This window comes from Cyprinodon tularosa, unplaced genomic scaffold, assembly GCF_016077235.1.
Source record: "Cyprinodon tularosa strain WSP-4 unplaced genomic scaffold, ASM1607723v1 ctg163, whole genome shotgun sequence".
Lineage (NCBI taxonomy): Eukaryota > Metazoa > Chordata > Actinopteri > Cyprinodontiformes > Cyprinodontidae > Cyprinodon > Cyprinodon tularosa.
This window is the reverse complement of record NW_024038467.1, coordinates 575,432-685,000: the sequence shown is the minus strand read 5'-3', so window position 1 is coordinate 685,000 and position 109,569 is coordinate 575,432. Positions and strand designations below refer to the sequence as shown.

At 38.7% G+C, this 109,569-nt stretch overlaps 6 protein-coding genes across 16 annotated transcripts in view; 2 read left to right on the top strand and 4 right to left on the bottom strand.

The window, feature by feature from the left end:
* The window catches only part of LOC119780607, a 19,245-nt gene extending 16,148 nt beyond the window's left edge, over positions 1 to 3,097 (bottom strand). Inside the window, exons 1-2 of the mRNA XM_038280687.1 lie at positions 2,916 to 3,097; positions 2,747 to 2,810 (exon numbers count right to left, since the gene is read on the bottom strand). Of these exons, the coding sequence (XP_038136615.1) occupies positions 2,747 to 2,810; positions 2,916 to 3,011 (160 nt within the window). The 5' untranslated portion in view covers positions 3,012 to 3,097. The remainder of the gene's footprint in view (positions 1 to 2,746; positions 2,811 to 2,915) is intronic.
* Positions 3,098 to 11,672: 8,575 nt separating this feature from the next.
* Positions 11,673 to 20,157, top strand: aasdh (aminoadipate-semialdehyde dehydrogenase). The gene is made up of 14 exons (XM_038280725.1): positions 11,673 to 11,991; positions 12,068 to 12,188; positions 12,926 to 13,176; positions 13,263 to 13,455; positions 13,532 to 13,773; positions 13,844 to 13,950; positions 14,037 to 14,209; positions 15,695 to 15,929; positions 16,009 to 16,121; positions 16,200 to 16,839; positions 16,915 to 17,078; positions 17,733 to 17,858; positions 18,036 to 18,167; positions 19,163 to 20,157. Exons 1-14 carry the CDS (start codon positions 11,762 to 11,764, stop codon positions 19,550 to 19,552), a joined length of 3,117 nt encoding a protein of 1,038 aa, XP_038136653.1. The 5' UTR covers positions 11,673 to 11,761; the 3' UTR covers positions 19,553 to 20,157.
* Positions 20,158 to 22,460: 2,303 nt separating this feature from the next.
* Positions 22,461 to 49,312, bottom strand: cracd (capping protein inhibiting regulator of actin dynamics). 3 transcript variants are annotated; one of them, XM_038280723.1, is made up of 10 exons: positions 49,131 to 49,312; positions 40,016 to 40,101; positions 33,309 to 33,480; positions 32,925 to 33,057; positions 29,877 to 30,032; positions 29,008 to 29,220; positions 26,230 to 28,909; positions 25,915 to 26,105; positions 25,666 to 25,828; positions 22,461 to 22,783 (listed from the first exon to the last, which is right to left on the bottom strand). In XM_038280723.1, exons 2-10 carry the CDS (start codon positions 40,080 to 40,082, stop codon positions 22,623 to 22,625), a joined length of 3,936 nt encoding a protein of 1,311 aa, XP_038136651.1. In that variant the 5' UTR covers positions 40,083 to 40,101; positions 49,131 to 49,312; the 3' UTR covers positions 22,461 to 22,622. The 3 variants fall into 3 exon arrangements, with proteins under 3 accessions (XP_038136651.1, XP_038136649.1, XP_038136652.1); XM_038280721.1 differs by lacking the exon at positions 49,131 to 49,312 and adding an exon at positions 45,772 to 45,947; XM_038280724.1 differs by lacking the exon at positions 40,016 to 40,101.
* Positions 49,313 to 52,651: 3,339 nt separating this feature from the next.
* On the top strand, positions 52,652 to 61,349 carry chst14 (carbohydrate (N-acetylgalactosamine 4-0) sulfotransferase 14). Its single transcript, XM_038280720.1, has 2 exons — positions 52,652 to 53,040; positions 58,813 to 61,349. Exons 1-2 carry the CDS (start codon positions 52,774 to 52,776, stop codon positions 59,638 to 59,640), a joined length of 1,095 nt encoding a protein of 364 aa, XP_038136648.1. The 5' UTR covers positions 52,652 to 52,773; the 3' UTR covers positions 59,641 to 61,349.
* On the bottom strand, positions 61,341 to 73,909 carry cep135 (centrosomal protein 135). 2 transcript variants are annotated; one of them, XM_038280719.1, is made up of 25 exons: positions 73,345 to 73,909; positions 73,060 to 73,250; positions 72,806 to 72,973; positions 72,564 to 72,705; positions 71,805 to 71,889; positions 71,583 to 71,711; positions 71,272 to 71,487; positions 71,115 to 71,180; positions 70,892 to 71,042; positions 70,552 to 70,781; positions 69,670 to 69,825; positions 69,294 to 69,431; positions 68,773 to 68,844; positions 68,543 to 68,694; positions 67,920 to 68,035; positions 67,643 to 67,797; positions 64,757 to 64,812; positions 64,495 to 64,663; positions 64,183 to 64,293; positions 63,924 to 64,109; positions 63,628 to 63,837; positions 63,290 to 63,492; positions 63,099 to 63,203; positions 61,718 to 61,873; positions 61,341 to 61,622 (listed from the first exon to the last, which is right to left on the bottom strand). In XM_038280719.1, the coding sequence occupies exons 1-25, from the start codon at positions 73,455 to 73,457 to the stop codon at positions 61,601 to 61,603; spliced, it is 3,498 nt and encodes a 1,165-aa protein (XP_038136647.1). In that variant the 5' UTR covers positions 73,458 to 73,909; the 3' UTR covers positions 61,341 to 61,600. The 2 variants fall into 2 exon arrangements, with proteins under 2 accessions (XP_038136647.1, XP_038136646.1); XM_038280718.1 differs by having other exon boundaries at positions 61,342 to 61,622; positions 61,706 to 61,873.
* Positions 73,910 to 75,556: 1,647 nt separating this feature from the next.
* exoc1 (exocyst complex component 1) lies at positions 75,557 to 91,022 on the bottom strand. Of its 8 annotated transcripts, none has more exons than XM_038280710.1 (21): positions 90,896 to 91,022; positions 89,781 to 89,912; positions 89,568 to 89,698; positions 89,327 to 89,486; positions 89,009 to 89,026; positions 87,148 to 87,335; positions 86,823 to 87,050; positions 86,601 to 86,733; positions 86,398 to 86,507; positions 85,256 to 85,324; positions 84,636 to 84,785; positions 83,425 to 83,533; positions 82,790 to 82,834; positions 82,309 to 82,472; positions 80,781 to 80,894; positions 80,499 to 80,578; positions 77,564 to 77,792; positions 77,271 to 77,454; positions 76,999 to 77,198; positions 76,720 to 76,914; positions 75,557 to 75,950 (listed from the first exon to the last, which is right to left on the bottom strand). In XM_038280710.1, exons 2-21 carry the CDS (start codon positions 89,902 to 89,904, stop codon positions 75,798 to 75,800), a joined length of 2,784 nt encoding a protein of 927 aa, XP_038136638.1. In that variant the 5' UTR covers positions 89,905 to 89,912; positions 90,896 to 91,022; the 3' UTR covers positions 75,557 to 75,797. The 8 variants fall into 8 exon arrangements, with proteins under 8 accessions (XP_038136638.1, XP_038136639.1, XP_038136641.1 ...); XM_038280711.1 differs by having other exon boundaries at positions 90,901 to 90,959; XM_038280713.1 differs by lacking the exon at positions 82,790 to 82,834.
* Positions 91,023 to 109,569: the final 18,547 nt, after the last annotated feature.

Below are 109,569 nucleotides of genomic sequence, written 5' to 3'. Positions count from 1 at the left end.
TACATATATATATATATATACACACATATATACATATATATATATATATATACACACATATATACATATATATATATATATACACACATATATACATATATATATATATACACACACATATATACATATATATATATATACACACATATATACATATATATATATATACACACATATATACATATATATATATACACACATATATACATATATATATATACACACATATATACATATACATACATATACACACACATATATACATATATATATATATATACACACATATATACATATATATATATATATACACACATATATACATATATATATATATATACACACATATATACATATATATATATATACACACATATATACATATATATATATATATATACACACATATATACATATACATACATATATACATATACATACATATATATATATATATATATATATATAATATATATATATATATATATATATATTCCACCCCAAATCCAGCACTCTGAGACTGTACACCAAGCGTAGCGAGGGAGGCCGAGGGCTAGTGAGTGTCAAGACCACTGTCCAGGATGAAACAACTAAGATCCAGGAGTACATCAGAAAGATGGCCCCCAAAGACAAATGGCTTGGTGAGTACCTCAGGCAGGAGAAAACCGAAAGTGAGGACAAGAAAGAGGAAGGAGAACCATCATGGAGGGACAAGCCGCTGCACGGCGTATACCACAGACAAATAGAAGAAGTGGCTGACATCAAAAAATCCTACCAGTGGCTGGAAAAGGCTGGACTGAAGGACAGCACAGAGGCACTAATCATGGCAGCACAAGAACAGGCACTCAGTACAAGATCAATAGAGGCCAGGGTCTACCACTCCAGGCAGGACCCCCGATGCAGACTGTGCAAAGATGCCCCTGAAACAATACAGCACATAACAGCGGGGTGTAAAATGCAGGCAGGAAGTGCATACATGGAACGCCACAACCAGGTAGCTGTCATAGTGTACAGGAACATCTGCCATGAGTATGGGCTGGAAGTCCCAAGGTCAAAATGGAAGACACCTCCTAAGGTAGTTGAGAATGACCGAGCTAAGATCCTATGGGACTTCAAGATCCAGACTGACAAACAGGTGATGGCTAACCAACCAGACATCGTGTTGATCGACAAACAGCAGAAGAAGGCAGTAGTGATAGATGTGGCAATCCCAAGCGACAGCAACATCAAGAAGAAAGAACACGAGAAGCTTGAGAAATACCAAGGACTGAAGGAGGAGCTAGAAAAGATGTGGAAAGTAAGAGCAGCAGTGGTGCCAGTGGTAATTGGAGCACTGGGGGCTGTGACCCCCAAACTGGGAGAGTGGCTACAGCAGATTCCAGGTAAAACATCAGAGGTCTCTGTCCAGAAGAGCGCAGTCCTAGGAACAGCTAAGATACTGCGCAGAACCCTCAAACTCCCAGGCCTCTGGTAGAGGACCCGAGCTTGAGGATGACACATACCACCCCACGAGGGGTGAGAAAACAGTTTTTTTTTATATATATATATATATATATATATATATATATATATATATATATATATATATATATATATATATATATATATCTCAACATTAGACATAAATATAACCATGAAAGATGTTAAAACTGCATTGAAAGGGAGAAGATATTCAGCTACATGGGAGGATTGATTATGCTATGCCATGTTTCCACAGATTCCGCAAGTAACATTGAAATTAATATTAAAATTGTTTTAAAAAATATAGAAAGAAGATTTAATACCAAATAGCTGGAAAAAGGCAACAATACTTTTATTTAATAAACCAGAGAAAGATCATATCAGTCCAAATAACTATAGACCAATAGCTTTAACTTTTAATTAACATAAATGGATGGAGAAAATAACGGTCAATAAATAAGGGTTTGTTCTTGAGCATAAGAAATTAATTAATGGATGTAAGTGTGGCTTTAGAACAGGGAGATCAACAATGGGGGTGATGCTGTCGTTTTTGTAGTGTTGGTTGTATTTCTCATTTAAAAAAGTAATGTGCTGAAATATATTGCATGTTATATTGACATAAAAAAGCAACTCAAACATTTTGAAGGCTAATCTACAAAGACAGCATAAGAGTATATAGCATCACGCAAATAGGAAAATACTATAGATTAACAGACATGTACTTGTAATTCAGTCTTGATGTGAACTCTTGAAATTACATGTAATATGTAATTACAACAATGTCATCAATACATGTATATTACATGTAGCCTATATCAATTTAACTCTTTTGGCACATCTGTATTATTATGCTAAATTAACACATTCATTTTGCTGTGATGGGTTAGAATAATAAGTCATTAAATGATTTATAGACTTAACCGACTTCATTACAAATAAGCAATGGCAAGTGCCAATTTTTTTTAAATCATAAATTAATCTACTAATGCTATGAAACAGCAAGTGTGTGTCCAAGTGAGGAATTTATCTTTATTTTAAAAGTCTTAAGCCCCCCCTGAAAATGAGAACATCATCGTTGTTTGATGCTGTAGCGCATGTGTTGTTTACATTTGTTTGATGCTGTAGCGCATGTGTTGTTTACATTGCCAGCGGTCTAACTAGGAGTACCAATATGGCGGCTTCACTCCAGCACGTACTACCAACGGTCTATCAGCAACAGCAGCAACACGACAGCAGATGGCGACGAAGGTAACCCTTTTTAAATCGAAAACATGGTCATACTCACTCTTTGTTGTTATTTTGCTGATGTCCACAGCTATCGCCTCGTCTTCATCGTCAAGTTTTGAATACTGTTTAAAATATATATAAATATTAGCATACATTATGTGTGCAACACTTTGACCACAGCATTATGCTAAAAAAAAAAAAAGACCGAACTGTTGCCGCAAACAGACCTTGTCGACGATTCTATCCAGAGTCCTCTTAAACTCGGCTGTATTATCATTTAAGTGTTTAACGAAATTCAGTTCCATCCCGCGTTTAAACAACATGGAAGGGCCTAAAATAGAGATTAGAGAAAGTTTTCGACCAACAGCGTAAAAAAGTTCTTCTTCTTATTCTTCTTCTTTTCTATCATGGCGGATCGCAAGCAACTTTAAGGTGCATACCGCCACCTACTGTTCATGAGTGTGTAGCAACATTGTTTTACGTCTATTAAATTCTCTTTTTTAAATTTTGTATTCTGAAGACAAATAAATCATGCTTCCCTTAATCTATAAATATCCTTTATATTTCCTTTATTTCCCAATAATCCTTTAAGACTTCATTCTTGGCCTGTCCTTTCAACTACTCTTCTCAATTTCTCCCTTTCAGGTTCATATGTTTTACAGTTCATCAATACGTGTTCTACATTTTCTATCTCTCCACATCCTTCACATTTATCATTATTGTTCCTCCCTATTAAGTATAAATTGTCATTTAAATAAATATGACCTACTCTTAATCTGATCATTATTATTTCTTCCCTTCGGTTTCTCTCATTAATATTTCTATTTAATACTGACTTTTGTACTTTATATAACCTTCTTCCTTTTTTATCTTCATTCCACCTTTTTTTTTTGTGCCATTTTTAAATTTCTTTCCACTTAATAAATGATTTTCCTTTCCCTTTCCCTAAAGGAATTGTAATTGTTATTGCCTCCTCTAAAGCCCTTTTTGCTAATTTGTCTGTCTTTTCATTTCCTTTTACCCCTTCATGTGCTGGAACCCAACAAAACCAAATATCAATGCCACTCCTGTATAATCTAAATAAACTGTGCTGAAGTTCTAATACTAAATCTTTCCTATTATTTCCTTCTCCCTGAATACTTTCTAAAACTGCTTTGGAATCCGTTCAGACCACCAACCTGTCTGGTCTGACCTCCTCAACCCATTGTAAACTCAGTATAAATATGCCACCATCTCTGCTGTGAAAACAGAGAGTTGATCTGAAATTCTTTTAGAAATGTGTATTTTGAACTCTGGTACATATATTCTTATTCCCACACACCCTTTTAAATTCTTAGAACCATCAGAATATATTTTAAGGTAATTATAATATGAGTTTCTTAAATATATATCAGTCTGTATCCCTATTTCGTTTAAATTCCAATCATTTTTTCATTTTAATAAGTCTCATGTCTACATTTATCTCAGGAAATAGCCATGGAGGAATAACACTAATTGGATTAAACTGTGCTATTTCCTTATCCTCTAATCCAAACTCTTTAATCAATTTGCTTATAACCCATCCAAATCCATTATTATGGAACTTTTAATATTCCCAACAAGTTTGTAGAATTGTTGAAGTCACATTTTCATCCATACTTCTTTTAATTTTCATCCAATATAATATACCTAATTTCATTCTTCTCATTTCCAGTGGAGTTTCTCCAGTCTCGACTAAAAGAGCGTTGATAGGTGTTGTTTTCACTGCTCCTGTACATATACGTAAAGCTCTACTCTGTAACCTATCTGTCCTTTGTAATGTTGTTTTAGCTGCTGCTCCATAAATAAAAATGCCATAATCTATTATTGATCTCATGAATTTTGAAGTTCTTCTTCATCCTTCTCATTTAAATTTAAGGGGGTCGGGAAACAGCGGGAATGTGTATTACCGTCACCTAATGGTGTCTGGTGCAATATCACAGTGCTGTTCTACCAAAGAAAAAATATAAGAAATATAAAACAAGTCGGATTTGATAAAGCGTCCAATCATTGTCACAGTTTTTTTTATTATTAATGTCAATAAATCTATTTAGATTGTATTTACTTAAATAAAACCTAATTTACATTTCATTAGCTATCATAATTCTTTCCGATCGACGTCAACTGCATCACTAGTTCCTTACTGAATTACTACCTTTTATTTAAACAAAAAACAGCCGCGTTGTTGATGTATAATAAAAAAAAATGTCTTAATCATTAAATATTACAAGATTGCTCTCTGGAGTGAATAGACCTTTAAACTTCCCAATATAAATGTAATGTACATAGATCAAATAATATTGGAGAAGAGTTGAGGAAGGGAAGAGGAAAAACTTTATTAGAGAAAGAGGAAGACAACAATGTAATTAATTTACCTTTTTCGATAGTGGAGTTAAACAGCCTTGAGGAGAGTTAAGACATCAACTCCAGGAAATGACCAAATGTTATATAACGATTAACAAACTCAGTGGGTATTTAAAAACTGTATTATTAGAATTATATAATAGAATTTGGGATAGTGGTAAATTATCCAAAACTTGGAAAGAAGCTATAGTGGTTCCAATACCTAAACCTGGAAAAGATTGCTGAGGACCTGAAAGTTACAGACCAATTGCCCTAACATCGTGTTTGTGTAAAGTTATGGAAAAAATGGTCAATGAAAGACTGAGTTATTTTGTTTAATATAATGGATATATACCCAAGTATCAAAGTGGTTTTAAGAAAAGGGAGGAACACTATGGACCCTGCAGTATGCTTACAGCATGAGATAATGAAAGCAAAATTTAATAAAGAGAGTGTGTTGGCAGTGTTTTTAGATATAGAAAAGGCATATGATGTGGAGAGAAGGATTAATGATTAAATTGAGGAAAATAGGAATTTGTGGTAGAATTTATAACTCGAGAAACAACTTTTTAACAGATTGGGCAATAAAAGTAAGTGTTGGTATGCAATATTCAGGGAAGTATTGGATAGAAAGTGGTACTCCGTAAGGCATTATAATTAGTCCTTTATTATTTTCTATTATGATAAATGATCTATTTAAAGAAATAGAAACTTTTATGGGGTGTTCACTTTTTGCAGACGATGGAGCTATTTGGGAACGTGGAAAGAATATTAAATATATTGTTGGAAAAGGACAATAAGCAATTTAAAAAATAAAAAAGTGGTCTCATAAATGGGGTTTTATATTCTCAGCTGATACAACAAAAGTAATAATATTTACAATTAAAATTAATCAGGAGATCAAATTAAAGATATATAATCAGGAACTAGAAAGAGTTAAACAATTTAAGTTTTTAGGGGTGTGGTTTGACGAAAAATTAACCTGGAAAATAGATATTGAAAAGCTTATTGAAAAATGTAAAAAGAATATTTTGAATATAATGAGATGCGAAGTTGGGTATGAATGAGGGCAAATAGACAAGCACTGAAAACAATTTACGTTTGTCTTATTAGATCTACTAGTGATTATGGTTGTATAGTTAATGGATCAGCATCTCAAACAGTTCTCAAAAAATTAGATATTATTCAAAATCAGGCTTTACGATTAATTACTGGAGCAATTAGGACGACCCCAACTTCTGCCTTACAGGTAGAGGTTGGGGAAATGCCATTGACTTTAAGGAGAATGCAGCTTTCATTAAACTACTGGGTGAATATTCAGGGACACAGTCTGAACCATCCAAAGCAGTCAACTTTCCAGCCCTGCTGAGAGAAGGAAAGAGCAAATAATAAATAATTTGGTTGGTCAATTTTACAAACAGCAACAGAGTTAGAATTAAATCAGTTAGACATGAGTCCAGCTGTTCATTAGCTAGATCACCACCCTGGATTTTACCTGATGCTTCTTTTAAATTTCTTTCCACTTAATAAATGATTTTCCTTCCCCTTTCCCTAAAGGAATTGTAATTGTTATTGCCTCCTCTAAAGCCCTTTTAGCTAATTTGTCTGCCTTTTCATTTCCTTTTACCCCTTCATGTGCTGGAACCCAACAAAACCAAATATCAATGCCACTCCTGTGTAATCTAAATAAACTGTGCTGAAGTTCTAATACTAAATCTTTCCTATTATTTCCTTCTCCCTGAATACTTTCTAAAACTGCTTTGGAATCCGTGCAGACCACCAACCTGTCTGCTCTGACCTCCTCAACCCATTGTAAACTCAGTATAAATATGCCACCATCTCTGCTGTGAAAACAGATAGTTGATCTGAAATTCTTTTAGAAATGTGTATTTTGAACTCTGGTACATATATTCTTATTCCCACACACCCTTTTAAATTCTTAGAACCATCAGAATATATTTTAAGGTAATTATGAGTTTCTTAAATATATATCAGTCTGTATCCCTATTTCATTTAAATTCCAATCATTTTTTCATTTTAATAAGTCTCATGTCTACATTTATCTCAGGAAATAGCCATGGAGGAATAACACTAATTGGATTAAACTGTGCTATTTCCTTATCCTCTAATCCAAACTCTTTAATCAATTTGCTTATAACCCATCCAAATCCATTATTATGGAACTTTTAATATTCCCAACAAGTTTGTAGAATTGTTGAAGTCACATTTTCATCCATACTTCTTTTAATTTTCATCCAATATAATATACCTAATTTCATTCTTCTCATTTCCAGTGGAGTTTCTCCAGTCTCGACTAAAAGAGCGTCAGAGCGTTCCTCATTAATGGAGCTCAGGAGAGAACAACTAGCCATAAATTACTGGGTAAACATTAAAGGATCTAAAGAAAATCGTCCTCCGTATGTTACACTGCAACCATGTCAAGAAAAAGAAAAGAAAAAAATTTATAGTTTTGGATGGACAATTATGAATAAAGTAAAAAATGTAGGAATAGATAACTTTGTAATCAGTCCTGTGGTTGTTATTCCTGCTATTCCATCATGGATCTTTGGACAGGCTGATGTTGATTTAAATTTATTGAGAAAAGGGAGACAGTTAGATAAAAAAAAGAGGTGGAAAATTATATTAAAAAAGAATATTCAGAGTATATACAAATTTATACAGATGCTTCTAAAACATTAAATGATAAAGTAGGTATAGCATTTGTAATCCCAGATTTAAATATTATGAGGAATAAAATAATAACAGATAAATTGGCAGTGTATACAGGTGAATGAATGGCTATCTTAATGGCTTTAGAATGGATTGAGGAAACAAAAGAAGGGGAGGTTTTAATTTGTTCAGATTCAAGTAGTGCATTAATAAGTATTCTAGAATTTAATTCAGAGTTTAGAATTTAATTATATCGGATATTCTTCACTTAATTTTTAGGATTAAAAATGGTGGTTCTGTTGTTAAATTAGTCTGGATTCCTGCTCACATTGGTGTTATCGGTAATGAGTTAGCTGACAGTTTTGCTAAGAGTGCTGTAAAAAAGGATGTTGATTTAAACATTAACATTAGTAAAAATAAGTTAAAGAATTTTATAAAAATGTATTTCAAGAAGAAATGGCAAGAACAGTGGGATAAAGGAGGGAATGCTAGATTTTATTATAGTATTAAAAAAAAGGTTGGAGAATTAAGAAAATGAAATAGAATTAAAAAAGAAGAAGAAGATATTATATCTAGGATAAGGTTCGAACATACAGGATTAAATAGTACTCTTAAAATAATACATAATACAGGGTGTTGTATTTATGGGGAATTAGAAACTGTCCAACATATTTTTTTAGAATGTAATAAATATACTCAGGAAAGAGAGATGTTGCGTAGAGAGTTAGACAGGAATAAAAATATACTAGATATAAGGGAATTGTTTCAAAGGTCATCTGGGGATGTAGTTTTTGGGAGTATTTTTAATTTTCTAAGAAGAACGGGTATTTTAGGGAGAATATAATAGTTTGTCTGATCCATACTCCATTCTGGAAGGTGGCGGTAATGCACCTATAAGTTGTTTGCCAACCGCCATTAAAAAAAAAAGAAGAAGAAGAAGAAGAAGATGGGGAGGTGGAAGGCCGGAAAGATTGCATGTGGATGGTCGTTTGGTGCATGGCGCGTGTTTTGAAGCTGCTTATGGAGAAATGTCTTGGGCCGTGAGTAGTGAGGAAACAGGAAGCGATTCTTGTGGGATGGAAGAGGGAAATAGTGACAATGAAGGTTGGAAGATAGCAACATCAAAAAATGAGAAAAAGCGGAAAAAACAGAGATCAGTTCAAGGGGAATCTAGTTCAGAACAATCCAGTGATGATCATTCCATACATTCCACAGCACAACAAAATGAATTCAAAGTCATATTCAAAGTCGTTAATCAGGCAGACTCTTTTACAAATTGGAATCCGGTTCACTTAACAAAAACCATCAATAAACTTGTCGGAGAAGTCAGAGGTGCCAGAATTCTGTACAGTGGAGACCTGCTAATTATCTGCAGAGACAGCGCCCAGCAAGGCAAAGCAATACGGATCAACAAAATTGACGGGATAAGAGTTCAGTGCAGCTTAATGGAGAACAAAAAGTTCAGCAGGGGAGTCATTGGAGGAGTTCCTCTAAAAATTTCTGAAAAAGAGATTCTGGAAAACATAAGAGGTGCAAAAGTAAAAGAAGTAAAACGGTTAAAAACAACAAGAAACGGAGAAAGATCTGACAGTTTATCTGTGCTAATTAAATTCGAAGAAGAGCAATTACCAAGCAAAGTATTCATCGGTTACATAAGCTATAATGTCAAAATCTACAATCCTCCACCATTGAGATGTTTCAAATGCCAAAAATTCGGTCACATTGCAGCAGTTTGTAAAGGGAAACAGAGGTGTGGAAGGTGTGCAGGAGAACATGAGTACGGAAAATGTGGAAAAGAAGCTAAAATAAAATGCTGTAATTGTGGTGGAGAACATACTGCTGCCTATCGCGGCTGTGAAGCAAGCAAAAGGTCTGAGGAAATTAAAAAAATGAAATTTGAGCTCGGAATAACCTACGCTGAAGCTGCAAAAAGGATCCCATCTCAGTCAGAAAAACCCAAACCTACAGTTCAACACACAGCAAATTCCAAACCTCTAGAGAAATCTCTAAAAATTGATGAAGACTCACTTATTGTTAAAAAGACAAATTTTGTTCTTTTCATGGTAGAAGTTATTAATTGTACTGCACAGACAACAAAAAAAACGGAAAAAATCAAAATAATAGTGAAGGCTGCAGAAAAATATCTGGACATTAAAGATTTGAACTGGGAGATGGTTGGAAGTATGATGGGAGGACCGATGGGACCATCAGAAACTGGCAGAGTTAAGATGACCTAGAGTAAATTAAAATTATATGGGCAAATGTGATTTAGTATTATGTTGGTTTAAGTTACACAGGTTTTTTTTTTTTTTTTTTTTTTTTTTTTTTTTTTTTTTTTTTTTTTTTTTTTTTTTGGGGGGGTGAATCGTTTCCTGTTTTCTTGCTTTACTCCATATCAGTTGGTGGCGGTAATGCACAATTCACAAGTCTGCCAACCGCCATAAAATCCCATAAGAAGAAGAAGAAGAAGGCCGGAAAGATTGCATGTGGATGGTCGTTTGGTGCATGGCGCGTGTTTTGAAGCTGCTTATGGAGAAATGTCTTGGGCCGTGAGTAGTGAGGAAACAGGAAGCGATTCTTGTGGGATGGAAGAGGGAAATAGTGACAATGAAGGTTGGAAGATAGCAACATCAAAAAATGAGAAAAAGCGGAAAAAACAGAGATCAGTTCAAGGGGAATCTAGTTCAGAACAATCCAGTGATGATCATTCCATACATTCCACAGCACAACAAAATGAATTCAAAGTCATATTCAAAGTCGTTAATCAGGCAGACTCTTTTACAAATTGGAATCCGGTTCACTTAACAAAAACCATCAATAAACTTGTCGGAGAAGTCAGAGGTGCCAGAATTCTGTACAGTGGAGACCTGCTAATTATCTGCAGAGACAGCGCCCAGCAAGGCAAAGCAATACGGATCAACAAAATTGACGGGATAAGAGTTCAGTGCAGCTTAATGGAGAACAAAAAGTTCAGCAGGGGAGTCATTGGAGGAGTTCCTCTAAAAATTTCTGAAAAAGAGATTCTGGAAAACATAAGAGGTGCAAAAGTAAAAGAAGTAAAACGGTTAAAAACAACAAGAAACGGAGAAAGATCTGACAGTTTATCTGTGCTAATTAAATTCGAAGAAGAGCAATTACCAAGCAAAGTATTCATCGGTTACATAAGCTATAATGTCAAAATCTACAATCCTCCACCATTGAGATGTTTCAAATGCCAAAAATTCGGTCACATTGCAGCAGTTTGTAAAGGGAAACAGAGGTGTGGAAGGTGTGCAGGAGAACATGAGTACGGAAAATGTGGAAAAGAAGCTAAAATAAAATGCTGTAATTGTGGTGGAGAACATACTGCTGCCTATCGCGGCTGTGAAGCAAGCAAAAGGTCTGAGGAAATTAAAAAAATGAAATTTGAGCTCGGAATAACCTACGCTGAAGCTGCAAAAAGGATCCCATCTCAGTCAGAAAAACCCAAACCTACAGTTCAACACACAGCAAATTCCAAACCTCTAGAGAAATCTCTAAAAATTGATGAAGACTCACTTATTGTTAAAAAGACAAATTTTGTTCTTTTCATGGTAGAAGTTATTAATTGTACTGCACAGACAACAAAAAAAACGGAAAAAATCAAAATAATAGTGAAGGCTGCAGAAAAATATCTGGACATTAAAGATTTGAACTGGGAGATGGTTGGAAGTATGATGGGAGGACCGATGGGACCATCAGAAACTGGCAGAGTTAAGATGACCTAGAGTAAATTAAAATTATATGGGCAAATGTGATTTAGTATTATGTTGGTTTAAGTTACACAGGTTTTTTTTTTTTTTTTTTTTTTTTTTTTTTGGGGGGGTGAATCGTTTCCTGTTTTCTTGCTTTACTCCATATCAGTTGGTGGCGGTAATGCACAATTCACAAGTCTGCCAACCGCCATAAAATCCCATAAGAAGAAGAAGAAGAAGAAGAAGAAGATGAGAGTTATAACTGAGACAGCCCTTCGTTATGTGCAGGTGAAGTTATAGAGCATGCGGTCAGTGAACGCCTCATCAGAATGCCTGCTCGGAGCCTCCAGGAGCTCGTGTCCACCGCGGCCTGCCTGCATGCTGACCGACCCGCCGTCCTGTACGACGGAGGGCCCGGAGGCCCGGTGTCTTTGCTCTACAGAGAGGTGGTTCAGCTTGCCGAGGATCTGTCTGCTGTTTTGCTGAAGTACTGCTCAAACAGCGGTGTAATCGGTCTCTACTGCAGCGATGATCTGCTGGTTCCTGTCTGGATTCTGGGGTACGTTTGGTTAACATTATATTTTGTCACCTTTTGTGTTTCGGAGTTTGTCTCACCACTTAACATTATCTGTCAGGATCCTGCAGAGTTCTGCTGCTTATGTTCCTCTGGACCCAGAGTCCCCTGGACCTTTTTCCGCCAGCATCATGAGTCGGTGTGGCCTCCAGTTCTGCGCTGTGAAGAGGGACCTTGTGCAGGTTGCATTTATTTCGGTTTGGCAAATCCAGTCACATCCCCCTTGCAAACATATCCACATCCTTTGGAATTTGACTGATTTTGCAATGTAAAAAACACACCATAACCATGACCGTATGACCATATACATGTATGTAGGCTGAGGCTGTGAGGTGATTCTCAGAGAGAGATCTGAGAAGTCTGTTTAGTTTTTCTTTTTAAAGTAAAGAGCGAATAAGCTGTGCTTACCTGCACTGTCTGCCCCTCATTGTTTTATTTTATTCTCAAAGAGGATCATTCACTACTTACAGTTTTTCTGTTTTCCTGAGCAAGTATCATAAATAAAATATTGATTTTTTTTTAATGTATTAAAGTATTGTTTATGCAGGAGTCTGCCTGCGACTCCAAACCTGACTGTTTTCTCTTGCTGTTGACAGATTTCAATTTGTATTTCCCCTGCAAAGTGGATGTGTTTTACTTTGTAACCATGTCTCTCTTCATGAAATTGCATCTGCATTGCTGCATAGTCTGACTAAAATAGACCTGGGGTCTATCTCAGGTGAAGTTACTAAAGCCCAATTCTAGAAAATCATGCCAGGTGTGATCATCCCCATTAACTCTCAATAAGCTCTAAACGCACAATTTTCTGTCTGATCAGACGGAGATGCAGATTCTGTGTGTACTGGAAGAAAAATATTTTCTTGTCACAGCTTTATCTATTTGATTCTAATCTTTTGCTCTTCTTTACTCTCCCTTAAAGCGATTCCAGGAATCTCTGGTCGATCACTTCTCTGTGGATGTTTGTTTAGAGCTGCCAGAGTTCAGATTAACTTTGATGCACATTGAGCCCCATCCAGCCTTTAAGGATGGACCTCAGAGCACGGAGAGATCTGTTCCAGATTCAGGCCACCCAGATTTGGCTTATGTGCTACACACATCTGGAACAACAGGTCCTCCAAAGACTGTCAGGGTACCACACATGTGTATCATCCCCAATATACTAAACCTGAGGTTAGTCTGGCTCTTTGTTTTTAGTTTTCGGATGAAGATCTTTGTTCTTAATGTGTTCTGAGGAAGCAGATTGTCTCTCTGCTCAGATCTCTGTTCCAGATGAGCACGAATGATGTGGTTTTCATGGCCTCCCCCTTGACTTTCGATCCCTCCGTGGTAGATATCTTTCTGGCCTTGTCCTCTGGCGCTCTGCTCCTCATGGTCCCTGCAGTGATCAAGAAGATGCCCGGTCGACTCGCCCAGCTGCTATTCAAAGATCACAGAACTACAGTCCTTCAGGCAAGCCGCAATGGTTTCTACAGAGTCAGTGATACTCCTCATTGATGACCGTTTCCTTTGATCTTCTGTGCTTTAGGCCACGCCCACTCTGCTGACACGGTTTGGTCATCATGTTCTGAAAGGGGATGTGCTGTCGCCTGGATCCTCGCTGCGGGTGCTGGCTCTGGGTGGAGAGGCCTGTCCTTCTCTGGCTCAGCTGAGGAGCTGGAAACACAAGGACAATCAGACATCTATCTATAACATCTACGGCATCACTGAAGTCTCCTGCTGGGCCTCCTGCTACAGGATACCAGAACTTCTGCTGCGGTCCGACACCCTGTGAGTGTTTTAAAATCTTCAGGATCCCACTTTTTTTTTTTCTTCATTAAACATTTGCAGGCCTTTGTAGGATGCCATCCTCTGTGGCTCTTGGGACTCCCCTAATGGACACGCTGGTGGAAGTCAGGGATAAGGGAGGCTGTGTCATCACAGAGGGGGAAGGACAGGTGTTCATAGGTGGGACAGAGTTTTTCTGTTGCAATCTCAATTTTTTTTTTTTATACAAATTTTAAAAACATAAGGTTCTTTTATTTTCACATAAGGTGGACAAGACAGGGTGTGTCTTCTGGACAGTGAGGAAACTGTTGTCCCGGGGACAATGAGAGCCACTGGGGACTGGGTGAACGTCAAAGACAAAGAGCTGCACTATCTGGGCCGGAGAGACAGGATGGTTAAACGGAATGGGAAACAGGTGAACCTGGACAGCGTACAGCAAGTAAGTTAGAACCTTTCTTAGGTTGACACGCAAAACACCAAATTCTATTGGTGATTGCCATGGCGGTGCTCCAAAGCAGCGGCCAAGAAAAGGTTCCTCTCGACAATTTCTATAATTTCACATAATATGCCGCTTAATACGATACAGACTAGACATCAAACCTGCTTCTATGATTGTCAATGCCTGCTGGAGACACGGTCACAAAATGTTTTAAATCCAGTCATTTTTGACCGTTTGAAAAAGCTGCAGAGTGCTACAGACGATGTAAAAAAAAAACAACAGCAGAACATAATGGTAGGAGGAAGAGATGCGCAAGATGGAGAGACCGAGGCTGCAGAGGGGGGGCTAACTGTGGAGCTAAAGAGAAATCCCCACAGATCTCCACTTCCATCAATCCTGCTCTCCAACGTCCGCTCGTTGGATAACAAAATAGATAATCTCCGACTGAACTGTCTTCAAGAAAGGAGATATGCAACTTCTGAAGAGTCTTGGCTGCATCCTGCAATACAGGACAAGGCTATTGGCCTGGAGGGCTAACGCTGTACTGTGCCGATAGGAACAAAGAACTAAGCGGTGAGACTCAGGTTGGCGGGCTATGCGTTTACATCAACAACAGCTTGTGTAAAATGCTAGATAGGTCACCAGCTTCTGCTTTCCATACATTTAGGTTCTGACTGTTAACTGCAGACCGTTCTATCTGACCAGAGAGTTCAGTGTGGTTAACATTACCGCTGTTTGTGTCCTCCACAGCGCTAACACTAAAGAGGCCATAAAGACTCTATACAAGGCTATCTCTGAGCTCCAATCTGCACACAGAAGGTGTTTTCATCGTTGCTGGGGATTTTAACCATGCTAACTTGAAGACTTTTCCCCCCATTTCTACCAACATGTGGACTTTGCAACTCGGGGTGAAAACATTTTAGTCCTGGTTTACTCTAACATCAAAGATGCATTCAGAGCAGCCCCCCCGCCCCCACCTCGGTTCATCAGATCATCTCTCGGCCATATTTATCCCTGCATATAAGCCCCAGCTGATCAGGGCTGCACTTTCAAAAAAAAAAAAAAAGAAATTGTCCAGAGAGCTGTTCTAGATGAAATGTATTTTTGTTTTTCACAAATAAATCTTTCTAAGTCTATTGATACATGGTGATGGTGGCATCGTGGTTTGGGAAGGGATTATTTTTTCCAGCAGAGATGTAGAATATGGTCACAGTTGATGGATAGATGGAGATAAATACAGGGAAATCCTGGAGGAAAGGCGGCTTTAGAGTCTGCAGGATGCTGAGGAACAAGTTCACCTCCAGGAGGATAATAGTTTGTAGTGACAAGGCAAGGACAGAGGAATAACCCAAACTCTCAGATTCTAAGTAATCAAAGTCTATAGAGACATATCCTGAAATATTTCCACCTGTAATTGCAGCATAGAGGGTTCTATGTGGTTTTCTGCCCAAAGTTTTAAGTTCTGGGAGTATTTTTCTCTTCCAGCTGATCCAGAGTCTGCCTCAGGTGGAGGCCTGTGCTGTGGGTCTCTGGGAAGGCTTCCGACTCCTCGCCTTCATCGTTGTCAGTAGTGACGCAGCTCATCTCCACACGGGAGAGCCGGATGGAGTCGACGGGGATCTGCGAAGGCTCATCCTGAGGCAGCTGTCTAAGCTGGTGTCCTCTCACTGCATCCCGGACACGCTGGTGCTGGTCCCGGCTTTATCACTGACTCCTCACGGTGAGCTTTTGCTCTGCAGCCACACCAGGAGTCCAGAGGGACTCGTTTATTGAAGGCTCTATCTTTTGGATTTCAACAGGCAAAGCAGACATGAAGGCTCTGATGAAAATATACGAAAAACAGAGAGGAAGCTTAGGATCTTCAATGCTGGATGTACGAGGATTAAGGAAAACTATTCGGACTCTATGGCAGGTATTTGTTTAAAACAGCAGTTTAAATCCTCAGTCATCCAGATTTGACTCGCTGGCTTTCTGCAACCTTTATCCTCAGGATGCTTTAGATCTCCCCACTGATGTATCCATTGATGAGAGATCCAAATTCCTGTTCAGTGGAGGGGATTCTCTGAAGGCACTGCGTCTCTGCGAGGACATCCTTGCTGCGGTGGGGGTGTCCTCTCCACACCTCTTGGAAGTTATATTGGACCGCTCCTTTTCAGATGTTCTGCACCATGTAACAGAGATGCTGCAGGGCCGGAGCAGCACTCCTAAGAAACGGGCCGCTGACATGCCGACCACAGTTGCAGTAAAGAGAGGACGGGAGTCTGAGAAGACACCGTTTAAAGTTGTGAGACGAGGCGGTGAGGTGGAAGGAATGAAGGGGAGGAACATCGACACCGGTGGAGAACCGCGTGATAGAACGGAGTCAGGAAACAACTTGAACAATGATTTCAATATTTGCCTCAGTCTGAGCTGGTCCTCAGACACGGGCAGGTGTGTGGACGCCTCCCCGGTGATTCTTGTCCGGGACGTCGCAGATGAGAGCTCCAGAGCCACAGTGTTCATCGGCTCTCACTCCCACAGGATCCAGGCGTTGGACATGCTCAGTGGGAACGTAGTGTGGGAGCGAGTCCTCGGGGACCGAATCGAGGCCTCAGCTGCCGTTTCTCACTGCGGCTCCCTCATCATTGTGGGTGCGTATCTGTTCTCTGACCGTCTCACTGATACGTTCTTTATTTTGTGGATCATTCAATCTAGTTTCTTTGCAGGTTCCTACGACGGCTGCGTCTACTTCCTCTCCACTGAATCTGGAGAGACCAAGTGGGTGTTTAAGACGGAGGACGCAGTGAAAAGCTCTCCTGCTGTGGATCCATTCACTGGCCTGGTGGTGGTGGGCTCACATGATGGGCACGTTTACGCCTTGGATCCACAGGTTAGTGAAGCCAGTCGGTAAATAATGGGTTCTGCCATAGAGGCTGCTGTGGGAGAAACCTCAGGAGATGAGAGGAAGGCTTTAGTGACAGCAGCAAAGATGACCATGGAGGTGATAATGAAGACTTTAATGACTAAATAAGCACCAAGCTGTATCTTTTTCACCAATAGAAATTTTACTGATCTGGTTTCAGGCCAAATGTTGCAGAATGATTCAGCTTCACACAAAATTTCAACAGTGACATCAAGATTGCACACTTTAGTTCATATTTATGCAGTTTATAAGCACAAAAAGAGGTTGATTTAGGACTTATTTAGCATTTAAAGAATCTTTGAAAGCCTGAATGATGCCTTTCTGCTGGAAGTTGTTTTCTGCACAGACTTTTTTTTTTCTCTAAAAGTCCAAAAACACACAGCTGACGTTCCTCAGATATTAAAAAATGTCCTTCAGTGACCTGCAGCTTTTATTTTTGCTTTTGTCCTCCACAAAATAAAACAACAAATAATCCTATGTTTTTTGCTATTTAATGAAAATCTTTGTTACTCTTTAAAGTATTTAAAAACTTAAATCTTTATGTCAAGTTTTATGGTGTTTTTCACCGTTTGTACTAAAGCTTAGCATTGATGGACATGAATGATGTTCTGTGCTGTTTAGCTCCGGCAGTGTCTGTGGAAGCGACACTGCAGTGGCGGAGCTGTGTTTTCTTCTCCACAGCTTCAGTCGTCTCACCGTCGGCTCTACGTAGCATCGCTGGGAGGACGCCTGCTGTGTCTCAGTCTGGTAAGATGTCACACAGCCTTTATGATGTTACAGAAATCCCAACATGCATAGATAAAGATCCAATAAGAACTAGTCTGAACCCTTTTTGCAAAGGTTTTATTGATGGCCGGTTAATTAAATATTTTAGATCCGACCCTGAACAGTTAGGCAATCATCACACGTCTGTGTCTCCTCCAGGACAGTGGGGCCATCCTCTGGTGTTACTGTAGAGACAAACCTTTCTTCTCTTCACCAAATGTCTTCAGTGGACACGTTGTGATTGGGTCAGTGGATGGAAACATCTGCTGCCTCAGTGACGCGGGGGAACTGGTGAGAAAGCACAACTCTGACATTCTGCTGGATTTTTTAATTATTTATTTCAAATGTCTCAATTTATGACTTTAAGACCTATTTTCAGTTTTATTTTTCAAAACCTAATGATTTGATCAGAAGCTCAAATTTTTTGTTAGATAAAGGAGATCTTGGAGTTACAGTGATTTTGTTTCTTTTTTTTTTTTTTTTATATTTTAAGAGCATGTTAGTACCCCCCCCCCCCACCCCCCCCCCCCCACCCACAGAACAAAAACCACAAAAAACCAAAGAGAGAAAAAAAATAAAGTTAGCATATGCAAATATCCTCATGTTAGCAGAAACAACCAAAAAAGACAGAAATAATCACTCGTCCACACTTTCCTTTTTTTGTGGCTTTGGCATCACTGTTTGATCCCCTAACAAGGAAGTCTTGGTGACATAGGTATCCCCAGACCTATCCACTTTCCAATGTGCTGTAATACTGCCTTCTAGAACGGGGATATGCATTTACATTCCCATATCACATGTATAAAAGTACCTGATTCCGTTTTACATTTCCAACATAAGTTATCCCCAAGCAGGCCTAGATAATGTGAAATAAAAGCTATGTACCATATTATAATGCATACATTTCTCTCTTGATTCTGTAATGTATTTCCCATTATTTAAAAGTATTTTCAACCATCCTTCATCACTAAAAGTGCAGCCAAGGTCCCTCTACCAGACAGTCCCCAGACCTTTAAATATATCTTTTTGCATGCTATTAAACAATTTATGAAATATAGATGCATTATACTTAATGGGGAACACCGGTTATTTTACAATGGCCCCTTGGTTTTACATTGTTACTTGTTATTATTTGTGTCATTTATAGCTGTTCCGAAGATATTCGGTGGTGTTATATCCAAGTATTATCTTCCTATGGGCAACTGAAAGAATTAGGAGACATATGTCTGTTTGTTCTTTAAACTTCTTGACGCTTTCTAACAATCGTGACTCTTCTTTTCCTGCAGCGGTGGCAGTTCCAAACCAAGGCACCGGTTTTCTCCTCCCCAAGCTTTGTACCAGGACAGCAGAGGCTTCTGTGCGGCTCGCATGATGGCCGGCTGTACTGTCTGAACTGCTCCGACGGCTCCCTTGTTTGGACCTTTCAGACATCAGGCAAAGTGTACGCCACTGCGTTTGTGTCTGAGGGCTTTGCTGTTGGCAGCAGGGGGGCTCTGGTGGCCGTGGCCTCCACAGATGGCACCGTCTGGATCCTGGACGCACAAAATGGATGTGTTCTGGCATCGCATGCGCTGCCCGGGGAACTGTTTTCATCGCCGGTCGTGTGGGAACAGTCTCTTGTGATTGGATGCCGTAATGACTATGTGTACTGTTTGAACCTGACTACTAATGTGTAGAGGTCATCATATAGCTGCATTATACAGCTTTGCTTAAAAAGAAGAATGGCACTTTTTTCCCTAAATTATATTAAAAATAAACTAATGAAAGACAAAAAATCATAAGTATTGTTTGAACCAAGAAGTTGCTCTTGTCCTGATAGATTTTGGGTAATTTCCTTTTAAAGGCATTTTTCTTGCACACGATTCCAAATGACCAGCTCAGAGTATTTCCATGTTTGCAAATTTACATCTTGTATGCCGTATTAAGCCACATCCCTCAGCAGGATGTGTAAGTTACTATGCCTTGCAGGAAACACTGCCTTAAATTAAGTGTTGTATGTGTGCAGCTTCTACACATTTTGTAATTTGAGTGTTTTTGATTTTTTATTATGAGAGTTTCTTGCTCATATGCTCGGTGTAGATATTTTTTAATAGAACACACAGGTATCTATGAACCTTCTTTGAATCCCCCCGCAGCTCATTGTCTGTTTCTTTGCTCTATTGAACAGTAGTTTCTATGTTATTCCACATCTTCTTGTCAGTAAAAAAAAAAACTGATCAAAATCAAAGAACACCTTTCTGTAAAAAAGTAAACTTCTTAATACATTGATTATTCTTGTTAATTATGCCTCTTTTGTTTCATTCCCAACAGATTCAGTTCCACAGCAGTGAGGATTAAATAACACTCTGTTCTTTGGTTCAGACATCAGTATTTAATTTACGTTATTCATAACATTTCGAATCTGTTAAACAACTTTCTCATGAATATCTCCAAGTGGGACAAAAAGTGCAAATAATACCAAACATTGTTCCATTTTTTTTTTCTTGTTACAGATAACACTGCGTACACCACACTATTGTGCACGACCAACGTTAGAAACAAAGTGACTCAGGTTCCTGGGCTCCTTTCAGTGCGAATATATACTTACACATGACCGAAGGAAAAGAGAACAAATAAGTTTGCTTTTCCATAATGCCTCTAATACTATGATTGGATCACATGGATCAAAGAAGAGAAGGTGCAAGTCTACAGGACGACATGCCAGAAGAACTGTAGCAGGCGTTGTTAGTCTCTAAAGTCCATTTTTACACAGCCGTGGTTGTTTGGAGCCCTCAGTGTCCTCCACGCTTCCCTTTAAGTCCAGTTTGTTATTTTGGATAAAAACCAGTTTGTCACAGTCAGAACGGACACAGTGAGATTTGTTTCCAATATGACTTAAAGAAAAAAAGAATAAAGAAAAACACAAGATTCCCTCTTTTTACAATAAAACAAGGTTTAGACCAAGGCTACAATGCAGTTCCAGTGTAGATAAATCTGCTGCTGTACATAAATAACACGGAAGAGGGCAGAGAAGGTGCCTGTAACACTTCCAGGAGCTGTCCAGAGGACCAGCCATGCTGGGTTCTATTTTCTTTTACAGGTAGCCCTTAAAACGATTCAGACGGGTACCCTCTGCTGATAAAGCGCTGCTGATCCCTAGAGCTTGAACTGTATGGAGCATAGAATTTATTACAATGGTGACCCACTTAGCTGCAAAATCATAAAAAAGGTTACCTACTGTGAAAGTCAGCCATGGTTGTGATTAGCTGCTGAGGAATTTATCTTCCAGGGGACATAGAATTGGTGTGATTGGATACTATATATGCATGCTCTCATCAATCGCTTACACATACACTATATTGCCAAAAGTATTTGCTCACCCATCCAAATTATTGGAATCAGGTGTTCCAATCACTTCCATGGCCACAGGTGTATAAATTCAAGCACCTAGGCATGCAGACTGTTTTTACAAACATTTGTGAAAGAATGGGTCGCTCTCAGGAGCTCAGTGAATTCCAGCGTGGAACTGTGATAGGATGCCACCTGTGCAACAAATCCAGTCGTGAAATTTCCTCGCTCCTAAATATTCCACAGTCAACTGTCAGCTGTATTATAAGAAAATGGAAGTGTTTGGGAACGACAGCAACTCAGCCACGAAGTGGTAGGCCACGTAAACTGACGGAGCGGGGTCAGCGGATGCTGAAGCGCATAGTGCGAAGAGGTCGCCAACTTTCTGCAGAGTCAATCACTACAGACCTCCAAACTTCATGTGGCCTTCAGATTAGCTCAAGAACAGTGCGCAGAGAGCTTCATGGAATGGGTTTCCATGGTCGAGCAGCTGCATCCAAGCCATACATCACCAAGTGCAATGCAAAGCGTCGGATGCGGTGGTGTAAAGCACGCCGCCACTGGACTCTAGAGCAGTGGAGACGCGTTCTCTGGAGTGACGAATCGCGCTTCTCCATCTGGCAATCTGATGGACGGGTCTGGGTTTGGCGGTTGCCAGGAGAACGGTACTTGTCTGACTGCATTGTGCCAAGTGTAAAGTTTGGTGAAGGGGGGATTATGGTGTGGGGTTGTTTTTCAGGAGCTGGGCTTGGCCCCTTAGTTCCAAGGAAAGGAACTCTGAATGCTTCAGCATACCAAGACATTTTGGACAATTCCATGCTCCCAACTTTGTGGGAACAGTTTGGAGCTGGCCCCTTCCTCTTCCAACATGACTGTGCACCAGTGCACAAAGCAAGGTCCATAAAGACATGGATGACAGAGTCTGGTGTGGATGAACTTGACTGGCCTGCACAGAGTCCTGACCTCAACCCGATAGAACACCTTTGGGATGAATTAGAGCGGAGACTGAGAGCCAGGCCTTCTCGTCCAACATCAGTGTGCGACCTCACAAATGCGCTTCTGGAAGAATGGTCAAAAATTCCCATAAACACACTCCTAAACCTTGTGGACAGCCTTCCCAGAAGAGTTGAAGCTGTTCTAGCTGCAAAGGGTGGACCGACGTCATATTGAACCCTATGGATTAGGAACGGGATGTCACTTAAGCTCATATGTGAGTCAAGGCAGGTGAGCAAATACTTTTGGCAATATAGTGTATCTGCAGCTTTACTGGAATATTTGAAACTGAAGCACACTTTTAACATGGTAGTTATAGCAGCCAGTGTGTGTCAGGGGTTTTCATGAGTGGAGAAGGCGGTCCTCTGGCTCCATGGGGAGCATGCGTTCTCAATGCATGCTTTGTTAAAATGGCGTCCGGAGTGTTTACTTGATGATCTGCGGACAGTCGCTCCAGGCTTTGGCCTTTCGTTTTGCTAGTGCCAGCCAGGCCGGCTCTGTGGACACCTGGGGAGAATCGCTGGAGGGAAAACGCTTTGACACATCCTTGACAGCAGGTGGTGACGGTGTTGAGTCGGAGATTTCAACTGGAATTGCAAAGAGTCATCAAGTGTGAGCAAAACATCTTTTGTGCCTTAAAAGTATTCATATCCATTATATATTCCACATTTCATTACAATTAACACACAATCTTCATTTTTTTTTATTTGATTAACCAACACAAAGCAGATGCTTGGTGTGTGGCCCAGATGAAAAAATAGCTGGTGTTAGAAAGGTCATGTAGAGCAGGTTTATGTAGAAATTAATTCAACCCCCTTTTATTCTGATTACCCCAAAGAAAATTTGGTGTTGATTGCTGGCTTAGAATCCCATCACACCGTTACATTAGAGAGTGATATGGGCTGATTACTGCAGAGACATGGATGATTGGACAGCAGAGACTGACAGGAAAATAATTGGTCGTCTCTGCATTTGTATCAAGAATGACTGAAAGATCCAAGACAACAGAAAGTTTTTGCACACAGTTTTGTAAATGTATAACCCATGGGCAGACCATTTGATTCACCCCAGGGATTCCCTGTTGTTTACATACCAGAGCTAACATACCATCACCAGCTAACACCAGAGCGCCATCTGTCTGCAGAAACATGAATAAAAGCCTACATTTAATAGATTCAGATTTAAACAAATAAATAAATACAAAATAAAATCTTTTTTTTTTGTTCAGAACATCTTTGACTCGTGCCATGCAGCTTCCGGTATCGAGCTTCCCAGAACACGTCTTCCAGGCATGTGCAGACCTACTAGCAGAACTGTTTAAAATGTCTTCAACCTTGGCTTTGACCCTGGCCGCCTTACATCAGCAACCATTGTGCTCATCCTAAGCTGAACACAGTAAGCAGCCTAAATGTCTACAGGCCGATTTCAGTCACTACTGTGATTGTGAAATGCTTAAATATTTCCAAATCAAACCTACCACTTCTGCTATGCTGGATCACCATCAGTTGGTCTATTGAGTCAATGGATCAACAGAGGACACTGTCAGCATTACCCTACACAGCAACTCAGAGTCCCATGAAAAACCGAACATCTATGCCAGGCCTCAGCCCTAAACACGGTTGTCCAAACAGCACCACCACAGTCTGAGCTCTACCATCTCCAGCTGGACCATGGACTTGCCTACCAGCCGCTAAAATGAGGAACTCACATCTTCCACCATCAAATGAACACCTGTGTGCCTCTGAGATGTGTATCCATGACTACCATTAAGTTTGCATAAAAAACGCCATCAGTATGTGTGCAGGCAATAAAACAACCGTGGTGCTGATCTGCCGATGAGGCAGCCTACAGAAAGGAGGGGAATTTCCTGAAGAGCACCAACAATCTGAACCATTGAAAAACAAAGAGTGTTTTTGACTTTCAGAAAGTCCAGGAGGATGAATCTTGCAATGTTAGCTACTGAAAAGAGAAGAAGATCCCCAGCTATAAGCTTCTGGGCATTCACATCACCAAGGATGTCTGTTGGACTAAAAGGACCACACACACATATTAGACAGGGCTCTGTAGCTCTTTTGCTTATTGAAGAAAGTAAGGAAGGTTGGATTATCTTAGAACCTCCCCATGACCTTCTACCAGTTCAGAAGAGCAGCCTCACTTATGGCATCACACCATGGTGTGTAAGATGTCATAAGAAGGAGCAGAAGGTCATAAAAGTTGCATGTAAGAGTCACTGGGTGTGACAATGGCCAGGAGAATAATCCGAGATTAAATACATTTGGCCTATAATCCCCTCAGACTGCCTAGGAGCCGCACATCAAGACTAAAATTTTTAAATCAACTAAAATTGAACACAACCTCCATGACAGATAAATACCTCCAACTTTTAATACAACATATATAATTAGGAAAATGTAATCCATCATTTATTATATTTTACACCCAATACAGATTTTTCTGCCACATTTATTCATTCATGCCCAGTCGCCTGTTGCTTCTCCTTCCCTACAGTTCACTTTGTAACTTGTTTACAACTTTTCAACGACTCTTTAACAGCTTTTACTCGTATAGCTGTTTAATCTATGACTTGCTTTTACTTCCTCTGATCATGCTATTTTTTGGCAAAAGGCCCAACGTAATTTTCTTATAATGCTGACAGCAGTATGCAATAACAATAAACATCTTATCTTCAAGTAGGAGTGGCATGAAGAGAAGAGAGCCATAAGAACACCCATTTACAGCTCGTCATAAGCATGCCATGCCATGTAGGGGATGGAAAATATGTGCAGGAAGAATGCTCTAGCCAAATGACACCTAAATATATGCAAATAAGCCTGCAAACACAAATAACATACCCCAAATACGGGGTGGTAGCATCATGATATGAGGCTGATTTAAATTAGTAAGGACAGGGAATCTGGTCAAATATCACATTTAACACAAAGACGAATTGATATATATGTGAAAATCAATACAGACAATCCCTGTCTGGTGTTTTCCTCTCAGCAGCTCTATGACCCTGAGCTACAATAGAGTGGCTCAGATCAAAGTGTGTTTATGAGTTAACTTAGCCGGTCAAGGTCAGGAATTAAATCTGTGAAAGGACTTGAATTTTTGATCTTCAAAGAAGATCCGTTTCCAAGTGGACTGAAGTTAAGCTATTTTGAAAAGCAGAATTATCCAAAATTACAGATGCATTTTGCAACAGCACACACTAAGTCTGGTCTAGCGCTTATCCAAGGTCACAACAATGAACTCCTGTGTGTTCTAACATAGCAGCCTGATGAAATACAAGTTTGTGACATTTTCTGTGGAAAGAAATATAGAGTTACACTTAAGAAAGAGAACTTAAAATGTTAGCTGATGAATGAACCTACATTGGAACAGTTTTTTTCAATAAGAAGCCGTTTTCATCATCCAAAATGGAATGACCATCAAATGATGATTAATAGTGGTAGATTGGGATGCCTACCTGTGACTGAGCTCGGTAAGGTGCTGGCCTTTTTCAGAGGATCTCTGCGCTCGAGCCGTCCCAGCAGGCTGTCGGGTCTCTTGGGCTCCCCAGGTATCTGAGGTTTAAAGGAGGGACTGGTGCCCCAGCTCTCTTTGCCCCCTGTTGGACTCACCAGCCCAATCTGCACAAAGAGGCATGAGAATATTTCAAAGGACTGTAGACTATGCTAGGCAGAGTAACTGTTGAATGGGGACCTGCAGCACATACCCCGTGCCTCTCTCTGGCTTGCTTCTCTGCTAGCTTGGCTTCTCTTTGGCTTCGACGCTCTTCGCGGGTCTGCTGCTGCTCCCTGAAACCTTTCTGCTTCTGCAGAGCCAGAGTTATCCATAAGGGCCCAGCTTCTTTTTCTTGGACCTTTGCGCTGTCCAGTGAGTGTCTGGCCTGTAAGGAAGGTTTTTCTGCAGAGACAAAGACAATTGAAGGTTACTATAACTATAGTGAATTGACTAAACCTTTTATTCTTACAACTAAAAACACTTTAAATCTAATCTAGAGCTGACTCATTGTTATGGCCGAACTGACCTCGCCTGATGAGCTCTGCCTTCCTATCTGACTTCTCTCTCCACGGGATGTTGATGGAAGGGAAGAAAGACCTCTTCTCCTTTGGTTCCTCCTCTCCTTGGACATGAATGTAGCTCCCTCTGTGCAGCTGGGCCACTGGTTCCTCGCTTCTATCTGTTTGCTCTTGTACAGATGAATCTGGGCTCCCTGTCCTCTGGATCACATCCTCACAGGGGAACCTGTGGGGTACTTTAGGCAGCGGAGAAGGAGGAGGTGTTGGGGTGGATCCAGAGGGTTTGGGTGATGTTGCTGGTCTTCGGTAGAGTGGCGGCTTGAAAAGGGCTTTCTCTCTTTCGTTGTGAGCAGTGGGGCTGGTAGGTTTGCCCGGCTTACCGCAGGTTGTGGCAGGAGAGGCTGATGTGTGTAAAAACTTGCTTACTAATCCTTCTTTCTGAGGTGATGTAGGACTTGATTTGTCAGAAAAGACAGAGGAGGCATCAGAGTCTGGCTCAATTGGGGTGAGAGGTGAAGGGACGCCGTCAAAGCTGTCTCCAGCACTGTAGCGTTTCTTTCTTTTCTCTGTGGACTGCTCACTGTGAAAACGCAAAGAGTAGTTAGTCCTTCTCAGCTTAATTCCAAAAGGTGATGGGTTATCTTCACCATCCTGCGCTTTTGCCTCATCCTCTTCTGTCTTGCACTGAAGCCGACTCTTTACATCGGAGCCCTCAGGTCTGTCCCCAGGGCTAGGAACCAGGAAAGACGGGAGGTCTTTGGCAAACATGCACTCCTCTGAACCTCTCTCTACAGCCCAGACAGTTTTGCTTGTCAGGCTCTGAGGTTTACCAGATGGAGACCAAGTGGCTGCTGTGGGACTATCAGATGGAACCTTTTCTTCTTCTCCAACCTTATCTGCACTTAAAACCTCAGAGTTTCTGTTTGAGCCAAACTTTTTCTTTGCAGGGGTTATGGAGAACTTGGCACTGGCGGACATTGTTTTTCTCAAGTTGGTGTGTGAGAAGGGAGCCTGCTCTTCACTACCCAGCTGCAATCTGCTTGGAGGGTCTGGGTACTCGTCATATTTCCCCTCCTCTACTCCCTTAAATATCTTTGAGCGGATGCTTGCCCACTCTGCTAGCACGGCTGAGCTGGACTGATCCGTGGAGAATGAAGACTCACTGAGCGATTTAGATTTCACTGACTTGCGGTCCGGTGAGCTTTTGCTCTTTGCAGAAGGTGTTCCTTGGGCCTTTCTTTCTTCTCCTAAACCTAGCAGGGACATGCATGCAGGGTCTTTGATCTGGTCTAAATTGACAGCTGTCCCACAGAGCTGGGCGCCTGTCACCAGGATAGCTGTGTGGGGGACATATGGTGATGCTGGAAGGTTAGGGGGGTCTTGTCCTTCCAGTAAGGAGGCTACAGCTCCTTCTCTTTGATCAGCGTCAGCTGTGCTCTGGTGGCTGGAGGCTGGTGTAACAGGGGTCAGGTTGACCTTCTGGAAGAGAATTTGTTTCTCTCCAGAGGAAACCTTGAAGGTGAAAGGTCTTTGTCGTTCCTCCATCTCCCTCCAACGCTGCTCCTCCGCTCTTCGCTTCCTCACCTGTTCATCATAGCTCGCAGCAGCCTCTTCTGTCAATATGTTTTTCTGCTCCTCTAATTCCAGTAGTTTCTTGTGCTCCATCTCTCTCAACCTTAGTTTCTGTTCTTCCTTTTTCTTTCTTTCCTCTTCTTCCTCCTTTTGCTTTTTGCGCTTTTCTGCTTCAAGTTCCTGTTGCCCCTTTGCCACCTCCTCCTCTCTCTTCCTCCTTTCTTCCTCTTCAAGTCTCTTCCTTTCTTCTTCTTCCCTTTGCTTCTGCTCTTCTAGCTGTCTCCTGTCTACTTGCTGTTGATGCTGCACTTTTTGCTTTTTCCTTTCCTCTTCCAGCTTTTTAATTTGTTGTTTTTCTTCTTTCCTCCTCTCCTCTTCCCTAACCTTTCTTTTCTCCTCCTCTATTCTCATCCTCTCCGCTTCCTCATGCATCTTCCTTTCCTCCTCCTCTCTTTTTATTTTCTCAGCCTCCTCTTGCCTCCTCCTTTCTTGCTCCTCTTCCATCCTGCTAGCCTCCTCCTCTTTTCTCTGTCTCTCAGCCTCCTCTTGCCTCCTCCTTTCTTGCTCCTCTTCCATCCTTCTAGCCTCCTCTTTTCTCTGTCTCTCAGCCTCCTCTTGCCTCCTCCTTTCTTGCTCCTCTTCCATCCTTCTAGCCTCCTCCTCTTTTCTCTGTCTCTCAGCCTCCTCTTGCCTCCTCCTTTCTTCCTCTTCTTCCATCCTTCTAGCCTCTTCCTCCTTTCTCTGTCTCTCAGCCTCTTCTCGCCTCAGTTTTTCATCCTCTTCTCTGACTCTCCTCAGCTCCTCCTCCTCTTTCTCTCTCCTCTCTGTCTCCTCTCTCATCCTCCTCTCTTGTTCTTGCTGTCTCCTCTCTTCCTCCAGTTCTCGCAGCCTCAGCTCCTCTGCCCTCATCTTCCTCTGCTCAGCTTCTTCTCTGAGCCTTTGTTCCTCCATCTCCCTTCTGCTTCTGGCCTCCAGTATGTCTTCTTCATAAAGTCTCTGTTTCTTCAAGCTTTCTTTGGATGACTCCAGAGATGCTCTGCGCTGGTCGTCTAAGAACACGCCGCCTGCCTCCAGGTCCTCCTGTATGTCCCCAGGAACAGACACCTCCTGGAGGTCCTGGGAATAAAGTGACAGTATTGTTTGAATTTTAAAATCACAGAAGATGATGGAAAATGTGAGACAGAATCGCAGATTAAACCTTGTGTCTCCCTTACCAGGGTGAACCGTCTGTGTTTGCGGGAAATCCTCTGGTTTTTCGGTTTGATCGAGAGTTTATGCTTGGCAGCAGTGTTGTCCAGGCGAGGAACAGACTGGGGGACAGCATCAAGATTGATAGACTCAATGATTCCCATTGGCGGGAGAACCCGTTTGGACCTTGGAGACTTCACCGGCGGGCTGTGCTGCCCAAATGATTGAGCTCCTTGGACCTACATTTTCCACAAAAGAGAAATAATTCACAGTAGCTTTCTATAGTATTTTTTCCATCCCTGAATTTTCATGATCTTATCGTTTTATAACCACAAATTTCAATATATTTCATTGAGATTTCATGTGACAGACCAACACACAGTAGTGTGTAAATGTGAACTGGAAGGAGAGTGATCCACGGAAGTATTCTAACAGAGTGTCATGCACTCCCCTTTACTCTGATACCTCTAAAAGTCTGGTAAAAATAAATGGCTGCTAAAAATAAACTAATCAGTAAAGCAAATCTTTGTGTTTAAATATAAGCTATAGATATAGGCAAAAACCTATTATCACTGATCAGAGAGTTGTAACTCTCACAGCTCAGCTAGAAGGTGGTTTGCATGTCAGACTTTTCAGGGTTTTATGTGTTTCTTTTATCTTTGAAAATTATACATCAGTTCAGATTAACAATTACAAACGACTGTTTTTACTAAAACAAAATAAAACCCTGCTGACAAATATTGAAGTTTGTGGCAGTCAGGTGACACACTTGGAAAAGTTTTACAATATTAATTATTTTAAGAAGGCGTGGTCTACTATTTAAAATGAAGTTTAAAAACACAGCCTGCTGTACTCTTTTAACACTGAAAATCAATAGAAAAAGCTTATTATTTACCTTTGGTTCCATTTTTGGTGGCTCAGTTTCTACCTGGACCAAAACCTTCAGAGGGCTTCGGGGAACCTCCTCCTCATCGGAACTTCCCTCACCTTCCTCACTTTTACGAAGAGACAGAGGCCTCTGGCCAAACTTTATACCTTGTGCTATCTGCCTCTGTGGGGTGAACAGAACCATGGAACAGATTATAGGTTAGATATGTTGACCTTAATCAGTAATATTATTTATGTTTTAGATTTTTCTTCCAGATTATGGCAGGCTTGAACTTCGGTGATTCCAGGATCGCTTTCTATCATTTAACCAGTTTTCATTTTCTTTCCAGATGGTTGAAACTTGGATACAAACAGGTGTTCAGCAGCATTGATGATAACCATAGAAACACATCATAGCTCATTTTGAACATGGATAAAGCAAGAAATTAGATCTTTTGCATTTTTATGGTCTATATTTATAAATTCCCTCGGCAAAAGTCACTCAGTCTGAATAAACTCTCAATGATTCTAGCAAGAAACAGAGCAACCATTCAGACAGGAACTACCAGAAGCTTGGCCACAGAAGAGAAATTATGAAGAATTCAGCCCTATACAAATGTACAGTGAGGAAAATAAGTATTTGAACACCTGATAAAATCAATGTTAATATTTGGTACAGTAGCCTTTGTATGCAGAGGTCAAACGCTTCCAGTAGTTTTTCAGCAGGTTTGCACACACTGCAGGAGGAATTTTGGCCCAATCCACACAGGTCTTCTCTAAATCAGTGAGATTTCTGGGCTGTCACTGAGAAACACAGAGTTTAAGCTTCTTTCAGAGATTCTCTATCGGGTTTAGGTCTGGAGACTGGATAGGCAATGCCAGAACCTTGTTATGCTTCTTACAGAGCCACTCCTGGTTATGCTGGTTCTGTGCTTCGGGTCATTGTCATGCTGGAAGACCCATCTTCAATGCTCTAACTGAGGGAAGAAGGTTGTTCCCCAAAATCTCACATTACATGACCCCCGTTATCCTCTCCTTAATACAGTGCAGTCACCCTATCCATGTGCAGAAAAACACCCCCTAAGCATTATACTACCAGCCCCATGCTTCACAGCAGGGATGGTGTTCCTGGGATGTAACTCATCATAGTGGAATTATGACCAGAAAGTTCTATTTTGGTCTCACCTGACCAAATTACTTTCTCCCATGACTCCTCCGGATCATCCAAATGGTCATTGGCAAACTTAAGACAGGCTTTTACATGTGCTGGTTTAAGTAGGAGAACCTTCTGTGCCATGTATGAATTCAAACCATGACGTCTTAGGGCCGGATTTATCAAGATCCAATTTTGCGTGCAGTAATTTGCGCTCGCAAACTGGAATTTTGCGCGAGGGGCTGAACCATGGTTTGCGGGTGATTTAACAAGAGTGATTGCATAACTGGTGGCAGGTGCAAAACTGTTGGAGACGCCCTATTTAAATGATGGTTTTGCGCGTTTTGTGGTTTGCGGCAAAGTAGTTTGTAGTTTGTACAAACTAGTGCATGAAGAAATTTAAATCTTACAGTGACCCCCAACAACAACAACAAAAAAATATATATTTTATATATATAGATATATATATATAGATATATATATATATCTATATATATATATAAAGAAAAAACTTTGGCAACCTTTATTCCCTAAGGTGGTATGTGGCTGAATTTCTACTTCACTGCAGTAAAAAAACAAAAAAAAAAAAAAAAAACTTAGTGTTTTGTATTGACCTGCACATACCAAATGGCTCACAAGAAGTGACTGTGGATGAGATTACTGCGCGTACGCATCCCCGCAGCATTGGCATGTTGCTCCACAGGCGCAGGGGGGAGGTCTGGGTTCTCCGTTAGGGCGTCAGGGCGACATGGCATTTAGAACGTCAGACAGCACTTCTGAAAAACTAGATTGGGATATCCAATGTTGCAAGGAGTTTTGTGATATCTGGTATTGCGTGGGTCCTCCTTGTGGCTGGCTCCAAATTCATTCGGAGTTCCCCCAACAGCTCCAAAATGGCAATGCTGGATGAGCGATATGTTTTGATGATCTTTTTCTCGTTCATTCCAAAAATATTCACATGGAGTGAAAAAATGCGTTCTCTGTGTCTCCTTGCTTCATTTCGATGTCTCCTTCTTGCGCAACCCACCGCTGCCATGTGTGCGCAATTACGCATACAGACCAATTGCACCTTCTTTTGAAACGTGTTAAATATAGAGTCAGATACCGTTAGCAAAATTGCTTTCAGGTTTGATAAATCACTTTGCGAGTGCTAAATTAATATATTTACATGTTCTCCTCCCACAAGACGCACTTTTGCGTGTAAACACCCCATATTGCATATTCATTGCAGAAAAAGTACTAAATGGATAAGAGGAGCTATTTAGCACGTTTTAAAGACCAAATCCTTTTAGCACGCTGTTGATAGATCAGTTTGTACATTTTTTAGTGTGCGCAGTGAAATAGCTCACGTTTTAATACACGCAAACCTTTGATAGATCCGGCCCTTAGTGTATTACCAACAGTAACCTTGGAAACGGTGGCCCCAGCTCTTTGCAGGTCATTGACCAGCTCCTCCTATGTAGCTCTGGGCTGATATTTCACCTTTCTTCAGGTCATAAAGACCCCAAAAGGAGATAACTTGCATGCAGCCCCAGTCCAAGGGAGATTGACAGGCATCTTCTATTTTCTAATGATTGTTCCAACAGTGAATCTTTTTCAACAAGCTGCTTGGCAATTTCCCCGTAGCCCATTCCGGACTTGTGGAGGTGCACAATACAATGAAAATTTCAGACCCTTTCATGATTTCTAAATGGGAGAAATTGCAAAATAACAGGGTGTTCAAATACTTATTTTTCTGTATATTTTAATTTAAGTTTCCCCTTGAAAAAAAGAGTTAAAATGAATCCCAAAAAGGCTGAATATTACTGGCATTAATGTTAAAGATGTGAATTTCTGAGGCTTCGACCCTCAAAATGATTTATTTTAATATTCTGAAGTGTGCATGGTGATTTCAGAGAAGTGTGGGGTTTGTGTGAGGTCCACCTGGAGGTTCCTAACTTTATCTGACACGTTTTCCTGGGACATGCTGTGATCGAGGGTGAGTTCCTCCAATGGCTCTTCGGGGGTAAAGATGCTGTCGCAGGACAGAGCTCGAGATCCGATGGGATTTAGGTCCCTGCAGAAGATTGAGAGCTTCCTCAGGGTTCAGAGCGACATTTACTTCAAATGGTTTTACACATAGAATGAGAACAGCTCTTCTACTATCTGCTATCATCACAGTAAAGGTAATTTCACTTTAGTGTGTGGTGCAAAGTCTAACTTCATTTTAATTATTTTCAAATGTTATCAGAAAAGCATTTGTTTACATTATTTGTATAAAAGTAATGACTGAATCATTCCCTGAAATAAAGCAATCACTGCTCTTACCTCAGATTTTTATTAGACTCCTCATTGTCAGACACGACTCCGCTGCACACTTCTCCAATTGAATAACTTGCTTTTAGCTCTGTTCCATCAAAGCTCCTTTTAACTTCCCGTTTCTTCTTCTTCTTCCCAAACAGCCGTCTGAAGGGCTGGAATTTGCCCGGTCGTTTTTGCTCTGTCGTGTGGGGGAAAAGAAACTAGGCGATAACCAAAGCTTAGTGCAATCACGTCAATCTTTTTTTTATCTCACATTTTGCCAAGATAACAAGCAAGATGATGGCTGAGGGCGTGTTGTTAAAGTACAACTCTGAACAGATAATGAAATGCAAGTGACATGGCTGATATAAAATGAACCAAAATAGATAAGGCGATAAGCGAAATGAAGAATAAAACCTTGGCTTCCAGTTTTAGAAAATGGTGAAGATAAAGGTGAAGCCTTGAAAGGGAGGAAAGAAACATGACTGAGCAAATTTCAGAGAAAAATCCAGCATTAGAAAACACCAAATCCCAATGAGACAGCCCAGAGATTAAGGCACTTTGCCATAGGTGTGACTAATGTCACATTTGACCTGCATTTAAGTGTTTCCCTAATGTTCTTTTCAGATCACAGTTAATCACTCTTCTAATAATTAATCTCTTCAACTATTTCAGATTAGAACAAGAGCCAATGTGCTGCCAAACCTGAATACACGTCAGCCTGACATATCGAATGAAGGAAAGAAGCTGTAATAAAACATTTAATGGTGGTTTATGAGGAAGTCTTGAACCAAATAAAGAAATTAACTTTGGACTCTTAGCTAAAGTTACATACTCTGGTACAGGAAGTTTTTTTTTTTTTTTTTACACGTCAAGGCAAAATGATTAAACAAAAATAATTATGCCTTTAGCTGGAGGAAATGTTTCTTTATTTATGAAAAAAAAAAAAAATTTGAATGGAAACAAAAGTTTCGTAACTTTTTTTTTTCCCGTCTTTTTTGTATTTGCTTTCATGGGGGCACCCAGTAATGTAAGTGGGGGAGGTACAGAGCTGGATGTTACTCTACACCCCTGCTCAGACAGGCGTTCGTTCTCAGGCTCTGTGGGTATCCCTTTCAGAGCTAAAAGTAGCAACTGGTGTGGGATATCACTGCAAACACTGCTCACTAAACCAGGAGCATAATGGGAAGTGATACAGTAAACTAATTTCTCCACTTAGGTCTTTTGACCCCAAACTTTATCTTTCTGTGCATGTGCACCTACGATGACAGTTTTAGACCCCTCCATGATTTCTAAGTGGAAGAACTTACAAAGGTGTTCAGATACCTTTTTTTCTCACTGTATATATTTGGTATAAAACAGCTTCGGCAGCTAGTTAAGACACTTAAGAAGCTTTAATCAAATCCTTGAAGTCAAGCAGTTAAAAAAAAACTAAAAGCAGGTATTGTGTATTTTTAACACACACACTATTATATTATATAATATATAACATTTATCATATATATTTATATAATATATATATATAATATACACTATCTTGCCAAAAGTATTTGCTCACCTGCCTTGACTCACATATACTTCAGTGACATCCGTTCCTAATCCTAGGGTTCAATATGACTCGTCCACCCTTTGCAGCTGAAAGCTTCTAACTCTTCTGGGAAGGAACTAGCATACAAGTTAGGATGTGTCATTTTTTTTGACTCATTCTTGCCAAACGATAGAGTCAGCAATGATGTTGGCGAGAGGCTTGCTTCAGTCCTCTGAACGATAATGCCAAATGAGTGATCATCGGTTGATATAAAAGGACCATGTAAGGCAAGCGATAAGAATACACCAGACCTTGTATCCATGTCTTTAGAACCTTGCTATAGTCAAGGTGCACAGTCATTTGAAGGAGGAAAGAACAGCTCAAATTTCCAAAAGATTGGAGCATGAATGTCCAAAATGATCTCGGTATGTGAAGCATTCATAGGTTGCTTTCCTTTGGACCTAAGGCCAAGTCCCAGCTCCTGTAAAACAACCCCACACATAATCCCCTTCACCAATTTAATTAGAAACAATGCAGTCAGACAAAGACCGTCCCTGCAATCGAAAACCAGAACGATACAACAATTGCATTTGGAGAAGGAATCGTGAACCATAAAGAATAACGGCCTCCACTGTTAGCATCCTGGACGGAAGTTTTTTTTACACGTCAAGACTATGATTGAACAAATTTATGTATGGCTTGGATGCAACTGTCTTTATTTATGGAAAAATAAAAATTGAAGGCATTTGCGCACTGTCTTTGAGCTATCTGGGCACCATATGAAGTTGGGAGGTCAGTGGTGTTACTCTAGAAAGCACCCTCTCGACTAGGCGTCTTTCAGGCTCGTGGGTACTCCCTTTACGTGGCCTAAACAACTGTGTGGGAGTTCATCGTTCCAAACACTCTCACTTAAACCAGCAGCTTGGGACAGTTGACAGTATATATATATATATATATATATATATATATATATATATATTAGTGCTGTCAAAATTATCGCGTTATTAACGCGTTAACGCGAGGCCATTTTAACGGCGATAATTTTTTTAACGTGAGATTAACGCTATGTGGTTTTATGGTACAATTTTCCAAGTACATCCCGCTGCAGCCTGCGAGAAGGCGGGGCTATTTTCCCCCAGTGTATGCAGTTCTCATAGGCTTCGAGAGCGGAGCTCCTCAAGGGAAAAAGACGCTCATACACTGGGTGACGCTAGTGCCTTTTCTTTAAGCCACACCACCAACAAACAAGTTGAGTGTCTGGTAACTAGTAGCAACCTGAAATACGCTGAGAAAACAGATTACTGAGGTGAAATGGAATCTGCTACGGCACTCTTGCTGTCTGTGTACGCCACAGGTCAGTATCGCGCGTGTGTGTGTGTGTGTGTTCTCATTTTTGTTAAGAGGCTGAAAAGTAACTTTCTAGAGCACAGACTACCTCCATCTAGTGATGTCGGTCTATTGATTTTGATGTATTGATTGAAAATTGTTCATTATTATCTTGGTTAATTAACATCTAATGTTAACTCTACTGCATTTTATAGCAGTAGGGTAAAATGCTTGTCTTTGTTCAAAAGACTGTATTAACTGTAAAGACTGTCTTTTACATCAGCCTGTTTTCAGGGCTACATATTTGTTATTTTTTGCTACATGCCTCCCCATCTTCTTGCCATATGTTTCTATGGCATAAATCATTATCTGTGACCTGTTTTCGTTTTAAAAAAAGAACATTGGCACAAACCTAGCCTGTATGTATTTTTTTGTATGTCATCGAGAGTATTTAAATGATTTTCAATCAGGAAAAAAATGTGCGATTAAAATGCGATTAATCGTGAGTTAACTCAGGCATTGATGCGATTAATCGCGATTAAAAAAATGTAATCGATTGACAGCACTAATATATATATATATATATATGAAAACAGTATACATTTAATCATATTGATTTTGCATAAAGTTATGTAGAAATGAATTGAATGTGTTAAGGTTTCAAAGAGAACAGGTTTGCCTAGTTTTTGTATGGGTGTGTTCATAGGAATAGCTAACTGCTGGCTGTTTTGTGCTATGACTAATATGTGGTTTCAGTTCAGGCCATACATATCTAAAGAGCTGAAGGGGTCAGTGGTGTTTCTCATCAGGGGATTTTGTTCTTATTTATGTTTGTGATAAAATGGATGGTATGGCTTAGAGCTCTGTCAGACTTCAACACTCTAATATCAAGGTGCAGCACTGATGCTTTGCCTCCCTACAGCGTGTTCTCTCAGCATCTTTGCCCATCAAATGGCACAAAGCCCATTATGCCCTGCCATGGGCGCACTCACACACTCATGCATGAAATAAGACAGGACACTTTTTTTCTGCAGAGCAGACAAGCGGCAGCAAGATAACACAGAGCTCCAGTCCAACTCAGCTGAAAGGTTCTTGCTTTCTATAAACTCAAAGGAAGGGGTATTTTGACTAGAGGTCTAAACTTAGCTCTTAGCTGAGATTTACATTTTAACCTTCTGGTTAGGGATTAGGCCACTACCAGTTAGCATACGTTTCTAACTTAATTTGTAAATTAACTGCTTTTTAGTCACACTGACTGCAAAATGATTTCCCTTTCCAACGTGAACACACGTCCCAACATCAACATGTGTGACAGGAGGAAGCTAAAATTGAACCTAGAATATTAAAGTCCGCTACTCCTCTCAACATTAGATCATGGCTGCTGTAGATCATGACTTCCATTGCTGTTAATTTGGATCTAATGAAACTATTCGTATTTAATAATACAATATGCAGTTTAAATAAAATATTGTATCAATAAACTTCTCCTAATCGTCTTTTCTCTTCATGTGAGTTTTTCAGATTGAATTCTGTTATAAACCTCTTGGTCTATGCTTCTCTCAGACAGAAGAGAAAAATAATCATCAAACTAACTAAGAAAGAAAACTAAAAAGTTAAAAAAGGGTAGAAAACTTTAAAAAAAAAATAAAAATAATCCTCTCACCATTTGACCTGCCAGTGCATGCTTTGGAAATTTCAGTCTGGAACACTGAATCCAAACGCATCGTGTTATTAACACCTCTAACTTTTCCTCCATGTTACAATTGATGTTTCTTTATAGTTATGACCACGCAGTCTTTTATAGCCTGTACATTATCTACATCTACAAACAGTCTCCTCCAAATGACCCATAAAAATACATCTAACTTTAGTGAAACAACAGAAAACACACATTTCTATTTTATGTAATCCATTACAAAACAATTCACTGTCCTGCTACAACTTTTTGTCCTTCATGTACTTTTGCAATAGAGATTTCTGACATATTTCTTTTATGGATTTAATATTCCTACAAGGTCCTCATCCACAGTGTTTCACACAACACACTATGCACATGTGCCTCATAGCTGTAGGTCCTTTTTATTTTCTAAACCTTAGCTTTCCCCTTATTCCATAATCCCCCTTCCTTTCAGTACATACTTTCTTCTTAATTATTTCTCACTCTGTATATTATTTTACCAGTTTTAAAATTGAGAAGATCCATACATTTTTAAATGTTTAACTTTAGGTATAATGAATGTGTGTGCTCTATATATACCACGTTTCAATTTATCCTGATTACTCTTCAAAGTAATGTGTAAACCGGCCCTAATTTGTATGCATTTCCCCAAACTTCTACTTAGTATTTTAAACATGACAGCACCACTGCACAATATAATATTTTCAGGGATTCCTGTTTTAGCACGTTTTGTTTTTGCACTGCAATACTTTTCACCATGTTTTCCTTTATTTGCTTAATGTGATTTTATGACCAACAATAAACCCAGAAATCTATATCTATATATACAAAATTGTATTTGAACCATCATTGTTAAATAAAAATATTTATTTACATATTTTTGTTTTAATTATATCCATGGAATATTTCTTTAAATTCTAGTTACAAAATGTTCATTGCTGATTTGAATCCCCCGAATAAAATGTATTGGTGTTGTCTTTTAAATAATATACACTGTGCAAAAATGATCTAGAAATAAGTAAAATTGGTTTTAATTAAGTGTATTTACTAGGGGTGTGGGGAAAAAATCATTTTGGTGATATATCGTGATTTTCAGCTGCCTGATATAATATCGATCTTTCAGTTCCTAGTATCAATTTAAAAAAAATACAAAATATTTTTACCTAAAACTGAGGGGAAGTGGGCTACCTCTGCACCGCCACTCTGTCAGATGACACTGTGGAGCCCTTTTGCTTTGCTGTGCTGTGCTGCACCATATCTGTAGTGGAGGCAATAGACCCCAAACAACATGGATACCAAAATAACTAAATCATCAATATCTTCTGATGAACATACACAGTACTGTTTTTTTTTTCCTTCTATATATTTAATTTTAATAGGGAAAAATATTGCAATATATAGTAACATTGCAATGTAGTGATCCAAGTACCGCAATACATATCGTATTGAAACCCCCATGCCGATACTCCCCCCTAGTATTTACCCTTCATTTGACTATGTAAATAAGATGATTTGCAGATGGAATAAATATTTTTACAATTAAAATAAGATGATTAGATAATATGCACTAAAAATAAGGCAATGCAATTGTGTTTTTATTATCTTAAATGTGAATTGTCTTGTTCCATTTTCAATGTGTCTCACCTCCTCAATTAAATAAAAAATTCACTTTATATATAAAATTTTTTTGCAGTGCATTAAAAGCCTAGTATATTATTAAGCCTTTGTATTTTCTCCAATATGGACCTAGCTTTCAGATTAACCTACAATAGACATTTTCAGCAGATCAAAGAAAGGTTTTAGAAAGAAAGCACAGTCCAGAGAAAGTCTTCTAGAAATCACCTCTAAGAAGTCAAACCCATCACCACGCCACACAGCTGTTAAAGAGACAGTGGACCAAACTAATCAACTTCTATGTTGATCTGGCAATATGTTTTTGATCCTGTTGAGAGATAAATTTTAGTTTAAAATCATCTGGTATTTCATATAATTTAAGTTTTCCAGCTCAACGTGTCTCATATGGCCTTTAGAAAAGAAGCAGGCCCATTGCATTACAGAACCTTCACCGTACTCAATACTGACCTTCAGTTACACTTCAAAATGTTCACATTCTGCTTTATACTCCATGTTAATTTGGTTTGTTAATTTAGCAGCACTGTCTCTTTAAAAAGCCATTAACAACACTAGTTAATTCCTATTTACCTGTGTCTCTGAGTTCGGTTACCTCTAAAAGCACATCATGGTTAGTTTCTGTTGCATCCATTTCCATCGTAAACTGCACAACTTGACTGTGGTGGGAGAAACAGAGGGTGAACATGAGGAGGTGTGTTGCTATCTAATGTTAGAGTGGATTAGTTTTTTACTAAGAAAAACAATGGGAGTAGAGGGACATGGCTCTGAAATCACCCTGAACAGCAGCATTCAAGGCAGCTCAGCTTCCCCATGTGCTGCTTTTCATTTACTCTCCACTACCTCCAGCATTGTCATGAGAAAAGGTTGGCTTTATTAGCTCTTGCAGAATGGCTGAGAATGGATAAAGCCTTCGCTGTTTGTAGTGCAACATGAGCACTCTGAAGCCACTCTGTTTGGCCTTTCTTTTTAGTTCAGCTCAGGCTTACAGATGTTCCATTTAAAAATTCACATATTTTCAAAATCCTTTTTTTGGTGACAAATATTCACATTTGAGTAAAAAAGTTGCTTTTAGGTTTTTAATGTTTGTGTGTAAATAAGTTGAGCATAAAAAAAGTAAAAACAAATCCCCTTCTAGTTAGTGCTGTGTTGAAGGGTAATTTCACTTCATTTTTTTTACCCTCGCTTCACATTTCTTCAAAAGTCTATAAAAACTAAGGCTTCAAAATCTGGACTAGATTATCCAGCAGTAAATGCAGATTATTATAAAGCAGTTTGTGAGGATTTATATATTTTAGCTATCAAAACTTCTATATATATAATAGTGTTTACACTTAACCTAGATTTATCTAAGAATCACAAGTCAAACATTAATCCAAAGTCAAGGACACAAAAAAAGCAACGATTACACTTAGTTTAGTTTGGAAGATTGTGTGTTCAGACATTGCATATATTCGTATTTTCTTTGTAAAAGATTTTTTAGTTAAAATAATATCAGACAAAATTAATCTGAATGGATATAAAGTACACTGTTAAAACATCAAGCCCTCCCATTTTAACAGCCTGTTAAAGGTCATAAAAAACAGTACTTTGAAGAAGGAGGTTTAATGTTGCTAAAACAAGCTGCCAGTGTCACAAGTTCTTTTACATCAGTTTTAACACTAAATATGCATCTTAAAAGTGAATCAAACATGGCAGAAATAACCTGGAAAATGTGCCATGGATGATATTCTTAGAAGCCAAAAAGTCTACCATTAAATTTCTATTACTCCAATGGCCTATTGCAAACCAGCAGGCGCACCTGTTTGGAGGGGCCTAGTAAAGGTCAGAAACTGAATTAGAGTGAAATGCAGTGTGATGACCTTAGGTAGTTTACTGATGATCAAACCGTATCCAATGTGGCTAAAAGTATTAAATATGAAAGTGCCAAAATCCCTCCATAGTCCAAATAACTGTTTAAAGCAGTGAAGGATGGAGAAAACAATTATTTAGGGGCAATTATTTTTAAGCAGAGGGCCCGTTTTCTATATTAGCTAAGGATACTTTGTCTGACTTAACAGTTAGGAAGCAAGACGTTTCATAATAAAGTGCAAAAATACCAACAAGCAGAAGAAACGTGCAAAATAACAAACCTACAAAGCGCTACAGCTGCTGGTTCTATCAATTAATTTTAATCCATGAAAAAGCCTCACTAGAAGTTGAGTTGTGATGTGACATAACAAAGAGAAAGAAATAATTAATGTTTAAACTTTTGAATTCTGAAAGTCTGGCTGAAAATGTTTAAACTTCTGAATGCTGAAAGTTTGGCTAAACCTTAATGTGGCCAGTTTATTCCAGACTATTCAAGAAAATACATGTAAACAGTAAATTCTACGTGATGGATTTTATCTCCCACCAACATGCATGAATGACCGATTAAACTGGAGCTACAGCATGCTTTCTGTGCTATAAGATAGCTGAGAGCAGATGACAAATCACCAAAACAACCGCTTTCTGGAGCCGCATGAGTCCTCCAACACACCTGCCTTTTCTAGAGTGCCTCCCTCAAGCTACAGGTTTTCCGCTGTGCTGCATGTCTGTAAAGAATCTGCATAAAACCAGATGGTGGGTAAGGCAGTAATGGTAGAGCTGGAGAGACGTCTGTTATCTCCAATGGGACCAGAATGTACTGGGCTTCCTTCCTGGTGATGACAGACAAACCGAAATGTCTCCTGCCGAAGAAAGGAGGCTCTTTGTTCAGTCAGAGCAGAACAAGGAGCAAACAGGCATGTTTGGCTGTAGGAGTCGGTGAACACAGACAGGCTGTGTGCAACAGCGTCTGCTGCTGCTGCCAGGATGGATTCTGTTGATTTTTCAAATTTCATCGTACCGTCTCCACTGAGGCTTTGGGGAAAAAATAAGGGAACATACAGAACCATAGGGAATAGAAGGTTTGGGTTATAGTAGTTAAGTTAGTCTCAAGTTCAGGACATGGAAATGGCATAAAAGGTGACCTTGGATGGTGTAGGAAGAGGCCCTCCCATATAAATGCCTACAAAGTTCTTGGCAGCCTGGGATAAAGCCGCTCTATCCTTCCAAAAGTAACTCATATCTGAATGTAAGTGACATCCCATTCTTAATAAATAGTTTTATGTGATGTTGGTCCACATTTTGGCGTGTTTCAAATCCTCTTGGAAAGTCTTCCTTTTTGAGGTCAGACACTGTGGTCTGGTGTGAACAGCTGACTCAAACTGTGTTCCAATTAAGAAGTATTTGTCACAACCCACAAGGTTGCAGTTTGCTAAGATAGTACCTTTTCTTCCATGTCTAGTGATCTGGGTCTTCTCCTTGCATTAATGACACATTTTCAGTTTTCTGGCAGATGAGACCATATTTTACTACACTGTAACAAGGTCTAATGGATTTGGTGAAGCAATGGGCCCATAGCATCACAGATCCTTTTCCACACTTCAGTGTGGGTATTAGATGCCTTTCAAAATATGTTCATACTAAACTAGGAGCTCTGTTGTCTCATCTGATCACAGCACAGTTTAAGTTCAAGAGTTTAGCAATTCACACGTTTCTCCACGATCTCTTTAACTACCAGTTTGCATGTAAGGAGTGTCTTGTAGTTGTTAAGGAGATCTGGTAAAACAAAGATAACACCTTTAGCATCACTTTTCTGTTAGTAAACATTGAAGATTATATTTATTGTGCTTATAATCTTGCCTCTAGTGCAGAATCAGAAGATAGATACAGTATGGGTCCTTATGCAGCCAAAGAGAGCTAACACGCTGCCCTCTGTATCCTAATCATACAGACAGATTGATTCATTCGTTTTTAGTAGATTGCATCAAGTCATTTAACACCTTTTCACACATCTTCACCTGCACACTTTGAATCTTGAGGTGGTGATTCCAACAAACTTAATCTGCAATAAGAACGTTTTTAGGAGCTGCAGTATCTTTATAACCTGCTTCTCTGCCTTCATCCTATTCTTTGCTTTTTCTGAAATCTGAAGTCTATTTGAGGCAACCAAGGCAAAACTATACAGATGCAACTCTTAATAAATCAATCACTAATATTTATCACAAACAACAGCTAAAAGTGTTGTGCTGGTTCCCCCCAGCAAGAGCAAAAAGCCAGATGTAGATTATTGCAATGCTGTTCACTAAGCAGCGGCTGCAGGTCCTCACAGTGAAAATGAGGCACCATGTAAATGCACTTGACATTTAGCTAAGTGTTGGGTAATACTAAATCTGGGAAATAAACATAAGTGCTATGCTGTGATTAATCACCATCTGTTCACTTTGAAACAAAACACAAACTGTGAGCTCCTTACAGTAATTGTTTCAGACATGCTGCTGCTGAAGATAAAACTCTCCAAGCTTCAGTGGTTAGTTAAAATGTAGCGATGAAATAGTCATCAAATTTTTATATTTATTTTCCAAAGGTGTACTGAAAGTGAGTGTGTCTGATCTGTGATGGCGATGGGTTTTATAAAGTTCCTACGTTCCTGAAGCTTTAGGGCAAATGTTATTTCTTCTAGATGAGTGAATAAAAAAAGGACCCTCATCCAAAGTATTTATCATAAAAAAAACGAGGACCAACAGTGAAGTAGAAGCATCTTTAAGAAGAAATTAAACATTAATTCAGAGTTAGATGTGTGTTTGAGCAACAGCTGTAAGCCAACTTTACGGGTGTGTGGCTAAATGAGAAAAAGTCTCACCCGTGTCCTTTGTCCTCAGATAACCCAGCCATTAAGAAACATAAGTGGCAATAAAGACATCCATAATTTGTAGAGAATCGTCATCCCTGCACTACACATTTTTTTTTTTGCCAAGTGCATTAATGTTTAGATATTTATTTATATTTATCCAACCTGAATGTAGATTTTGCAACCAAACAGCGTTAATCTACAGGTACATACATCTAAATCTAGCATCAGATGCATCAACTAAAACTCTCTCTTTTTCTTAGAGTATATTTCGACAGTCTAGAAATTTAGACAGTTTTTTCACATATATTTCTTTGCAAAACAGCACAAAGTAAATTGGAGGTAGAAGATCTGTGATTATCAACTGTCAAATTCTGCTTTGGATTAAAGTCTGGATTAAAGTCTGGACTTTCGGCTGCTCTACCATATGACCCAGTCCAATATGAACCATCCCACTGCAGCAGTGGGTGAGTTCCTACTGGGAGATGAATCTTCATCCCTGACTTTTCCAGCCTCTATCAAAGTTTCCTCTAGCATGACTTCACAGTGGGGATTTCATCTAAAGGATGATTTGAAATATAATTTCAATTGCACTACCTTCCGGCTGCTTCTGAAGTTAATACTTTCCTAGTCCAGCCTGTCAGGTTAGGCATCCTACTCAATCTTGGCAGGTTTGTAGGTTGGTTTCTTTTTTGTTTGGTAGACTGACAAGTTCTTTGAGATGTTCCAAGCTTGGAGTATCTTTTAATTACCCAACCCTACCATAAACGTACCCATAACCATCCTCCTGACCTGTCTTTACTGTCTTTGACCTGCTCTTTACTTTACATTATGTCGTTTGTTCACTTCTACAACAAATCTTATTTTGGGGTTTAACAACAAATGGGCCTTAATACAAATATGTGCACCTGTCATTGGCAGTTGGTATGTGACAAAAATATCCAAATAAAACATGTTTCAGTTTAAGGTTGTAACAACAGAAAACTGGGAAACAAAAGTAGGGTTTTAAATTATTTTACAAGTTTTCACTACCTGTTTAATTTACATTTAATATTAGCAATGCTAAAGTGATTGAGGAGCAAATTTTATTTGCAAGGAGACTGATAAATAGCAATAAAATCAATAGGAACTATTTTGTTTGGGCATCCAAGTGAAAAGCTGTAAAAGCCTCACCGTCTTTAAGCTTTGCCACTCAAGTGTGAATGAAAAACCTGATTAGAAGTACAAGAAGAACGTTAGTCCAACAAGGCAAAGGCAAATTTAACCTAAGTTATAGTATCAGTCATACTGAATCAAAGGGTCATTTAAACAGAAACAATGGATTTGGGTGTCAGAGGAGTATCACATGACCATGGTTATATTTTCCACTGTAGCCGACAACTAAGTGACTAGGTTGAAGCATTAAAAAACAAAAGAAAAAACACAACCTTTGTCTGTTGTGCTACTTGCTTGACAGAAAAAAGCGGTTATTCAGAACAAAAACTTTTAAAAATAACCCCTTTGTGTAACATGACCTGCCCATAGCAGTGTTGCTTTTTTCTATGCTTCTTGGTTTAACCTGGAGTTTAGTGAAACCCTCATCCTAACGAGCAAACTGAAATCCTGACTAATGTTTTAGAAGAGCTGTTCTTACCGTTCTGCTGCTGTTCTGTGTGTAAGGTGTTCTGGAGGTCTGTGGTTGTTCCACCTGCCTGCTGTTACTGTGGATCTAGGGCTTTACCTGGAGTCAGGTGTCAGATGCAGCCTAACTCCCTCCACTATGTGTGTTTTTCTGAGTGCATGCACGCAGATAGAAGAAGGGCGTTGTAAAAAAACTCTTAATATTCTCACTAACAATGCATTTGATTGCGCCCTTACTGTACTTTGACTGGAATATAAAGTGACATCGGTGAAGGGGAGCAGCAGTGCACATGTGTATAGAAAAGGAGCACATGCGCAGACTTGGTAGAGGAGGTGTGTCTGCAGAGAACTGCCTGAGGAGAGAGAGGCGTCCTCCTGTGTCTGTTTGTGCCTCCGTGCTGAGGAGGCACAAAGTCACACTTTGTTTCCTCGTCAGATAGCCTGTGCAGGAGAACAGAGTGGCATTCATCATTTCTACTGACTGATGCATGCAAAGGCTTTCATTGTGTCTCCACAGCAATATGCACGTGTGATTATAATGGTTTTTAACACAAGCCACAGCTGCTTAACGGCATTATGGCCACAAACATCTAGTATATTAAACCTCTCAGATGCTGCTGCTTTCAGATTCTGCCCTCTAGCTGCAGTAAACAAGTACAGCATATAGGAAAACCAATATTTCAGTTTCCCCATTATGAAAAAACAAATAACTTAAAGCTTTAGGTTCTGTAGCACCCAGCTGAATCACACCCTCACTATAGAATGAATCCCCACTAATGCCTGTAAGAGTTACCCCTCCTCTCTGCAGTTTTGGCAGGATCACACTGTGGCTTCACAGGGATATGCTAATGACAAGGCTTTACCACCCTGACTGCTGCTTATATTAGAGCAGCACAGCTCTTCAAAGACAGACGGCTTTCTGACAATGTGCAATAAACAAACATGCCCTCGCACCAGTTGGTCACAGGTTCACACATCCACAGCTGACACAGGCTCTTAACCTGAATAAAAAGCACGAGCCCATAGCGATAGCAAGTCAAAGTTGGGATATCTTACAGACTCCCCTTGCAGAAAGGCCACCTTTTACAGCCGTCTGTGGGAATATTCAACCTACATCCCTTATTGGTGGAATAAGACATATGTCTGAAAGGACCTTGAATAAAATAAGAAACGTCTCTGCAGAATTAAATGTGAAGTAAATGTATTTTATGGCAGTCATTGTTTTCTCATGGTGATGTTCACAGTTGTTTCCTTCTTTGTATGGAGGAAAATTGCATGTTTGGCATCTGTCCAGAGCATCTTCATTCACATAATTCTGGTGTCCTTATTAAGTGACTCGTGGAAAAAGACAATGGAGCTTTCCAAGACTTTCTTCTTGCTCTACCATCTGCCTCCTGCCTACACCATCTCTCAATGTTCTTATAGGTAAAAGGGTATATTTTGATTTATTTATTTGAATAGTTCTAGGTTGTGAAAAATATGGAGATAAACAAAGATTATTAGAAATAAGAAGACTTCTGATGGTAAATACAGGGTTTAATGTTGTTAGGGTATCAGAGGAAATAGGTAGTTCTCAGATAAATATTTATGTATCTTCTTACCTTTACAGTTAGGCACATCTACTAAATTTGTTTTGTCCCTTTAAATTCTAACAAAAATGAATTAGGAATTCTTATTCTAGTGGGACAAGATGTGGGAATAAAAACACTCTTACATGGTTATAAGTCCAAGGCTGCATCAAACAGAATGGCTTTAGAAACCATTGCTGGACGTTTGCTTTGAGCTGAGGACCTCAGAGTAAATATTCTTTATATGTTAGGCCGCTGCTTGTTTGCAAATATAATACTTCCTTTGAGGATTTGATAAAGGGATTGGTTTTTAACATACTACCACCTGAAAACATGTATGTTTGTGTAAAGAGAACTCAGTATAACAGAGAGAGAGTGCAAACATTAAAGGTGAATGAGAAGTTCCACAAACACTTTACTGACGTTGTTTTTAAATGCAACTCTATCGCATGTGTATTTTGGTGTAAATTTCCCTTTTTCTTAAGGAAAAAGAACCCCAACAATAAATAAATAAATACATAAATAAATAAATAAATAAATAAAAGGAACTGTACAGAAAAATGTGGGCATGGAGGAGAGAGTGCAGTATGAAAGGTAATATGACAGATGTAACTGTTTTTTAAATGACTTTCACATTCCTATATCAATTTGAAAACATTTACTGTGTTATCATATAAATAAACAATTGTGTATGTAGTTTAGTTTATCATCCAACAGAAAAACATAAGTTCAAGCAGGAGAAATGAAGGTCCGACATTGAGAAGGCTCTCTAACTTTATATTAAACATATATCAGCTTTATGAGTACGGCGACTTGCATAGAATTGGATTCTCCAAAACCCATTAGGCTGGTTCAAACTGGTTGATGGTGTTCATTCACATGGTGGAGCCTTTGCATCCATACCCATAAACTACTCTCTATCTAAAGGGCACATCTGTGTTGCTGTGGTTGGCTCCTTGCTGCCTCATGCATCCAGCAGGTCACAGCTGCAGGTGTCTACATGTCAGTCTTCATGAAAAACCCTCAAGGACAGAAAAGGTCTATGAAACGAAGCGGTTTATTTAATGCAAGAATCATGCACAACACAAGCAGCCCTGTGAATTCACCCATGGCAAACTGCCATCTATTCTCCCTGCCTGTGTGTCTCAGCAACAAAGTCTACTGACTGGCACTGAAATACAGCCATTGATTTAAAAGGCTTTAAATGACCAATGGAAAAGCAAATCTATATAATCTTTTCCCCAACATGTAGGCCTGCACCATATGGCCTGTGTGGCTAACATCCTAACGTTTCAGATGCTGGGATTGATCTTCATACATGTAAAAAGACAGCGGCTGCCTCTAAAGACTCCATTAACGTGGACTCTAAAGGCAGCAATCAATAAGCACCAGAACCGTTAATGGCAAATTAGCGGATGCTGCCGCACGTGTCTAAGGGGGCATCAATTGCCATCCAAAAAGGCGCACCAAGAACAAAGCATCTGGCATCTGTTTCTAAGCACAATGTCCAAAACGTGATTCAAAAAAAGCAGCATTGCTTCCGTCTAATTAGTGAGAAAGTGAATGCAAATCTGCTGAGAAGCAAAACGCGTTTACGCATTTCAGGTCGCATCAAATAGCAAATATCCCATTTACAGCAAACACACACATCTGTGGGAGGGATGAGGCAGGAGATCAGTGCAGGTCAATTGTAAATGAGCAGAGGGTTGTGGTGACAAGGTCACCGGCGTCGTGCAAACGAGAAGGAAGAAAATACAGTCATCATAAACAAACAATGTGGAAGAAAAGAGAAAAATCCAAGCACCTTTGTCTGGGACGCGGTTCTTCCCTCCGATTCGCGCTGAGGTAAACCCCGGTAGCTATGGGCCCTTTTGTGTTGCTGATGCTGCGGGTGCACGACAGGCAAGACGCACGCACAGCGAGACGGTCCCGCACAGCTGTCCGCGTGCCAGGCGGAGAGAAGATGGTGAAAGGGAGGGTGTGGCTGCGAGAGCGGCGCGAGCGACGCGGAGCTCAGCGCGTCACAGTGAAAGCGCGTGCTCCTCAGGAGAAACGGAGCTGTGAATGGAAACACAGAAAGTGGGAGGAAAACAGTAAACCCTGCAGGTATGTTTACCAGTAATTTGGTTCTTTGTACGCTCTGCATACAGGTAGTTTTTTCATATAAGAGCTAAATATGAATTATTACTATTCCTTTTTAACGTCATGATATCCAAATAAATTAGATTAGATTAGATTAGATTAGATTAGATTAGATTAGATTAGATTAGATGAGCTTCATTGATCTCACAGCGGAGAAATTCACTGGTCACATATTGGCATAGTACTTAAAGAAGGTGCAAACAAGGAGGAAAAGGTGCATTAGGAATAAAAATATATATATATTAATAAAAAAATTAAAATAAGAAATAAAAAAAAAATACAAGGGACTGTCCAAAAGTCATTATTTCACAGGCAATAACTTAGACGCAGGTATATTCTATCTTAAAATTCTCAGGGGTTTCATATCCTGCTGAAAAATCAAACTTCAATGTACTTTATTTTTATTGTAAAAATAGCACAAGTGAGAGTGAAATGAGATTTTCAGACCCCTGATGTAAACCATTTTAGCCTTTTTTATTACCTATTTCCCATTAAAAAATAGGCATGGGATAGTGTATTTATATAGGCCAAAACATTGATTTTCAAGCAGATTCTTAAATTGATGGTAGACTTTGACTGGGCCATCCTAACATATTATTATGCTTTAGTCAGAACCACCTCATTGACTCCAGTCTTGAGAGCGCTTGCTTTTTTTTTTTTTGCCTTTTTCCCTCACAAGTGAAGTACAAGTGCAGATGTTGAAATAAAGAAGAAGAAAAAAAGTACAAATAAAAAATGTGAAGAAAATGAACAAAAAAAAAAACTCTAAACAAACTAGCTGTGTTTATAAAAGAACGAAAAAAGGAACAGGCACTAAACCCTGGCTGTGGAACACTAGCATTCTGTGCCTCAGAGGGCTGCACAACCATGGCTTGGGAGCTTCTACTCCAGGTTTGATATTGGAAGAAAGGTTTTGGAGCCATTGGAATAACAAATTCCCTTTGTAATTTAAGTATTTGATCACACCTCCAGCAGTTCATTTTCTTAATACTTTCACACACAGACACCCCTAAGCATTGCCTCACAAATGGAAGTTCCCATACTTAGCTTGTCCATATTAGGTTTTATAGGACTTGAACTCTGGTTTTCCTGTTTGACTTGGAAAGACAGCTGAGGTAAGATGGTTGGATAAACGTTTATTTCAACATTAGGTAATTAAAAAACATCAGAATACTAAAAAAAAACTACATTTCTAACAGAGGATGTAGTTTACCCTTGGAAGTAAAGATTTGCATAATGTTTCCAAACATTTTTTTGGTGTCATATCAACAAGACATGGGTGGTTACAAGTTTTAAAAGCTAGATGTTTTTAGCTATACTGTTTCTGTGGTTATGGTCGTTTCCATGAGAAGCCAGATAAAGTGTCCCATTGGTCGTTGGAAAGTTGAAAGAGCATGGCGAGTGCCCAGCTGTTGTTCTACACTGTCCCCCCTTAAGATATTCAGATATTTGTAAACATGTCTGGCTTTGGAAAACAGTCAAAGTCATGCTGTCTAAACTAAAACAGCAGCACCTTGAACAGGGTAATGATGTTTTAAAACTGTATTTATTAGGCTTTTAGCATATTCCTAAGCATATTCTTAACAGTTTTACTTAAATATAAACAATCTAATAAATGGTACATGAAACATTCTGTTTCTAGATTTGATCTTTTCTGTTCAAGCAAGTCTGGTTTATCATGCATGAAGGGGAGTTTTTCTCTGTAGACTTCGACTTACTTTATTGTCTTGTTGTATACACAGAGGGTGTAAAAAACAAAACATTCATTGGTATGTTTACCAGTAATTTGGTTCTTTAAATGGTTTGTTTGTACTGTTATTCTTTTCCAGGGTGGAATGATGATACACATGCAATGAATTTTAAAAACAAATTGACTGAACAAGTTTAAAGAGTCTATTACCTCCAACATGTACAGGTATGAAGTTTATTCACATTAGGGCTGTAACTAACGATTATTTTGTAATTCAATTAAACTGTCAAATATTTTTTCGATTAATATTCTGATTGCCAAAGGTTCCTTAAAGAAGACTTTTTTTTTTTTTACAAAATTAAACAAGGTGAAACTAAAACTTCTCCACTTGAGATATGGATAGAGTATATTGACAGAAGAAAAAGTATTTTTTTTTATCTTAAATGCATATATATAATATATATATATAAATATATATATATACAAATATATACATATATACAGCTATATATATATATATACAGGTATATATATACGTGTATATATACACTTAGGGCAGTAAGTATAATTACTGCCCTAAGTGGGTTGGCAGCTAAAGGCATATTTTAGAGTTTCTATACTGCAGTCAACGATAAATCAATTGCTAAATTAGTTGGCGATTATTTCCATAATCGATTACCTTTGTCAGCCCTAGTTCATGCTGAATCAAATGTGTACATACAGTTATATCCTTTCACTAATTGGATTAATAATATTTCTTCATAGAATTTGAGCTAATGGTGATATTTGATTATTTTAATGCATACAGCTTTTCAACAGTGAAATTAACATTAGCATTAATAAAGTGCACCAGTGATCAGAAGAACGTGGTGCAAAATTCAGTAGAAACAGTTTTATTCAGTTTTATTCAATGTAAACATACATAAGAGGATGTCAATTGTGTGCAGTGGTTCAGAATATAATCATTTATATACAAAACACATTATTTGTTTAAGATGCAAAAAGCTATAACTGATCTAAAAGCATGGATTAAAACTAGAGGACTTTAAGGTTGAGTTTTTGTTGTGGAACTATATGTTGGGCAAAGTTAAAAAACATCATGGAATGACGTCATATAAATAAACTACATTTCCCAGCTGTTCGTTTTTAAGGAGGAGTTTGGAGGACCACAGTGTTTACAGTGATTTTCTGTTTAAACACCAATCTCAAAATTATTTGTGACGGCAAATACATTTTCATATAAGCGACATATCTAAGGTTTTTTCTTTAAAGATTTTAGATTTTCTTAAAATATTTTATATGATTGTGGCTTTTATTTTGAAAGTATATATTTGTAAGTAAGAAATGAACCGAAATAATAATAAAAACAGAAGTGGACGTAAATTGCTTTATAGCCTACAGTAGAGTAAAAATATATATTTATGAGTATTTTCCGCTGTTTATATAAATAACTTTCTGGGACTTTATTGTGATAATCTGGACAGGATTTTCAATTCAGTTACAACTGACTTTGAGTGTGAGTACGTGGTATGGAACAAGCGGAAACTTCCACTGAGCTGCAAACGTTTGAGGTGAGGAAGCTGGCAGTCACCAAACTGACCGCCGGGTCACTTTAATGATGCTTCCACGCAGACAGGACCACGGAAAGAGAAGGAGCGACGGAGCGCGCGGCGCGTGGAGCCCGGTCCGCCGCAGCTCCGCCGTACTGCCCTCGGTGCTAACCTTCCTGGTGATCGTTGCCTCCGGAGGCCTGCTGCTCATGATAGAAAAAGGAATGCTGAACAGCATGGAGACTCCTTCACCTCGGGGAAGCCCGAGGCGGCTGGATCTCAGCAGAGAGACCCGTAGACACATTTCAGACAGCGTGGACGTGGAGTCCCAGGTGAGTTATTTTGATTCTACTTTTAAAGTTCTTCTAAACAGACTTCAGATTTGCTTTTTTGTCAGAAATATGAAAAAAAAAAGTTATCTTAAGGGATGTTTTCAGTTGTTTATTTGTTGGATTTTCATTTTGTTACACAAACACAACATTCTGAACTACGGAAGAGGATTAGGGCCACTGGGAAAAAAAAAGTTAACTGATTTTTAAATTTTATTTCAGTTTAGTATGTAGAATTCTAACTTTTTTTCTCAGAATTCTGACTTTTTTATTGTCAGAATTCAGTCAGAATTCTGAGATTAAAGTCAGAATTCTGAGATTAAAGTCAGAATTCTGAGAAAAAAGTCAGAATTCTGACTTTTTTTATTGTCAGAACTCAGTCAGAATTCTGAGATTAAAGTCAGAATTCTGAGAAAGTTAAACTGTTAAACTGAAATAAAATGTAAAAATCAGTTAACTTTTTTTTTTTCCAGTGGCCCTAATCCTCTTCCGTACTGAACACATATGTAATCTCAGAGAAAAATAAATGATTGCACATATTAAGGATGTATACGTAGATTGAGAGGAAAATAAACTTAATGTAACAAAAAAATCTAGATAAACAAAATATTAAAAATAATAAATACAATAAAATAAGTCAAGTGCATTATTGTTATCAATGTTATCATAAAAAAAGACAGGTAAACACGATCACAAGTGATGCGTTAGGTCAACATGGGATATTGCATAGAAGGAAATCAGGGGATGATCAAGGGTCCCTATATTTGAGCAAACAATTTACCTTTCAGGTGGTTTATTGCGGTGCTCCAGTTGCATTGTGTCATTCATTACTGTTTTAAACAGATTAAATGTAGCTGCTGTAGTTTGATTTCAGTTGAGCAGAATACATCTTTGGCTACATAAGCAATTATACCAATCCTTTTATTGGCGATCGGGTTTAGAGTATTATCTGAATCTGTACCAAAGAGATTAAATAGAGGTGAGAGTTTGAATTGAATTGGCAAGAGTTTGATTGTAAGACTATGCACTTACATTACAAAAATGTTTGAGTTTCTTGCATTTCCAAAATACATTCTAGTGTCTTTTACAAACACACTTGAAGATGCAGTAGGATACATTTAGCTAAGACGGACTGGTGTTAAGTGCATTCTATGCATTAAATTGTAATTTTGCTCAATGATTTTGTTTCAAGATAAAGAAACAAAAACATTACCACACATGTTGGTCCAAAGCTCATTATCAAGATCTTGTTCTAGATCTTTTTGCCATAGAGTTCTTAGTGAGCTATTATAGTCTAGTAATACCCCAAAGATCGCTGAGGTCTTCCCTTTCAGCTTTGTGGAGTTTACCATGATTTCCTCAATTGTTGATGAAGTAAAGGACATTTACCCTGACTTTTCCAATGTGGTGGATATTTATAGAAGTTTTGGTTTGGGATGTCAAATTCTGATCTGAGGTCTACAAAACCTTTTAAGTGATGTTTTCTTAAATTTTACAACAATTATACGCTCCTAACAAAAAGGGTTGCAAAAGTTTGAGGTTCCCAGACAGGAAATCAACAAATGTACGGTTTGGCGTTTTTGTTTTCTGTTAAAATTTCCTAATAGCAAAAGTCAAGTCAAGAATGATTTAAAATCCCAGGAAAAATGCATTGGATATCTTTCCACACACTCAGTATTTAAATATGTCCACAGACTTAAAGGTATTTTATGGTAGACCATCAAAAAGTTTGTAATTCATCATGCAGAAAGCTTAGGGATGATAATGTTTGAAGGTTAAAGTAGGATTAGGTTATAAAACAATATTTCAAGCTTTTATAATTCACAGAGATCCTGACAATGCGAAGAGTACATGGACAGAGACATGGGCATTGACCTAAACTGGTTGTCACTAATGAGGCTGAGCACCATAGTGTCATCTGCAAACTTGATGATGGCATTTGAGCCATGCACGGGTCTGCAGCAGAGGTGGCAAAAGTACTCACTTTCCGTACTTGAGTAAAAGTACAGATACTTGTGTTAAAAAATACTCTGGTAAAAGTGGAAGTACTGATTAAACTTCTTTACTCAAGTAAAAGTAACAAAGTACAGGCTTGTAAATTTACTTAAAGTATAAAAGTAAAAGTAGAAACCACTTTTTTTCATGCCGTTGCCTACATTTTAAATGGAAGTCTGCCAATAGGACTAGATCTCCGTTGTGTTCATTTTCAATCATCTCGTCGTCCATGCTACTATGCTAACGCCACCAAGCTGCAATGATTTCCCACGAATCAATACCGCCGAATCTGTCGATTCATCTTGTAGTGGTTCGTCAAATGCAACGTAGATTCCCATCCAATTAGACTGAATTTGGTATTTGTGAGAAAACGGCTCGCCAGCTCCCGTCTCACGTTAGAGGAGGAGTAAGCAGATGATTTGCAAAAAGGTGGTAAGAACCAGCGGACAACAAAATTCCAGTTCAAAAGCGTATAGCGGTTTATTTACTGGTGCAACGGTGAAGACAAAAAAACCAAAACAAACAAAATACTTTCAAATAAAGAAAACAAAACCGGCCATTGCAGGCCATACAAAACACTGACAGCCTCACAGCAAGCTGACTTTAAATATAGTCTCTCTATGCAGACCTTCAAAAGCAGTTTCTCCAACCAGTCTCTCCAAGCAGCCCCCCTAAGCCATTGGGAGTGTGCCCGTTAAATAGACCCACCAATAATCAGCCAATTGAGACAGCCCAACTAAACAGGCAAATCGCCAATAAAGCACAGTTAGCATTGTAGAAAAATAAATACAGACAATAGCATCATTCATACAAAAACATACATATTTATTAAATAATTTAACCATACTAACATTACCATTTCACCTACTTATTACCATGCAAACAATTATTACATACATTGAAATCCCACTTAACACCTCTGCCCCCTAATAGTCTTTTCCAAAGCCATGGGACAATGGATAAGAGACTGGCTCCGATGCGGTACGTGTTTCCACACGGACCAGTATGCTGACGGACTAAGGGAAGAGAATGTGTAATTTGACTGGGAAGTTTTAATGCCGACTACGGAATGTATATTAAAGCTGTCGCAGTGGGTACCTTCAGAGTTTGCTACGCTGGTGAGTAAGTTAAGTGTTGAATTAAAGGCGACGTTGTAATTTCGGAACTAGTGTAAATTACCGGGTGAATTGTTTGGAACTGCCGCCGCCATGACGGTCGGTCTGTGGTGCATGCTGGGAAATGTAGTGAAGGATGTGACGCTGTGTGTGATAGACGGCGTCTACATTTTGGGAACAGAGGGGGAAAACTGCTCCGTTTTCACAGAATTGATGACGTGAAAAATAATAACGGTAACTCCATTGAAATGATTCAAAACTAAAGTAACGACCCAATTTTTTAAAATGTAAGGAGTAGAAAGTACAGATATTTGTGTAAAAATGTAAGGAGTAGAAGTAAAAAGTCGCCATGAAAATAAGTAGTAAAGTAAAGTAAAAATATCAGAAAAATCTACTTGAGTACAGTAACGAAGTATTTGTACTTCGTTACTTCCCATCTCTGGTCTGCAGTCATGGGTGAGGAGGGAGTAGAGGAAGGAACTGGTGATGGTGGATAAGAAGTGGTTGTCCAGTCAGACACTTTAAGGCCGATTGGTCAGGAAGATACAAATTGAGTTACACATGAGTGAACTAAAGCTGAGCTCTGTGAGTTTGGTAATGAGTTTTGATAGGAAGAGTTAAAGAGTTAAATACTGAACTAAAGTCTAAGAACAGCATTCTGGTGTAAGTGTTCTTACTGTCCAGATTGCAGCGCTATAGGGACTGCATCCTCTGTGCTCCTGTTCTGCTTCTATGCAAATTGGTGGGGGTCCAGTGTGGGCGGGAGGCAGGATCTGAGGTGAGGGCTAACGGATGGTAGTCATTGACTCTGGATGGGTTGGAGGTGGGACGATGGAGATGGATTTGAAGCAGGTCCACCTCCAGGTCCCCAGAGCACACTCCGAGGACATGTCCAGGGACGCCATTAGGACTCGCAGTCTTGAGGGCTTTAATCCTGTTCAGAACACTTCTACTTCATGTATTCAGATGATTTTTATGTTCATGCATCATAGTAAATAAAAGTATATGCTCCCATAGCACTCTAAGTAAAAAAAACAACATTCACCTCAGTTTTACAAAAGCAGGTTCAGGGCAGTGGCGGCTGGCCCATAGGGGGCGCTGGGGCACCGCCCTCCCTGATAAGAAGAGAGAAACGTAAAATATATTTTTAGAAATTAACTCATAAATGTCAGTTTTACTCTCTAGACTGTGTACCTATAAGCAAAACAAATTATATAAACTACATTTCCCTATCTACTGTCATTAATTTGTGGATTTCCACAGACAGACTCCTACCGTCTCTGTTCTGGGGGCTGTGATCAGACTGACCCACATTTGCAGAGAATCTGTCAATCATGTACTATTGCTAGGTGAATTTAATGGCCAATCAGCGTCTCGGAACTTTATGGTCTTGGGGCGCTGAAAATACTGCGTTTTAACAGGCTTCTGAACCCAAGCGCAGGTGCAGACAATTAGAGGGAAGATGGCGAATGTAACGAGCGAGATGCAGCTTCCACCAAATTCGGTGAGATCCTTATTTATCTACCCGTTTGCCAGAACATCCCTGTTGTATGATATGAACATTTCATGTCATGGTTATTGTGACTGTGACGAATCCACCTCGTCGCTTAAAACAACCTCTCTAACTTTGCGCGCCACACACACATTCCTGTTATACTGTGTTTGTGAGGACCAATACACTCGCGCTGAGACCAGTAGCTCCATTAACTTAAAACACACAAGCTGTCCTGGTTACCTGCTGGCATATTGGGGTGCACACTTAATATTTCAGTGGGGTTAGCCGTGTGTGTGTGTGTGTGTGTGTGGGTGTGTGTGTGTGTGTGTGTGGTGGGTGTGGGTGTGTACGTGTTTATGCTATGGGGACTTGTCATCTTCAGTCTGGCTGCATCTTTGCTGGGTTCAAACCCAGTTTGGTGTAATTGAATAAGTCAATGAATCTGTGTAAAAGAATTAAGTTGTAAAAATTATTTGTTTTTGTACATCAATTGTTTGTGGAGGTAATATATGGACAAAACTGATTAATGAGAAGAAATCAGAAATAAGAGAGCCTGAGGGGAGGGGCTTAAACTATTTAATGAGGGCTGTGGGAAGAAAAGCGGCAATTTTTGTTTTCTGTTTCTTTGTTACATTGCTGGTAACTGGAGGGAGGCTGAGGCCCAGAGTATCTTGTATATGTTTAGTTTCTTTTGCACCCTGTTTTGAGTTTTTGAGCTCAATAAGTCACCAACACCGGTAACCCGACTGAGCCTGGATTCTTGGAGGCCAAAGAACCCCGTCACAGTGACCCAAATCATCACTGTTACTGTTATTATATAGTAAATTAAATCATTACTGTTAAATTGTATGTATTGTCCAATTGTTTATTTGAATTCTTATTCCGGATTAGTTGGAGACATACACTAGGCTATATCAGCCCCACCAAAAATATTTTTCACCAGCCGCCACTGGTTCAGGGAGAAATTTAACCTGCAGCTCATGGCACCGTCCTAGGCTTAAATTGCTGCAAACATTTGATAAAATTCATAGAAATGCATAGAACATATTTTGACACTTTCATTGTAGTTTCATAAATTGGGGGAAACGTTGTAGGGGTATGAATAATTTCGCAAGAAATTGCTAACTGGTGGAACATATGTAATTAACCTGCATTTATGTTCACATTCAGATCCTCCAGGAGATCCGGAATCGCACCATCAGGACCATGTGCAGCCAGAAGAACATGCCCCACAGCATCTGGACACTGAGCCCCCTGCAAAGGAAGACAGTGCTGCAGCACATCCTAGTGAACGACGAGTACCGTTTCCTCTACTGCTACGTTCCCAAAGTGGCGTGCTCCAACTGGAAGAGAGTCCTGAAGGTCCTGAGTGGAGCCCTGGAGAGTGTGGATGTCAGCATCAAGATGGATCATCGCAGCGACTTGGTTTTCCTATCCTCCCTGAAGCCAGAAGAAATCCGCTACCGCCTCAAGAACTACTTCAAGTTCATGTTTGTGCGAGAACCCATGGAGCGACTACTTTCTGCCTACAGAAACAAGTTTGGAGAGATTGAATCCTACAAGAAAAAATATGGGGTAGAGATTGTAAAGCGGTACAGGAAGGGCCATGCCAAGGATGCGTCTGTGACCGGAGATGATGTGACCTTTGAAGAGTTTGTCCGCTACTTGTTGGACGAGGATGTGGAACGCATGAATGAGCACTGGATGCCTGTTTACAACTTATGCCAGCCTTGTGTTGTTTCTTATAATTTCATTGGCTCTTATGAGCACCTTGAAAGGGACTCTGAGTATGTGCTCCAGCGCATCGGTGCGCCGCCTTTCATTCGCTTCCCTGAGAGACAAACTTGGTACAAGCCTGTCACGACAGAAACATTACACTATTACTTGTGCACTTTGCCACAGAAGTTCCTCAGGGACCTTCTACCCAAATACATTTTAGACTTTTCTCTATTTGCTTACCCCCTCCCAAACACAACCACTGAATACTGTCGGCATTAAAAGATGCCCGCTTTTTTTTTATAGATATTCTTCTTGGACTATTTTTATACCTTAGGGGAAATAAAACGTAAATAAAAAGTATTTTCACATTTCATACATGTCACAATGATTTAAAAACCACTAAAGTGTCAATATGAGGTAATGAGACATTCCTGAAACTTCATAAAAACTGTTACAGTGAATAGACTGATTCATTTACTGCTATTGGACGATTGTACCGTAGGTCTGTGTTTCATAGGTTCTGGGGAAATGTTGTGGTTTAGCAGGCTAAACACAGTTTCACCTTAAGGTTTGCATACAAACATTCATTGGTATGTTTACCAGTAATTTGGTTCTTTTAATGGTCTGTTTGTAGTGTTTTTTTTTCCAGGGTGGAATGATGATACACATTCAATGAATTTTAAAAATAAATTGAACAATTTTAAATGTGTTTATTACCTCCACCTTCACATTAGGGCCGCAATTAACGATTATTTATTGTTTTGCTAATAATCGGATAGCCAAAAGTTCCTTAAAGATTTTTTAAAAAGAAATTAAACCAGTTAAAACTAGAACTTTTCGACTAGATGAGTTCTGGATAGAGCATATTGACAGAAGAATAGGTTTTTTTATCTTAAAAAGTCTCAACACTCCAGTTTACGATTAATCAGTTACTAAATTAGTTGAACATTTCAATAATCGATTAATCTGATACATTTTGTCAGCCCCAGTTCACACCGACTCAAATGTGTACATAGTTATATCCCTTCACTTATTGGATAAAAATTATTTTGTAGAACTTGAGCTAATTGCGATATTTGATTACTCCTTTTACCCAAACTGTTGATTAGACCTAATTAAACCAAAATTTTTCTGGTATGAATCAGACGTTTAGGCATAGTCCAATAAATGTAGCATGTAGTATTTCACATTTAGCTGTTTGAGACATGTAGACAGTTGGAGAAAGTTAAAATACTACTGGCAGCAAAGGAGACCCTTAGTGGGATTCTGCCACTTCCATGCTTGACAGTTGTTATGGTGGTCTTGGGTTATTATCTTGACCCCTAATTAGTCTTCCTCACGGTATTGCTCCCATCTTTGTTAGTAGCAACACAATCAATCAATGTTTTAAGGAGATTTATGTGAAGGAGCACAAACTTCTTAATTAACTCTTTAGTCATTGATTATGTAAAACTGGCTTTTATTTAAACAACATTGTTGTTCCTCTTTGAAGCTTTGAGCAGCCTCCATTTCCTTTCACGTGATATTAATAATCTGTTCAGATTGAAGCTGGATAACTGGGTGTTTTAGCCTGGAAATGATCCCTAACAGACACCAAAACTTGTTTTAGAATAGATAAGCAGCTCAATGTTCATCTTTTTAAATGATCCAACCCTAGCTGGACGAAAGAAAGAAACCAAACATTTTTTAAAAGAGCTCTACTTCATATACAACATAAATAATGCCAAAAACAAAACTTGATGGCTACATTTAACCTATTCAAACTTTGCACCTAATTCTTTGTTTTAAAATAAATTTTGTTGTGTTGTATTATCAGTTCTTTACCAAAAAAAAGAACAATACAAACAAATCACTTGAAGCACCCAGATAACAGGACTTTTAAACCAATGGGTCAATCTGATGCTGTGAACTCAGATGTTTATTTTCCCCTGACTTTTCATGTAATGCTCAACTGTTTACAATTTAATAAAACTGAGAAACATGTAAAAGCCTTTTTTTATTTTTAATTAATTTATTCAACAAATAATTTATTTAGAAAACGACAATTTACTTATATATATATATATATATTTACACACTCACCAACATGTGAAACATTTCATTAACAGTTTATTGGTTAAGGCTATGAATAAAATTACTTTCAGACGTGTGAAAGTGCCTGATACCAGGTGTTATAAAATATGAATATATATAAACGAAAATAAGTAAAGGTCTGTGCAACTTCATGTCTTTAGAAAGGTCAGTCCTTGAAGCTAACGCTCCTGAAAGGGAGAAGAAAAAGGAGGTGGTCAACATTTAGTTACTCAGTAATAAAAAGTTCATGGTCTTAATGCCCAAACCTTACTTGTCTGTAGACTTGTCTGTAGATTTGTCTGAGGAGTGCTCTTGAGTTCGGAGGATGGAGCGTTCTGCAGAGGTGTGATGAGAGCCTCCAGATAAGCTGAGAGGAGACGAGCTTTGCAAAGATGAAAATGACAATCCCTGTCTGCGCATCTCCTGAACCGCTCTTTCTCTGAGGAGAGTTGAACAATGCCACATATCTTAGGACTCTACATTTAATCACATTTAAGTAATTGAATTTCAGTACTTATTACTAGTACAGCAAGCTGACACCAAACCTTAGATCTACAATCCTTAACATCTACAGCAAAGTATTTACTAAATGACCAGTAATTGTTACAAAGTACCTGCAGTTTTTTCTTATATTTGAATGACCAATTGACTGTTAAAACTCAGCAATTAAAAAAAATTATGGTTGTCAACATAGAGGACAAAATAATTTTAGAAATAACAAAATCATGGTTCAATATGAGCCATTTCACACACCTGTAAACATTTATCTGATGAGCTTATATTTAATGTATAGGATTTCCACAAGAACTACTTATAATTTAATTCCTGAAACAGAAAAATCTTCACCTTAGAGCAGAAAGAGGACAAGTCTTTGTCCTTAAAAGCAAACAGGGATGGATCAACAACTAAATGAAACAGAATAATGCTTTTCTATAAATCTTCCTCATTGAAAGTCAAAGCTTTAGGCTAAGGTGGTAAATGCTGCATATAAACATATATGCCTAAAAACTACAGAAGCATTGTTTAAAAATATATAGTCATACATGTAAGCAATTGCTATAAAAATAGTTTCCAGCTTTGTGACCAGAGTGATTTGTTGCAGTTCCTGGATCCCAACGCATCAAACTTTTAGATTTTTACTATTTTAAGCCAAATTTTAATATGAATAAATAGGTTCAATATTAATTTAGTGCAGATTTTTATTCAGCGTTTGTCAAACTTTAAATATGGAACCTGTAAAAAAACGAAGTGCGAAAGGAAGAAAGAGAGGCTAACGGATGGAAGTATGAATGAACGAAAAATGAACATGTATGGATGAATAGAGATTGATGGATTATTAGAAGGTTATGATGACATAATTAGACAGGAAGAAAAACATGGATGGAAAACAGGGATAGACTGGCAATGATGGATGGATCCATTAATGAACAAATAGATGGACATATTGATGACTAAATGGACAATAAGACAGGGAATAAAAATATTTTTCCAGTCTTTATTTCATTTTTCTATTATGTTTCAGGCCTGCAAATCTTTCCAAACCTTTTCATATGGCAGAAACCGTGAAATATAAACATTATATATGTTGCTTAATATCTTCCATACATTTGTGTCGGCAAGTGTTACAATGGTAAAAGTTATTCTCTAAATAAAAATGAGCTCACCGTTCGAATCGCTCAGCGGTCAGCTGTCGTTTCAGCACATCCATTTCTGTCTGCAGTTGAGACACTTTTCCACGGAGCTGGGACACCTCTCTGGCGTGCTCTACACTTTATGCACATAAGAAAAAAGCATTCAGTGTCCTCTTTAAAAATATTTTATTGCACTCAGCTTGGCAGAATGACTTGTTCTTTACTTTTTGCTGTCGGCCACAGTGAGCCTGTCACGCAGGACTTTCAGTTCAGACTCTCTCTCACTGGCAGTCAGATGAGTCTGGAACTCCTTCTGCCGGTTGGTAGACAGCAGTGTCTCAAGGCTGCGCACTGTCAGCCTCTCACTGGCTAGTTGTTTCTTCAGGACCTCAACCTCTGAGCGAACGTCTTCCAGTTCCCCACTCACCTTAAAACAGGAAATATACAACCGCTATAAAACTGAACAACAGATGCAGAAGCAGCTCAGATGTCCTCCTTGTGGAATGAAGCTTGTTTCAGTAATGAGTGGTAGTGCGATTAAGGAAAGCATAGTGAGTCTTACCCTCTCTAAGTCCATGCTCTTGGAGGTCAGCTGTCGTGTAACAAGGTCCTTCCCGGAGTCTAGTTTGACACAGAGCTCCCTGACAGAGGCTAGATCTGAAAGGAGAGCGGCCTTCTCCTCCTGTGCTTTGTTCAGCTCCTCTTCTAGTCGGGACATCCCACGAACCAGTGAGGACACCTGGGCTTCATAGGCCTGTAGGGCCTGCATGTGCTGGGAGAAAAAATGGGGGGAATGCTAAATTAACACAACGATGCATTACATATATGCTGGCAAATAATGTAGATTTGTTTATTTACCTGTTGGATCTCTCGCTCTTTTTGCCTGAGTGTGTCCCGGAGCTGCCTGCGCTCTGTGTCCGAGGAGAGCAGCTCGAGGCGGGTGGAGTTATTCAGGCATTCAGCCTGATGCAGCTTCTGCTCCTTTTCCTGCATGCCAGAGTGGGCCATCCTGAAGCGCTCCAGTAAATCCCTGTTCTCCTGCTCCTGGGGACCATTAGTTACCAGTTACCTCCTGGGTTTACAGAAACTAACAGAAGAAATTAGAAGATTCCCTTACCTTTGTGGCCATTAGTTTCTCTATTCTGGATACTTCCGAAATATATGAGTGGACCCTCAACTTTAACTCATCCTTCTCATGCAAAGCCTCCTCCATTTCTAAATGTACCGCCTGGACAGAGAGACATTTATAGTAAGCATTTTCTTTCTCCAATATATTTTATTGAATTTTCTCTTTCTTGATACAACAATTACAAACTTAACCATGTAACATGTATTTATACACACATTCATTCATTCATTCACATTTTAGTTAGCATTTTCTAACTTTCTCACACAAAAGACAAAGATATGACTTAATATTAACACCTACTTGGTTCTCCCTGGTCATGGTGGCCAGGTCATCCTGCAGCCTGCTGTTTTCTCTTAGCGTGACTTCTTTGTCTCTCTTGAGGGCGGCCAGCTCCTCCTGAGACGCATCCAGCTGCCTCCTCAGGCTGCTGATTTCCCGTTCACGGCTCTTTAATGCTCCTTGCAATTGACTGAATGGAAGAAAGAAATCCCAGATGCTTTATTAGCATCTTACTGTGGCGCATTTACTGCAGAAATATGGAGCAACTAAAAGCAGTACTTACGCAAGGGAATTGTCCATATTTTTGACAGTGAGTCTCACATCGTCAAGAGTTTTTTCCTGTGAAGATGTCAGAGAATCGTTCTTTAGAATCACCCACTCCACGAATTTATGAATCATTTACTCCAGATTTTTACATAAATATGGAGTACGAACCAAATATAAATAACAGCCATAGCTGGTAAATCTCTGATCAAATTTCATAAAGCTTGATTTTTGCTTTTATATGTTCGACATCTAATAACCAATCAGCTAATAACGTTTCAGGCTCTGCATTTAGGTTACTTTGACACTGCTGGCAAATGCCACCTAAATCTTTTTTTGCCCATATGAGACTCATGTTTGGTGTTTTCATAGAAGTCAGGACAGCCCAATTCCGATCTTTTCGACTCCCCAAATCAGCTACATCTCCAAAATCTTTTATAGCATCTTGTATCTGAACGTTCATGGCGCATTTTAACCAACGTTCACGTTATCATCCAGACTATGACTGCTGTTACTTCCAGGAACAGTGGGCTGATGTGCATCATCAACGCTGTCCTTCTGTGCATGCTGGTCACTTTGAGTAAAAAGTTCAAATTGTAATTTGATGGCGGCTGCATTTAAGTAGCAGTCTGAACGACCATGCAGGGAGAAAAAAAGAAAATCATATTTCATAAAAAAAGTGAATATAAATAATACTGTAAAACCTGCAGTGTGAACATGGATTTAAATACAATGAACATCACAGTCACCAACTTTTTAGATAAAACATGACTCATATTTACACTATAAATCATTTTGATGTTATTTATGTTGCAAATCGTCACAAACAAACATCTTGGCTTTCTCATGTTAGCCCCACTCATCTGGTGTGAAAGCAGTTCTGCTGTGTTTGGGATCACTAGCCTCCTGACAAACCACCAGATGTGCAGATTCCAGCACTCTCACTTTTGAAACTAAGAGCTAGCTTTACGTTCTGCAGAAATTTCAAAACACCAACTCTTTTCCGCTGGTTCAAAATAATCTCCAAATCATTTACATCCTGTTTAGATAAGCTGTCTTTGTATATCTAATGTCCTAACTTTGCTTCAACCGTAAACAACCTCGTTGCATGTTGTCCTAAAATTGCAGTGCATTTAGATGATATGTCATCGAACTGCTGTGTTTGTGCCCACTCTGCAATTAGGGCCGACACCAATGTTTCTGCTGAATTCAATGCGCAGATCAGCGTGGACAGCTCACACACCTGCAGGGCTGCATTAAACAGCACTAACTGCTTTAGCTGGGCAACCAGCTACTTGCCTCACATCACAGTAACATTGGTCCATTGCTGGTCATCATGTTCTCCACCTTAAAAACATGAGTCTGTATCCTTGTTTTGTCCCTTACCTTATCAGCGCACATCTTTCAAAGATAGGGCTGGGCAACTAATTGCATTTGCAATATATATCCGCAATTTAAAAAAAGGCAACTTTCAAATGCAGATGCACTTTTTTTTTTTTTTTTATCCAGCATTTTATATGTTTAAAGTGGGTTTGTTGTGGGAAAAAAAAAGAAACTCCCAGCTTGCACACAGATCTATGGATGCAAGTAGAAGTAAATGCCAAACAAAGGTTACAGTAAATTCCTGCAACAATGGACTTTGGACATGCCAGTTTTCAAGGATTTGAAAAAAAAAACTGAAACCCTGGGGTGAACATCTTGTTTGCTTGTCTGTTGTGCGAAGGAAAAATCTACGATGATAGAATCGAATTATTGATAGAAAATAAACGCAATTTAGATTTTTGATAAATCGTTCAACCCTAGTCAAAAACCGTTGTTTTTATTCTATACCAATAATGAGTCCCAAGTGTCTTCAGGTAAACGTTTTGATCCGCTGGATGCACTTTCTGCCATTTTGCTGCTATGTTACACCAGTAAGTCCTGAGTGGCTGCTGTTAACATGCATGTTCAATAACGTTCGTACACTTAATGCGGCCAGCCTGGTTATGTAAACAACACAGAGGAGAATAACACAGAAGAGTCCGTCTGAAAAGGTATCTTCAGTTCTTTTTATCTAAAATAATGAATTTTTTGTTATGGCTACTTTAACTGTTTAGACAGATCTACCCATGGAGCCTGTTTACTGTAACCTTTTCAAACATAGAAAGTATTTGTGGATCAGCAATTCTAGTTTCCTGTCAATGTCTGCTTCTGTCTCTTTGAATCCCCAGAAGGCCTCAGCAGAAGCCGCTTATACTGATTCTAATGAAGGTGTCTTCCTGTTAAAAAGGAAATTTCCTCTCCACTGTCGCTGCATGCATGAGTGTTATGAGGGAATGCTTTAGAGAAGGTGACAGAACATAAGCATATATCTACCATCCCTACATGCTCATCCAGGAGGAGTGAATCCTGCAAATGATTGGATGCAATCAGCTAGTTTTCCTTAAATAAGAAAACTTTTAACCAATCTGCCTGTATGATCTAGTTGGATGGTCTCTTTAAAGTGCTTCGATATGACATGCCGAGAATTGGTGCTACATAAATGAAATTACCTGAATTATTTTTAATACAAAGTCTACATTACCTGAAAACAACTTTTTAAGGGATGTAAACAGAAATATTCCCTGCATCTATATGTATATTTAAGCCTCTATTTACTGCATAATGGGGGTTAATAATGTGGGCAAAAAAATAACCTTCAAATATATGTTCCACTGGCTTTTAAGAAAGGTTCTATTCATTGACGTTGTTTTCATTTCAAAATAAAGCAACAATAAACGGTTTATTCAATGTTACATTTATGTCCAAGTTTTTACAAATTTCTGTCTGTACCTTTACAAATAGGTATCAGGAAATAGTTTTAAAAAAAGACATTGTCAGTTTAGCAAAATAAAGATTTGTATGGAACAAGTTTAGTAGTTACTACCTTCTGGGACAGGTTGTCCTGGAGAGCAACCAGTTTTTCTGCCTTTTGATCCACCTCATCCTGCAGGGCGTCTTTCTCTCTATCCAGGAGAGAGATAGACTTCTGGAGAGCAGCCACTTCCTCTTTGTGTTTTAAACTCTGCTGACTCAACTCCCCTAACGGGAAAAAAAAAAAAAAAAAAAAAAAAAAACATTTAAGCTGATACATCAAAAAAAAAAAAAACACACAAAAAACACATCAAGAAGTTTCGCAACAGTCGCTGGAGCAGCGCAATCACCTAATCTCTCCTCCAGCTTTTCAATCTGCTCATGGGCCACATGCAGCTCATTCATCTTCACTGAAAGCCTACGCTGCATATCAGACAGTGACTGCTCCATCTGCTCCTGCAGCAGCCTAGATACAGTAAAAAAACAACATGTTGCAACAGTCACAAGGATTTTACTAAACAACTTGACCTGGTAAATCAAGTGGAGATAAAGCAATCAATAATACAAAAATGGATTCATATGAGAATCATTTCTTCAATGCGTCAAATTAAGGACCATTTTTTTTATTTTGGATTCATGCAACAGTAGCATCCAATTTGATGCATCTCTTGTTGTTTAACATAAATTGAAAAAAAACAGGGTCCATAATAATGCACAAATTGAGAACATTTTGTAGCTGTAGCATTCAAAATAAAAAACTAAATCAATAAAAATGGAGCATATTTTTTCCAAAGGAAAACCACAACTCTGTATTGGAAAGAATAAGCATGATTAATATATTCTGAAACAACTGTTTCCCATACCCTCAAAAAAAAAAAACAACAACAAATCAGCTCTCAGGTGTATTTATAGTAGAACTACTCAGTTTAGATAAGTATACAGCAGAACAGAGCAGATATCAACAGTAAATCACCTTAGAGTGCTCGCCTCAGCCGTCTGCTGGGCAACAACTTCTGCGTTTTGGACTGAAGCAGTGGATCGAACCTTCAGCTCTTCCTCCACAGCCTCCTTACTCTCCTTTAACAGAAACACTTGAGACTGCAGATCCAACCTCTCCTGCTCCAGCTATAGCACAAAGCCCCCAGGTTAGGATAAAATGATATAATTTTGTGGAGAAAATATTTTAACATAAATCAGACTCACACTCTTGACAGTATTCTCCAAGTCGAGCATCCTCCTCTCCTCTCTGTCACTGAGAGCTGAACCTTGGGCGACCTGCAAATGAACACCAGTGACAATAAGAGTCCTTTTTAGGTGAGTAAACTTAGATTTAGACAAGCTTTACTGTATTCTTATAAACACAGAGTGTATAAAAAAACAATATTTCATTGGGTACAGCTTTTCAGCTGTGAATAAGAGCTTACAACAGTGAGATGAACATTACAATTTATAAAGTGCAGCTGTGATCAAGAATGTAAACAGTGTCGGACAAAAAGGAAAACCAGTTTAAAGTCATGGTGCAAATGGCATCGATATTGAAGGTTCAGTGCGGTGCAAAATTAATAAATAAATATGGTGCAAAATGCAGGAGAACATCTAGTTGGGTTCTATTTAAAGGGATTCTGAACAAAATAAGTAAATCATATGGAACTGGGATTTTATTAGATCATGTGTGCATTAGCTGAGTAAATAAAATATGCCAAATGTTCCAATAAAGTCTTTACCTTTAACCTCTCCATCAGTGTGTCCCTTTCCAAGGTCATCTGCTCAAGCTTTACCTCTGCACGTCTCACTTCCTCCTGTAGTCTCAACATGTCAGCCGACAAACCTGCTCTGTGGGCCAACTTTAGGTCATCTTCAGCCTTCAGATTCAAAAATAAACACAAACTTGGGATTATACAACCTTCACCTTCAAATTTTTTTGACAGTAGGCTGACAGGAAAGGGGGTATGAGGGGGAGAGACATGCAGCAAAGGACCACAGGTCGGATTCTAACCCTAGTCGGCCGCGTCGAGGACTCCGTATGTGGATTGTGAGAGCTAACCACTGCACCACCTGCATGCCCAAAGCTGTACATCTTCAATCATAATGTAAACATACTTGCTTAAGGCGGGTTTTGAAATGGTCCCTCTCATCAGTGAGGCCTTTCACATTCTTTTGGATTTCCTCCATGTGCTTCTCAAAGTCCACCAGAGCGGCCTTGATCTCATCCCGTTCTTTGATGACGCGGATCAGTTCTACCTCTGAAACACTCCCCTGAAAAATGTCAGAATATTAGGAGACATTTGGCGACAGTTTACAAAGCAAATCAAAAGAAAAATAAGAGACCTTTTTTTGAGCTTCTAAAGAAATATGACACATATTTAGATACAGAATATGCTTCACTGAAGAATGAGATGTGATCTAAACGTTTTATCCAAACTTGGAAGAGTCATGTGAGGCTACAGGATTAGGTGACAATATGATGGGTTTTTGTGGTATTTTTTTGGTTTAACACGGAAGCGTCACAAGTGTGATGCTTAAAAATAACCTGTAAAGACAACACAGTGTTGATTACGAGCCAAAAGAAAAACAAAAGAAAGCATTCTGTGAAGTTAGACATGTCTGTTCCAAATGTTTTCAATACATCAACATGTGAAGTTTGATTAATTAACTCTGTGCTTTTTTAAGTTAACATTTTTATTTCAGCATGTTAATGAAGTCAATTTTATATATATAAACCAGATAACAAACATTTATTACAGTTAAAAATATATATTAAACATGGAAATGTGAGACTGTTATTAATTTATCTTTTTTTAAATAAAGCGAGGTGTTTGACTTTATTATCCATATTTCATGCTTTAAAGTGTCCTAAGTCTTTGCTTGTAATTTACTTCATAATATCAAAAACAAATTTGGCTGCTACAAAATAAAGTTTTGATTTTTAGAAGAAAACCAGTGACTAACCATAATATGAAAAATCCATCCCTAATCTCTTACTTTGGTCACATTGCCTTTCAAACTTCTGCTTCTCTCTGGACTGCGCCGGGGGCTCACACCTGACCCCCCGGCTCCTCTGGCTCTCTTATACCACTCAGCTTCGTGGCGATAGAAATCCCTCTCCTCTTCTAGGTTTTTGACAAAGGCATCCAGACGAGATGGGGAATGCTCTCTCCCACAGACACCATGTTTAACACGCATAGCCTCCAACTCCAGCACCAGCTCTTTATCTAGAAAACATGAATCAGTCCACCAGAAAGTTATCATATGGAGCCGATGTCATCCGAAGTTCAGTAACCCAGCGTTATCTGAGGTTAAGCGATAACAAGCTCCTTCCTACCAGCAGCCATCATCTTCTCCACTTTGTCCTGCAGCCTGGTTTTCTCGTCTTCCAGGAAGTTCACTAGTCCCTCCATCTTCATGTTCTGCTCCTTCAGCTCCATCAGTTGATCTCTTAAGCGATCTCTTTCAAATTCTCCTTCAGACAGCTCCTGGATATAATCATTACTTTAAATTATTAAAACAAATCTGACCAAAAACAGAGAAAAAACAGTTTTACCAACCCTTCTAGAATTTGTGATAATATCCTCCAAGTCTTCAATGGTTTTCTGCTGCCTTTGAATTTCTTTCTGTACATAAAGAATGTATGTAATAGTTTATTTGTGTATTTCTTTTTACATCCAGCATTTACAGTGTATATTATGTTAAATATTCTCTTACTTTTGACTCTTGTAGTTCCATATCAGCACTTTCCAACACACGTTCCTTGTCCATCTCCATACATTTTGCAAGATGATCTATATGTGTCAGTTCCTCACAGAGCTCCAGGTTCTTCAAGGAGAGATTTGCCACCTCTGTGGAGGCGTCCTTCTTCTTTAGCTGCAGTCCTTCTACCCTTTGCTCCAGGGTCCTATTGGTCTCCTGCAGGTACTCGATCTATAAAACATGGAACAGACTTGTCACTAAAAACCTACTCCTGTTTACAATCACAGTATGTTTTGCATATTATACATAATGATAACTAAACTTGCCTGAAGGTTGAGATGGGCGATCAGTTTTTCATTGCTGATGTTCTGCGCTTCGAGAGAAATGACATCATGAGGCCGTCCTCCTTGTAGAACATGATTCAAACGCTCTATCTCTCTGTCCCTTTCATCCACCTTTCAAAGAGAAACCATCTTAAATATAAAATAATTACTACACCAAATGTAACCTATATATATATATATATATACAAACATTTCTATACTCACCTGAGTATTCAGATGTTTTATACATTCTTGGCCATTTTCCAGGTCCAGTTTAAGCTTGATAAAGTCGTCCTGTAGTTCATTAATCCTATAAAGTCATCAGAGTTATCATAAACTGGGGGGAACTGATGTAAATACCCACAACAAGCTAATGTACATGGTACACTGCAAAAAAAATTAAAGCGAATACATTTTTCTTTAAATAAAATTATTTATCTTTGATTTGATTTATGTTTAATATTAGGAAAAAAACTCCATCTTAATTTAAAATATATACTATCTAATTATCTCAAATTTAGGACAAAAAAACCATTATTTTTTTAGCTTTTTTATTTGCAGTGTAAAAACACAATTAAAGGGGTCATAGAAAGCAAAACCGAGTTCACATTGCCACAGATAAATAACGATAGTTAAATGGACACAGAGACGTTCAAACCCCATTGACACCTCCTTTCTTTGCAAATCTCACAATTCTAAACTTCCACCATGAAATGGGCGAATTCAAATGAAGCCCCAAATTTACGTCAACTCAGGGATGTTGCCTTATTTGTTTCTGGCCTGTACTTTTGTCAGGGGGGGCGATATGAAGTGTCGACTGCTGAGCCGCTGACTGGACCTCAGTAGAGACCAATGAGGCACCCATCCTCAGCCGGAGCAAAATCCAGGACGATTTTGAAATTCCCCCAGAGATTTTATTTAGGTATGAAAAGTACCTGCCCTATATAATCATTCTATGACCCCATTAAGGGAGGTAAAGCAAACCTTCCATCGGCCAGCTGCAGCAGGTCAGCTATGTATGGATCATTAGGCTGGGGGACAGGATAGGTGGATTTAGAAGGAGGAGGTAGGAGCTCATCAATCTGCATTCTCTGTCGTCGAAAAGGAATACTGCGCTTTTTCCCACCTGGGAAAGTGAGACAACAAAAACAGAGGATTTAAGCGTGTATAAGAAAGTCAAACATTCCTTACCCCAATGCTGCCAGACAGTTCAGACTAAAAATTACCTGGCGTCTGCACAACAGCTTGCATGTTCTTCTCCTGCAGCTGCTGGATCCGCTCAGCTTTAGCCTTGCTGTCCTTTTCCAAGCAGCGGACTTTATGCACATACTGGTTGTTTAGAAACTTTAGATCAGATGTCTCATGATCCAATTTTCTGATTTGTGATTTGAGTTCTGGGGGGAACAAGGTTGTCAGCAACTTGCAGAGAGACTTCACTAAAATCTGCTGGAAATACAAAGACAAACGACTTTATCTTTACCTCTAGTGACCCGATCTTTCTCCTCCCTGAGTTTCAAGAGCTCTAGATGCAGGTCATTGTTTTCCCTGACAACCCTGGCATTCTCTGCCCTGTAGGGCTCCAGCAGAGCATCAACATTTCGGCTCTCTTTCTCGGTCTTTCCTGCTGATAGTTTGGCAGTGCGCAGGCTCTCGGTTACATGAAGCAGGTCGCTGCAGGGAAGATGTTGACAAACAGCAGATTACAGCCTGTTATTCACAGACTGGCGTCAGTGACAAAGCTCAACAAGAGCACAGGGTATTTCACCTGAACAGTTTCTCCACGAGCGGCAGCGACTCAATCCCTAAAGGTTGTCTGTAGCCCAGCTGATCCAGACGTTTCCGAAGGTTCACGAATTTCCTCTCTGCGCTGCTGTTCATTGTTCTAATGCTTGCGGTTCTTTGAATCAATATTTTTTATACACACAAGTCCGATGTTTCATTTATAAAAACGGTATAGTATTATTACACGAATCACCGAGTTAGCTGGTGTTACTATTATTCGGTCTTTAAAAAAACATTAGAGCTAGTTATTAGTAAACACCCTTCTGTAGCGGCTAATGTTAGCCTAATAAACGTCAACATAACGCTACATTACCCCTTTTGGTGCTATCCCAAGGATCCATAACCAGCCCCAGATTCATTTTAAGATTGTTAATGTTTTACAAAGCAGGTTACAATAACCAGAAACTTGTTGCAATAACAGGATTCCGCGGTAAAGTGGTTTGAAAAGAGCGCCATTGATAGCTGTTTTGGATTCGTCACCATGGAAGTAGAAGGCCCGACGCTGAGGAGCGCGTGTTTTGTCCAACAGGATCTCCCCGGCGGAGGGTGCAGTGAGACTAAAGCGATCGTACGTCATCAGATATGTAACCAAAATGAACGCAGGTGTATGGAGGACCTGTAGAGTGACAGCAAAAGAAAAACTGCCATTTCAAATTTAACGTTTAAATCATACAATTAGAATTCCAATTTGATTTTTTTTTTCGAATTGTTCTTTTATAAAATGATTTTGAGGAATTTGAGTTAATCCCATCATCCTAGCCCCACCCCCTGTACAGGACAGTGGAGGACCTCCTCTATTCAGCCTGTCCAGCAATCCCCTTTAAGGACAGGCCTTTCAGACACTTTGATGGGTATGGGGTATTGCAGTTGAACAAAAGAAGTCAAACGACCCCCATTCCAAAAGGGTGGACCCCTTCATCTGTTCCAATTAGCATGTTTTCTAAACAAAAACAAGGCTTTGTTGGGCTACTGTATAAAACCTTGAACTCAATGCTATTTCTGACATTTTGAATAGAAAAAGCTTCCTGGATGGGAAGCGAAACATCTTCAAACATGGAAACCAAGTCCAGTGGATTGGTTTTAATATTTTGGGGAGGAATTTTACATTGTTTTCATTTTATTCATTATTAAGTAGGCCTAATGCAATTTGAAAATTTGTTTTAAAGTCCTATTCCTAGATGAATATTTAAAACCCACAAAGGTGATTATAAAGACCTTTCCTAATCACACATTTAAAAGGTAATTCTTTATTCCGTTTACTTTTCCCTCTCCATTTACCTTCTCTGTGTTTCTTCTGATCACTGAGCACACTGACAACCAGTTAAGCCAATCACAGTTGCTTCTCAGATATGATCCTGGTCCTCCATGCAGGTTGGCATAGCTAAAAATGGTTCTCAAGAAAAACAACATGAGTCTTTGGATGAGACCCTGTGTTGTGCTATTGCTACAAATCTGAAACCATGCTTATGTGCAACACTTGGAGCAAAAGAAATTCCTCCTCAATTGAAATAATAAACTTGTGCCTTTTTATGAAATTCAGATTTGCTAAATTGTGGCATGTAAGAATTTTGATGTTAGTGCAAACTTCTGAGTTCAAAGTAAGCAGTAAAAAAATATATATAATTATTCTCACCATTAGCGAGTCACCAACAAATAAATTTATTTGTCCTGACTAAACAGAAGAAATAGCCTTATTAAAAACAGTTAGAAAAAAAATCTGCTTTTTTTATGTTTATATAGATATTTCATCTTCAGCTGTATATATTGATTAGTCCCTTGGGATTTTGTTTTTATCAGGAAAGACAAATAACTCTCTAAATTGGTTATAGCTTTACCACATCTAGCCTGGAAACGCCTGAGGAATGGAGAGAGAGTGGCTATCAACAGGAAGAGGGATATCCGGGTCCCACCTAGAACCTGTTGACTATGTGGCTGGATCTCAGATAAGCAGAAGAGGATACATAGATAGACCTTCAATTTGTCCCTCTTTCTCTCAATGACAAAATTTATATTTATTGAACACATATTTTTCAGTCATAAAGTTTGAAGGTGTTTAAATCAACCTCCAACTTGCTTGCATATCAACCCATCTTACTCTGTCCTGCTGCCTTGATCTTTCTACAGACTACCATTACAGATGTATGATTTGCTCTCCTGTATCACTGATACAACTTTGAGATGAATAATTCCAGGGATGCTTGGAGTGCAGATTTATTTAGTAGACATGACATGCTAAAATAAGAACATAAACAATTTAGTGTGTATGGAAGAACTGCATAAGTGGCATACAGGCACACAACATTAGCATAAGCACTCACTGTACAATTTGTTTTTAATAAAACAGTCGCACACATGAAATGTTCATACTTCAATCACAATAGTGAATGAATGCTTGGCCAAAGAGAGGTGGCAGTGGGATAGTGTTCAGCAGCTAAACTAATGGGACTGGGCTATGCTAGAAAAGTACTCCAAAATATCCTGAATGGTGAATTCCATAGTGATTCCAGATCCAGGATAACACCTCCCTATCAAACCTTCAAAGTGCTTGTACTGGCGGATAAACTCATCTTGCATGGAGTGCCACACCACCTGGTGGAGATAAAGATAAATGTTGCCGTTTAGAATGAACAGAAATGCATCTTAAAGGGATAGTTCGGGATTTTTGACATGAATCTGTATGGCATCCCCATCACCAGTGTCATGCAATCACACTGACTTACCCCTGGCAGCATCCTGTGAGCAGAGTTCTCGTCCAGCTTTGGTCAAGCCGAAAGTAGTCCGGCAGGTTTGCTAGACCCAGCGAAATAAAAAGTTTCTCTTCCCAAAACATTATGTGTTCAAAAGAGCGATATTTTTGCATCCCAAAAACATTGTAGTGGAAAAAGTCACACGTCGTTATCACTTGGTCCTATTTTCTCTCTGTTCGTATCAGTGCGCGCCGTCATTCTGACAGCGAGCTCAACCTAGCTAGGCGGAGCGAGACATGCATCTGGCTGTTGTCAGGTTAGTAGGCCCTAGCTGTCAGGTCATGGTGTCGCACGCACTGATACGAACAGAGAGAAAATAGGACCAAGTGATAACGACATGTGACTTTTTCCACTACAATGTTTTTGGGATGCAAAAATATCGCTCTTTTGAACACATAATGTTTTGGGAAGAGAAACGTTTTATTTCGCTGGGTCTAGCAAACCTGCCGGACTACTTTCGGCTTGACCAAAGCTGGATGAGAACTCTGCTCACAGGATGCTGCCAGGGGTAAGTCAGTGTGATTGCATGGCACTGGTGATGGGGATGCCATACAGATTCATGTCAAAAATCCCAAACTATCCCTTTAAGATCTCAAAAATTAGTTTCTCACCTGCAGCAAACTTTCTTCCTCACAAAGATGTTTGTCCACTTTTTTGTAAAGGTTATCAAGACCCTTTTTCACCTCTTTTCCAGGATACTCTTTGATAACTTTGCGCAGTTCCTGTTTGTTAAAAGCCAGCTGATAGCTCACTTCCTCCTCACGGACGCCCTGAGCCACTCGTGCCTCAACTCCTTCAAAGAAATGCTGCAAGCGCAATGATAATTTAGTGATTCAACAACATCTCTGACCCTGCATATTTGTACAGAACTGAAAGATAATTCTTCTTACATTAAGTTTTTCCAGTGGCTGACCAAGGGAGTTGATTACATAACACTGCAGGTGGTCTGTGTATTTGTGCTTAGCCTCTCGTCTTTCTGCATCCAGGCAGGAAATCTTTAGACGTGATAATGTAGAAAAGATGTGGTGGAAGTTCTCCATCATGACCACATCCCGGGGCGTCTTCTGGCTTTCACTGGCCACCTTCTCCACTGAAAAGATAACCAATGTAAGACACATTGTTTCCAGTAATGACCAGGAAATGAAATGACCTGAAGCCTCACCGTTCATGAAAACAGCCCTGATAAGTTTCACATAGGCTTTATCCAGGTCCCCTCTGCGCTCTGCATTACGGAAGATTGTCTCAGAAAGCTCAGCAAACTCCTCAAATCTTGTGACAAAAGGCAGGATCCCCACTTTGCTTTTCTTAGAAATCTTCACTTCTTCCATCTGTTTAATCTGACCTGACTGTATCAAGACGACAGATTTGTACTTGTTACACAACATGTACAAATGCAATATTTCCCTTCCATAAATTTTTCTTTTAAAGTTCTCTGCCAGTGTGGACTCTACTCACAATGCATTTGTCAAAGTTCCTCTTCACAGTGACCAACACATTTCCCAGGGTTGTGCTGAGGAAAGAGGCTGGATCAACGTTCTCAGCTGTCCACACATGGTGACTCATCTTCACCAGCATGTACAGAGAGTGGAAACTGTCAATCTTGTCGCCCAGAGCGATCAGGCTGTTGAGCTCTGGTTCGATGCTCTGGAAGATTTTATTCATCATCAGCCGCACCATGTCTTTCCTTTAACCACAAACAGAAGTGAAGAGTTTTAATGAGTTTTATTGTACTCATTTTATTTCAATATACGCATATATCAACTCTCTGATATAAATATTGGGACAAATAAAAGCCATTCAAAAAGTTCAAGAGAAAAAAACAATTTTAAATCAACATAATAAATACAGATTTCCTCACAGCTTAAACATGTTTACGAAAAGTAAACTGCTTACATCATCTCTAACAAATAACACTATTGATGCCAATTTTTATCTGAAAATGAGTTTGAACTGAAGCAGTTTCACATGAGAGCGTTTGGTCAAATCGCTGCATAAATCCATAGATTTACAACAGAAACTAAAATGAACTGCACATTTCTAATATAGTTTATGCAAATGCACTTTTAAGTATTTTTCTATCCGATTATTGTCATCAGATCAGATTATTAAAAATTATTAAATAATTTATATTTTATCATAACAAACAAATTTAACGTTTTAATATAATTTCTGGGAGATCTGCCTATTTTGCATACACAAATGGAAAAGCAAATAACCTAGGAACTGTAAGCCCAAATTACATGTGTGATACTTTATTTGAAAGCGAACACCTTCTAGTTTCTGAATATATACATGAAAATTAGGTGAGTAAAACACTCAAGCTGCATCAGTTTAAACATGACTCAAAGCTTTTTTTTCTTTTGTCTTTTTTGAACAGCAGCAATAAAGACATGCCTGCTTGTTGTGGCTGCTTTGTCATGCTACATTTCGACATACTGCTATAATTGTACTTTGGTGCTCGCTATGTCCATAAAATTAACTAGGTGGTTGAATTGTGGAGAATCTAAGCTTTCCAACGATGTCTAACATGTCTATATTGGTAAACATTTTACCAGTGTAATTTTCATGCATTCTAAGTTATTTGTAAACGCTTTAAAATGGCGGGTGGGTTTTGAGAGGTTAAGTAAATTTTTTATATATTTAAGATTTTCTAAATTGTTAAATTACAACCTCCTTGATTGAACAACGGCTAACAAAGAGCTTCTTATTAACATGTGCTGCCCCTAATGGAGTAAGTTAGTTATTGGTGACCAAGGGATACAAAATATGAATTGGTAATGGATGTGAAACACTCGGCTTTACTAAAGAAAACAATCCGTTTCCATTTTGTTTCCATGATTGTCAGTAAAATTTCTCAGATTCAACTGAAACTCCATCTGCAAACAAACAAATTAAATGCAGATTTTTTTTTTTTTTTTTACCAAAGATTTGTACATTTTAACATGGAAATTGTATAGAAGATAGATACTCAAATTTCATGACTGTGTTATTGAGAGTCACCAAAGAAAAAAATTCTGACAGCTTATCTCATAATTACGAGATCTTTTCTCATAATTATGAGATAAAGATCTTCACCAAACTGCTCGAACAACCAGGCGCTGATGGAAGGCAAGCACGCAACATAAATAGCTGAATAACCAGGTGGAAATGATCGGGGTTAATCAGCTGCAGGACCAATTAGACAGGGGAGAAAGGAGGAAAGGGGAAAAATCGAACCATCAGCACTGAGATCATGACAGCTTCAGAATCGTTTAAAACAACCAGGTCCCAACTTTATGCAGCATGTCAATTCATATGAAAAACTAAAACCAAATAGAATCTGTATTAATAGAGCTGCTGACCGATTTTCACGTTTGGTCAAATCGCTGCATGCTTACTCCACAAGTAGTAATCCCAGGGTTATAGATGGATTTATTGATGAAATGAAAAACAGGAGCAGAACTCCAACGCATATCATGTTAGATCTGCAGATAACTGTTCAGTGGAACAGATGCAGATATTCGTAATAAGTGATCATGAAGACCAGTTTTGTGAGAGATTCTAGATTACAGGCTCAAGTGAGCATAACCAAATATATAGATACGATCTTATAATTATGAAATAAGATCTCTAGATTTTTTTTTCTTTGGTGAATGCAATACCCTTCTGCAGGGTTCCTACACTTAACCTTGTGGATCTCTAACTTCACAGCTTAGCTTTCATTGTGTTATCATACAAACCATTTCTGCTTGTCAAACAACCGCTGAGAAAAGCTTCTTCTACATAAGCATAAAGTTCTGAAAGCAAGTGATGTGTGTCCTGCACTGCTGCAAACTTTAACCACATGGAAATGAGCCCCTATGAATAACTCTGGCATAGTAATGTGGGCTTTAGAACTAATCATTAATATGTCCTGTCTCATTTTATATAAATAAATGTTTTGGCATCCTGCAAACCATCAAACGCTTTTTTAAAGTCTATAAATAATCTTACTGTTCAGTTTTCAATAAATTCAAGTAACCTAAATGATAGAGATCTATTAACTTTTGACTTAATACAATCAATATTTATTAAACTTAGGTACACTACCCTGCCAAAAGTATCAGTCTATTTTTAGTCAGTCAAGTTTCTCCACATAAGACTTTCAACAAATGCAGTTATGGACGTTATTAGAGCATTCAAATGTATTGATTGGCTGGTGTGATGCCATACTTTTGGCAAAATTGTGTAGGTTTTATATACACGCGTTAAGTTTTCTTTTTTTAAGAATATTACAACACATGAGGAAACTGTAATAGAATTTCAGAGGTTATAAATATTAAAGCAAAATTCATCACTGCCAAAAAAACAATTAAGAAATAGTTGATGGTGCTTGCATTTAGAGTGTTATCAAGAATGTCAAAGTACTGACTCGGAAGACAAGGAGTGTCGGTGGTCAGCCTGGGGAGGCATTCGTGACGGGATGCTTCCGTCTGTCTCTTCTGTTTCAGGCTGATAGGTCAGAGATAAGACAATGACAAGTCTTATTAAGTGTCTGATGACAAGGACATGACAGATGCTATCACTGAAAACCCAGCAACATTGTTGCTGTGAAATCTATGTCTAAACAGAAAGCCCTAAATGCTTTGGTTTAGCTTCAACTATCATTCATCTGAATGGTTCAGCAGTTTGCATTTTGAAATAACAGACGTACCTGAGCGAGAGGGGGCAAAACAGTCTGGTGCTGATGCAGCTTAAAGAACTTGCTGATGAAGTCTTGTTCTGCAAGACACAGAGGCTCCAGCTCGCTGAGGACTTGTTCAAATATCTGAAAACACATGGTGCAAAACAACATAAGAGACATGGAATAAATGAAGGGATTTATTTTTGTCCTTAGTTTCAATCTGTGAACATATTGCTTTAGAAATAAAAGTTGTTATCCTATTTACTAATTGAACTTTATTGATCTCACATTGGAGAAATTTACCTCTGCATTTAACCCATCTCCTTGGGGAGCAGTGGGCTGCCATTGTGTGGCCTGGACATCAATGGGAGTTAAGGGATTTGCTCAGGAACCCAGAGTGGAGGCAGTGGGATTCAAACTGGGTACCTGCAACCTTCTCAAAGCACAAGTGCACTGCTCTAACCCAGTAGTGTCCATGTCCTTGGAAAACACCCTAACTCAGTGCTGCTGCGAAGCGTCCCGGCAGCGTGGTCTGCTGGGTGCTTCTCTAAAAAACGCTGTTGGTCTGTTTTTCACACTTGATGCTTTATGTTCTCGTTAATATAGAGTAGAGCAGATCGTTCAGGCAGGGAGTCAGTTGCTAAAAAGCACGATGGATCTGGTGGAGTTTCAAAATTAAACACTAAATGTACAGATTGTGGATCTCATTTTACTTTGAAATATCAAAAAATCATTACTTATGGCTCCAGAACAGAGCCTCTAGAGAACCTCATGAAATCTTTATTTTGGAGGTGAAAAAACACACAGTTTGATATGACAAGACTCAGCTGTTTTATAAAGATAACACTAGAAACGACAAGCCATGAGCTGTGAGGTAAGGTGACCAGATAAAGAGCAGGAATGCGAGACACCGGTTCTACAGTCCAAATAACCACTCCTTTTTTCAATTTAAAGCCTACAAATGTATACCTCTGCTGTGCCATGATGAAATCCTTGTGTGATCCAAGTCTAACCACCCAGAGGTGCTCCACTCTGAAACATTCCTGGAGGAGTATTAACCAAATGCGTTATTCTTGGAGTAAAGCGTTTGGTGGAACCCTGGGGGAAGAACCCCTAATTCAACAGCTAAAAGTTTAATTTAAAAAAAATCTCTTATCTGTACACTTTGTCTTCTAGGGAGAGTAATTGGAGGACTTCTATGTTCTAAGCTACATTAAAATAGGGATGGGAAATGTCTTTATTGTCTTTTCGTGGGAGGTCCAAAAAATATATTTTGTACACTTGTTCTAATGTTAAAATTGCAAACGATCCCTGATGTGTTTGACTTATAACCTTTTATATTCACCTAAAGGTTTAAAAATCTAAGCATGTAATTCATCCTAAAAAAGCAGCTGCAGTGTTAGTGTGTTTTTTCTTAAACGGCTTCATTAGTTTAGAATAAACAACATATTTGTTCTTCATTAGAAACTGTACTTTTATAAATAACTTTTAAGAAACCCCAGCTGGTTTTCCTTCTAAGCTTTTGTTTCCCTATTGTAGACAGAAAATGAAGCACCACCTTATCAAACTTGGTCCTGTCTGCTACGTCCAGGTCGGAGGCAGACATGTTGCCCATGTCCAGCAGAGAGGAAGACTGGGATCGCCGGCTGTTGGAGCCCTGCACAGTCAGCTTGTTGAGGCTTGAAGTGGAGCCCGTAAGCTTTCCAGAGCTGCCATGCAGGCCTGATATAGCAGCATAAACACAATTTGGAATAAGTAAAATTGGTAGGAAAATATTCACTCTTGATTTTTAATTTATTAAGAAAAGAAAAACTCACACAGTAATTAATAAAATTTCAATTTGTTTTTTTGCATTCCCCAAAAAATTATAGAATGAATTGAAGGATTAAAATGTAATGAGAAGTTTTAATCCAAATCAAGCAATTACACAGTGAGATAATGTCCTGTATTAGGTGGAAAGGGTTTAAGAACAGGATTTCTTTTAGTATAGGGATTGAAAGCAGACTTTGTAACAGACAGCTCAATCCAAATATACTTACTTTCTGTTTCCTGTTTGAGCGCACTCTCTTTCCGAGGAAGCGTGGCTGCAGCCAGTTAGAAAGGCAGGCATCAAAGACAGACACAGGTTAGGCTTAAAACATGCAGCATGGGACAGGGGAGGCTGGATGTTAGGTGGATCGGATTGTGTTATTGCTTATGAACAGTGTGCTAGTGGTTCAGACAAACCTTTCGAAAACAAATTCCCACTTTTGTTTTCAGAGGTAAGAGCTAATACAGAGTGCAGAAAGCAGAGATGTATATTTCTGCCAAAATCAAAGCCCAACTGAGGGGTCCTATGCAGATATTAAATATTCAGAACTGAGCATGAAAAGAGCCTGTGCAGAGGGAAAAGAAGACATTATTAAAAGATAAAACACAAAGCAAGACTTGAGCTCCTGAGACGGCATGTATGAGTTGCTGCGATTTATTAAATAAAAAAAAGAACTTATGCTGAAAAAAGCTCTGAAAGAGTGAAGCATTGCTTGTTTCCTTCCACATCTATCTGACCGAGTGACTAACAGATAAGAAGAGGCCTCAGGGGAAAACTTCCACTCATACTCTGTTCTATTTACTGCAGAGAAGAGGCATGCTTCATGTCACTATTCAATACATGCAGGGAAATAAAAGCTCTTACCAAACTTGCCCTTGGCTTCTTTGGATGTACCCGCCATCTTTATTTTGGCAATCTCGAAGAAGTCTTTGATCTCCCGCTCATACAGTCGATTCATATAATCGACATAAGTCTGAAAATCACATGCGGGAGTTATTTATCCATGTGACAAAATGGTTTGCACTTATGATTAACATCGAGCAACATTCTGTTTCTCAGTATTTACAAAGGAGATTAACATGATCTTGTTGCTTTTAGAGCAGAAATACACAATTATTCCTACTGCTCCAATCAGTAATAAAATGTACAACTTTTGAATTTCCTAAAAAAAAGACTTACAATTATCTAGAATAAATACAGAAAAACTAACCTAGTTTTGAACTTAGCATGCTTTCCCCTTTGACCAACATTTATGACTTAGATATTATTTCGGACACACAAGTGTATACAAAAAAAGCAGCAGTGATGAAAACACTGTGATAAAAAAACAACAACATTGTGGTGATGTAAACATATGATTGTATAGTTACAGTTCCAAATTTTATAAAGAAATACATAGAATTTGAAAAACTCAGGTTAGAAAAAGTTACGTTTTTGCTATAAGAAACAAAAAAAGTATGATGCATCAACTCTCACTTGTGGAAGAGAACAAAAAATCAATTTATTTCCTATGAAATTATTGCTTTGAAACTTTCAGGGACTGTTTATAGATGCCCTGTTTTTCCAGTGTAGTCCTGTTTCTCTCACTGTGACTAACTGGAGCTGGTTTACAGTTGCCTTTTGTTTCTCAGTTTCTTTCTGTATCTCTGCTTCTGTCTCCTTGAACCCCAGTCAGACTCAGCAGATGGCCGCTCACACCGAGCCTTGTTCTGCTGGATGTTTCTTCCTTCCAAAAGGCAGTTTTTCCTCTCCACTGTCGCTACTTAGTGTGAGGGATTTCCTTCGATTCAATCTGCATGTCTTCCTTAGATAGAAAACTGAACCAATCTGTATGATCTGGTGAATTGTCTCTGTAAAAGTGCCTTGTGATGACATGTGTTGTGAATTGGCGCTATATAAATAAACTGAATTGAATTGTTATACTTCCACCAGTGTTTCAGCTGCATCCAACCACGATTCATATAATTTTTCTGTTCTGAATCTAAACCAGCAGATTAAATTGAACAAGTTTTCCTCATCGTCTCTCAGCATCTCAAACTAATTCTTTCCACATTTCAAAAGCTAGTTGCACTGACCCTCGACAGGCCTTCATATTTCTCCCTCTGCGTGTTCTTCAGCCACTCCATTAGCTTGGCATAGCGCAGCAGGTCCCTGTGGAGGGGGCTGTGTTTGGGCAGCGACAGTTCTGCACTGTTCTGTGACAAGGTGGAGCTTTGATCGTGGCCCTGGGGAAAGAAAAAAAAAAACATCAGAGTGAAACCTTGTTTTTAAACCCATTCCAGCATTACACTGACATTACATAAACTGTTGTTAATCTCAACCTTTTGGACCCATGACTTTCCAAGTGTAACTTTTATGGCGTCGTCTCTTCTTATATCTTTTGGCATGTTTGTTGTGGATCGTTTTCCACTGCAGAACATGCACACGGAGCATAAAACAGGCACAGCACTTTATGATACAAGCCCAAACATGAAAAGCCCTCAACCTGGTCAGTTGGTAGAGCAGGAAAAATGGACAGAGCTAATTCAGCTTTGAGATCAGATGAGATGTTAAGTAGTTAGAAATAAAGCCCATGCATCAGTCGTAAAGCCTGGAATATTGAATATCATGGCATGTAAATTGTAGTGAAGTGTGAGAGGCCAAACATTAGCAAAGGAGGGCAAATTGGGGGTGAGGGGTCTGTGAGGGTACTCACTGGAAGTGACAGACAGGAAGACCTATAATACTGAGGGATGGTCATTTTGAAGTAATTGAAGTGGTTGAACTGACACAGAGACAGAAAGCAGAGTGGGTGGAGTCAAGAATAGGCAGGAAACAACATGGAAGGAAGTTCATGAGCAGAGAAAAGCGCTTGGAAAAAAGTTCAGGAGGGTTCTGTGATCCATACATTCAGAGCAGTAGGACAGGGGCTCAGTGTGAGGATATTATCCCAGACCTTTTTCAATGGTTATGTTTACTTTTTTGTTTAAATCTGTCAAAGAGGGAATAAAGAAAAATAATTTTTTGGAAACCATCAACTCTTAAATACCATACCTTGTACTAGGGCTGGGCGATATGGAGGTATTTGTAAGGTTTTCCTGTAAATTTATTCTTCCACCTGAGAAGTGCATCTTTGTAGTTCCTCCAGAGTGTCCATCGGCAACTAAACTGCTTCTGTTTATAGTCACCCTTGCCTGAACTCTCCTGTTTAGTTGCACATCCATATCTTTATAAGTTTGTAGTTGTGTATTTTGAATATTCAGATTGGATGGAAAATTTCTCCATAGGATTATTACCAAACTCTTTTTAAGCATCTGGCTAAGTTTATTTCTCATGTTTCTTCTGTGTTTCCAGGCCTTCATGAGGCTTTTTGTTCAACAACATTCTTTACCAAACCAGAGGTGTTCATAAAACATCTGGATTTATTATGGAATCTAATTATATACAGACTTGGCTTAATAATAAGATTATTTTAATATTAAGGGTTTTGGATTAAAAGGGACTGAATACATATGCAAGCCACACATTTCAGATTTTCATTTGTAATAATCTTTTTAAATGACATGGATTTGTCCTTTTCTGTTTCACAAAATGCATTAACATTTATGGTTTTAATGGAGCAAAATAATCTAAAGGTATAGAGTGAACTATTATTCATCAAACCCAACCTTACATCAGAGTGGTCTGTAGCTTTGCTTCCAACTTCCTTTGATTTATTTATCCGTCAGACTAATTTTTACACAAGCATCATGAACAGAAAACCTAAAATAATTCAGTTATCAGATGAAGTGCATTACAAAGTAAATGCCAAAGCCAATAAACCTCTCAGCAATGCTTAAATAACTCTGAAGCTGTTACCTGGTGAACAAACACATTATTGAGATGATTGGTGAGCCGACGAGCGAAAGTGTCTCTCAGCTCACAGAACAGTTTCTGCTGCTGGTTAACAGCCGCCAGCTGGTCATGGCCTAAAGGAAGAAAATATCCACAATTATAACTGATTGGTTGTTTTTCAAACAACAGAAAATCTGGCGATTTTCTTTTCTTATGTGGAAACCGACCTGGCCGCAGAGCCACATTCATGCACTGCAGCAGAGCCTCTGACGCACTGATGCAAGCCTCTATACCTCTAGGCGAGGTCAGGTCTCCCTCCTGCAAGGCCCTAATGTGTCCTTTTGATAGGTCCATATAGTTCTACAGAACAGCAAGGAAAATGAATCAGACTTTTTAAGAATAAAATCAGATTTCTCCATGCCTATTTAAAAAAAAGATTAAAGACTCACCACTAAGAACTGGATCTCATCCAGCAGCTTGCCGTTGTTAGTGTTGCTCATCTGAATGAGATGGTTGCTCTGAGAAACCTGGTCCATTTGATCTTTGACGCTCTGAAGCATCTCCTCATAGCTGCTCAGCTTTCCCTCAATGGTGTCCACCTCAGCCAGGGCCTCATCCAGGAGCTGCATCAGGATGTTCACCTGCTTCTCTGATGCCATGATGGAATGAATGTTAGCCTTGAAGTAAAAAGAGATATAGATTCAGTTAAATTATGAGGACATTAATCTGGATGGTCATATAAAAGTCCTGGATTATACCAGCCACTTAGCTTACCCCATCTAAAACCTGCAGCTCCTTGAAGAGCTTTTCAGCGAAAGCTTCAGCATTAGATACGGCGTACTCGCACATCTCCATCATGCTCTCTATGTCCTGCTCCTCACGAGCGCTGAGCTCCTGGTACTCTTCCAGGGCATCTTCGTCCCCTCCCGCAACGCTCTGACTCTCTCCACTCGGCACAGACTCTTTATCCATAAGAAACAGAAGTTAAACAAAAGGAAGTGGGATCCATAAGAAGCAAGCATTCAAATTGACATTAGAGAGTCCAATGTTTCATATTTCTAAAAAGCACATAAACAGTAGAGGTCACAGAGTAGAATGGAGAATATTGACTGTTTTCTTGTTTCATTCAAACAAACAGAGGTTGGATTTTACTACTACTGACGAAAATGTAGGAATAAGATGGAGGTAAAATGGAAAGCGGTTTTTGGTAGTAGCATGATCACTGCATTGTGCCTTCAAAGTCAACTCTTTTACCTCTTGAAATATTTCCCCATTTTGTCACATTACAACTAAACACTGCCACAATATTTTACTGGGATTTTCTACAATAGAGCTAGGCAAAGTAGAAAATGATGCAGCGCATTATTTTCAATGGCAATGGTGAACAAACATGTTAGGGAACATGCAGTGGAATTAGTATTCCTCGACACGGCCGACCTGGGTTCGAGTCCGGCCTTTGCCGAATGTCTCTCCCCCTCTCTCATAACCCCTTTCATGTCAGCCTACTGTCAGAATAATGAGCCCCTAGTGGCGTAAAAACTAAAAAAAAAAAAAATGTGACAGATCAGGTCAACGTTAAGTCGAGAAGATCCAAGAAAAAAAAAAATCTGCCCTATAAAGAGGAGTGACAGTAATAAAAAAAAAAAAAAGGGGGGATTTGTTAAAGGAAACCATAAGAAGTCCACTTTGGAGGTTGCCACGCACAATGATGGTGAGACAGCAAACATTTAGAGAAAAGTTGATGAGAGCAAATATGTACACACCAGGGCCACATACATGTTGCTAAGTGGTTCAAAATGAACACCATCTGAAATGGTGGAGGCCGTATCAGGCTGAGGAAAGGCGACAGGAAAGCTGGCTACAAAAGTTGGGAAGACTAATGGGGTTTGAGGCTAGGATGGAGATTAACAATCCGGCTGGACAGAATAAACACAAGAGCCAGATTTACACTGAAAGGCTTTACATTAAAGCATATTTATATTGGAATAATGGCCAAGACCCAATGCTCACAGATGCTCATCATCCTAGATGAAGAGCATCTGTTCTATAAACTTGAGATAAGAAAACATAGGAAAAAATGAAAGATAATTAAGTTCTAAAACGTTCAACCCAAATCGTTCAGATTTACACTGTAGACTTCTGATTTTTCCAATTAGTCGCAATGGAAGGTGTTACTACAAGCAATAAATGTTTTATTTCCATTTGAAAACTATCCTGTACTTTGCTTAGCCTTAGGACCGGAAAAAAAAAAAACAATGTTTGTGGTTGTAACAAGACAAAACAAAGAGAAGCTCAAGGACTATGAATACCTTCTAAGGCACTTTATACATTTAAGACATAATGTAAAAAGTCATAATTAACTCAACATCAAATGAATGAATGATTATATGCTATTGTAGATTCTAATAAGTGAGGTAAAATGTTAAAAAAGGCTGAATGTAAATAAATTACATTGCTCTACAGCAGGCTTATGTGAAAACTAAAATAAAAAAATAAATAAAGCCTTTTAGGTTTAGTTAAATACTTTAAATTACTGGCGCTATACGATGGTAAACGTCTCTGATGAGAATGGTAGATTGATGTTATGAAAATACAGTGAAAAGAAATGAGGAAGGGGAAATTTTGTCCTACCAACCTTCCGCTTTAGGAAGTTCTGGCCAGAGAAAGTTTAAAGAGAAAAAGAGTGAGAATAAAGAAGAATTTAACATATAAAAAAATTAAAAACATAAATTGGGAGAAAAAGATTATTTAACATGCTACTAATAAAAAACAACAATTCAGTAAAACGTTTCTCTTTTTTAAAACTGAAAAGGTATAATAAAATTAACATTTGAAGCACTGTCTTAGTCAACCAAGAGTCTTGGGAAAAAGACAAAGCTTTAAAGAAATATACCAAATTATGAAAAGGGGCATGCAAGGCCAGGCAATGGCTGATGACCGAGTGGTTTATCACCTTCAAGCAGCTGAGGATTAACATTAACAAAGTCCAGCTTCTTTCTCAGATAACGCTGATTCAGCTTCCAAATACAGGAGATGAAGGAGTTCTTCTCTGCTGTACTGCTAGCCAACCACTTGTAGACCTTCTCAAAATGGAGATCAAACTCAGGATTTTCCTAAATTGTAAAATAATATAAATTACTTTTGAGTCATTGATCAGGAATTTTTAGCAGAGTATAAAGAGAGCAGAGGCTGACCTTGCTTGCATCTTTAGCATCCACCACTGTCAGGTCTCGGAGCTCCCAGGCCTGCTGCCTCTTGTAGAAGTCGCCTTTGTCAGATTTTTTCACTTTCACAACTTTAACTTGTACAGGCCTCTCTGTGGTAACTGAAAAAAAGGGAAACTTGAGTTATTATAAGCTATTTATTTCTTATTGCAACATCATTCACAGATGTACTCTTCCACAAACCTGTGGCACACAGGAAGCAGTTTTTCTTTTTCTTTCCTGCCTTGCAGACGTTTACTATGCCCAGGAGACGCTCATCGTTGGGCGTAAAGATGTCCCTCTGGAGAGCATGCTTGATGGCTGTCATGGTGGATCCTGTCATACAGATCAAACAGACTAATAAGAAAAATCTCATAGCCACTATGTTTACAAACAACAAAACAAAGCTTCAATGTGGTAATTGTATGGGGTGTAAATTCAGTCCTTTACCATGTTTATTATTATAAGAAATGCATATCAATCAACTAACCTGAGATCAGAGCTGAACAACTGTCATTGTAAATGAAATCTGTAAATCAAATTAGCTACAAGTAGATATTTTTAATTCCTCTCTTATGATCATTCGAAATAACATCTGAATTAGTCAACAATGGAAAAGGCAGGACCATCCATCCAGAGCCCCAAGGAAATAGGTTTGACATCCTAATGAAAGAGAATCAACCTTTGTTTGTCCAACTCATTCAACTGAATACCTTATTAATCCTGAAAGGAAATAGATGTGATAAATTTCCAGCATGTTTTGCATTTGATCTGAGAAAGCGTGAACACATTTTGTTCCTGAATAGCTGTTGTTATTATTATTGCACGCATTCTTCAGTAAAGCCATCCTTTATTTCTTTATTTCCCCACCTTTTTTTTAAAAAAGTCACCTGCTCTTCTGGCATACAGGAAATTCTCAGACAATTATTCCTTTGGTTTGGGATTAACTAGTTCCAGCTGACATTATGAATATAGAGGCTTTCTACTCTTTTATCTTCCATATATAGGCGATAGCTATATCTATTTATAACAACATTAGAAATATATAACTAAATATTTAAAAAGAGAAGTTTAAAGACATTTAGGGTTCTGTTTTTAGTACAGGAGTTACTCCACACAGCTGCTGTTGTCCTCTGCTAATGTTTCTACTAGCTTCACTGGGCTAACAGCGGTTAGCATCAACTGCGCAGCTTCTACAAGACAGCGAGCAAAAGGTGCGCTAATTTACACCACAAGACTAACCAGATGACCCTCAGATTTAATAAACAAAGTACCATTGTTCACACTTTTAACAATTATCGACCAAATCCAGAGCTTACCTTACTTGTATCAGCCCACCGACCCTTCAAAGCGCCGCCCTCCCACTTCCTGGATGTCAGCCGGAGCTGTCACGTGACACCCTCCCATCTACAGCTATTCGCACTTGTGATCGAGAAAGAGGAAAAAACAACAAACAAATAAACAATAAAACATACAGACAGACAGAAAAGTTACATAAAGGTTCGTTTTTGTGCATAAAAAAATCCAGGGTATAACGTTAAGCACAAAATAAAGGGTTTGGAGATTATATTGTAAAAGATTTTAACATCGCCCTAATTTTTTCCCCCACACGCTGCGGTAGATAGTGGAGTTTCATACAAGCTGTATTAACATTTTTAAAAGTTTTACAAAAGACCATAAAGCAAACAAAATATTATTTGTTAAACATTCCGATTCTTTGTCCATTAATATAATGCTGTTTTTTTACTTATTTCTAGGAAAAATGATCAAATCTTAAAGCCTTTGAGACTAAGCAGTTATGTCCACAGCCTTTCCCACTAACACCACCCTCCCTCCTAAGCTAGCTTCCTTTCTAACTTTCCAGGCAAACTGGAGAAAACTTTCTCTCTTTATATTTCTTAAGTCACTACTCCTTTCTTTTAAGAGGGGAGGGAGGTCCAAACTGTCTTTACAGTTTTTATACTATAGTTCTAAGCACTCTCTTTCATATCGACTGTTGATTAGGTGTTCTTCTCATTACAAAAAATAAACAATTTACAAAATCATTTGGACCATACTTTTAGCACGCCTCATCAGTGGTTGGTTAAACCAAATTTACAACTGGGCAGGATTTTTCCATGGAAGCACAGAACAAATTTTAATTCAATTCAGTTTATTTATATAGCGCCAATTCAAAACACATGTCATCTCAAGGTACTTTAAAGTTCACCAGATCATACAGTCAAATTGATTCAAAGTTTTCTATCTAAGGAAAACCAGTTGATTGCATCGACTCTCACACTAAGCATGCTTCTAGCGACAGTGGAGAGGCCATCTGCTGAGGCTGAATGGGGTTCAAAGAGACAGAAGCAGAGAGACAAAAAGCAACTGTAAGGCAGCCCAGTCCAGGAAACACAAAGTCAGGCAGATGAGCTCCGAGCCAATTCCCATGTCAGAGGATGAAAAGAGCACATCCAGCCAGTCACATTCAGAGAAACAGGACTACACTGAAAAACTCAAACATCTATAAACAAAGGTGTTGATGGCAGCAGCAAAGCTGATATTTCTCTCCAGGATGGTGACACAGCCAAACAGGAACAGACGAAACAAAGACATGGTGGTAGTTCACTGTTTGATATATTAAGAGAGATGCAGAAGCAAAGAGCCACTTTGAGTTTGGTGAACCCAGATATAACACATAAATTAGGAATGGACCCATTTATCGGCCCAGATTTTCTTAATTTTAGGAGATCAGTGATCAACCGATATTAAGATGTAAAAAAGTTCTTAACCACCAACCTTATCTACATCTGCAAAGGTCTGAAACAACTGTTCAATGCTCTAAACTTTACATTTATATTTGAAAGTATTATCTTGTGCAGTTAAAACAAGCTTTTGGTTGTTTAACAGGTACTGTGCTTTATACTTTGATAAATAATATATATAAAAAATTGAGTCTTACTGTACCCTAACAAATGTTATAAAGGATATAGGTATTGGTCAAAATCACAAGGTTTTTTAAAGATTGGTTATCTGCCATAAAACTAGAGTCGGAGCACAACTGAAGCTAAGAATGCAATACCTTAATTTTTAAATCATTGTTGAAATAAAATTGTAGATGACAAATAATAAAATGGGGGGGAGCTGCTGTGGTGTGGAGGTAGAGAATGTTACCCATATACCGGCTGTCGCAGAGTCCCGGCCCTGCTGACCTTTGCTAAATGTCTCTCCCCTATCTTGTAACCCACTTTCCTGTCTGCATACTTTCAAAAATAACAAAATAAAGGCCACTAGAAGCTAAAAAACAACATTTTACAAAAAATTAAATAGATCCAAGAGAGCATGTGAATGTAATAATGCCAGCACATCATAAGAAATTTATTCAGTATAATTTCTTGCTGGCCCATGTCTAGTACCGCCCATGCTCCTCACAATTCCAATAAGTAAATGACAACTGAACCAATTTGTACTTAATCTATGCCTTACACTTCAAAATGATAAAGAGTCTTAATGAATCACAGTTTCCTGTTGTTTCTGTAAAGGTATATTAGCTGAACATGCATGTTATCTTACAGATAAGTTCCAACCCATCAGTATGTTCCTAGGTTACCTTGCTCTATAAACTGTTAGCGGATCTTGCATTCCGTTGGTGAGGTAGATTGATACAGCTGGCACGCTCCATCAAACATAAACTTTTATTAAAGCATGGGTGCTGTTCAGCTGAAGAAAGTAGCACTAAATGTAAGAGCAGTCTGTTGAGACTATTAATATCTGCCAATATTGCTATATTTCTTTTTGCTCCTCTTCAAAATTAGAAATACAAGAGAATTAAGGAAAGCAGATTAGTCAGGAATGCCAAACTTTCCCATATCTACAGTCAGAGTAATAAAATATAGGATGATGCACATAGAGCAGAATTTAAAGGGAGTTGAATTGTTGAGCTGTTGTCTGTCTTAGATTTAATTACTGCTTATTACTGGAAGTGGGTATTTACATGGGCAGGGTTGGAGTTTAGCCAATTTTATTCACTTATTAAAGAGTGAAGCAGGCTAATGAAAAATAGAATTTAACTTGGTTATATTATACATTTTTAAGAATATATTTAAAACAATTACCTTCTCTTTTTTTGTAATGTTCATGAAAAGTTTTTTACATATATATCTTGATCTCTCGAGGCTTGATAAGGTCCATGATCGTTTCACAACGCAGGTGGCATTGTTAATCCACACAATTATCAGTATATCCTTAAATAATTTGTTTTGTTCCTTTTTTCCTCTGCTCCCATGAGTCTTTTATTGATATTCATGTTTGAATCATGTTCTGGAGAAAGTAAAGCACCATAAAATTGTTTTAAGTTTGTTTGAAGCTCCACCGACCATGAGGAGTCAACCAAGTGTCAAGACACTGAGTCATACATGTGACAGAGATGGAAAGGAGGGATTAACACAATGCCTTGAGGTACAACTTTTGTATTTGAATTGATTTTGCAGAGACAATGTTGTATTTCCCAGCTGGTAAATGTGTCATGCTTTGTCACACGTGGTTAAAGTCACAGTCTTGTGCTGCGTGTGATGTCGGCTTATGAACAAGATGCCACAGCAAAGATCTCTCAAACAGTGGAGGTTTTGTTCCATGTCCCTCACTTATTATGTATGGTCATATCTGCCTTACATTTCCAGGGTGAAACTGCATAGATCATTCATTTTTAATGAAATTTTAACAGCATCACTGTAGTGTCACAAAGGATCTCTTTGATGTGTTTTTTCCCATTTTAATACATTCCATTTATTTTTCTCCACACCACAGGGATGTTTAAGCATTATGTGCTTTGTATAAATTATAGGTTCCACCAACATAACATGCCAAGCTGTAACATATTAGGGTGGTAAAATTCAGATACTTGCACAGGGCATTGTGTCAAAACACAAGCATAACTTCATAACAATGGATGAATATGGAAATATATCCTTCTCTGTCAGGCTATTTGTCAAACCTAATTTAAAGTATAACAGCTGCATCTGAGTAGGCCTTTATTTCCAAAGAATTTCCATGTAAATCTTAAAACAAGGCTGAAAACAGTCATTGGAACCAGTGGTAAAGATTTGTAGAAGCTTTAAAATAACATAATCTATATATGAAGTAGTTCAAATTTAACAGTGTTAAATAAAAAAAGGTATTTAATTGGAAAAAATATATATTTAAAATTAGCTTTTTCAAATTCACTATTGACTAGAGGTGTTAAAAGTATACATGTTTATTACTCAAGTATTCGTAGAAGTTAGAGTACCAACTTAAGCTTTTTAGTCAAGTAAAAGTGTAAAAGTACAGTACCATTTTTAAAATCACTTTATGTCACAGTCTTGGTTCTGTTAAAGTTTTCTTTTGAGTTTTCAGTTTCACTTTGAGTCATGTTTTTCTTGGTTTTCTAGTTTTATTGGTTTAATTCCTATTTTGTGGTGTTTTCTGGATGTATTTGAGTTCTTAGGTATTTCTTGATTGCCCTCTGTTGCCCTCTTGTGTTGGCCTCCTTTTCCCTAGATCCTTTCTAGAATTCTATGTCCACACCTGCTCCCAGTCAGCTCATTAGTCTTGTCTGTCCCCTATATATACTCTCCCTGTGCAGTTCCTCAGTGCTGGTTTCTCGTGTTTTACTGGCTTTTCATGCATGTTTTCCCTGATGTATCCAAATTTCTGTTTTGTTTTTTTGTTTTTTGTTTTTTTGTTATGTTGGAGTTTTGGATTCCTGCCTCGGTTGCCTGTGAGTACTAAATTCAATTCTAAAATAAAAAAAACCCACCTCTGCCTCCTTACCTCTGCATTTGGGTCTTTAAAACCTCAACAAAAACCTCACACCTTAAGTATAAAAGTAAAAGAAATGCAGGAAAAATGTTAAGGACAGAAGCTTTAAACCTTATCCTGTTACTGCACTACCCTATTAAAGGAACATATTTCTATAATTTTGGATGATAACATCTGTATACTTAATTTTCTTTTGTTACGGCTGCAGTGGGTTTCTGCACTTTTCCTTGCAGGGTTCTGGAGGCAGGCCTTCTGCAGGTGATCTGTTTTGCCCTAATTGGTGCTTGTCTACTTTAAAAACTATCATGCAAGCAGCAGACAGGAGGCTTCTCCCTCTTACCTCCTCAGAACCCAGTTTGGTTTGGTTTGGTTTGTATCCTATCCTATAGTTGGGTTTTGTTAGGTTTGTTTGCATTTGCTTATTTCTGTTTAGTTATTGGTTTTACATTAAGCCATTTCCTATTCCCCATTTTATTCATCCATTATTCAGGTATTGTTTCTTTAGTATAATTTAATAAATTAAATTTTCACGTGTCAAATTTAACTCTGGATCTTGAAATAACATTTATTTTTGTATCTGCCAAACAAGAAGTTGGTGCAGCACGGAGTCCAACTACAAAGAAATTAATTGTCTCGAGGAAACAAATTATTATTTTTTTAAATATCAACAAGCCATAGCAAAAATGAGCTTAAATGAAATAGAACTATATTTTTAATATGTAAGGAGTAGAAAGTACCTCTGATATTGATTCAGTTGTTGTCATATATTTTGCATGGAGCATATCACTCACAAAAGGTTACTAAGTGGCTCTTAAAAGAAAAGAGGGTGAAAACATGACATGTCCTCTTCCATTCCTACCAATGGAGAAGTGTTTTACCAAAGATTCATCTTTTTGTTTTATATCCAACTCACTGCTTGCTACTAAAACGAACAGTTTAGTCTAATCAAAGCAAACAGTTTAGATGCATTGTTAAAGTTTAAACATCATTGGAATATAGCAGACTCTTTATTTTTTGCAATCTTTAAAGAAATTGCATTTTTATTCTGCCATCAGCTTGGTGACCCTGAGGTGATCCTTTTTTCTGCATTTCTCCAAAAGTGAGCCTGGGGTATTCTTTTATAACCAGCAACTTTGTCAAGGCGCAGAGCAGAGGACCCAGTATTCAAGGGAGACAGACAGATTTCTTAAAAAGCATTTATTTAAAAATGATGAGTTGGCAGTGGGCAGCTAGGACGTCTAAGGCAGAATTCTCGGTTCTTAAAGTTCAGTCAGTTTCAAGAGGAAGAGCTGGATTCCAGTCGAACGGCTGCCAACAAGATGCAGTGGACACTGCCCAGAGAGTTCCAGACGCTGAAGCCTTGAAGACTGCTTGGATCTGATATCACTGGCAGGATATCAGATCCAAGCAGCGAAAGGAAGGCAGGATAATCCATGAGGACGAAGTCAAAGTTGGTATTTAAGAGCTTCACAGGAGTCCGGTTCAGAAGATCCGAGATCCGAAGTACCGAAGGAAAATTCAGGTTGTTGTCAGGAAGCAGCTCCAGGTTCAATATGCAGGCAGAATCCAGGAGGAGTTCGAAGACGGGTCAAGCAAACAGATCAGAACAGGAAGGCTCAGAGGTCCAAAGGCTGAACAGTTCAGGATCAGGCAATTTGAAAACACTTCTAATCGCTAGAAGACTCTTACCAAGGGCTCAAATAATCTGACACTGATGACTGGAAGCTGGCAGGTTAAGTAGAGACTGGAGCAGGTGACACAGATAAGCGGTGATGAGAAACTGAGGGGAGCTAGACAGGTGAATGGAATCAACATCAAGCCAGTTATCAGCGCCAAGATCATGACAAACTTATTTACTTTTTTAGGGCAGGATAAACATATGTCCTTTCGCAGAATAGAAAAAATTACCCCCTGAATAAATCAGTGTTTGTTAAAGCAATCTTAGGGAAACCAAACATCATGAATTTTTAAAAAAAAAGTTACTAAGTATAAATTTTTTCCAAACCTACGTCAATTCAATCTATTTAATAGTAGTTGTTACAAATACCAAAAATTCTGAAAAAAAAACTATTAAAACTGGGACTTTGTTTAACCAATAAATACAGGAACAAAAATTATAAGCGAGAGTAATAAGATAAGTGTCAGGTTAGGCCATTGCAAATAAACAAGCTATTCTAATCTTTTTCATGAGTGCAAACAAGCTTATTTTCCTCATTATGAGCAATAAATAGAAGCATGTAGTTTTAGGAATGTCAAACAATTTACAATTGTGACATTTATATTTTGACATGTAAAAATCCCAAAACAATGAAAGTAAAAATAACTCTGGTGACCTCAATGTGTATCAAAGCCTACAGACTTTGGAAGGAGGCAGACAGAACATAGTAAGGCAGGGAGAGGTTTCCCCTCTGGTTGTATCAGTGGGCCAGTAGAATAACAAGAGGGCCCCAGTAAGATCCAAGCTATGTGGCATGCAGATGTGACACAAACAAAAGAGCATTTCACTGTTGTGCACCAGCAGCAAGGAAAGTTGATAACATCTGTATAATCTACATTTGACATTCATAGTGATGATTAAAGAGCAGGTAGCATTTTCTAATTTGGTTAGGAATCTGAAACATTGGAATTGATATCTGGATGGCATTTTCTGCAGCCTTTAGTTTGCATGAAAAAGATAATCTGTGTTGTTTTAGACTGAATTTGCTTTATTGTCAGAATATATGTGGAAATAAAAACTATCTGTTCATAGGATGTATTTACTAAATATTTGGAGCACGGAAATATATTTGCTCCAAAAATGTTACTTCTCTTTTCATGCTTCCTATCAAAAGTTTCAGATCATCTCAAAAACTCAATGAGAAGATAAACATTTAACTTGTCAAATGATTTGAATAAAGTATTAAAGGCAAACTGCCCTTGTGCAATCATTACTAATCAACTTTTAACAGAATTTTGAGTAACATGGTAATGTTTAATTGGTGGAGAGCAACATTGACTCATTTTAGGACCGCCATTATTCATAGCTAAATATAAAACATAGCTAAATATAAAAACTTGTAACTTGTAACTTGCTGACGAAAGCAATATTTTTGTTTTTGTAAGAATCAAAACAAGTTGTAACGAGCTGTCCAAGCTGAGTTTGGAAAGGTGAGCTGTGGTTTGACAGGAATAATCTTTCTTTGAATACCAAAACCAATATGTTTTGGAAAGAGATCAGAAAGGATAAAGTAAGCAAAGACAACATCAGGATGGACTGGATTCATTAAAATACCTTTCTGGGTTGGAAAGCCCTTAAAAATCCTTTGAGGCTGAAGCTGGCAAGAAATATTGGAATACTATGCAAAACAAGGCAAATAATAAAAACAGCAAACCATAATACGTTCATATTACCATATCTGTCTTAATGTCTAAGGATCTAGGTAAAACAAGTACATATGAGCTTAGGGGGAAATTTAACATAAAAAAAATCAAACATGAAGACTAGAGACACATAAAAAAGGTGTATGCCAGTCACTCAAGTAAAGATGTGGAATAGCAAAAACGTAATACAGTGACTTATTACATATAACAATTCAGCTTTTTTCATCTTCTGCAAAACCATAAAGATAGTTTGTCTGAAAAGAAGAAAAGGGAAGGTTCTTAAAGGGATCATAGAATAATTCTATAGGGTATTTGGTGCTGGTCCTTAAGGTCTCTGAATAGGGCGTGTAACATTGGTTGGGTTGGGTTGGGCTGAAAATTACATATTTGCTGTTCTATGAACCCTAATGCAAGCCTGGTTAAAAGTCCCAGAATGAAAGGACAGGTTTTCTTCGTTTTATGGTATACTCATGAATATTTAGATGATCTATGCACTGATTGGTTGGTTTGAGCAAAGACGCATCACAGCAACAAGCACTAACTCACTGAAACATGGTGTCCTACTTTTTCATACCAAAAAAAAAAAATTATAAAATAAAAAAATGTGTGGGGGGAATTTCAAAATCTTCGAGGATTTTGGTTAATTACAGTGCAACAGAACCCAGCCGTCTGATCTGGGGCTCGTACAGGAACCCTGGCAGACGAGGGCAGAGAGCCAGCAGCCCTGTCCTCTCTAAAAACCAGTTGCCTGAAACACTCGTTGAACAGAGTACGCTTTGGGCAGATACGAACAGATTTCACAAGCAACCTCCTCCCCACACCTGCTCTCTCTTGTTGTGCCTGAGCAATCAAAGTAGTTCTAATCCACACATGGTGTCCAAATTATTCTTTAACTTGCACACTCTCACTCGCATTGAAAAAACACCACCTTGCATATTTTATCCGACTTGCGAGCATCCATGAACAACTATATCAAGGAGACTCCCGGGAGACTTGTCTGTTACCGGCCCCAAACCCCCCTCCTCTGGCTCAGGGCTCTCTGCTAAGGTCCGGTCCAGTCAGCGACCCAGCATACCCGTCCCAGGGCGTGACAAAAGTACAGGCCAGAACCAAATAAGGCAACATCCCTGGGTTTATGTCAACTCAGGGTTTGCGTTTGAATTCGCCCGTTTTATGGTGGAAGTTTAGAATTGTGAAATTTGCAGAGAAAGGAGGTATTGATGGGGTTTAAACTTCCCTGTACGTCCATTTCACCCACTGAACTATCGTTATTCATCTATGACAAAATAAACTCAGTCTTGCATTCTATGACCCCTTTAAATTTTTAGTAGTTTCAACCTACACCATTGTATAAAACACTTATGATGTATAATGAAATGCTAATAGATGTTTGATTGATGCCTGAAAGAAATTATTTATGTTTAAGATGATATAAACTAGAATTATTAATAACTACACCAAGGTCAGAGTACTCTCAGACCTGCAGAATCAGGGAGTATAGCTTAAATAGAACATTTCTAGTAACCTGAAGTATGCATGGGAAAATAATTTCGGGACTTATTTTTAGGAAGCTGCAGGAACTAATACGGTAGTATAAATTTACACAGCATAAATCCAACAGTCATTGAGGTGGATGTATAGTGATCTGGGGTTTAGTAACGTTTAGTAACATTTGTCAAGTATCAATGACGTGTAGGTCGGATGAATGCGACCTGGCCGTACAGACACAGGTCGCATTTGAAAAGATCAGATCCGTATCGGATTCAGGACCACATATCCAAGTGGCCTGGGTCGCATTTGAAAAAATCCGATCTGTGTCGTTCAGACTGTCATAAAAAGATCTGATACAGGTCACATATGGGCAAAAAAATCGGAATTGGGTCACTTCAGGCTGCAGTGTGAACGTAGCCTAAATAATCTAAATCTTGCAGCTATATTTGCTGTGATCAGTGGGAATAAAGTAGTTTTAATATGTTTTTAAGTGAGAAAGTCCACCTGAAAACTTAATAATTGCAGTCAGTTCATCCAGATTATCTATTTCTGTCGGAGGCGCTCAGACCCCCACATACCAGCGGTGCACCGACAGTAGAAATCCTTTCATCAGCAGCCTCTAGGCTGGGCAGCCTCCAGGTTCACCGCGGCTGCTGGCAGGTGTTTTTCATCTAAATAATTTTAGCTGCAGGCACCAGGATACCGGTAATAAAAGCGAACAAATTCCGTCGGCAGGTTTCAGGATTTTAAGTTAATTTAGGAGTGATCACAGCGCTGTGTCATCTGCGATGTGTCTGTCTCACGGCCAGCACCCAGGTTTGATTAATAGTTTGTAATAAATACATGAATAAAGCACAGTCATACTCAGTTTTGCCCCCGCTGTATTTTTAAATACGCAGTAGAGGTATTTAAAGGTAGTAGAGGACATGTACCTGTATATAAAAAACGCGCCCTATAGTCCGGTGCGCCTTATGTGTGTGTTAAATACAGAAATGGGACACATAACTGAGAGTGCACCTTTTAGTACGGTGCGCCTTATGGTCGTGAAAATACGGTATATACATAAAACCCTGGTGGATGTATAGTGATCTGGGGTTTTGCTGATTCAGGACCTAGAGGAGCTGTTTTAAATAAGGGTAGTGGCGACCTGGTGGTTAGGGCATAGAGCTTGGAATCCTGAGGTTCTGAGTAGAAGCCCCACTCTGGCAGACTGCCACTCTGGGTCCCTGAGCAAAGACGCTTAAGCCCACACTGCTCTATGGTTGCCTCAACATGGCAGTACACTGCTCCCCAAGGGGATGTGTTAAATGCTGAGGTAAATAAAGTTCAATTATTATTATTAAGAGAATGGTTTATTTTACTCTCTATCTAAAAAATCTAGAGGAGAATGCCTGACCATCATTTTGTTCCTCAAAGCAAAGGTCACCTGTGTTACCTAGCAGGACACTGATGTAACACACAAAGCAAATCCATCTCTGAATCAAGTAAAAAAAAGAAAATGTACAAAATTACACTTTGGGAGTGACCTGGCCAAATTCCGGACTGAAATCAGTTTACAATGCTGTGGGGAATCAAACTCTTAAATGTACATTCCATTTTTAAGGTAATATATTTATAAAAGCAGATATGTAAATGTATTTATTTCTGACCACAGAAATTCTGTGTACCGTATTTTCACGACTATAAGGCGCACTTAAACGTCTTTTTTTCCCCTCAAAATGTGCGGTGCGCCCTTTGGTGCGGTGCGCCCTATGTACAGTATGTGTGTTGTAACTGCGACTTTTGAGACCACCTCATTGAGGAGATGATGAAAGAGTGGCTGAATGTAAGGAGACCAGGTGTTTTTTTTTTCCACTCATCACCATCGCTGTTAATATGTGACTCCATGCGTGCCCATCTCACAGCTGATGTGAAAAACATGGGGAAACAAATTAACCCTGTGCTCGCTGTTCAACTGCTCGACATCGGTGTGAACCGGACCCAGCAGGTGCAGCAGAAGCAGCGAGTTTACATGCAAAGTCAATGGTTGATGCGCCTATAGGTGCAGCAAAAGGTCCCGCAGCCTTTAAGCATCTGACGCACCGCCAACGCGCTGCTGCTGCCCGAGATGGAAAAATTGAAGTTTTGCTGCTGGAAGCGCCGCATCAACCAATCAGAGAAGCTGATCTGGGAGCTGACAGCGAGACAGACACATCGCTCTGATGACATATGATATTAACGCAAAGAAAAGGGCTGGATGGATGAGGAGATGATGAAAGCGTGGCTGAGGGAGGTGTATGTGAGGAGAACAGGTGTTTTTTTCCACGCATCACCATCGCAGTTAATCTGTGACTCCATGCGTGCCCATCTCACAGCTGATGAGAAAAACATGGTGAATCAAATGAACGCTGTGCTCGCCGTTATCCCGGGAGGTCTGACAAAGGAACTTCAACCGCTCGACATCGGTGTGAAGCGGCCGTTCAAAGTAAGGCTGCGAGCGGCGTGGGAGCGATGGATGACAGACTGAGACCACAGTTTCAGGATAAGTGGAACGCAGCGCCGGGCAAGTTATGCCACCGTTTGCGGATGGATTGTAGATGGACTAACGTGTCTGCTGGCTCTGTTGTTCAAGCTTTCGCAAAAGCAGGCATTATTTCTGAGGAGCCGCACGGCACGGAAAGTGACTCTGACAGCGAAGATGGGAAACTGGCATGTCTGATTTAGCGCATCTGTTTTATTCAGAAACAGAGGATGATGACTTTGATGGGTTTGATTACTACTCTGTAATAAATACATTAATAAAGCACAATTATACTCAGTTTTGCTCCCGCTCTATTTTTCTACCTGAAAAACTTAATTCAACAGCAGCCTCTGGGCGGGTCTCCTCCTCTGGCAGGTGTTTTTTCATCTAAGGCTACGTTCACACTGCAGGCCTTAATGCTCAATTCCGATTTTTTTGTGAAATCGGATTTTTTTGCATGTCCGTTCACACTTCCAAGTATATGCGACTTGTATGTTATCTACTGTGTGAACTGAAAGCGTTCAACCGAAGTGTCCCGCATGCGCACTCGAGGACGCGATGACGTCACATGTAGCAAGCGTCCTCAGTGTTTGCGGAAGTAAACATGACTCGTAATACCGCAGCGTATATTGCGTTCTTTAAGTTCTTCTCCAACAGGAGCAGGCACATTACGAACGAAATCTTTTTAAGAAGATCAAAAAGAAAGAGAGCCAGGTTCCGGTAAGACCCTTGGAGTTTGATCTGAATCGAGCTATCTTTCCAAATATGAATTAAGTCAGCAACCTCACTTTCTCTCCATTGACTGCTCTCTGTGTTATCTTCCGCAATGGTTGTTAGTTTTTCCCGCCTCCGCTTAGTAGGACGCAGATTAGTAACGTTTAGTAACATTTGTCAAGTATCAATGACGTGTAGGTCGGATGAATGCGACCTGGCCGTACAGACACAGGTCGCATTTGAAAAGATCAGATCCGTATCGGATTCAGGACCACATATCCAAGTGGCCTGGGTCGCATTTGAAAAAATCCGATCTGTGTCGTTCAGACTGTCATAAAAAGATCTGATACAGGTCACATATGGGCAAAAAAATCGGAATTGGGTCACTTCAGGCTGCAGTGTGAACGTAGCCTAAATAATCTAAATCTTGCAGCTATATTTGCTGTGATCAGTGGGAATAAAGTAGTTTTAATATGTTTTTAAGTGAGAAAGTCCACCTGAAAACTTAATAATTGCAGTCAGTTCATCCAGATTATCTATTTCTGTCGGAGGCGCTCAGACCCCCACATACCAGCGGTGCACCGACAGTAGAAATCCTTTCATCAGCAGCCTCTAGGCTGGGCAGCCTCCAGGTTCACCGCGGCTGCTGGCAGGTGTTTTTCATCTAAATAATTTTAGCTGCAGGCACCAGGATACCGGTAATAAAAGCGAACAAATTCCGTCGGCAGGTTTCAGGATTTTAAGTTAATTTAGGAGTGATCACAGCGCTGTGTCATCTGCGATGTGTCTGTCTCACGGCCAGCACCCAGGTTTGATTAATAGTTTGTAATAAATACATGAATAAAGCACAGTCATACTCAGTTTTGCCCCCGCTGTATTTTTAAATACGCAGTAGAGGTATTTAAAGGTAGTAGAGGACATGTACCTGTATATAAAAAACGCGCCCTATAGTCCGGTGCGCCTTATGTGTGTGTTAAATACAGAAATGGGACACATAACTGAGAGTGCACCTTTTAGTACGGTGCGCCTTATGGTCGTGAAAATACGGTATATACATAAAACCCTGTGGGAACATGGCAGCCTAACCTGCTGTGGTAACCGTAATCATGAGGTGATGTCTCTGGTCATTGCTGCAAATTACACCAAAAAACCCACTAGTTATCTAAAATGAAGTATGTCTGACAGCTGCTATTAGATAGGCCAGGAAGAGGTCATGGAAAGATGGAGTTACTGCAGTGGTCAATCCTATGTGTTTAAAGTAATTATGTAATTTGAAGTGTGTGTTCTCTGATGACCAACTGAAGTTATTTCAGTATGAGGGCACCAGACATACTATGCCAAAAGCAGGTCATATGTTAGAACTTTTTTCCATCAGAGTTATGGAGGGACTATTAAAGCAGAGCATACAAGTATAGCAGCATCCATACCAGAGTTTATCAAACGGCCAGGGTTGAGTCAAAAAGGTCAACAAACGGCCATAAAGTTATGATTAAATGCTTAAGAAAAAGAAAGCATTGTAGAGAAAAATAATGGGGTGAGATAGCAAATGATTTTTTTTCCATAAAAAAAATTATGGTACACTTTCTGAACTCATTAAAGAATTTCTTCAGTTAGACAAATTTGAAAATATTTTAACCATAATGCATGTTATGACAGTAACTTAAGTTCTTTGACTTGAATAATAAAGGAAACACAGGCATTTTTTTCCTCTATTGGAAATGTAAGGTGTCCTTTTTGTTTTCTATATATCTTAGTCTGAAAATTATAGGGAGGTAGAGGGAAAACAAAAAAAGAAGAGTAGAGTTAATTATTATTTAATTAACTCAATTATTTTGACTGTAGGTCAATTATTTTGACTGTAGGGATACGGTAAAGGCCAGCAGCGGTGTAAAGTACAAATACTTTGTTACCTTACTTACCGGTAAGTAGAAATTTTGACTCTATACTTGACTGGAGTAATTATTTTTTAGATAATGTTTTACTTCTACTTCTTACATTTTAGAAATAGACTTGTTAGTTTACTTTAACCTAAGCTCATTTTCATTATGGCCTGTTGGTATTTAAAAAAAAAACAAAACAAAACAACCCCTCAAAATTATAAGTTTCATCCAGAAAATTAATTTATTTGTGGCTGGACTTGGTACTGCAGCAAAATAAATTGTTTTTCAAGATAATGCAAAGCTAAGTTTGACACTATTTGTCACAATTTCATTAGAGGCTAGAACCCAACATACAGCCAAACACAAGATCGAGCAAAAACAAAAAAGAAGACGAGAGTCTGTTGCGGAACATTAAAAAAAAACAAAAAAACCCCCACCAAACTTGAATTACCAGGTTCAGCAGGGCGGGGTCCAATTAGAGGTAGGGAACCTTGAGAGCTTGCGGAGTTGGGGTTAAAGAGAGCAGAGGTACAGACATCCTTAATCCAGTTTAAAATCCTTTTCCAGTCCAGGGTCATGCACAAATGATCACTCAGGCTTACTTTTACTTTTATACTTCAGGTAGTTTTAAAAATTTTACTTTTACACGTTTATTGAGTAAAAAGCTTAAGTTAATACTCTAGCTTATACGAAAGTGCTTTTAAACAGCAGGATTTATACTTCTACTTGATCAATAAACATTACAGTTACATTATAATTACAATACTTTCTTTCTCTCAGGTATTGTTGGTGCAGAAGGGGATGTTATTTTTGCTTTTTTGTAAATCTCTTTATATTGAAATTCAAAGTCCATATCATGTCAGGAAGACTGAACCAAATCAATAGCTGACATACGTATACTGTACCAGAGATTCATTGTAAGTGGATGGAGTTTTAAATCACCACATCATTCTTAAATGTTTGGGCATAATTTCACATAGAATGGGGGGGTCCTCTGAAGTAGTAGCACAGTCCTAAGTGGTTTATTGCATAGAAATATGCTGGCATGTGGAAATAAAAATATATATCACTTGAAGCTTCACAGTAACTTTTTCGAACAATTTTTTTTTTTATCAATTTCCAATAAAAGTATACAAAAACATGTTGAGACGTGTTCAACCATTTGCACAATAAAGAGCAGGCAAACCTTGTTGAATACACACATACAAAACAAAATAAAATAAGTCATTAATTTAAATTAATAAAAATTTCAAAGAGTACATCAAAAACAATAACAATGATTATATAAATAACAATGTAAAAAAAACCGGCGTTCCCCTTTCAAAAATGCATTGAGGATGTCGGCATCAAAAAGAACATCACCAACCAACCACCCTCACCAACAGACCTCAGTCAGTCCGGGTCAGACAGAACACCTCTGATGTCATCAGTCTAAGCACAGGCTCCCCTCAGGGCTGCGTCCTGAGCCTCCTGCTGTTCATCCTGATGACACATGACTGCGTCCCCAGGTTCACCACCAATCACATGGTGAGGTTTGCAGATTACACCACGGCAGTGGGCCTGATCAAAGACGACCTGGACTACAGAGACGAGGTGGAGCAGCTGGTTGACTGGTGCAAAGATAACAGCCTGATCCTGAACGTGGAGAAGACGAAGGAAATCATCTTGGACATCAGGAAGAACCGGCCTAACCACGCTCCACTGGTCATCAACAGCTAAACTTTAGAGGTCTTCAACAGCACCAAATTCCTGGGGGTGCACATTATAGACACCCTCACCTGGAATCTAAGCACCACCTCACTGGTCAAAAGGGCACAGAAGCGCATGTACTTCTTGCTGAGGATGAGGAGATCCCACCTGCCCCCACCAATCCTCACAGCCATCTACATGAGCACCATAGCGAGCATTCTGACCAGCTGTCTCACTGGGTAGTGTGGAGGCTGCGGCGCCTCAGACTGGGAGAAAGTGAAGAGAGTGATGAGAACAGCAAAGAAGATCATTGGGGCGCCTCTTCCCTCCATTAAAGACATCTCATCCCAGCGCTGCTTGTCCTGAGCCCGTAACATCATAAATGACCCCTCAAACCCCAAACATAGACTGTTCTCCCTGCTGCCTTCTGGGAAGAGGCCTTGAAGCATTAAATGCAGGTCCAGCAGATTCCATAACAGTTTCTTCCCCACTTCCATTAGACTGCTGAATGTTTTGTAAAATGGGTTATTGTATTGTATTTTATAATATGGGTTATTGTATTGTATTTTATAATATTTATTATATTTTATCAATATATATATATATATATATATATATATATATATATATATATATATATATATATATATATATATAAAACAACTTGGAAATGTTCGAACTGTAAATTTACAGTCATATGTTTATATTACTGTTTTTATTTATATTTTTTACTGTTTTTCAACACTGCACTTTAAAAAAAAAAGAAATTTTCCAAAAAGCTGTTCTAAACGAAATTTCTTTTTTTTACATTAGTGTTAACAAAATGAAGAATAAATCTGTCTAAGTCTAAGGTAAGTGCTGAAAGAAAAGCACATTAAAACAACCTTAAAACACTGGCAACTTGTTTTTTTTTATGCTGTTTTTATTAGGCCACTTGTATAGATTTTTCAACGATATGCAACCTGCCTTTTTGCTAATACCTCTATATATTTTCATTTCCTTGCTAATGTGGCATGGTCCCCCACATGTGATATTAGACAGCTCTGCACAGTAGTATATCTATCTGATGAAGGGCTATGAGCTTGCATCAGTGCTTTGAGACAGCATTTGTGTGCTGCAGTGTGTAAACCCATTGTATAACTTATTGTAGAAATGTACCAAACAATTATATGCATCTGTTGCTATGATTTTAGAAGGAAATGCTAGAAAAATAGAAAGAGCTATTAACCACAGTATTTAGGGCCTTGTATGCAAAACTGAAGAAGTTCAATGCTTAAAATGTATTATTAATAAAAACGTATGTATAAACGTATATATAAATAACCCAATGTTGTCAGAATACCAGTTAAATCAGTATTTCTTTAAACTACCCTGAAAGTGCTTTTTTTTTTTTTTTTTTAGATAATTAGTTAAGGAGTAAAAAAAAAACTGAATGTTAATCTTTAATCACAGACCTTAAAATCCTAGCAAGTGATTTATGCTGGAAAACACCACAGAGGAACAATCAGTGTTCTGGCTCCTGCTCCTGATCTCTATGTTTCACTGAAAGTAAGATGGGGCATAACACAATAAGCACATGTTCACATAATTTTTATATGTATTTACAAGAAAACAAAAACTATCTGCATTTTATATTAGTTTTATATCATATTAGTTATTACAAGGTAAAAATTTTTTTATTATTAATAAATAACAGAAAAGATAAGTATTCTGAAAAAGTGTGGCCAGTTTCATTAGCACCTCTATTTGTTTTTAATAACTTTAGGGGTAGTCGCTGACTTTTCTATTAAAGTTGATGTTAACTGAATTCACCTCTATTAAAAACTTTACTTCCCACTAAAGCAACAATTATTCATACAACTGGAATGTAATTTTTTTTTTTACTTTACAACCACAAACTGGTCAGGATTTTATATTATACAACAAAGTAGTCTATATTTATGAAAAAGAGGGAACTATTTCTTCCAGATCCATTTTGAGGTCAAGACAAAGTTTATGGCTGGACGTTGATTGAATGTTAAGTTAACATTCCGTGGCAGCTGGAGCTAGATGTTTAAGGTAATCCCAGCCAGAATTAAAAGCCTCAACTAGGGATGAGTATTGGTATGGTGTTGCAATATTATATGTGTCACGATACTTCGATCAGAATACGATATTATCATGATATTGCAATATCACTATATGTTGCAATATTTTACCCAGCTATCAAAATAGACTGTATAGATAGGATAGTAAGTGCTGTATATGTTCACCAGAATCCATGTTGTTTGGGGTTTGATTCAGTCCCTGCCACCAATCCCCCCGCCAATCGCAGTTTTTGCAAATCCACTAACCTCTTCCTGGAATAAACCAACCTCACTATTAAGAAACAATTCTTATTTCATTACATAATCAACTGTATTTCTGTGACTCCTGAGAAGCTTGCTTTACGAATATCTGATGCGCCACTAAATCGGGTCTGTGATTAGATGGTCACAGCGCTGAGAAAGTTGAAGAAAAAAACACAGAAGATCTAGGAAACATGCAGAACTTAAAGTAATATTAAAAAATACTTGTGTTCCCCCACTTCTGAAATCAAAAT

Bases quoted from the DNA above. Each gene is read 5' to 3' on its own strand.
- aasdh (XM_038280725.1), top strand. From the start codon at position 11,762: ATGCCTGCTCGGAGCCTCCAGGAGCTCGTGTCCACCGCGGCCTGCCTG. The intron at 13,951-14,036 runs GTGGGACAGAGT...TTTTCACATAAG, and splicing joins GGAAGGACAGGTGTTCATAG to GTGGACAAGACAGGGTGTGT. The intron at 16,840-16,914 runs GTGCGTATCTGT...GTTTCTTTGCAG, and splicing joins CGGCTCCCTCATCATTGTGG to GTTCCTACGACGGCTGCGTC.
- cracd (XM_038280723.1), bottom strand. From the start codon at position 40,082: ATGGAAATGGATGCAACAGAAACTAACCATGATGTGCTTTTAGAGGTA. The intron at 33,481-40,015 runs GTAAATAGGAAT...CCCACACGACAG, and splicing joins AACCGAACTCAGAGACACAG to AGCAAAAACGACCGGGCAAA. The intron at 26,106-26,229 runs GTCAGTTCGGCC...TTGTCTCTGCAG, and splicing joins GGCAGAGCTCATCAGGCGAG to AAAAACCTTCCTTACAGGCC.
- chst14 (XM_038280720.1), top strand. From the start codon at position 52,774: ATGATGCTTCCACGCAGACAGGACCACGGAAAGAGAAGGAGCGACGGA. The intron at 53,041-58,812 runs GTGAGTTATTTT...GTTCACATTCAG, and splicing joins GCGTGGACGTGGAGTCCCAG to ATCCTCCAGGAGATCCGGAA.
- cep135 (XM_038280718.1), bottom strand. From the start codon at position 73,457: ATGAACAGCAGCGCAGAGAGGAAATTCGTGAACCTTCGGAAACGTCTG. The intron at 67,798-67,919 runs GTGATTGCGCTG...TTTTCCCGTTAG, and splicing joins AAAGCTGGAGGAGAGATTAG to GGGAGTTGAGTCAGCAGAGT. The intron at 64,813-67,642 runs GTAGTAACTACT...ACATCTTCACAG, and splicing joins AGGACAACCTGTCCCAGAAG to GAAAAAACTCTTGACGATGT.
- exoc1 (XM_038280710.1), bottom strand. From the start codon at position 89,904: ATGACAGCCATCAAGCATGCTCTCCAGAGGGACATCTTTACGCCCAAC. The intron at 77,455-77,563 runs GTGAGTAGAGTC...GTCTTGATACAG, and splicing joins GGAACTTTGACAAATGCATT to TCAGGTCAGATTAAACAGAT. The intron at 76,915-76,998 runs GTAAGAAGAATT...TTGCGCTTGCAG, and splicing joins AGCCACTGGAAAAACTTAAT to CATTTCTTTGAAGGAGTTGA.